At 38.1% G+C, this 139730-nt stretch overlaps 1 protein-coding gene and 1 pseudogene across 1 annotated transcript; one reads left to right on the top strand and one right to left on the bottom strand.

The window, feature by feature from the left end:
- Window positions 1-5198: 5198 nt before the first annotated feature.
- On the bottom strand, window positions 5199-82878 carry LOC117694412 (sex comb on midleg-like protein 2). Its single transcript, XM_076918583.1, has 23 exons — window positions 82837-82878; window positions 79072-79142; window positions 78104-78338; window positions 75649-75737; window positions 68779-69022; window positions 59603-59686; window positions 53835-53921; window positions 46213-46296; window positions 41609-41757; window positions 40087-40171; window positions 38640-38723; window positions 36157-36240; window positions 34973-35056; window positions 33823-33906; window positions 31992-32075; window positions 29537-29620; window positions 27997-28241; window positions 26592-26706; window positions 24425-24628; window positions 23066-23242; window positions 20899-21003; window positions 6731-6882; window positions 5199-5315 (listed from the first exon to the last, which is right to left on the bottom strand). Exons 3-23 carry the CDS (start codon window positions 78300-78302, stop codon window positions 5199-5201), a joined length of 2640 nt encoding a protein of 879 aa, XP_076774698.1. The 5' UTR covers window positions 78303-78338; window positions 79072-79142; window positions 82837-82878.
- A 31512-nt stretch (window positions 82879-114390) lies between these two features.
- LOC117694414 (non-POU domain-containing octamer-binding protein pseudogene) lies at window positions 114391-115816 on the top strand (annotated as a pseudogene).
- The last annotated feature ends 23914 nt before the right edge of the window (window positions 115817-139730 follow it).

Here is a 139730-nt window from a genome sequence, read left to right on the forward strand (position 1 = left end):
TGTTGTCTGTACCATTGTCATCAACATGGCCTCGAGTGGGAGCACAGGACCTCACATCAATATGAGACCACCAGCAGAATAGCCTAAAGCCATCCACATGGCTTCAGACTGCAGTGCAGACCAAGGACATCTGCATGGCCCTGGATGATAACATGTGCCACAGACATTGTCACAGCCCTCATCAGGGTGTAGCAAGGTGGAATGTAGGTGGTCACAGTCCTGGTTGCCTCACCCAGCTGCTGGCTCTTCCACTTTGGACACTTGCCCCAGTTTAGCTATTAATGTTAAATAATGTATGTATGATACCATGAGCATAAATAAGCTCCTGATTCATGAAACTTTTTTGTCAGCTATTTGCTCACAGCCATCACAATACCTAACACAAGTTAGCAAGTGTTTTTACTGCACATTACAGTATTATTCACTATGACTACTATGCTTTGCTGCAGGTCTCTAGGACTTTATGGTTCACAACCAAATCTATACCCTCAGCATAATGCACCCAATTTATCCTTCCTCTGGTCCCTGACAACCTCTCTACTTTTTGGTGAGTCAGATTACTTTAGATTGCATACATCTGAAGTCTCATATTTGATGACATATTTCTTTCCCTTAACATCATATCCTGAAAGTTTACTCAAATTTCCCAAATAGGAGGATTTGAGCTTTGGAGGGGAAGCACATTTAAATCTTTTATGGCTTCTAAACTGCAGGAATGGTTCTCACACTTGATGGTGCATGAGAATCCTTGAGGGCTTATCAAAGCAGATTCCTTGGCTCCACTCCACTTTCTTATTCTACAAGTAGATGGGGCCTGAGTAGAAACAAGTCCCTAGTTAAGGTAGGTGCCTCTGAAAAGTGAGACATTTTACCTCTTAGAGAAAAAATAATGTTCAATATCTTTAGCCAATGAAAATAAAAACAGTTGAGAGTCCATCTTTTTCCAGCCAGAATGGCCACCATGAAGAAAACAGTTCTCACAAAGATAGCTTGTGGGAAATAAATTAATAAACGTTTGCAAAATGATCCTTGAATGTATTTATGAGCACTTCAAAAGAAACCCACACACCTACTAGGGAAGGCAGAGGTACATACTGATAGAAATTCTCATGTTCCCTGGCCATTGCCTTCAATACACATCTCCTTTGCACTTGCACATTGTCTTGCAGTTCTTAGTGAAGTCAGTACTTACTCAGGCAAGCCCATTGTGCTCTACACCATGTGAAGGTCACCTTTACATGGCTATTCCAGTTTTTGCTACTTTTTACACATTTACAGATTACTTATATATTTTTATTTTTAGTGATTTCCCAGACCCACCACATGCGTCCTGGGGTCAGAGGGCCTATGTTTTACATCTACATGATAAATGCCAGACATTATTCAACACCTTCATGGGATCATTTTCTCCAATCTTAAAGGTGTGGTCTGAATGTAAATTCTCCCTTATAGGCTCACATGTGTGAACACTGTTTTGGACTGTGGCACCTGGGGAGGTGTGGCTTAGCTGGAAAAAGTGGGTCATTGCAAGGTAGGTTGTGAAGTTTATATCCTGACCCTGATAGCTGTTTCCCAATCTTCTCATACACGAGGAAGCTCTGTATCCCCACAGCTGTTCATGAACTATTGTCATTACACCATTCTCACCATAAGGAATGTGTTTTCTAGGTCCACACAAAATATAGTGGAAATAAACTTTCCTCTGCTGTTGCTTCTTGCCACAGCAAAACATTCACTAACCCATATCCTAGTTCCTTGACACTCTTGGTGTGGGAGGTATCTCGGAATTGATGGTTGCAGGTATCTTCTCAATCTGGCACCATGAACCTTTGAGCTAATGGGAGTATTTCCCAGGTTAGCAAAATCTTGCCTGCCAACCTTGGTTTTCATTTTCATTCAAGTATTTAGTGAGAATGCAAGAGTGCCTTAATAGCTGACAGCAAGACAGTCTGTTAAGCCAGTTGTCTGATTGGAATTTTTATTTACTCCTTCCTACTGTTTCAGGGCCTTAGAGTAGGTATGTAAATCACTAAGCAAAACCATTCATCTAAAGATGAAATTGCTTATGGCATTACTTATATGTGGAAACATTATATATTTATTTCTAAAACACCAACCTATATGAGTTTTAAGATTACTTATTTAATGTGTGATTGAGCTATGCGTGAGGTATCAATCAAACTAATGAAACTCACTGACTGCCCTTGAAGAGTGCATCCTAATGGAAAAAAGTAAATGTATGACTAATTATATGATGAAGTGTATAATTTACATATTAGCATATCTTTGAGCTATAGAACTCCTCAAATCCTAATGACATATAATTACTCACATTGTTCATGTAATATGAAAATGAAAGAATACTTTTGGCCTAGTTTCTTTGCTGTCAACACTACACTCCAGTCGTAAGGTAGCAACCACTTGGTGTAAACTGCTCTTGTAGCAGAAGAAAATACACCCAAGATTCATTCATTGCCTGATGTGGTCCAGTAGGCAAACAAGGGTTCCCAATGGGATGCAATATTGATTGGGATCTATAATATAAAACTTTTACAAGGTTAAATGAAGTCAAGAAGAGGCTGGGAGGAGCCAGGTTTACTGGTACACTGGAAGTGAAATGGGGATTGACACAGGTTTAAGGAGGCATTTGTGGTGTGTATTCCATTTTCATCGACCCCATGGTAACTTTTATTTTCTCCCTGATTTTCATGTAGGTAATACATATAATACCTGCCCTGGTAACTGGTTTAATGTAATTTCATGCGGCAATATTCATCATAATTCCATTCCCTTTAAAGACTAAATAATACACATGCATACATACAGTGCATCTCATACTTCATTCATCTGATAAGACATTAATTTTTACCAAAATTTTGCCTAATAGGAATGATATCCTAAGCACTAGTATACTCATACTGCTTTTCAAGCTTTGAGACTTGATATATAATATCGTAATTGTTTTACATAGTAGCTACACATTAAATTCCCCCTAGCAATATATATGGCTCCAATTTCTCTATATCCCCACTTTGCATTTTTCTTACAAATTGAACAATTATAATATTAATATAAAAATTATTTAAGTGTATAAGTGGAGAATAAGAACATCCATACAATTGTACCATCAGGAAAGCTAGAAGCATTGCTAGTTCAAGGTCAATTTAAGTTACACAACTGAAGGGAAACACAAATGACTGGAGATATACTTTAGTTATAGATCACTTTGGGTTTGACTCTGAGGACTCTTGATTAAGGTATCCTAAATGTTTACTGCTCATGTGAAATTCTGAAATTACAAAGGAATTACAGAAAAGAAGACTGTCTGGATATATTCTGACGATGGGCATTAGTGTGTGTGTGTGTGTGTGTGTGTGCGTGCATGTTCTATCCTACATCCTACATCGTCCCACATTAGGTCAGTCTCTCAGAACTTCATAAGATGTGACAACTTTAGACTACAGAATGAGTCCCAGACATTTCAATCTAATTCACATATACAGTAAACTGCAAGTAAAATCTCTTCTGTAGTATGAAAGACCATACTCTTAAGTACACTACTAAGAAGTCTCAAAGTCCTTCTTTGCAAGTCTATCAAGCCCACATTTTAGTACACTGTGGAGAAATAAGCAAAATAAATTCCAAGGCTTAGTTGTTAATTTCTGTACAACTTTAATTTCTAATACAACTTTATTATATTCTTAAATTCTTAAGTTTATAAAACAACATTATAAACACCTGAGGTCCATTCAACTGGAAATAGTATCTTTGTACAAACAATTTGCAAGAAGATCAAGTTTAAGTATTCTAGTTGTATCAAAAATGACATAGGTGAAATCATCTTTTAAACATTTGCATTGCTGTGTAAAGCACATTTGGAATTCTAAAGAGAAAGTTACATTCTTGTCTTATTGGACATTTTGTTGACATTTAGAACAGAAAATACATGTATAACTGGCCCTAATACATGTATAACTGATTCTCATAGCTTATATGCATTACACCATTATATAAAATAACAACATGCAGCACCATTTTACTCTGAAAGCTCTTATTTGGAAAAACAAAACCCTCAATGTCAGAATTAATGCATCTTTCAAATTGTAGCAGAAGTGATGGCTCAGAACTAAGAAAATTAATTAGAAATATTGCATAGGATAAAGGGCTTCCCTATGTGGGAGCCAGTTTATGGGCAGTTTCTTATCACCTGAATAATAAGTTGAGAGGTACTGGTGATAGAAAAATGATGTATATATTTTTCAGGGAATAAACATCTATATATATATATTTATTACCTCTGTGGCAGTGTAAAGTGCCATATTCAATTCAAAAAGTAACTCTGTATTCTCACATATATACAACAGTATATAAATATGCTAAAGTACCTGTATGAGTAATAAACACAAAATAAAACAAAAAATTAAAATCTGGACACAAATATCTTAGAAAATAACAATGTCAGAATTGGGTGCCAAATGTACAAGTTTAGCAAAATACAGAAAGTTGTAAAATAGGTATAAATTTTATCTATTTCTATCCAATTCACTCTGGTAAAATAAACATCTCCTGCACAAAATTATTTTACTCTATCCTACAGTTTAAAACATATCAAAGACTAGTAAGAACACTTTATGCAAGCTTATAAAATTGCTTTTCCCCCTGTAGTCTGAGCAAGAAAAGGGCAGTGACAGAAAGAAAAATAATTTATACGGCTCTTCCCTTTCTAGTAGTAGATCAGGAACAAAATACTGTAAAACCAGACTAAAATAACTGAGCAGAAGAGAGCTTACGTGCATCTTGAAATTCTCTTTTGAGAAAAAAGTTCTCGTGTTTTTAGAGGTCAAGTTGCTGGTATTTTCCCCCTTGGGGTTTAGTTGTTTGGTTCTACATATAAAGATTAATCCAAATAACAGGTTTTCTTCTCTTTGCCACATGAAGTACACTTGTAAACACAATAAATTAATTAAAGACATAAATAATGAACCGCCAGTCTTAAGTATGCTTATACAAACATATTAAATGGTATTTAAAGAATACGAGTATACTATTAATGTAATTGTACAACTTTTATAAAATATTTCTATAAAAACCTTCTATAAAATAAAAACTGGTGAGATGAAAACTACTTTTAAGGTGAAATGTTTTCAGTATACCTGAGAATTATCTCTAAAATAAATTTGCACATTTTCAAATATGTTTTACTTCTTTAAGTTTTCAATGTAGTAACATAGTTTTAATGCTGGTCCTAGTTTTAGCCCCATATACTTCATCAGCAGCTCACTCTTCAGTAGTAGCAAAGCTTTCCCATCAATTTCCTACAGAGAAAAGAAAAATACATAGTAAGAATCCTTCCATGGCTGATCAATCTATTTATATACAAGTGTATGAACTGTCAAATATATATATATATATACACATATATATGTATATATGTGTGTGTTTATTATAAAAAACTAACAATCTTATTTGCATAATGGAGCATTGTCTGATAAATTATAAATTTAAATTAAAGAACTTTAGTCAAGTAATTTCAACAAATGTCCAGAGTATCAAATTATCTGGCTTTACTGTGTACTGAAAAAAATACTACTACGTATCTATGACAAATGGTTAAATATTGAGAATAGTAGAAATGAATTTTACACATTAACTTTCTGAGAAGGGAAAGGAGTACGTCAGTATCCATGCAAACTGTAAACGTGCTGCACAGTTTCATCTTCATATCGAAAGGTATAAGCTGTCTGAAGCTACTTAACTGCTGAAACAAATATTCATTTACTTGAAATGTTGAAAAGAAGCAGGGGCTGGGGCTGGGAAGGATTGCTCAGTGAGTAAAGCACTTGTCTTGAAAACATGAAGCATGGAGTTAAGTTCCAGAATCCATGTAAAAATGCCAGACATGGTGGCATCTACTTTAATCCCAGCACTGAAGAGGTTGAGGCATGACAATCTCTGGGGTGTACTGGCCAGTCAGTATAACCTAATTGATGAGACTCCAGATCACAGTGAGAGACCTTGTCTTAAAGGAGGCTGTAGAGCCTTCCTGAAGATGACACTTGAGATTTTTGTCTTCTGGACCCCATAGACATATACACATGTGTATCTGCACCTGCACACACATTTATCCACACCTGCACACACATGTGCACACACGAACGCATAAAATAGTATACACGAGACATTAAAACAATAACTTTATGGCAGAAAATATTGTGAACACATTATTTAACAGTAACAAGAAATCCTTTTAAAATTCTTTATTAATGTATTATACAATTTATGTTATAGAAACCTATTATTTGGTATTCAAATCACAATGGAGTTGCTGGGTTCACTGGGTATCACAAGAAGGCCACCCTGGTAAATGCGGTAGGTCAACCCCTCCTACTCATGGTCCTAGAGTAGAACAGGTAGCAGGTAGGTCGGGGGAGGATTTCTGTATTTGTCATTACAAGAAGGGGTGGTCTGCATGAGAGTGGTAATCCTGTAATACCGACTCTTGAAGCTGTTTAGTGTACTAGATAATTGGATACCCATTTAAAGAATTAGGCAATTAATTTGCCATTTAAGGCCTGAATGTTGGGCAAAGTAATCGTTCTCACAAATTAAAAAGATCAGTTGATAGGGTTCCCCCACCATCGATACAACTCAGTGTCAAACTGAAAGGCCTGCACAGAGGTCATTTAGAGGCATTAGGGCAGCAGGAAAACCAGATCAAAAGAAACGTTACATGTTGCCTGAAGAGGTCGGCGAGGGGGCCTGATATGTGAGGATCTGTATGTTTCATAAACTGTATCACTTCATCCACAGACCAGGTTGAAGGGTCCTTACAGAAGCCTTGTTTCAGGACACTGGGGTCAGGTACAGCTATATAACTTGAAGCTTCAATGGGAGGGGAAAAAAACAAATCATACTTGACCTGATCATAATCCTGAAAGAAGAGATGTTAGGTAGAAAGTAATGGTCTCATTCCAGGAACCTTCTGTTAAGTACCTAAGTAAGAGCTCAAGATTGCAACTGTAAAATCTCATGCCTGCCTGAATGAAGATGATCTGATGCTGCCTACGTAACAGTGTGCCAATGAACCTCCCACAAAGACAATCAACAACTTTACTTCAGTAGGTACCTTAAAGCTTCAACAATCATAAGACATCTAACAATCCAAGGCCTCTTAGGTTCCAAGCAAGAACAGGAAACAGTGCTACTCAGATTAAATTGGGATAATCTGACTTATTGTCTTCTTTGAATAGATCCAAAAGATTTCTCACAAAATGCTCTTTTAATAGCTTTTCTTCTAAGTTGACATTATTTTGTTATATGATGAGACTCTCTCAAGTTTACAAGTCCATAATTCCCTAAATTTTTTCCAGTTTAATCAAATGTATTTCAGTAACCCCATTATGTTTGAGAGGAAACATTAGCAATTTGGACCATTTGACTACTCAATTATTCAGTATGGACATTTTTAGCATCTCTTTTATACTTTAGATTGCCATCTCACTGATGAAAGTTATCAAAATTATTTCCTGCTTTGTTAGGTCAGAAAGTAGTTTTAGGCTCTCCCCGGCTGGCCTGCTGGTGTGTGCACCCTGGATCCCACAGGAGACATTCTGGAGGCTCCACAGATCCCACAGCCAGCATTAGGTAGGAAAACCCACATACTGCCCTGAGCCCATAGCTGGGTGCTGTGAGTGCCCAGATTCCAGCAGATACCCCCCCACCCCTGCCAGCTAGCACCCCACTTCTGCCCATCTCCCGGATCTGAGGCCCGGACCAGACCTCTGCCAGGTCTGCTGTTGTGTGGACTCCGGATTCTGCCTGAGACATACTGGAAGGTGCACTCAACCCAGAGTCACAGGGGAACAACTGAACGCAGAGAGTCAGACAACATATCCTGAGATATCCAAGAGGAGACACTGCACACAAAACAGCAAACACCTAGGTGGACTGCCACCTTGGAGGCACCATATCCTGAGGCATCCTAGAGATACCACTGTAATCAGTGCAGCTGGAAAAAATCACAGAGAAATCTGGACCCCTAGAAGACCAGACACAAGTGAGATAACTGGAAAGGCAGGCTTCAATCAGAGATAGAAGTACAGGTAGCACTAGAATTAACCAGATGGCAAAAGGCAAGAGCAAGAACGTAAGCAAGAGAAAACCAAAGTTACATGGCATCATCAGAACCCAGTTACCCCATCATAGCAAGCCCTGAACACTCCATCACACCAGAAAAGCAGGATTCAGAATTAAAATCACTTCTCATGATGATGATAGAGGACTTTAGGAAAGACATAAATAACAATCTCAAAGAACAGATAGAAACCCCTTAAAGAGAAAACACAAAAATCCCTTAAGGAATTACAAGAAAATGCAACAAATGAGGAGAAGGAATTAAACAAAATCATGCAGGATCTAAAAATGGAAGTAGAAACAATAAAGAAATCACAAAGGGAGACTACCCTAGAGATAGAAAACTTAAAAAAACGATCAGGAGTCATAGACACAAGTATTACCAACAGAATACAAGAGATGGAAGAGAGAATCTCATGTGCAGAAGATACCATGGAAAACATTGACACAACTGTCAAAGAAAATGCAAAATACAAAAAGTTACTAACCCAAAATATACAAGAAATCCAAGACACAATGAGAAGGCCAAACCTAAGGATAATAGGTATAGATGAGGGTGAAGACTCCCAACTTAAAAGACCAGTAAATATCCTCAACAAAATTATAGAGGAAAACTTCCCTAACCTAAAGAAAGGAATGTCCATAAATATAAAGAAGCCTACAGAACTCCAAATAGTTTAGACCAGAAAAGAAATACTTCCTGCCACATAATAGTCAAAACAGCAAATGTACAAAACAAAGAAAAAATACTAAAAGCAGTAAGGGAAAAAGGCCAAGTAACATATAAAGGCAGACCTATAAGAATTACACCAGACTTCTCACCAGAGACCATAAAAGCCAGAAGATCCTGGACTGATATCATACAGACCCTCAGAGAACACAAATGAGAGCCCAGACTACTATACCCAGCAAAACTGTCAATCATTATGAATGGAGAAACCAAAATATTCCATGACAAATCCAAATTTACACAGTATCTCAACACAAATCCAGCACTTCAAAGGATAATTAGTGGAAAAACTCCATCACAAGGAGGGAAACTACAACCTAGAAAAAGCAAGAAAGTAATCTTCCAAAAACCGTAAAAGAAGGTAGCTACACAAACATATCTCCACTGCCAATAACAAAAATAACAGGAAACAACACTCATTTTTCCTTAATATCTCTTAATATCAATGGACTCAATTCTGCTCCTGACAGCTTCCTGTCGTGGATTCTAAGAAGAAATTGAGCATCCTTGGAGTTACTCCAGTTGTGTGGTAACAGCCACTAGGCAAGAATTGCCTCTCTCCATCTACAGAAAAATTACTGTCCAGAAAAGGACACACATACAGAATAGTCAACTGATTATATCTGCCTAGACAGAGTAATCAGTCCTTAATAATCCTGCATCACCAAGGTCTGTCAGATGATTCTGGGCCAGAAGGCTGAAGATTTGATGCTCCAACGTTCGGTAGTATAGGGGCTTTTCAGGTGTTCAGAGGTCTCTATAAATTGGCTAAGTTTTAGAAGCTATGCTTTGTGCTTCCCACAATTACAGTTAACTCAGTCATTCTGGATTTCTGACGGGGTTGAAAACTTATAGCTATTTACCGTAAGAGAAAAGATTTGAGTGGATGGTCATCAGCTGACATTCATCCTAAAGCCAGGTTCAGAACTAAATGTTTTAGTTAGGATAGATGACAGAGATGCTGGTAAGTCAACAAAAGGATGGACGGGGTATTGGGACTATCTTGTACCTCACTGGTACAAATTGGTATAATTATGCTCTAATTGTATTTTGAGAGAAAAGTTTCATTTTAACAGGAAGGGTGATGTGTAGGAGGAGCTAAGGGAGGAGGAGTACTGAGATGAAGAAAAGGAGTAAGAAGAGGAGAAGAAAGAAAGGAGAAGCTAGGTGATGAAAGAGAGAAAGAGGGGGGAGACAGGGAGGCAGATATTCATGTATCTCCACCAGTCAAAGATAGTTGTTATATCTAGGTTGGTCAGTGGGTTACACCTCTGATTGAACAATTCCAAACTTATAACGCTTATGATTAACATTATTTTAAAAAAATGTATAAATGCAAAAAGGAAAACGGGGCATGGGATAGGGGTTTCTAAGGGGGGGGAATGGGGAAAGGGGATGGCATCTGAAGTGTAAATAAAATATCTAATATAAAAAAAGAAAAAAAAAAGCAGGAAAGTAATCTTCCAAAAACCATAAAAGAAGGTAGCTAGGCAAACATATCTCCACTGCCAATAACAAAAATAACAGGAAACAACACTCATTTTTCCTTAATATCTCTTAATATCAATGGACTCAATTCAACAGTAAAAAGACATAGACTATCAGACTGGATACATAAGCAGGACCCAACATTTTGCTGAGTAAAAGGTTGGAAAACAATCTTCCAAGCAAATGGTTCCAAGAAACAAGCAGGAGTAGTGATTTTAATATCAAATAAAAATCATTTTTCAACCAGAAGTAATCAAAAAAGATAAAGAAGGACACTTCATATTCATCAAAGAAAAAAATGTACCAAGAGGAACTCGCAATTATCAACATCTACGCCCCAAATGCAAGGGCACCCACATACATAAAAGAAACTTTACTAAAGCTTAAAGCATACATTGCACCCTACACAATAATAGTGGAAGATTTCAACACCCCACTCTCAGCTATGGACAGATCATGGAAACAGAAACTAAACCTAGACAAAATGAAACTAACAGAAGTTATGAACCAATTGGACTTAACTGACATCTATAGAACATTTCATCCTAAAACAAAAGAATATACCTCCTTCTCAGCACCTCATGGTACCTTCTCCAAAATAGACCATATAATTGGTCACAAAACAGGCCTCCACAGATACAAAAAGATTGAAATAATCCTCAGCACCTTATCAGACCACCATGGACTAAGACTCGTCTTTGACATGGACAAAAACAACAGAAAGCCCACATACACTTGGAAACGGAACAAAGCTCTACTCAATGATAACTTGGTCAAGGAAGAAATAAAGAAAGAAATTAAAGACTTTTTAGATTTAAATGAAAATGAGGAAACATCATATCAAAACTTGTGGGACTCACTGGAAGCAGTACTAAGAGGAAATATCATAGCTCTAAGTGCTCACAAAAAGAAATTGGAAAGAGCATACATTAACATTTTGACAGCAAACCTGAAAGCATTAGAACAAAAAGAAGCTAGTATACCCAAGAGGAGTAGTCGGCAGGAAATAATCAAACTCAGGGCTGAAATCAACCAAGTTGAAACAAAAAGAACTATAGAAAATATGAACAAAACCAGGAGCTGGTTCTTTGAGAAAATCAACAAGATAGATAAACCCTTAGCCAGACTAACAAAAGGGCGCAGAGACAGCATTCAAATTAATAAAATCAGAAATGAAAAGGGAGACATAACAACAGAAACAGAGGAAATTAAAAAAAAAATCATCAGATCCTACTACAAAGGCCTATACGCAACAAAATTGGAAAATGTGGATGAAATGGACAATTTTCTAGACAGATACCAGGTACCAAAGTTAAAGGAGGAGCAGATAAACCATCTAAACAGTCGCATAATGCCTAAAGAAATAGACACAGTCATTAAAAATCTTCCCACCAAAAAAATGTCCGGGACCAGATGGTTTCAGTAAGAATTCTTTCAGACCTTCAAGGAAGACCTAATACCAATACTCTTCAAGCTTTTCCATCAAATAGAAACAGAAGGAACACTACCCAATTCATTCTATGAAGCTACCATTACGCTAATACCCAAACCACAGAAAGACCCAACAAAGAAAGAGAACTACAGACCAATCTCTCTTATGAATATTGATGCAAAAATACTCAATAAAATTCTCGCAAACCGAATCCAACAACACATCAAAACAATTATCCATCAAAATCAAGTAGGCTTTATCCCAGGAATGCAGGGATGGTTCAATATTCGGAAATCCATCAGTGTAATCCACTACATAAATAAACTCCAAGAAAAAAACCACATGGTCATCTCACTAGACACTGAGAAAGCATTTGACAAAATTCAACATCCCTTCATGTTAAAAGTCGTGGAAAGATCAGGAATTCAAGGCCCATACCTAAACATAGTAAAAGCAGCATACAGCAAGACAGTAGCCAACATCAAACTAAATGGAGAGAAACTTGAAGCAATCCCACTAAGATCAGGGACTAGACAAGGTTGCCCACTCTCACCTTACCTATTCAATATACTACTGGAAGTCCTAGCTAGACCAATTAGACAACAAAAGGAAGTCAAAGGGATACAGATAGGAAAAGAAGAAGTCAAAATTTCACTATTTGCAGATGATATGATAGTATACTTAAGTGACCCTAAAACATCCACCAGAGAAATCCTAAACCTTATAAACAAATTTAGCAATGTGGCTGGAAATAAAATCAACTCAAACAAATCAGTAGCCTTCCTCTATTCAAAGGATAAACAGGCTGAGAAAGAAATTAGGGAAATGACACCCTTCACAATAGCCACAAATAAAATAAAATATCTTGGAGTGAATCTAACCAAGCAAGTGAAAGAACTGTATGACAAGAACTTCAAGTCTCTGAAGAAAGAAATAGAAGAAGATCTCAGAAGATGGAAAGATCTCCCATGCTCCTGGATTGGCAGGGTTAACTTAGTAAAAATGGCCATCCGGCCAAAAGCAATCTACAGATTCAATGCAATCCCCATCAAAAATCCAAATCAATTCTTCATAGAGATAGAAAGAGCAATCTACAAATTCATTTGGAATAACAAAAAACCTAGGATAGGAAGAAGTATTCTCAACAATAAAAGAACTTCTGGGTGAATCACCATCCCTGACCTCAAACTGTACTACAGAGCAGTAGTGGTAAAAACTGCATGGTATTGGAACAGAGACAGACAGGATGATCAATGGAATAGAATTGAAGACCCAGAAATGAACCCACACACCTACGGCCACTTGATCTTTGACAAGGGAGCTAACACCATCCAGTGGAAAAAGGACAGCATTTTCAACAAGTGGTGCTGGCTCAACTGGAGGTCAACATGTAAAAGAATACAAATTAATCCATTCTTATCCCCTTGTACAAAGCTCAACTCCAAGTGGATAAAGGACCTTCACATAAAGCCAGATACACTGAAACTAAAGAAGAGAAGTTTGGGAAGACCCTCGAATACCTAGGCACAGGGGAAAAGTTCCTGAACAGAACACCAATGGCTTATGCTCTAAGATCAAGAATCGACAAATGGGACCTCATCAAATTGCAAAGCTTCTGTAAGGCAAAGGACACTGTCAACGAGACAAAATGGCAACCAACAGATTGGGAAAAGATCATTACCAATCCTACATCCGATAGAGGGCTAATATCAAATATATACAAAGAACTCAAGAAATTAGACGCCAAACAACAAAATAACCCCATTAAAATGGGGTACAGAGCTAAACAAAGAATTCTCAACTGAGGAAACACGAATGGCCGAGAAGCACCTTAAGAAATGCTCAACATCCTTAGTTATCAGGGAAATGCAAATCAAAACAACACTGAGATACCACCTGACACCAGTCAGAATGGCTAAGATCAAAAATTCAGGTGATAGTAGATGCTAGAGAGGATGTGAAGAAAGAGGAACACTCCTCCATTGTTGGTGGGGTTGCAAGCTGGTACAACCACTCTGGAAGTCAGTCTGGCGGTTCCTCAGAAAATTGGACATAGCACTACCTGAGGACCCAGCTATACCACTTCTGGGTATTGTTCATATATCTGGAAGTCAGATAACTATCATTAGGAATAATATTTCAAATTCTTTCACTAAGAAAATGTTTTGTACAAGTTGATATTTAGTAAACATACTTAGAAATAACATTTTGTATTAGTTCTTATGAAATAGATATCTATCTTTAGACCCTTGGTAAACAATATCACCTTTAAACAACAGAAACAGAAGGTGGGGAGAGTTAAAAAAATATGTTAAATGTGCTATAGATGAGTACAGTGAGGTTGGCTCCTAGATAACATCCATGATATATAAAACAAGTAGAATACCTGCTTTCTATATCCTTCATTTTCAACCTAGTATAGAGAAAATGGATAGAACACATATTTCTTTACTCTCCTGTACTTTACAACCCTTAAATGGCAAGTTGTAGCAAGAGGAAAAACTATGTCAACGTTTTACAGATATAAGATGCTACCTTTTCTTGGTAGATCTAAGAGAATGACAAAGGATTGGTAAATAGGGAAATGGTGTGGTTATAAAACAAGATGCCAGAGACCTGATCCAAGCACCATACACAGGCTGGTACCAGGAAAGGCCTCAACAGATATGACAGTGCATCATAAATGGGAAGTAATGTGTCCTTCTTGTTTTAGAGTCATGAGAGGTTTTAGAGTCCTCAAAGTACCTCAGGGAATGTTTAAAACTGTGTAAGAACTACTAAACTCTGAGAAGTCTCTATCAGATATGGTTGGTGATCCAGACAACCATAGTCATTTCTGTGATGCTACAAAGATAGGAACAGCCACATCAGGATTGTCCCTGCAATGATATGAAAGACAACCTGCCCTCTATAATTTAGATATTTTCAGAGATACCCAGGGGATACAGTTGGACATGGAATCTTTAAGGAAAAGGATAAACACATTGAGTGAGAAAGAATGTTCTTGAATATACATTCATTTTTCTTCTTCCATTGGAATTTAATGTGCTTGTAAGTCTTTGAGGTAAATAACTTTTTTATAACTATAGATGCATTTGAGATATTTGACACAATCTCAGAAACACCTGTGGAAACTCAAGTATGTGCAGGATACAAAGCATCTCCCACTGATGAATTCTCAGAAGTTTCAGGAAAACTTTCCATTTTAGACATGCCATGTCCCTTAGGAGACAATACTACAAGAAGGAAAAGAGACTATCTTCACCAGCTCAAGTACTATTAGAAAGCTGCCTTAGTTACCCTTCTATTGCCATGACAAAAATGCCATGAGTAAGGCAAAAGAAAGCATTTAATCTGGAAGTTTACAGTTCCAGAGGGCTAGAGTACTTGACCATCAAGGCAGGGAGCATGGCAATAGGCAGGTGGGCAGAGTGCTGAAGCAGTAGCTGAGAGGTTACATCTGATCCATGCACATGAGGCAGGCAGGGAGGGAGGCAGGTAGGCAGAGTAAAAGAGGGGGGCAAGAGAGCATGTACATGCTAACCAGGAATGGCATCGGCTTTTAAAACCCAAATGTCCACCCTCAGTGACACATCTTCCCCAACAAGGTCACACCTCCTAATCCTTCTCAAGCATTTCCAGCAACTGGGGATGAAATATTCAACTCTATGAGCCTATGGGTGACATTCTCATTCCACCACATTCCACTCCATGGTTCCCATAGGCTTGTACCCATATAATAGTGCAAAAATTTATTTAGTTCAACTTCAAAAGTCCCCATAGTCTTTCAATATCAAGACTGTTTAAAAGTCCAAAGTCTCTTCTGAAGTTAGAGGTGATTTCTTAACTGTGAGCCCCTGTAAAATTAAAAAGATATTACATACACCCAACATGCAATGACACAGAATACACATTACCATTCCAAAGGGAGAAATGGGGAATAGTGAAGAAATACTATCAGTAGAAAGGCAAACTCCAAATCTTGTAGTTCTGTTAGATGTCAAGAGGGTCAGATGGCTCTGCCCTTCCAGCTTTCTTGACTGCAACACATGTATCTCTTGAACTGGTTCCACTCCCTGTGTGCAGCTCTCCTTGGCAGTATCCTACAGCTCTGTCATCTCCAAACTCCTGAGGTCTCCAATACAGTTCAGGCTTCACTTTCACAGCTTCATGCAGTGGCCTCTCTTGGTCTCCATGCAGCGACTTCCCTGTCACATTCCTGTCCTCAGCAGCTTTCTTTAATGGTGTAAGAAGATCTCACAACCCCTTTATTCTTGTGTCTTTGAATCTAAAGCCAGATCATGTGGGTGAAGTCCCAAGTTCTGCTGCCTGCTTGGAAGGGAACCTGGCCTCATCCTTGGGTTTTATTTATAGAAGCTTTGATTTGCTGCTGCTCTTCAGGAACAGATAATGCATTAAACCTTTTCACAAGTTTCAGGATTAGTGTGGTAGGATCTTGCCCAGAGGTCACCACCCCCTTTATTCCATTTCTCCTTATCTCTTTCAGCACAAACCAAGGCTCCAACATAAAATTTCCTGGTGGTCATTTTCTCCTCAAACCACATGTGTATTTTTTATTTCTTGTAGCCCTCCTTGTTCTTTTTCATTGTACATCTGCATAAGAGTAATCACTACCAACCACATAACAGGGTCAATATTTGCCTGTCTTGAAATCTCCTCTGCAATGAAATTAATCCAAATTCTTCAATTTAACTTCACAGATACTTTTAGACAAGGCCAAAAGTCAGCCACAATGTTATCCAAAATATTACCAAAACAGCCTGTAGTCAACCTGCTAATATTGTTTCTATCTAAAATTTCTTGAGCTTACACAAAATATGACCAGACCAGCCTCTAGCGAAGTTGCTAATACTGTTTCTCTCTGAAATCTCATGAGTTGCTTCACATCGGCCTTGGTGCTACTATCTTCTAAGCTCCCACCAGGATGGCTTATTAAGCTCCATTTTAGGTTTCAACCTGTTCTTAGTCAACAGTCTCAAAGTCTTCCATATCCCTTCAAAAAGCAGCATGGCCAGGCTTATAGCAATAAACCACTCCCTGGTACCAACTTCTATCTTGGTTACTTTTCTATTGCCCTGAAAAAACAGCTATGATCAAGGCAATTTACCACAGAGAAAATTTAATTTGAGGCTCATAGTTATATCAAGTTGGGTTCACAATCATCATGGCAGGGAGCTTGGCAACAGGCAGGCATGGCATTTGAGCAGTAGCTGAGAAGATATCTTGAAACACAACCACAAGGCAGAGAGAGCCATAGTGCATGGATCTCTTTTATTTTATTTTTTTGAAATCTCAAAGTTGACACCCAGCCTTATCTCTTTTAACAATGCTACAACTCTTAATCTTTCCCAAATACTTCTGTCAACTAGGGGCCAAGCATTCAAATATCTGAGCCTATGGAGGTCAATCTCCATAATAATAAAAATCTTATTTTTCCTACTGTACATTTTATCCTAGTACTGAGGAGAGGTGGGCAAATTTTTGTGAGTTTGGAGGCAGAATATTCGAAACAGTGAGCTCCAAGCCAGCCAGAATTAAAAGTAAGATGTTTTCCAAAATAAGTAAGTAAGTAGGTAAGTAACTAAATAAATAAATAAATAATCTTGGAATAAATCCAAGAAAGAAAGTAAAACACTTGTTATATAATAAAAATTTTAAGACACTGGAGAAAGAAATTAAAGAAGATAGAAAGACTTAACATGCTTATGGATTGGTAGAAACACTATAGTGATAATGTCCATCCTACCAAAACTAATTTGCAGATTAAATGCAATATGTAATCCCCATCAAAATTCCCATAAAACTTCATAGGAATTTTAAAAAATCTTAAAACTTATATAAAAACATAGAAAGACCCAGGATAATGAAATCAAACCCGAAGAGTAAACAAGACTGCTGGAGGTACTACCATTTTTAATACTAAGTAATATTACAGAGGTATAGCAATAAAAATCAGCATGGTACTGTCTTCAAACACAACACATAAATTAATAGGATATAACCAAGGGCTTGAATACAATTCTACCTTCCTATAGCCACATCATTTTTAACAAAAGGGCCAAAATATATATTGGAAAAATGTAATATCTTGAATTAATGATGCTGGTTTAAGAGTGAAGAAATGTAAAATTTAGAATGAACAAAACTATACTCTAAATGGATCATGGGTCTCAACGTAAGATTCAATACCTTAAATCAGTTAGAGGAAAAGGTAGAGGATATAGTTCTACTATTAGATGCAACTATAGACTTTTTGAACAGAACTCTAGTAGTTGCCGGTATTAAGATTAACAATTAATAAATGAGACTACCTGAAATCAAAAGCTTCTGTATAACAAAGGATATCATCATTAGAGTAATGAGATAGTCTACAGAATGAGAAATATTCTTTACAACCTCACAGAGGGCTATTGTTAAGAATATAAAAAGAACTCAAACCTAAGCATCAACAAAATGAACTCAATTCAGAATTTTGGCATATAACTAAATAGAGTTCTCAATAATAAAATACAAATGGCTTAGAAACATTCAAAAACTTTTCAATATCTTTTGACACAAGTGAAATGCAAATTAAGTCTACATTAAGGTTTCATACCCAACTTTGAACTGCTAAATTTAAAAAAGATAAAAAAGTTGGACAGCAGATGTTGGTGTGGATATGGCACAAGGGGAACACTTATTCAATGTGGTAGGAGTGTAAACTGGTACAACCAGTATGGGAATCAGTGCACATGGTCCTCCAAAATAGACTGATCATATGACCCAGATAAGACACTCCTGGGTATATACTCAAATGACTCTATCCTATTGCAGGGATACTTGTTCATCCAAGTCCATTTCTGCTCTATTCACACGAGTCAGGAAATGGAAACAGTCTAGATATGCATCAACTGATGAGTGGTTAAAGATAATGAGGTACACTTGCACAGTGGAATATTATGCAGCGGTTATGAAAAATGAATTCATGAAATACACACACACACACACACACACACACACACACACACACACACACACACACACACAAATGAATGGAGCCAGAATTAACCGTAAATGAGGCAACCTGGACTTAGAAAGAAAACTATTGCACATTCTTGTTCATATGTGAACTCTAGCTTTGAAGTTTCACATATGTGTGTTTAACTTAGGATAATTATAGAAGTCAGAAAAACATTAAGGGGCCATGCAGGTGCTTTTAAAAGAAGAAACAAAGAATAGAGGTGGCATGAAGGTGGAAACAGAAAATAATGGAGCAAGAAGGGTTAAGTGGGTTACAGGTTGGGGGCAGGGTAGAGAAGAGAGTTTTCAGAGAGAAAACTAATACTAAGGACATTTGAAAAAGCCATATGGAAACCTACAACTGTACAAGCTTCCTGAAATATATACATATATAAAAAGTTCAAATAGGGCCTCTCATAGACATCATAGGATATTAAATAAAAACTCAGTGCCAGGGAAGACTTACTTCTTTTGAAATGGTTGTTCAGTGGAGCTTCACAGGCCATTAAATATTATAACTAAGGCTATTACTATCATTCTTGGTTATCACCCAGAATTGATAACAAGATCCTACTTGCTAAAGATAACATATTGAGCATAGAAATCTAGTGGTTCTGACCTGTAAGCTACTGGCTAGCTTTCAAAGTGCTAGATGGTGCTGGGTACACTATTAGGGAAGAAATGTAATCACTGGTCTTACCCAAATATGAACCCTGCAAGCTACTATAATTATGGTCTGTCAAGATACATCCACTGTTATAATAGTGGTATGAATGGTAGGGAGTAACCAATCACTTTCTGATTGTATTTAAGCCTTATTTCAGAAGATAGAATTCATGTTTGACACGTTAATGGGGCCAAGGACCTGAATCTAGGTAGGTCACAAGTCCTAGTTGAGAACCTAGTATTATAATTCTGCAAAGTGTACATAGTATTAAACTGACTCTTAAAAGATTTATGTACATATCCTTCAGCTCTCCCTAGATAAGCTTCTTTTTGCAGCAGATGGAGATTAGCAGAGGAACTAATCAAGATATAAAGAATGATAGATTACAGAGTGCTCAGCCTAATTGGAAATCTATACTATATTGCGCCGCAAAGGCTAGGGATCAACTCAAAAGAGCAGGCAGAGAGACTGTTATGATCTGGAAGCAGTGAGTAACTACAATAAAACAGTATTTTCTAGCTATAATTTGGCAATTATATATATATGAACTGACAACAACTGTGACTTTATATGTAAAAGAGCAAACCAGTCAAACTCTCAGCATGGATTATCAAAGAAATCTTACTCCTAGACAAGGAACTACTGACAACTGATATCTGTTTGGGGGAGAGTTTATTTTCTTCAGGGATGCAGCCCTTGAGAGCCTATGCTCCAGTAGCTAGTCCTACATGTTTGCACATGCTAGCAGAACTATATGGACTCTGGGTTTAAATAACAATAACAAAAATAATGGAGTGAACCCATGAAATTGGGAGGAAAAATATAAATGTATAAGGAGATGGAGTGAGGTGGGGCTTAATCAAGACACTAAAATTACACATGAAATTCTTAAGAAAAATACATTTCCAACAACAGTTCACTTAATTCATGCTATACTAAATGGCAAGTTTCTAACGCAAAGTATATGGCCAGCTCTTTTTCATCATACATAGTAATGAACAATATTCTAAAATACTTGATTACAGGCCATGTGTATGTTACTTATGATAATTTATCTTTCCATCCTTACGACCAAAGTTGTGAACTTCCTGAAAACATCTGTTCTTAGGAACATAATTCTTCAGAACTATTCCTCATGACCATATTGTTTTCTCACATTTGCTTACACGTTTATCTTAGTTTGTAACAATGCAGAGCAGAATGGATAGTCCCATTCTAGGTTGTTTTTTCCTTAATCCAAAGGAAAAAATGACAGTAGTACATTTCTGAAAGGAATGCAGTGCTCAAGTTACCAAAGTAATAAACTAATTGTCAGATCGGGGTGAATTTAACTTCCCACCCTCAACACCATCACAGCAAGAAGAGCATGTATCATAGGTGGTGAGTGGGTGTTCTTCTTCAATTCCAGTATGCATGAATGCTATTTACCTTTAGAGGCTCGCCCAGACTTTCTGGGAATCTTAGATGAGACAGAAGCAGAAGGTTGAGGTTCCAGAGACAATCGTTTGAAGGTTCCCCTTTGTTCCTCATTTCCTATTTTTTTAAAAAGGTACAAGTTACAATTACCATAGTCAATTGTTTTTATACTACATATTATCTGTATAGAGTATTTGATTTAAAGTAATTTGTATAATGTAACGTCACCCACCTGCCAATTATTTGACTATCCTAACGGGCTCACTGTATCCTATTAGGTAATTATACTGATATATAATATTAAAGACTTGGACCAGAGAGATGGCTCAGTGGAGAGAGCTGATGTCCCCCGTCTAGGCTCTATAGGCACTTACATGCAAATACACACATACATACATACATACATACATACATACATACAAACATACATACACACAATCTTGTGTTTCTGTGTGTGCATTTTCAATAATGTAGAAGAATTTAAAAAGTATATGTGTAAATTTTATTTAGCTTATGGATACACACACACACACACACACACACACACACACACACACCAGGCAAGCACTCTACCACTTAATTATATCCATGGATGACTTACTTTCTATTTTGATAGAGGATCTCATTCACTAACATGCCACACTTAAACTCAATCAATACTGAGTCGCATGCAGGTCTTGGACTACCTTAACCTCTTCCGTGTTTGAGATTACAGGTCTGTGTGAATAGATATGGCTCAACACTATTTCCTCACAACTCAGAACCTTACAAAGAGGCAAATTGAAAATCAGGGAGGATCAGTAATTTTGCCCATGAAGTATAATGCTAATTAACAGCATGCACTGGATTGACATTTAGGTTTTCTAGACTTTGTGTCCTTTTAGTATACAGGTTACAGAGCTAGCACTGGAACCCAGGTTTGATCACTTTCAATAGTTTATGACTACTGTACTTTCATGCAAGGACTTCCTGTATTGTAACTTTATCTCAAAAGAAAACTTGAAAGTTACTCTAGTAGGGAGAAACCAGAAAGAGGACTCCAAGTAGGAGACTAACCAGAGAATGGTCCAATATGGTTCTGCATGGAATGAGGGTAGTGGAAAAGAAATGGAAGAGGAAGGAATAGACAGGAAAGACTTGGGTAATGCAGAGGCAATAAAGTTTATGAGGAAAAAATGAAAATACTCAGGAGAACTAGAAAATGTGTAACTGGAGATAATGCCCAAATTTTCTACCCAACTGGAAGATAATTTGAATGACTGGACTTAGATTAAGTACCTGATGGTACTCTGTACTTCCAGAACTAACAGGATTTGGCCAGAAAACAATGAAGTTTTAATACCTGGAAATCTTAGCTACTCTAAAGACACAGATAAAGTTCTGCTATAACAAGAACATGGATGGTTATCTGCCATAGTCATATGAAAGAGCAACAAACTTTATTTCCAAAGTATTAGCCAGAAAACTCAGACAACTTTTTTTACTGTAGAGATTGGAAACAAGAATATCACCGTTGGTTCTATAGGACAACATACTCATCTTTTTATTCAGCCACCAGTTTGAGAGTCTTATGGAAGACAGGTAAGCAGAGCTAATCTTGAGAAAACCATTCTTTATCTTCTATGAGCCCAATAGTCTTTGCTTATTTTTTCAGATTAGTAATGTTAAAGGCATGCCCCAACCTAACAGAAAATATCTAACTATCAATTAGTCACAAAGAAGCAAAACATAATGCACTGGCTTTGATTTTCAAGTTCATTAGGAATACAGTAAGAAAAAGTTTCTCACTTTAAGTGAAGAAAGTATAATTATATACATTTTTTCATTAGTTCAATGTGGCTAAAAGCTTGAGAGGAAAGAAAAACTCTGAAAACCCACATTCTTTCCTAAGTATAAAATGTAAATTAAAAACATATTAGGGGGCAGCAGAGAAAGACACCTCCTATACAAGGCTGGTGATCTGAGTTCAATTCCTGGAACCTATGAAAATATGGAAGTTGAGAACTGACTCCAAAAACTTAATTTCTGACCTCCACCTGTGCTCTGCTTCCAACTGCCACACAGCATACACATGCATGCGCGCACGCATGTGTACACACACACACTCACAAACACAAACACTTTCTTAAATGTATAGTATGTATAGTATATATCTTTTTAAAAACTTCTATTTTCTTACCTGGTTTGCTTTGATCAATGCCTGTAGTTGAGGTATGAGCCTTACGTCTGAAAGGCTGGCTACTCAAAAAATTATCACACTGCATGCTGCGGCAGAAATTTTCAAGAAAGTGAAGTGCAAATGATGCACTGTTCACTGGAGGGAGATGAACAGTATGAGCTTTCCCATCGAAGAAGGCTATAAAATGGGAAAGCAATGTCAGTCATCAGTCATCTTGTAGACAGAAGCGAAATGCAATCAATAACAGAAGAATCAATACAGGAAATGTGCTTTAAGTTTACTTTTTGGGTTTTGAAATTTAAAAAGGAATTGACAGCAATTTCTATTTAACAGGTTTATAAACAAGATAACAAAAATGGCTTAGTTTACAGTAACCTTTCTACACTAAATATCCCATTGAGTGTAAAAGTTACAGTATAAAATCATGGTAGACACCAGCTACAACTTACCTCTCTACCACTCCATTTTTAAAAAATGTTTATGGCGCTTGAGATTAAACTCGGGACCTTATACATGCAAGGGAAGCATGCTACCTGAGTTACAATCTCTAGCCTTTTTATATTACCTTTACAAGGTTTCCTTTTGAGTCACACTGTTCTTTAAAGCTTCTTATAAGGTACCATGCCCAAATAGCTAGCTTAACAGAGACAACAATCTGTACCTTTTATTTACATTTATAGTATGATACTGACATAAATTGTCTATTTTTGTTTTTGTTTGTGTGACACAGGATTTGTCCTGTCTACAAGAACTGCAGGGACAAAGATGGGAGCACAGACTGAGGGAACAACCAACCAATAACTGGGCAAACTTGAGATCCATCCTATGGGCAAGAATCAATCCCTGACACTATTAATGGTACTTTGTTATGCTATAGCAGAAGCCTAGCACAACTGTCCTCTGAGAGAATGAGATACTCAGAGAACCCTGAGAGGATAAGGACTCCACAAGAAGACCAATAGAGTCAACTAATCTAGAGCCCGGCAGGGAGGGCTTCCATAGACTGAACCACCAACCAAAGAGCATACAAGGGCTAAACCTAGGACCCCTGCACATATTTAGCAGATGTGCAGCTTGGTCTTGATCAGGTTCTCCCAACAATTGGGGGCTTACCCTGACTGTTGTTTGCCTGTGGATCTTGTCCTCCTAACTGAACTTTCTTGGCTATCCTCAGTGAACAGGATAAACCTAGTCCTGCAGTGACTTGAGGTGGCATGGTGAGTTGGTACCAATGGGGATCTCACCCTTCTCAGAGGTGAAGACTGAGAAGGATGGGGATAGGAGCTCTGTGAGGGAGGGGCTGTGATCAGGATCCAGAGTGAATAAATAAATTAACGGTAAAGAATTAGATTAGCATACCAGTTATCATTTCTCCTCCCCTATTATCTGGCTTAAGAAGTAGAAAGACAGTCTTGGCCTGAAAGGCACTATCCACACAGGCCTGCACAGTCTGCCGGAGAATCACATTCACAGGGCCTGGGCCGAAGTGGTCAGGTAGCTGCTGAACCTTCTGTGGATCCAGGTAGGGGCCAGAATCTCCATGTTTATTTATATACACACAGACTTGAGGGAAAAGGTATATAAATAATTAGATGAATTAAAATAAATTTTGTGAAATTATTACATAACCATAGCCTACTTATGATTTCATTTAAAGGAAACTTAAATATAGGTCATATTAATGACCATGTCTGCTACTGAAAGTATGCAGATATATTAACATGTTTATGTAAAATACAGAACATGCAAATAGTAAAAAATATTTATCCAACATTTTAGAATAAAATTCAAACTGACTATATAAAATGTATGATTGGTAAGACTTTGGGGGCTATCATAAAATCATTTTAATGTATTATTACAAGAAATGTTCCAAAAATGAAAGTGTAGTTTCATGTCTTTCTTTAAATTTTGACTTTCCCCAACTCCTCCTAGAGTTCAACCCACCCAACTTCACTATGTAAAAACTTGCATTCCCTTTGAAAACTGGTCATCCTTACTCACTTATCACTGACTAGCTTGTAAATCACCAACAGTGTATGTCAGCTGCATTTTCTAAAATAATCAAGTCACTTAAGGTATATGTGATTGTAAATTTCAATGACTTGAATTTTAAATACAAAATAAAAATATTACACACACACAGAGACAGCTGTATGCATGCATGCATGCCTAGGCTCATTGAAGATATTTTCAACTTTTTCTTTGTACAAAATTTTCTCATTTATAATCATACTATTAGTGAAGATATTTTCATCACAAAAATCAATTGCAAATCAATGTGTACTAAAATGCAGATTTATCATTACTGAAACTATTATTTTCTTAAAACAAGAACATTTAACATATTAATTTGTACTGAAAAATTTCACTGTGTTGAAATATATGACAATTTGGCTTGCTCCAATAATTGGAGAAAGGATAGGCTCTGTAACAAAAATAAAATCATGATTAAACACTCAACCCAAGGTACTTATGTTACAGATATATGCAGGAAGTAAATCAAAGAAGGATTTCAATATTCTGCCATCTGTCTACTACACATGTCAAGCACCCCTAGAGGAAATCATTGGGATGAGAATATTAGTATAAACACACTGAGAAAACTTGTCGACAATAATTGGGGGGCACTTGTGTTCTGATTGCAACTTATCTGTGTACTCAGGTAGCTTTTACTTATGTCAGTACTCAAAAGGTTCAGACTTTAAATTCTTCATTTAGATAGAACACCTTGTATTCATTAAAAATCAGAAATAAGGTGTACAAATAAAGTCTTTGAAAAAAAATACTTCGAAAAATAATTTCCTTTAAGTGAGAAAGAAAAAGTGTAAGAAATATAAGAGTATGAGGGTGGTAACTAAAGATATAAAGAAGTAATAGGACAAACATCTTTTAAACAGTAAGGAGGGATAGAGAGATGGTTCAAATGGTGAAGCTCACTGGCTGCTATTTTCAGGGGTCCTGAGTTTGCTTCCTATCATCCACATGGTAACTTCAAACTGTCTATTATCTGTAGTCCCAGGGGATCGGACATCCCCTCCTGGGAACTAAACACATACACACGGTACAGAAATACATGTGTAGGCAAAAAGTTCATACTTACAAAATAAAACGAAAGCAAAATTGAAATAGAAAAAAAATTAAAACTATATAGGAGATGATAAAATGGATTGATTTGCTTTGGTCTGTGCTCTTTTCAAACCTGTAAGAAAGGAATTTAAAATCACCATGTCCTCTGACTGAAAAATTTATGTTCAAAAGGCATGAGTTACCTTGGAAAATACATAATACAAAATAAAAAATACTGTGAAAAGAAAGGAGAACTTGATAATGACACAAATTCAAAATGTGGGATACTGATTTTCAGGTGACATGAATTTAAATAGGTTTTACTAAACATTAAGCTGAACTATCAGTCTAGCAAACTACATTAATATTTTACATTATTTCCAGGACGTCAACCACACTTAATTGACTGCTTAATAAAATATGTAATTTTTCATTGTTTTAAAAAATATTAATTTACTTGTAGACATCACTATTTCAGAGGGCCCCACAGAAGTCCTATTAGATGAAGAACTTCTCCTTGGTGAACTTAAAGAAGCTGAAGATGTAGAAGAAACAACTGGAATACTTTTTTCCTGTTTAAAAAAATGGTATGAAGAATACAGTTATATACAGGTATATGCTTTCAAATGCATTAAAAAGTATTTCACATTAAATTTCAAAATCAATTTTTCTTACCATTAAAATATTAATATTACTGCTTTAGATTAACATGGTTTTATGTTTATCATAATATATTTACAAGTATTTCACACTCATTTTTATAAAATTTAGAAATTTTAAATAGAAATAACAGTATTTTTTAAAATAAGATAACACTATTTCCTTCCAGGCAGGAAGCATTCATTCAAACAAAAGTTATGCTGATATCCTAATGTGATACTATATGTGTAAGATGATAGTGCTGAGATTTTTGCCTTTATGTTTAAGTATGCACATTATACAGACATTATATATTTGAATTTTTTTAATTCCATTTTTAAAATCTCTGCATTTTAATTAAAAAAATTAACCTATTAATGTTCACTATAACTATTACTACAGTTGGGTCTGAGCAAACCATTTTATTATGTGCTTTCTGATTGTTTATTTTATTCTTTTTGTTTTGTTATTCTACTTATCCTATCTTTTGAGGGGTTATTTGACTAATTAAAATCCATTATATACACTTCGTAATTTTTACATTAGACTAAAGATTCATTCATAACTTTCCATTGTTTACACATAAAAAGTCATAATGTACCATTCTACATAATATGTTGAAACTTATATAGATCCTTATCCTTCACACTCAGGCTTAATGTAAATAGTTTATATATTTTTATCTACGATATAAACTTAACAATAAACACATGTATTGCCTTGCCCTAATTTATCCCTCACTCTTTTCTTCCCGAGCAATCATATATGTTAAAAAAATCTCAACTTAGTCTTTCTCAGTTTAAATTGTCTCAGTTTTTCACATTAGATTCTATTTCATTCTCCAAGACATTTATTCTTTATCCTTGCATCACTAGCCAATATTAGTTAAGTTTGATTAGTGAAAATTTTACTTTACATACTACTCCTGCTTGACCTCCCCCAACTCCAGCTCCCCTCTCTGCCATGTGTTAGTTCCTGCCTTGACTGGTTTTGATGATGCACAGTGGTACAAAAGTGTAAGTTATTCAAAAGTTGCATTTGTTTCATCAAAATAGAAAACCTAACTAAGACAAAAAGAACATTATACGTTTAATATCCTAAAAAAAACAACAACAGCAAAAAAAAAAAACACCTCAGCACAGTCTTAGTAAATTGCTAAACTGAATTTAAAAATACTCTGATATGGAGACTTACAATACAAATTAGCAAGAAATATGACTAACCTTTTTTCCAGACTTTCCACCTCTTTTCTTTGGTAGGACAATTTTAATAGTAATGCCCTTCTTAGTGGACGAAGTATCTCCAGTAGACTTAGTTTGTCCTGATTTCTTTCTGGTCTTTGGTACTGGTTGCACAACACTTGTTTTTCGTGGAGACTTCCTTGAAGATTGAGCCCCTTTGGAGGTAGAAGAATTTGGTTGTTCAGAGGAAGAAGGTAGTGTTGTCTCTGTACTACTCACACTAAGAGCTGAGAAAAGAGCTTAGCAATGAAAATTAAAGAAAATAATATAGTAAAAACATCATTTTATGACTGATTATCTTTAAAACTTCCCAAACCCATGAAAATTATTTTAAACAAGATCCAAACTAGCAAAATTAGAGTTAAAAAAAGAATCAAAAAGTTCTACTTTAAAAATCTGTATTTTCCTAAACTAAAATGTCTAAAGAACCCAAAATTAATATTGGTAATGAGGCAAAGTACCTGTGACAAGATAGGTCAAATGTCCTAGGTAAAATCCTACAAGCATCATTCTGGTAAGTAGATACAGTATATAAAATGATTTGTAATGAATGGCATACTTCTATTGATTACTAATGATCTATAATCATTGTTTGTGACTTACTTAGCCTTTCTCAGAGAATCTTCTTGCAGTGGTAATTAGCAAAGAGACCTACAACTTGATCACTTGCAGAAAGTGAGAGACTCTGGAGTGTTCAATCATAAATGAGATATCTGTATCATTCCCATGACCTCAAAATATACTTATCTAGGTCGAAAATCGGGTACAAAGAGTCTAACCAGAGGTAGAAAAGGAGTTTGATGAATGAGTATTTTTAAGAAACAACAGAGAAGTACACTTGCAAACTAACAAAGAAAATTACAGGATGCACAAGACCTACACAAGGTCAAGCCAGACAAAAATCCCAGCATAGATGAGGTAAAGTAGATACAAAGCCCAAGCCCTTAGCTAAGAATCTATATTCAAAATTGATAGCTGCTGTTAAAGAAAAAAAAAAAACAGTTTTCTTCAATAGACTGACATGGTGCATATCAATCACACTCTATGGCTGGGACAATGTTTAGTAGTATGTAAACATAAATTAGGCACCTTTAGAAAAATTTTCTTTTTGTTAAGAAAGAAAAGGAACATGATATCCTATGCACATAAAGATAAATAAAGACAATGAAAGAGTCGGAGGAGAAAACACAGTAAGATCAAAATATAAGTTATAAATTTTTAACAAAAAATAAAATCGTTAAAATAAAACATTAAACAAAAATGCCAGTCGAAATGAAATTTTAGGTACAGCAACTTTTCATAACCAGGAAACAATTTAATTCTCTAAAAGGACAAATTTATTAAAATAGCCAACAAATTTGATTTAGAACAGAGAAATTTTTATCAGTTTATCACTGTGCTACATTTTGTATTTGTTTTCTTAAAACAAAAAACCCTGTTATTTCTGAAAACCATATGCTATTATTCAATGGTGAGGAATCATCTTGAAAATCAATATAAGAAAACAAAGCAAAGCAATCACCTGGCATTGCTTCTTCATCTGCTAAAAACTGGGCTTGGTCTTTCCGATGTTTGGTGACTCTTTTGCCCTTGCGTTTTTTCTCAGCTTTGTTGAGTTATGAAATGAAAAAAATTATGTACATTTAAAGCTAGAATATATTATCTTCCATTATACATGCTAAATAATGATGGAATATACACTTGAAAGGGCTCATGTTATGCTTACGTGATGTGTAACAATGAGCAGGATGGTGTGATAGCTGTAAAAATGCAGTAGTAGCATGTTATATACCTCAGCAGTAACCAAAGATATCATTTCTTGGACATAGAATCCACTCAACATGAGTGAAACCATGTCTGGTATTGACAACCCAGTTTAAAATTTTGTGTTATGGAAGTGATAGTTTTTGGAGGACTATCTGCAACCACTAAATTAACTAAAGAAGGATAGGCCATAACAACAATCTATGAAAATTGTCTTTATACAGATAATTATAGTCTTTACTCCTTATCTAGAACACTTGGCACAGACAGGGACCATTAGGATAAACTACAACCAATCAAAACGGGGAGTGGTGGAAAAGAATCAGCATGGATATAACTAAAGAACACTCTTTCACATATGTTAAGGCTCAGAGAACACTCACCAGTAAGAGAGAGAAAGCCTGTAAAAAGCCAGAAGGTGAAGGAGTTTGCTCTAAAACTGTGTCTCCTAGTAATATCAGGAGAAACACATATAAAATCTCATCAACATCATTGCCCAAACATAAGCTAAACAAGAAGGATACTAATCCATATACAAACTGGACAAAGAAATGCTCATAAGGCCTCAACTCCACACAAAGGACTACACAAAACTGAAGAAAGTTGGGAAAGGAAGATGGGATACACAAGGAAGAGGACAACAATTCACTGGTGTAAAAAAACTACCCCATGTAAACATACATATGTACAGGTACATTTATACAGACTGAAATAGTTATATTTAGGACTTTATATGTCCATATATATTCTTGAATGCAAGCAGTGGCAATTAGTGACAAAAGAGCATACACTTTGGCAAAAAGATGGAGGGATATATACAAGGCTTGAGGGAGGAAAAGTAGGAAGAATGGTTTAAATTACATTATAATCTCAAAAAACACTTTTCTCTTTTAAAACATGAAATAAAAAGGATGAACTTATACTAAGAGTCAAATTTGATTTAGCATGGTGAAAAATTCCATTAATTTATCATTTTGCTACTTTCTGTATTTGTTTTCCTAGAAAAAAATGAGTATTTCCATCAGAAAACATTACACCATTTTTCAATCTACAAAAATCATTTCATAAAGTAATATGGAAAAACAAAGTGAGGCAATCACCTGGACCTGCTGCTCCAAAGTGAAATGGTATGGCTTGGTCTTTCCAAGGCTTGGTGACTCTTTTGCCCCCTTGGGTTTTTCCTCAGCTTTGTACAGGTATGAAATGGGAAAAAGTATGTACATTTAAAGCTAGAAATACTGTATTTTGATATGTATGATGAACAGTGAAGGATTCTAATACAGCATAGTCATAGGAAAGTTCCCAATTTGCTCTGGTGAGATGTACAAATGGTAACCAAGGCATGGTAAATCTTAGGACGAAGTAATGGCACACCTACCTTGACAGTAACCAACTGCTCTTTATTTCGATTTATGACCCACTCAACAAGAGGGACAGCATTCCTGGTACTGAAAACCCAGTTACAACTCTATATAGGGACGTTATAGGTTTGGAGGACAATCTGCAACCACTAATTTACTAAATCAGCATAATCCCTAACATACTTCTATAAACATTGTCTTTATACCCAAAGGTAACTGGGGTTTTTACTCTTCAGTGGAAAAACATCTGATTGCCAAAGACGTGGATGATTACTATAAAAGATAACCAAGAAAAACAATGATGGAGCACAACCAGAATGGATACATCAACAGAACACTCCTGTACATAATGCAAGACTACACTGCCTCAGGAAAATTGCCTAGGATCGTAAGAACCAGAGAGTCTGGAATGAACACGCGCGCACACACACATGCACATACACACAGACAGACATACACACAGAGACACACATGTATACTAATATAGACTGATCAGGTTACAGTTAAGAATATATTTGTACATAGATGTTCTTAAATACAAGTACTAAATGTGCCATAAATTTGGTGAAGAGGGGGAAAATGAGAAGGTTTGAAAAAAAGAAAAGATACTGTGAAAACCTATAATTAATTTATAGTCAGAAAACAATTGAATTCTCAAAGAATATTATAAACACTTAAATTTGACTAAGCAAAGCCAAAATTCAAAGAATTTATGATTCAGCTGCTTCTTGCTTTTGTTTTCCTAAAAAAAGAAAGAGATTTTCCACCAGAAAATATTACACTATTATTTAACATACAGTAAATAAATACTGAATAATATAAATTAATAAACAAAAAGAACAAAACAATCACCTGGGGTTGCTCCTGGATCTGCAAAATGTCTGGGTCGGTCAGTCCAAAGTGTGGTGACCGTTTTGCCCTTGCGTTTTTTCTCAGCTTTATTGAAGTATGAAATGAAAAACAAAAATTATTCACATGTAAAGCTAGAACACTTTGTGTAATCTACTATGCTTTCTCAACAATTATGCTTATATACTACTATGCAATTCTCTAATAAAGCCTCGTCATAACACGCTATCACCATGCTCACGTGACTTGTCACAATGCCCATCATTTACACCTTACTTGGAGGGAGAACATACCAGCTACTGGAAACACAACTAATAACACTGTATTTGTAATATCATGGTTACTGAAGAATCTACAACCCCTAATTTACTATATCAGCATAATCTCTAAAAACAATGTATAAACACTGTCCTTATACCCAAAGATAACTGTCATCTTCACTGTTCACCGAGAAAACTTTTCTTTGCTACAGACAGAGATGATTGCAGGAAACCACAACCAATCAAAGCAGAGAGTGGTGTATGTCAATCAGAATGCATATATCTACAAAACATTACTCCACCTAAACTAAGGCACAGAGACCAATGCTCATGAGGTGGAAGAGAGATTAGAAAGAATCAGAGTGTCAGGGAGTGTGTTTTAAGATTGAGTCTCCTAGTACTATCAAGAGCAACACATAAAATCTCACTAACACCACTACCCAAAAATGTGACCTGAACAAATGACAACAATATATATACACACTACACAGAGAAAAGCATATGAGGTCTCAACCCTACAAAAAGAACTGTATAAAACGGAGGAGATCCGGGAAAGGAAGAGGAGGAAATACCCAGGGAAAGATGCACTAACTCAGGGTAAGGTGCCATAAACCCTGGAAAAATAGCACACAAATACACGCACATGCACGTGCGTACACACAGACAAACACTCATACACCAATAAACAGACTTAAATATTTAAAGGTAAGAATATATATGCATATAGGTATTTTTAAATGCAAACACAAACTGTGAGGAGAGAGCATACCAATTTGGAGGAGAAAGGGAGGGGATCGACAGATGACATCAGAAGAAAGAAAGGATGAAATTAAATCATAATAAAAAATTTAATTCTTCAATAAAATGAATTTATTATAATAAGAAAAAATTGACTTAGCACAGTCAAATTTCTAACAATTTACCATTAAGTTGCTTTTTACAAAGGTTTTCTGAAAAATAAAATTTCTGGTGGAAAACACTGCACTATTATTCAACACACAGCAAATAAATTATGAATAATATAGACTGAGGAACACCTGGGGCTGTTCCTTGAACTGCAAAAAATCTTGGTTGGTCAGTCCAAGGTGTAGTAACTATTTTGCCCATGCATATTTCCATTGCATTTATTGGGTATAAAATGAAAAACAAAATTTTATTCACATACAAATCTAGAATAAATATATATGTATATGTGTAGGAATAAATGTTCTCATATAAAATGAACAAGTCATAGTTAAAATATATACATTAATCAAATGAAGCACAAATGACTTTAGGACACAGGAGGAGGAAGTCATAAATGAGAGGTATTATAAAAAGGAAATGATACAAAGGAAAATTAAAATTAAATCATAATGAAAATAGAATCAACTCTCCAAAAAAAATGAAATTAGAAGACACAATTTTGACCTAGCACAGTTAAGATTTCTACCAATTTATAATTATGCTGCTTCTAGCTTTTATTTCCTTTAAAAAAAGATATTTTCCTACTAAAAACATTACACTAGTATTATACTTACAACAAAAATATCATGAATAATATAGATTAAGAAACAAAAGAACAGAGTAATCACCTGGTGATGCTCCTGGATCTGCAAAGAGACTGGGTTGGCCAGTCCAAGGTGTGGTGACTGTTTTGCCCTTGCGTTTTTTCTCAGCTTTATTGAGGTATGAAATGAAAAAAATTATTTACATGTAAAGCTAGATCACATTGTTTAATCCACTAGGCTTCCCCAATAATAAAGCTTATATACTACTCTGCACATATTCTAATAAAGCCTTGGCATAACGTAGGCTATCACCATGCTCACGTGATGTCTCACGATATCCATAATTTACAGTTTACTTGGAAGTAGAGCATGCCTGTTACTGGAAACACAGCTAATAACTCTGTGCTTGTAATGTCATGGTTACTGAGGAAGATCTGCAAACTCTATATTGGCACAATCTCCAAAAACAATGTATAAACACCATCATTATACTGAAAGATAACCATAGTCTTTACTGTTCATCCAAAAAACTTAGGCTGCAGCACACAGAGAAGATTGCAGGAAAGCCCAACCAATCAAAGCTAAGGGTGGTGAGGACCAATCAAAATGGATATATCTACAGAACATTACTGCATCTAAGGTAAAACTCAGGGAACACTGCCCAAGAGGTGGAAAAGATTAAAAAAGAGTCAGAGTGTCAGAAAGTCTGGTCTAAGACTGAAACTCCTAGTAATATTCAGAGAAACACATAAAATACCACAAATACCACTACCAAAATGTGAGGTGAACAAAAATGACATATATACACACACACACACACACACACACACACATACACTAGACAGAGATAAATGCATGTGAGACCTCAACCCTACACAAAAGACTATAAAACTAAGGAAAGCCAGGAAAGGAACAGGTGGGAATACCCAGGGAAAGTGCAGTGACTCCTGACGGGATCAATGAGACATTTTGGAAGCAAGAAAGGATAGGAAGAACAGTTAAAATTATGTCATAATAAGTAAATAATCTAATTTCCCAATAGGATGTACTTATTGTAAAAGAAAAATCTGACTTAGCACAGTGAAAATTCCTAACAGTCTACCATAGTGCTTCTTCTTGGATTTGTTTTCTTAGAAAAAGTACTTTCCATCTGAAAATATTGTGGTCTTATTCAATCTACATAAAATATACTGTGAATAAAATAGATATATTAGAAACAGAACAAAGCAATTACCTGGGGCTGCTCCTTGATCTGCAAAGACACTGGGTTGGCCAGCCCAAGGAGTGGTGACTGTTTTGCCCTTGCGTTTTTTCTCAGCTTTATTGAGGGATAAAATGTAGAACAAAATTATTCATATTTAAAGATAGATCACATTGTTTAATCCACTATGATTTCCCAATAATTAAGCTTATATACTACTCTGCACATGTTCTAATAAACCCTTGTCATAATATGCTATCACCATTCTCACGTGATATATCACAGTGCCCATCATTTACACTTTTCTTGGAATTAAGTCTTGGCTCAACAAAAAGAATGCATGCCTGCCACAGGAAACACAGTAATGACTCTGTGCTTGTAATGTCTTGGTTTCTGAAGAAGAACCTGTAACCCCTCATTTACTGTATCAGCATAATCTCTAAAAAAAATTGTATAAACCGTGTCTTTATACTGAAAGATAACCATATATTCTTTACTGTTCATCCAGAAAACCTTAGCCTGCAACATACAGAGAAGCCTGCAAGAAATCCCAACCAATCAAAGCTGAGAGTGGTGTGGACCAATCAAAATGGATATATCTACAGAACATTACTGCATCTAAGGTAAAACTCAGAGAACACTGCCCAAGAGGTGACAAAGATTGAAAAAGTCAAGAGTGTCAGGGAGTTTGTTCTAATACTGTGTCTCTGAGTAATACCCAGAGCAACATAAAAATACCATAAACACCAGTCAAAAATATGAAGTGAAAAAATCACGGCAATATATATACAAACTATACAGACAAAAAAATCTTATGAGCCCTCCAATCCACTCAAAAACTCTATAAATGTAAGAAAATCTGGGAAAGGGAGAGGTGGGAATCCTCATGATAGGACACACCAATTCACTTTCAGGTACTGCAAATGCAGCTATAAAAACACACATATGTAGAGAGGAGTAGGGGACATATTAGATGTTTTTTAAGAATGAAAAGATAAGGAAAAATGTTGAAATTAAATCATATCCAGAACAGAATTTAATTCTTCAAAAGGATGAACTCATTATATTAAGAGACAATTTCTACCAGTTTATCACTGTGCTGTTTCTTGAATTTGTTTTCTTAGAAAATAGCCTTTCCACCCAAAAAATTACACTATTTTTCAATACACAGCAAATATATTGTATAATATAGACTAATTAATGTGTGAAGCAATCACCTGGGGCGGCTCCTTGATCTACAAAAAGTCTGGGTTGGTCAGTCCAAGGTGTGGTGACTGTTTTGACCTTGCGTTTTTTCTCAGCTTGATTGAGGTATGATATGAAAAACAAAAATTTTCCAGGTGTAAAGCTAGAACATTATACGTTTAATCCACTATGCTTTCCAAATAATAAAGCTTATAATAGTATACATATGTTCTAATAAAATAGGGTACCATCTTTCTCATATGTTTATAATAATGCCATTCATGGCATAGTAACTCTAATGATATAGTAGTGGCATGTACAAACTGGCGTTTCTCAACAACTCTTCACTTGGATTTGAGAATTGGCTCAATAAGATGGAGAGCATGCCTGATACTGGAACACAGCTAATAACTCTGTAACTGTAACATGATAGGTACTACAGAAGAATCTAGAACCCCTGATTCACTAAACCAGTATGATCCCTAAGTAAGAACAATCTATAAACAGTGTCTTTATATACAAAGATAACTGTAGTCTTTATTCTTCATCAATAAAATTTTTATTTGCAACAGAGACCACTGCAGGAAATCCTAACAAATCAAAGCTGAGTGCAGTATATCCCAATCAGAATGGATATGTACACACACACACAAACACAAACACACACACACACACACAAACACACACACACACACACACACACACACACACACACACACACACAAGAACATGCTTAAACCTAAGGTAAAGTCAGGGAACATTACTCAAGAGGTGGCAGAAATACTAGAAAGAGCCAGAGGGTCAGAGAGTTGGCTCTAAGAATGTGTCTCCTAGTAATATTAACACATAAAATCCCACCAGTATCACTGACCAAATGTGAGCTGAAAATATAATGAATCAATACATATACACACTGGACAGAGAAATGTATGTGAGGCCTCCATTCTACCCAAAGGACTATATAAACCTGAGGAGAACTGGAAAAACGAGAAGAGGAAATTCTCAAGGAAGAGCACACCAACTTGCTATGTGGATGACAAAGCTAGTGATGAAAATATACATACAGGTACTATTACAAATACTGAGCAAGTTGTACTTAGGAATATATATGTTATACATATACATATACATATACATATACATATATATATACACATACACACACACACAAACAATTTTGAGTGTTAGAAGTAATACTGAGAGAGATAAGAGGCTATTAATTTGATGTACCAAAGTAGGGACAAATGCAAGATTTGATAGAAAGAATGGGTAGGGGAAAATGTTGAAATTAAATTATAATCTCAACACAAAAGAAAATGTTCTCTTGTATTATATGAAAAAATATATAATCAAAAGACAGTCTAAATTTCTACCTGTTTCTTTTGATAAGGGGATTGAGAGGTCATTTATTCTGGAGCCAATTTGACTGACAGTGAAATGGGGGTGGGGCACGTCTCTATAGGTCAAAGATGCTATCTGGTGATATATTTAGCTTTGAGGTTGACAGGTCTGTTAAGTTTTCAGATTCTACAAGGTTTCTATCTATTAGTCACAAGATGTTAGTTCAGAAAGGAGTTAGCAAGGAATGACTAGCATCCTAGAATTAGCCCAAACAGGGTTATTATTCTTTGGATCATTAACATTCACATCTCTTCCCAGCACTAAAGTTCTAATCAAAAAGTCAGTATCTGTAGATAAAGTTTCTTTCCAGAAATTACCACTCATAGTACAGATCATAAAAATTATCAAACTAACAAAATTTAAATATAGATAATTTATAAATAAAAATTGAATTTTGAGGGGACATTATCACATATAACCGGAAACAAATGTCTAGCCATTCATAAAACATACCCCTGTAACATTCTAATACAGTTCCATCCCAGGGATGACCAAATAAAGCTATGCAAGCACACTATCTGCCTTTCAAAACAATCATTGTCAAGTAGAAATTCTTACTGCATGTGGTTTAATTTACCATGTCGGTTGTCACTCTTAGTTTTGACAATTTAACAAGTGTACCTTTTGCTCTTTGTGAAAAAATTATCATCACTTGGGTCCATATGTACCTTTCCTTATCTAGTCATTTCTCCATGATTTTGTTTATAATATTAGTTTCAACATTATTTATAAATAACCTTGATTTTTAGATAATTTATCTCTGTCTAAACTCACATCTTAGACTGGGCCCCTGTGTGATTATATAAAACATCATCCAAACATAAAATGGATTGTAATTTATATGAATGTTTTAAAATGGCCCCTTGGTATCAAAATGTACAGATTAAAATTAGTGATCCATATCCCCATTTTTTATTTAAAAGAGATTTTCAGCTTCTTTTGCCCAAATAACCCCTGATACATCTTTCTTTCTAGATTGTTTCTTTCTGTTTTTTTTTTGTGATTTATTATACTTTGTTCTTAAAGTGAAAACTGGTTTTGCCAAATACACCATTATTCAAAATACAGCAAACATATCTGGAACAACAATATATATATTAAAAAAAGCAATCACCTGGGGCTGCTCCTTGATATGCAAAATGTCTGGGTTGGTCAGTCCAAATTGTGGTAACTGTTTTGCCATTGTGTTTTTTCTCAGCTTGTTTGAGGCATGAAATAAAAAACAAAAATTATTCACATGTAAAGATTGAACACTGTAAGTTTAATCCACCATACTTTTCAAATGAGAAAGCTTATAATATTATACATATGCTCTAATAGAGCCCTGTCATAAAACAGGCTACCACCATGCTCACATGAGATATAATACTGTCATCATGGTATGGTTACTCTAAGGAAGCAACTGTGGCATGCACACCTTGATAGGGGGAATGTGATAGGGGGAACGTGATAGGGGGAATGTGAAGAAAAAAACAGAAAATGGAATAACATTTGAAATGTAAATAAATAAAATATCCAAGAAAGAAAGAAAAAAAGACTTGGCTCAACAGGAAAAAGAGCATGTATGGCACCAGGAACTAAGCTAATAACTCTGTACGTGTAAGGTGATGGTTACTGGAGAAGAATTTACAACTAATTCACTATACCCACATACCCTAAAAACAATCTACAAACACTGTCCTAATAACCAAAGACTACTATAGTCTTTATTCTTCATCCAGAAAAGTTTTGTTTGCAACAGATACGATTGCACAAAATCACAACTAATCAAAACAGAGAGTGGTGGAGCACAATCAGAATGGCTATATCTACAGAACACTCCTGTACCTAAGGTATAGCTTATTGAAAAGTACTCAAGAGGTGGCAGAAAGATTGGAAAAAGCCAGAGGGGAAGGGAATTTGCTCTCAGATGGTGTCTCCTAATAATATCAAGACAAAAACATATAATCCCACCAAAACACTGACCAAATGTGAGATGAACAGTGACACCAATATATACACTCTGTAGACAGAGTAAAGTCAGTGAGGCTTATACTCTACACAAAGAACTTTATAAAACTGAGGAAAGCTGAGACAGGGAGAGGTGGCAATAACCAGTGAAAAGCACACCATTTCATGGTCAGATGCCAAAAAATCCAACCATAATAACACACATGCATACATATACTCGTATAAAGACTGATCAGGTCATAGTTAATATATGTATAGATAGATATTCTTAAAAGCAAGCACAAACTGTGAGAAGAGAGCCATGAATCTGGCAAAGAGAGGGAGCAGAAATAAGGGAGATTTTAGAAGAAGAAAATGATACAAAAGAAGGTTGAAATTTAATCATAACAAGAATGCATTCTAATTCCCCAAAAGGATGAAATTAATATACCAAGAGAAAATTTTGACCTAGCCCAGTGAAAATTTCTACCAATTTAACTTTGTGCAGCTTCTAGCTTTTGCGTTCTTAGAAAAGAGATGTTCTCTTGTGAAAACATTACACTATTAGTTAACAAACAACAATTATATTGTGAATAATATAGATTAATGAACAAAAAGAACAAAGCAATTACCTGGGGCTGCTCCTTGATCTGCAACGAGACTGGGTTGGTCAGTCCAAGGAGTGGTGACTGTTTTGCCCTTGCGTTTTTTTCTCAGCTTTATTGAGGTAGAAAATGCAGAACAAAAATTATTTACATGTAAAGCTAGAACACATTGTTTAATCCACTATGCTTTCCAAATAATACTACTACTCTGCACATGCTCTAATAAAGCCTTGTCATAATGTAAGCTATCACCATGCTGACATGATATATCACAGTGGCGATCATTTACACTCTACTTGAAATTAAGACTCAGCTCAATAAGAGGTAGAGCATGCCTGCTACTGGAAACACAGCTAATGACCCTGTACTTGTAATGCCATGGTTTCTAAAGAAGAAAATGCAACCCCTAATTTACTGCATCAGCATAATCTCTAAAAACAATGCATAAAATGTGTCCATCTATTGATAACTTTAGTCTCTACTGTTCACCCAGAAGACTTTTCTTTGTAACAGATATGATTGGAGAAAACTGCAACCAATCATATCAGGGAGTGGTGAAGCCTAATTAGAACGCATATATCTACAGAACATTCCTGCCAAAAGGTAAGGCTCAAGGAACATTGCTCAAGTGGTGACAAAGATTGGAAAGAATCAGAGAGTCTGCTCTAAGACTGAGTCTCCTAGTAATATCAAGAGCAACACATAAAATCCCACCTACATTACGGTCCAAATGTGAGCTGAGCAAAAATAAACCAATATGTATACAAACTGGACAGAGAATAGCCCACAAAGCTTCAATACTACATAAAGAACTATATAAAACCGAGGAAAAGTGGAAAAGGGAGTGGTAGGAATAGTCAGCAAAAAACACACTGTACACTGTTGTCAAAAGAAGCGAGCCATAAAAACATGCATGCAGGTATTATTATACAGACAGAACATGTTATATTTGAAACTATGTATATACATAGATATTCTTGCACACAAGCACTGTTAGTGAGAAAAGAGGCCATATGATTTTCAGAGAAAAATGAGGGTTATATGGGAGTTTCAGGAGTAGGAAATTATAATCTCAAAATAAAAGGTAATTTTCTGTTTTAAAGCATGAAAAACAATCTATCATTAGCAAGCAATCTAATTCTCCAAAAGAATGAACTTGTTAGAATAGCCAGGTAATCTGAATTACTACAGTGAACATTTCTATTGATATATGACTGTGCTACTTCTTGTACTACTTTTTTATAAACTGAGAGCTAGTCTTGTCTTGTTCATCATTACAGCATTATTCAATATAAAGCAAACATTTGAATTTGCAGAAAAGAATAAGAGGGGGGAAGGTGGAGATTAACTTATCTCAGAAAAAGAACTTTTTTAAACTTATAAAAAGCTTATAATTAGGAAACCATCTAATTCTCAAAAAAGATGAACTTATTAGAATAACCAGCTAATTTGAATTAGCATGTGAAAATATCTATCAATTTATCACTGTGCTACTTTTTATATCTGTTTTCTTAAAATGAGAAGGTCTTTCCTTCTGAAAAAAAATCACACCATTATCCAATATACAGAAATCACCTTGTAAGTCAGTATAGACAAACAAAGCAACACAATCACCTGGGGCTGCTGCTTCATCTTCAAAAGATGTGGGCTGGTCTTTCCAAGGTTTGGTAACTCTTTTGCCCTTGGGTTTTTTCTCAACTTTGTTGTGTTATGAAATGAGAAACAAAATGATGTACATTTAAAGCTAGAAACATCATGTTGAGTATGTGTGCCAAATAATAAAGGCTCTCATCATAATGTATACACTCTAATATACTGTTGTCATAAGAAGGCTCAGGTGATATGCTGTTTCATAAAATGCTCAAGTGAAAGCTAAATTTTGACAATTTTACTATTTTGGATGAAGATTGATTGCCATGTTAATTTTAGCTATGTTCACAGCAACTAGAGAAACCAATGAGATATTTCAGTATCAACACCTTAGCATTCTTATGAGTAATGAACTTTACATAGTAAAATCTAGTAGTGGCTTTTGAGAGAGAGAGATGAAGGACATAAACATATTCAAAGCTCAACTACATTTACTTGGTGTTTTACTTTACAAATATAATAGTCAGTTTACTGCCTTGATTTTTCCATATTCAAACACATGCATTCATTTAACTCATGATAACAAATATCAAAAATGTTTGCAATTTCTTGACATCCAAGTTTTAATTTTTACCAAGGAAGCAGTCTATCCTGGGCTACCGGGACAAATGTAACATCATTTTAGTGCCACTATAACTTTCCCTCTCATTTATAACTAAGTCATCTATTTACAACCAGCTCATTTCATTTTTAACAACTACTTTATACTCCATGTTTAAGACTTCCCTTTAATTTAAAAACAATGTCACTAGTAATATCACTTGCATTAGTTTTTCTTATACAATCGCCCTGCCAGGATTTTCAGGATTTTGACCAGGACCAGACCATTGATGGCTAGTCACGTTGATACCAAAACTGAAGATTCCAGCTATGACCCTGAAATGGTTATTCTTGGCAATTTCTGGAACTCTTGTATCTCCAATTCAGTATTCCTTTATCCATCTTCCATTCCCTTTCTTGCTATCTTTAGTTTCTTGTTTTACAATCTCACTGCTAGGTTTACCCATAGTTCCCTCTATTTTCATCCAAATCATTAGGTTTCTTCTGGCTTTGCTCTGTTCCAAATGCAACTTGCCTTGCACTCAACTGTCCACCTCTACCAATGCAGTACATGAAGTATCACTTCCATCATTACACCTCAGAAAATTGGAAAAAGTTCTACCTTAAGATCCAGCAATACCACTCTTGGGAATATTCCCAGAAAATGCCCTCCAGGCCACAGGGGCACGTGTTCCAATATGTTCTTTGTGACCTTATTTGTGACATCCAGAAGCTGGAAACAACCCAGATGCCCCACAACAGAAGAATGGATATAGGAAATGTGGCTCATTTACATATTGGAATACTACTCAGCTACTAAGAATGAGGACATCATGAGTTTTGTAGCCAAAGGGATGGAACTAGAAAATGTCATCCTAAGTAAGGGAACTCAGACTCCAAAAACACATGCATGGTATGTACTCACTAGAAAGTAAATATTAGCCAAAAAAGGACAGAATACCCAAGATACAGTTCAGGGAACTCAAGTGAGGATACCTAAATGCCACTTGAGAGGGAGAAGAAAGCAATCACAGGGGTAGAGGGAGAGAGGGACCTGAGATGGAAAGGGGGTGGGGTAAAGGTAAGAAGGGATACCTGATCTGGTACTGGGTAAGGGAAAAGGACTGAAGTCCTGGGGGCCAGCAGAAAGAATGGAAACAGGCAACCTCAGGGGGTAGGAGGTTAGCGGGACCCTCCAAAAGGTACCATAGACCTGGGAGGTAAGAGACTCGCAGGACTCAAAGGGAGGGGACCTTAGATGAAATGCCTTACAGTGGGGAGACAGAACTTGTAGAGCCCACCTCCAGCAGAAAGACAGGGCATCAAGTAAGGGATGGGGTTGCCATCCCATAGTCAAAACACAATTGATCCTGTCTGAAAGAACTATAGAGATGGAAATGGAGAGGAAGGAGCCCTAGGAAAAGGAGGTCCAGTGACAGGCCCAAAGTGGGATTCAGCTCAAGGGGAGGTAACAAGGCCTGACACTATTACTAGAGCTATGGAGAGCTTACAAAAAGGGACCCATCATGACTCTCCTCCAAAAGGCCCAACAAGCAACTTAAAAGAGTCAGATGCAGATATTTGCAGCCAACAAATTGACAAAAGCTGCTGACCTCTGTGGCTGAATTAGGGAAAAGCTGGAAGAAGCTGAGGAAGGAGGGCGACCCTGTAGGAGAGGACCAGCAGTCTCAATTGACCTGGACCCCAATATCTCTCAGACACTGAGCCATCAATTAGGCAGCATACACCAGCTGATATGAAGCTCCCAACACATATACAGCACAGGAGTGCTGGTCTGGGTACTGTCAGTGAAGATGCAAACAAACCCTCAAGAGACTGGAGGCCCAAGGAAGTTTAGAGGTCTGGTAGGGTGAGAGGGGTGGAGGTGAGGAATGAGGATACCCTCCTGGAGACAGGGCAGGGGGCAGGGAAAAGGTATGGGATGGGGAACAGTCAGAGGGTGGACCGGGAGGGGAATATAATCTGGAGTGTAAAGAATACAAAAAGATTATAAATAATTTTTCTTTAAAAAGCAACAGAATAAATATTAGCAATCTAGATCTGTAAAGAGCTAGAGAGTAAACATTCTGAAGACAACATATAATCTCTATGTCACATATTTGTCTTTGCTTTAAAAAGCAAAACAATAGAAAAGCAGAGAACACATAGACCAATCTCATCACATAACTACATGTACTGGTTATGATTCTTTGTACTATCCACTCTGATCTCTATGGAGGAATCACTGCTGCATTTGATTTTTAAATATAATTCTTTGCTATAATGTTTTCTCTTGGTTAAGTTCCTACCTCTATCACTTTCTGCTCCATTCAGCAGAAGATCCAAAACTGTACTTTATTAGATTAAAGGCTTTCTCTGTAAAAGACCTTAACCATTATATTACATCATCTTCAAATATTCCTGGGTGCTGGTGAGTATAGTTCAGCATCACGAGTGCTTGTTCATTCCCAACACTTATCAAGTGGCTCACTTCAACTACAGCTCCTGAGGATCTAAGGTGCCATTCTGCCTTGAGGACACCTGTACGTTTAGTACAAAAACATACATGTAGAAACATGTATATAGATGTAGAGCTATAAAAAAATAAAACAATTTTATGGTCCTTACTCCTCCATATGCAAATCAAAATATCCAGGCAAAGAATTCAGAAGTCTAGTTGTGCTGGCTAGTTTAATGCCACTTGACATTTCTGAATTGAGAAAATAATTCCAAAGGTTATACTATAGGCAAGCCTTTAGGGCATTTTACTGATTGGTGATTGTCAGTGGGACCACTCCTGGGCTGGTGGTCTTGGTTCTATAAGAGGGCTCAGAAAACCATGCTAAGCAAGCCAGGAAGCAGTACTCCATCAATGTCCTCTGCATTGACTCTTGCCTTGTTTGAGTTCCTGTCCTGATTTCCTTCAAAGATCGACAGTAATGTGGAAGAGTAAGCCAAATAAACCCTTTCCTTTCCAAGATGCTTTGATGATGGTGTTTTATCACATCATTAGAAACCCTATGACACTAGTTTTAAAGATGATTAGTGACCTCAAAAGTGTTTTCAAATCAAATATCATCAGAGACGTTTCTTTAAGTAAATGGTAATTAGCAAAAAGGCCTGCAATTGGTCAACCTTCAGAAACTGACAAAAATTGGAGTACCGAACCTTAAATGGGATGTCAGTATCACACCCTTCCCTTCAAAGCTCAGGTAACTATGTGGAAAAGCAGGCAGAATGATGAAGGCCGGGCAGAAAAAGACTTTGCCCAGATAACTTTTCTCACAAACAGAGAAGATGAATGTAAGAACTCAGAAAGACCACAATGGACTACACATGTCTTGTATAAGCTCACGCCTCATAAAACCCCAGCATAGAGGAAGGGAAGGGGTCACAAATTCCAGCCCTAGCCAAGAATTTATAGTTGCTAGAAAAAGGAAAATCAGTTTCCTTCAATGGAGTAACATTGAGTATATAAACCACACACTAAGACAGGCCACATGATCAAAAGTAGGAGATTAATACAAACCAGACTCCTATTTTTATATTTTTCTCATCTTTAAGAGAAATAAAATACTGTGAGAGAGATAGTGATATACAACACAATTTGAAAGAAGTTGGGAGAAGAAAAAGAATGTGATCAAAATACATTGCCTGAAATTTTAAAAAAATAAAAGCATTAAACAAAGAAAAATAAAATAATTTTAAACAATGGTGCCACATAAGTGAGGTTTTACATACATTAGAATTTCATAAAGTCAGAAAATATTCTAATTCCACCGCTCCAAAATAATTTTATTAGAATGACCAGCAACTTTGAACTAGTACAGTGAAAAACTCATTCATCATTGGGCTACTTTCTGCATTTGCTTCCTTAAAACAGGAAAGTCTTTCCTTCTGAAACACTATACCATTATTCAAGGTACAAAAATCATCTTACAAATAAATATAAAAAACAATCACCTGGGGCTACTTGGACATCTCCCCCTGGTCTGGCTTCATCTTCCGAAGGTTTGGTGAATCCTCTGTCCCTGGGTATTTTCTCAGCTTTGTTGAGGTATGAAATGAAAAATAAAAATTATGTAGATTTACAGCTAGAACTCATCATGTTCCTGTATGTATGTCAAATACTAAAGCTTGTTATCATATAATATATACGCTCCTACAGTGGTGTCATGCAAAGGCTACCATCATGCTCACATTACACAGTTTCTAATTGCCTGTTACTTCAGTTTGGATAATTTTAATTATTTTATGTGAAGATAACCACCTAGTTATGTTTTAGGTGTTAAGAGTTAAAAAAGAAATATCAGTATCAATGGTTTCAAAATTAGGTTATTAGGAAAAATGAATTTTACTTAGTAAATACTAATTATAATTAAAATGATTTGCAGGTATTGATATCACTCACACAAATACACACTCCAAGCTCAAATATTAGCTTTTTGAAGGCTTTATATTTTTGAAGTTGAAACAGTCCACTGCTTTCTTTCTTCATTACCGAAAGACTAAAGACTCTGCATAAACAGGACTTTTGATAGCACAAATCCCATCTTTCCACAGCCTTTTAATTCCACTTATACTACTCACCAAAAGGTACATAGTCCATCCTCAGTTGCCAGGGCAAATGTAAGATCATTTAACTGGCACCAAAGCTTTATCCCTCATTTACAACTAATTTACCTTATATGAACCAGACTCTTACTTCATTTTTAGCAACTACCTTACACTTTAGGTTTAAAACTTCTAGTTAAAAAAACTATAGTAATATTAATTACTTTGCTTTTTCTTACATTATCTTCCTGCCATCAGTTTCAGGATGTTGATTTTTAAATCTATTTCCAAACTGCAAAGTTTTCCTGTGCTTAAGTTCACATCCTCCATCTTTATCTCTGTCCCATTCAGCAAAAGATCCAACACTCTACAAGAAGACTACAGTCTGTCTTTGTAAAGATAATAACTATTCTATTACACAATCTTAAAACATTCCTTGGAGCTGAAGAGGTGGTACAGCTGTTAAGAATGATTTTGACTACCCTTCCAGAGAATCACAATTCATTTCCAACATCTACATCAAGTGGCTCACAACTGCTTGTAGTTCTACTGCCAGAGAAAACAATGCTTTCAATCAAAAATAATTATGTTACTAAAATAGTAAAAATAGTTGGACAGTGAATTCAAAAGTACAGTTTTAAAGATGACTAATGACCTCAAGTTGTTCTCAATTGAATGGATAAATACAAAAAGGCTCAGGGCAAGGATGGGAAAGTTAACAATTTCCATACAAAATTCAGTTGAGAGAGAAAGATTATCTCAAAAAATCGAGGCAAAAAAATACTAATTTAAAATCCTATGAACTATAGGTCCAAGGAAAGGCAGGAGGAGGTACAGGTTTGAAGATCTGGAGTGTGAAGAGCCCAGCAGGAACTTTGACTTTCACACCTCACTTCCTTCAATGGCCATTACCAGTTGCAAAGCATACCTATGAATAATGAAGAAAACCAATGACAATAGGCATAAGCTTAATGCTATAGCCTGTAGACCAATCAATCAACCAACCAACCAAAGAAAATACGTGGATTAAAGGGAACAGGGGATGGAGGTAAGGGCAGAGGAAGAAATTTGGGGAGAGATGTACAATGCAAAAATCCTTATGGAAACCTTCTACAAATGAAAGGTCCTGAAGAGTAAACATACACACATATAAAAATATTTTTAATGGAGTGACTGGGTACTGGAAGGACACCATCAAAATCAGATACAGCACTTAAAAAAAACAAACAGTCCTTCCAGTCTGGGCCAGAGCACTGAGCAGATCTTGGGTGGCAGCTCTGCCCCCAATCTCTAAGAACCCAGAGGAAGCAGGGATCCCAGGTGCTCTAACTCAGGCAGTATCTTAGGTAAGCAGACAGCAGGGCCCGCCCTAAACAGGGAGTAACTGGGACCCACAAGGTCCCAGGAAGTCACTCCTGGCCCAGAACACTGGTCCCTTCCAGTCTGGGCCAGAGCACTGAGCAGATCTTGGGTGGCAGCTCTGTCCCCAACCTCCAAGAACCCAGAGGAAGCAGGGATCCCTGGCGCTCTACCTTGGACAGTGTCTTAGAAACTAGTTCTGGGATCTGAGACCTGGATCAGACCTCTGCCAGGTCTGCTGTTTTGTGGACCCCGGATTACACCTGAGACATACTGGAATGTCCACTCAACCCAGAGCCATAGAAGAACAACTAAACTCAGAGCTTCAGACAACATATCCTGAGATATTCTAGAGGAGACACTGCACCCAGAACAGCAGACACCTAGCTGGACTGCTACCTTGGAGGCACCATATCCTGAGGCATCCTAGAGGTACCACTGTAATCGGTGAAGCTGGAAAAGATCACAGAGACATCTGGACCCCAAGAAGATCAGACACAAGCTAGATAAATGGAAAGGCAGGCTTCAGTCAGAAACAGCAAGTACAGGCAGCACTAGAGTTAACCAGATGGCAAAAGGCAAGAGCAAGAATGTAAGCAACGGAAACCAAAGTTACATGGCATCATCAGAACCCAGCTCCCCCATCAGAGCAAGCCCTGAACACCCCATCACACCAGAAAAGCAGGATTCAGAATTAAAATCACTTCTCATGATGATGATAGAGGGCTTTAAGAAAGACATAAATAACACTCTCAAAGAACTTAAGGAGAGCACTGGTAGACAGATAGAAACCCTTAAAGAGGAAACACAAAAATCCCTTAAGGGATTGCAAGAAAACACAACCAAACCGGTGAAGGAATTAAACAAAACCATGCAGGATCTAAAAATGGAAGTAGAAACAATAAAGAAACCACAAAGGGACAATACCCTGGAGATAGAAAACCTAAAAATAAAAAAAAAAAAAAAAAAGATCAGGAGTCATAGACACAAGTATCACCAACAGAATACAAGAGATGGAAGAGAGAATCTCATGTGCAGAAGATACCATGGAAAACATTGACACAACTGTCAAAGAAAATGCAAAATACAAAAAGCTACTAACCCAAAATATACAAGAAATCCAAGACACAATGAGAAGGCCAAACCTAAGGATAATAGGTATAGATGAGGGGGAAGACTCCCAACTTAAAGGACCAGTAAATATCCTCAACAAAATTATAGAGGAAAACTTCCCTAACCTAAAGAAAGAGATGTCCATAAATATACAAGAAGCTTACAGAACTCCAAATAGTTTAGACCAGAAAAGAAATACTTCCCGCCATATGATAGTCAAAACATCAAATGTACAAAACAAAGAAAAAATACTAAAAGCAGTAAGGGAAAAAGGCAAAGTAACATATAAAGGCAGACCTATAAGAATTACACCAGACTTCTCACCAGAGACCATAAAAGCCAGAAGATCCTGGACCGATATCATACAGACCCTAAGAGAACACAAATGCCAGCCCAGACTACTATACCCAGCAAAACTCTCAATCATTATTGATGGAGAAACCAAAATATTCCATGACAAATCCAAATTTACACAGTATCTCAACACAAATCCAGCACTTCAAAGAATAATTGATGGAAAACTCCAACACAAAGAGGGAAACTACAACCTAGAAAAAGCAAGAAAGTAATCTTCCAAAAACCGTAAAAGAAGGTAGCTACACAAACATATCTCCACTGCCAATAACAAAAATAAACAGGAAACAGCATTTATTTCTCCTTAATATCTCTTAATATCAATGGACTCAATTCTCCAATAAAACAACATAGACTATCAGACTGGATAAGTAAGCAGGACCCAGTATTTTGCTGCATTCAGGAAACTTACCTTTGTGAAAAAGACAGGCACTACCTCAGAGTAAAAGGTTGGAAAACAATCTTCCAAGCAAATGGTCCCAAGAAACAAGCTGGAGTAGCAATTCTAATATCAAATAAAATCATTTTTCAACCAGAAGTAATCAAAAAAGATAAAGAAGGGCACTTCATATTCATCAAAGGAAAAATGTACCAAGAGGAACTCACAATTCTCCACATCTATGCCCCAAATGCAAGAGCACCCACATACATAAAAGAAACTTTACTAAAGCTTAAAGCATATATTGCACCCTACACAATAATAGTGGGAGATTTCAACACCCCACTCTCAGCTATGAACAGATCATGGAAAGAGAAACTAAACCGAGACACAATGAAACTAACAGAAGTTATGAACCAATTGGACTTAACTGACATCTATAGAACATTTCATCCTAAAACAAAAGAATATACCTTCTTCTCAGCACCTCATGGTACCTTCTTGAAAATAGACCATATAATTGGTCACAAAACAGGCTTCAACAAATACAAAAAGATTGAAATAATCCCTAGTACCATATCAGACCACCATGGACTAAGACTCGTCTTTGACATGGACAAAATCAACAGAAAGCTCACATACACTTGGAAACTGAACAATGCTCTACTCAATGATAACTTGGTCAAGAAAGAAATAAAGAAAGATATTAAAGACTTTTTCGAATTAAATGAAAATGAGGACACATCATATCAAAACTTGTGGGACTCACTGAAAGCAGTACTAAGAGGAAAAATCATAGCTCTAAGTAAGTGCTCACAAAAAGAAATTGGAAAGAGCATACATTAACAACTTGACAGCAAACCTGAAAGCGTTAGAACAAAAAGAATCTAATATACCCAAGAGGAGTAGACAGCAGGAAATAATCAAACTCAGGGCTGAAATCAACCAAGTTGAAACAAAAAGAACTATACAAAATATCAACAAAACCAGGAGCTGGTTCTTTGAGAAAATCAACAAGATAGACAAACCCTTAGCCAGACTAACCAAAGGGCGCAGAGACAGCATTCAAATTAATAAAATCAGAACTGAAAAGGGAGACATAACAACAGAAACAGAGGAAATTTAAAAAATCATCAGATCCTACTACAAAGGCCTATACTCAACAAAATTGGAAAATCTGGATGAAATGGACAATTTTCTAGATAGATACCAGGTACCAAAGTTAAAGGAGGAGCAGATAAACCATCTAAACAGCACCATAACCCCTAAAGAAATAGACACAGTCATTAAAAATCTTCCCACCAAAAAATGTCCGGGGCCAGATGGTTTCAGTGCAGAATTCTTTCAGACCTAACAAAAAAGGCCTCTTACAAAATCATAGTGAAAAAAATTTAAAAAGTCATACGGAAACTGACTACAGTAGAAAGCTCCTGAAGCATATATATTCATACTCATGTATGAAAATTATAAGTGAAGTGATTATGTAATGCAGGGGAAACGAGCTCAATTAAACAACACATATTACCAAAAATACCCTCTAATACAAGAAATCAGTTATCACTTTTTGAAGTGTTAACTTAGAGAACCATTCCTAACACCACAGGCCACAGTCAAAGCTATTAATTATCCTCATTAACGTAAAGGCAAGAATCTCAAGATAGTTACTTACTTTCCTTCCAGAAGACAAGAGTTCACTTCTAACACCCACACCAAATGAATCACAACTAACTGCCTGTAACTCCAGCTCCAGAAATATTCAATGCCCTTTTCTATCCTCTAGGGATACCTGCATCTACGTACAACATACACACACATACACACACAGCATACACACACACACACACACACACACACACACACACACACACACAGAGAGAGAGAGAGAGAGAGAGAGAGAGAGAAATAATTTAAAAAACTACGTTTGTACCTCAATAACCAAGTCTCCAAAGAGTTAAATGGTACAAGAATTCAAAAGTCCAGATAAATGATCTCCCATCTGATTCAATGAGCAGAAGAATAAATTCACACAGTCCACTCAGAGATAGGCTAAGAAACTAGGTAGCTTACATAGAAACTAAACCTAAGAGTGATTCTAAATAAAAAGAGCTAGGCAAAGAAAACCGAATAAATCAAAATTTAAAACCAAGCTGACCACTGGCCCCATGCTTAAATGAGGAGGAGATATAGATGTGAATGAAGACCATGAGTGCGGCAGGACAAACAAGCACTTTGAGTGTCATACATCATATCTTTTGGTGGTTTGGAGATTGAATTACGGGTTTCATAATTCATTTATAAATATGGAAAAGGACCTGCAACAAACTCAGTGGTCAAAGGAATACTTATAAAGCTGAATCATGCATACCAAAAAATAATAATACATGTAATGAATGGGGTGGGGAATTGCCTTTAAGAGCAGATGGAATTGTGGGGAGGGATATCTAACAAGGAAAGCCTTCAGAAATGTCATATGGAAATCTACTACAATAGAAATTCCCGGAAATAGGTATGCTTAAATAAAATAAAGTGACCGAGTCATAGAAGGACACCTGCCCCTTCCAAGACACCATGTTTTAAGAAAAAAAATCCAGATTTAGAAATGGGCTATCACTTTCTAAAGTGCTGGTCAATGGTGTTCCATAGACTCCACTAACACTACAGGCTACTGGTAAAGCTATTGGTTCCTTACTAAAATTTCACAGTAAAATCTCAAGGGAGTTTTAATTTGGGGAATGTACTACAAACTTAAGTCACAAAACATGCAAAAATGTAAAAGGTGCTGAACTAAGATTTACCTTTACTGTCTATGTTTCATAGTGTCAAAAGGTTCTACATACTATCAGAGGTGCTAAGGTCAATCTGACTCATACACTAACCTTGTGATGTACAAAATGGACCTTCCTGCAAAATACACTGGTGCAAAAATAGCAGAGATGTTATAAAATTAAAAAAGAAAACACTCTTTGACTGGATTTAAGCTCACTCCATTAGGTGGAGCCCATACTTGACACTGTTAAACTAGCAAGAATCTATGATTAGATAGGTCCAGAGCCTTAAGGGAAATCTTACCTGTATGATTCTACTGAATGAACATAAAAATAAAATGACTCCTATAACAGATTGCTATGCCTATTGATCAGTGTATCACTCAAGCATCATCAGAGAATCTCCTTACAGTGGCTGGTAGTTAAAACAGTGACCTACAAGTAGACACCATGCACTGAACAAGAGACTCTAGTGCTCAACCTTGAGTGAGATGTCTATTTCAAACCCCTCCCCTCCAGGCTCAGGAAGCTATATCAAAGAACAGGCAGAAAGAGTTAGTTGAACTAGAGCTGGAAAAAGACTTCCATCAGACAACATTTTTTAAAAAACAACAAAGCAGATGCACATGCCTTGTACAAACTCAAGCCTAACAAAATCTCAGGATGGAGCAGAGAAATGGGCACAGATCCCACCCCTATCTAAGAAGTGATAGCTATTGCGGAAGGGAAAGTCTATTTTCTTCAGTGTAGTAAAACTGATTATACAACCACTAATAAATAAAAGCATTAAACAAAAATAATTTAAATCAATGTTGCTACATAAACGATTTACACACAGAAATAATTCATATGATTAGAAAATAGTATTAATTCTCCAAAAGGATGCTTTAAAACAACCAGGAACATTGGACTAGAACACTAAAAACTTGTGCCAATTTATCCTTGGGCTACTTTCTATAGACTTTCATAAAACACAAGAGTTGTTCCTTCTGAAACACTGCACCATGATTCAGTGTGCAGGAATTATCTTGTAAATCAATATGGAAAATAAAAGCAATCACCTGGGGCTGCTTGGTCATCTTTCAAAGTTCTGTCTTCATCCCCCAAAGTGCTGGTGAATATACTGCACCCAGGTTTTTCTGCAGCTTCTTGGAAGTATGAAATTAAACAAAATGATGTACATTAAAAGCAAAAACACATTATGTTCTTTTATATATGCCAAATAATAAAGATTCTTATAATAAAACACAGAATCCCCTATAGTGTTGTCAACAAAAGGCTATCATCATGCTCAAGTGATATGCAGCATCCAGTTGCCTGCTAGCCCAATTCTGACAACTTTAGTATTATCTGCAAGGAATACCTGCCAGGTCAATTGTGTCTATTATCAATAGTTTAACAAGAGAAAAAATTGTGCAATCAATCCCTTCACAATTTCAATACTAGAAAAAAAATAATTTTACTTAGCAAACAACTACTTCTAAATAAATTTCTTTACAGAGTGAGATAAGAAATATACACATTCAAACCTAAGTTACTCATTTTTTAGAGTTTGTTTCACAATATAAAACAGTCTACAAAATTGCTTATTCTGGATGAAAATACCATACATATCATGCGAATAAACAGGACACATAAAAACAACTGTCCCATTTTTCTGGAACCTTTTTATGCCACTCCTTCTGTTCACAGAAAAAGATGTAGTCAATATTCAACTATAAAAGTTTTTTTAATTATTTAACAAAACTTAATTGCTACCGTAACTTTACCCTTCATTCAGCATTAATTCAACTTTACCCACCAGACTATTATTTCACTTTGAAAAACTGCCTTACACTCCAGGTTCAAAAAGAAAGTTCTTTCAAATATAAAATCAGTCAACTGTCAGTATAACTACACCCTTCCTTAACAACTAATTTACCCATATAAAAACCAGACTTTTATTTTTAACAACTACCTTACATTCCTGGTTCAATATGTCTCCATTTAGAACTCCAGTAATATTATTCACATTATTTTTTTTAACATTGTCTCCCTGCCATCATTTTCAGGACATGACCAGCGCCAAGAGCATAACATTGACATTATCACTAAAGATTCCAGCTAAGGTTCTGAAAATGGCTATTCCTGGAAATTTCAGGATTTCTTCTATCTCTAAGACAAGAGTGTCCCTTTATCCAGACTTCAACTCACTTACTTGTTACCTTTAGCTTCAGATGATCTGGTCATGTTTTATACACTCAACGAGAAGTTTATCAATAATTCCTTCTATTTCAAACCATTGGGTTTCTTCTGGCTTTGCTCTACACCTAATCCAACTTTTAAAAGTGTTTACCTCCACCAATACTTCAAAATGAAGTACTCCTTCCTACGTCACCCCTGAGCAGTGACTCAAGTTACTGCTGCTAAGTCACATTCTCATCTACTTCTCTACTCAGAAACAACAGAATCCAGCTTAGCAAGAAAAAAAAAATTTTGGAAAGGAGCTAGAGAGTAAACATTCTGAAGACTACATATGATCCTATGTCTGTACATTCTTTCTGTGTTTTAAAAATAAAGCAAACCAAAACTAACCAAAGAATATAAAAAACAATCTCATCAGACAGTAACAAGGGCTGGATATGGCCCTCTGTATTATCCTCTCTAACCTCTATGAAAGAATCCTAGTTTCAACTGATTTCTAAGTATAGTCACATGTGACAATGCTTTCTTCTGTTTAAGTTCCCACCTCTATGTCTCTCTGTTCCAGTCAGTGAATGTTCCAACCTCTACTTTATACTAAGCTTAAAGGCTGTCTTTGGAAGTGAGCTTACATGTTCCATTACACCATCTTAAATTTATCTTTGGGCCTGAAAAAATGGTTCAGCATTTCAAAGTACTTTCAGTAGCCCTCCCATTGAACTTGAGTTCAGTTTCTAACACCCATATCAAGTGACTCCCAACTGCTTGAAACTGCATTTGCTGATTGCCTTCTGTCTCTGTAAATGCAGGAATGTGCAAAAACACACATGCAGAAGCACATGTACAGATAAATTGTAAAAGATATTTTTTACACTCCTAATTCCTACATAACTATATCCAAGATGCTAGAATGGTAAAAATTTGACAAAGAATTCAAAAGATTACTTTTATGGATTATTAATAACCTCAAAGTGGATGTAAATAAGCAGGTAAGTAAATTAAGTCAGTTCAGTTCAAGGATAGAATGAGAGTCTCAGCAACTATAATACAAAATTTATCAGGCAGAAGTTCTGCAAAAAATATCCAGGCAAAGAAAAACTGAATAAATCAAAAACTGAAATCAGTGGAGCACTGTTCCAAGAAAGAGAGAAAAGGAGGGAATGGCTTAGAGATGAGAGTGGCCGGCAAGATGGGGGACAGTGAGAATTACAACTCATCTCCTTCAATGGGAATCAATCACCAGTTACAAAGCACGTATTTGTGTAATTATAAACTTATATAACAAACCAAACTTCCACAGGCACATTTTTAAGTGCTGTAGGAGTATGACTAATGGAGAGTATACACACAAACACACACACACACACACACACACAGAGAGAGAGAGAGAGAGAGAGAGAGAGAGACAGAGACAGAGACAGAGAGAGACAGAGACAGAGATACAGAGAGACAGAGAGAAAGAGGGAGACAGAGAAATTGAGATTTAAGGAGTTGGAGGAAGGGAGAGAAGTATAGGAAAGCAAATGACAAATCCAGGTAGAAAATTGTAATGCTTATTTTAAAAATCTCCTGTCTAAAGATTGTGTAAATATTGCTCACCATTTATTCCCTTATGTGTCAGTAAGAGCTGATCAGTCAATAACTGAGCAGGGGAAAGAATAAGGCTGGACTTCAGATTCCAGGGAGGGGCAGAGAGGGGGGTGAGAACAGAGGATTCACCACATGGAGAGGCTTCCAGAAATACCATGAAACAACACCTGGAGCACAGAGAGCCAGATGAATACTAAAATGCAAACATCTTGGGGATTTGGGCTGAGAGGTAGTCAGATTAGAGGATTAAAATAGATTAATAACTGCTCAGCTACTGTGTCACAAAAGCTTGATTAAATAAATCTTATAGTCTATATCTCATTCACTCGTGAGCTAGCCAGGATAAACAAGAAACTGCTACTGATAAAAGTGACTTAACAAAGTAGTTTTTATTTTCTGAAAGTATCACATACATATGTCATGCTACATGGAAAACCCAGCTGGTACTCAACTTGAAGCTTCACATCACACTTATTGGCTAAGGTTCACAGTATGAAAATGTACTACAGACACTACTAGAAGAAAAAAATCCTCAGTCTCAGACAACTATGAACCCTCTGAGCTATCATATACTTCCAAGGAATGCTAACTGGTACAATAGTGACAGGACTGTTATGGAATGAACCAGTTTTTTGTTGGATTTAAGACTTACCCATGAAATGGAATCTATAACTGACATTGTCAATGAGAACAATACCTATGACAAGATAGGAATTCCGCTCTGGAGAAAAATGTAGCATTGCTATACTGGTAAATACAATAAAATGACTCTGAATGACACATGCATTGATCTTTGCATCCCTCAAGCTTTATCAGAGAAACTTCATTCAGTGGATGGTAACGAACATAGAGACCTACAAGTGGACTGCATGAAGAAAGTGAGAGAACCTGGATTACTCAACAAAACATGGCATGCCTGTATCACACCCCTAATATCAAGGCTCAGGAATCTATGTGAAAGTGCATAAAAAGTTAGAAGGATTGGAGATGGTAGAATTATTCAAGGAGACAGGGTTTTCCAGACCTATCAGAAGAGATGCACAAATGAACTCACAGAGATTGTAACGAACTGTAAAATTGCAGGTCAAAACTGACAAAATCTTAGAATGAAATGGGAAATAGAAACAAATTCTCAGCCCTAGCTAAGTACAGCTTTATGAGAGACAAGATTTGTCCAGTGGAATAACACTGAGTATCACACCAAGACAGACCTGTTCAAGAGTAGTCTGAAAATACATATAAGACTCCTATTTGTATGTGCTTCTCTTTCTCTCCTTTTGTTTTAAGACATGGCTTCTTTGTATAACAGCACTGGCTGTCCTGCAATTTGTTTTGTAGATGAGGCTAGCTTCGAACTCACAGAGATTCACCTGCCTCTGCCTTCTGAGTGCTAGGATTAAGGGCATACACCACCAGGGAAGGCTTTTTCTCCTTGTTAATAGCAGGAAAAACAGGAATTCAGGTGAACAGTGAGCTATGGAAAGATCCTGGAGGAATTGGGAGCAGAGAATATATGATCAAAATAAAGTGTAACAAATTCTCAAAGAACCAGGACATCCTGAGTTTTGCAGGAAAATGAATGGAACTAGAAAATAGGATCCTGAGTGAGGTAACTCAGACCCAAAAGGACATGCATGGTATGTACACACTAATAAAGTGGATATTAGCCAAAAAAAAAAAATACAGAATACCCAAGATACAGTCCACAGAAATCAAAAGGTTAACAAGCTGAAGGGCCCACGTGAGAACATTTTAATCCCACCTGAAAGGGAGAAGAAAGCAATCACAGGAGAGGGAAGGAAACAAGGAACCTGAGTGGGAAAGTGGACAGGGCAGAGAAGAGGGGGAACATTATTAGGGATTGGGTGGGGAAAAGGCCTGAAGCCCTGGGAGCCAGCAGAAAGAATAGAAAAACGCAACCTTGAGAGGTAGGAGGTTAGGAGAACCCTCCAGAATGTACCAGAGACCTGGGAGGTGAGAGACTCTCAGGACTCAAAGGGAGAGACGTTAGATGAAATGCCCTACAGTGGGTAGAGGGAACATGTAGAGCCCACCTCCAGAAGAAAGACAGGGCATCAAGTGAGGGATGCGGTTGGTATCCCAGTCAAAAACTTGGACCCGGAATTGTTCCTGTCTGAAAGAACTGCAGGAACAAAAAAGAAGATCCTGAAGAAAACAAGGTCCCAGTGACAGGCCAAACGCAGAATCCAGCTCAAGGGGAGGCCCCAAGGCGTGACACTTTTACTGAGGCTAAGGAGTACACACAAAAAGGGACCTATCATGACTGTCCTCCAAAAAGCCCAACAAGCAGCTGAATATTTGCAGCAAAGCAGATATTTGTACCCAACCAATGGACAGAAGCTGCTGACACCTGTGGTTGAATGAGAGGAAATCTAGAAGAAACTGAGAAGGAGAGAGACCCTGTAAGGAGGACTAGCAGAATCTATCAACCTGGACCCCAAGATAGCGCATCCACTGAGCCACCAGCCAGTCAGCATACATCTGCTGATAGGAGGCCCCCAATACCTATACAGCAGAGGACTGTCGGGTCTGGGTTCAGTAAGAGAAGATGCACCTAACCCTCAAGGGACTGGAGGCCCCAGAGAGTGGAGAGGTCTGGTGGGGTGGGGGGTGAGGGATGGGAGAGTAAGGACATCCTTGTGGAGACAAGAGGGGAGGAGACATGGGATGTGGAAACCTCAGAGGGAGGACTGGGAGGAGGATAAAATCTGGAGTGTAAAAAAAATAAAGATTAAACAAAATTTTAAAAATCAAATAAAAAGGAAAAAGAAAGAAAGCATTCAAAAAGGAAAACAAATATTTTAAACAAAGGTGCTACTTAAATTTAAGTTTTAGGTATATCAAAACATATAATCAGGAAATAGTCTAATTCTCTCAAAAGTAGTAACAAGCATCATTTACTCATCACAGTGAAAATCTCTACCAATTTAACATTGGTCTACCTTTTGTATTTGATTTCTTAAAACAGAAAGGTCTTTCCTTTTGAAAGCACTACACTATTCTTCAATGGACAGAAATCATATTGAGAGAAAATCACCTGGGGCTGCTTCTGTATTTCCCAAAAGAGCGTTTCTTAATCTCCATTGTCTGGTCGTTGGTTTTTTCCTTGGTCTTTTTGGAACTTTTTGGAGAAACAAAATGGAAAATAAAAATTATGGGCACTTAAAAGTTAGAACAAATTACATTCCTATATTAATGCCTAATATTAAAGAATATTATGATAATTGATACTCTAATATAGTGCTGTCATAAATAGACTACAGTCATTCTCATGTGATACATGTTTCCAATTAATTTACACTACACTATTAATATTTTATGTGAAGATAACGTGCCAGATTAATTGTGTATCTATTAACAGTTTAAAAAGATATTCCAGTAAACATGCCTTAACAATTTCTTTAATAGAAAAATTTCATTTTACATAGTATACATTACCAATTCTTAATAAAATATTTTTATTGCTGAGATCATATACACTTTTGATATAAAGATAGAAATTTGTAGATAAGAGTGGCTATATTAAAAATTAGATATCAAATAATCTAATGATATTTCTGAAGGTCTTAGAAAAATAAAAACAAGCCAAACTAAAAATCTGCAGAAGGGAAAGTGATCAGCCCTAAAATTATTGAAGCAGAAAGCAAAAAACAATCAATATTTACTTCTTTGAAATAGAAAAACTGATAAACCTTTAGTTACACCAACCAAAACAAATAATAGACAAATCAGTAAAATTAGAGATGAATATGGTAATATTGCAATATAAAGCACCGAACTCTAAAGGATCTGAAAATACAGAATCAAATAATGAGGGTAAGTACTTTTTATATTCATGTAAGAAAGTTTACAAGTAAACCTCAAAGGACTACAATTTAATGTAGTGGTGAAAACAAGCATCAATTTGTTCTTAGTAAGCCAATGTTTAGTGATTTAATTTTCCTCCCTGGATTTTACTGATATAAAGATTTATCTTGTCTTCAAAGTAAATATTTTGGATAAAAATAACTGAGTTTTCAATATAAAGATTTACCTTGTCTTCAAAGTAAATATTTTAGATAAAAATAACTGAGTTTTCAATTTTATAGGCTTCAACCTTCAAGGAAAAAAATTTAACCTTTATAGACCTTCAAGGGAAAAAAATTGAACCAAATATTTGGAAAATTTTTTTCTGACAATTTTCTACTAAGTACAATAATAAAAAATAAGAATATCTAAGTAAATAAAAATCGATACAAGTCTATAAACATAAAAACAAAATGCAATACAAGTTCTGTTGTCTCCAGTTGGTCTCCATGAGCATAGGGAATTAATATTCCAAGTATCAATTAAAATATTCTAAAGTTTATATAATAAATTATCAACAAAGAAAATCTTGAATCTAAATAAACAGATATTCCTGATACAAAACATCCAGGAAATCTGGAACACACCGAAAATTCTTACCCTAAGAATTACTGGAATAGAAGAAGGTGAAGAGTCCCAGCACCAAGGACCAGACAATTGTCTGTACATTTTGGCCATCCATTTACACATATACACCCCAATTTCACAGATTCTTACATATAATTCTTTGACTAAGACTTCTGGGTACCAGCTTTCCACTCTGTCTTCTACTTTTCTACAGAGTCCTCAACAAAAAAAAGTTTCTCTCCTAACCTTTTCATTTTCAACTGTTTATTATTTATTTACAAACTATTACACAGAAAAAGAACTAAGCTATGATGGAAAATAGTTTCTAAAATTTAGTCACAATTGTCCAAGTTTTTATTTTAAAACTTGGTGGGCCTTGCATCAACTTCTGAATTCTAGAAGATTTATAATCACTTCTCACTTATCTATCACCTACACTTTACTACTATAATAATAGTAAGAAATCTGGACCTTAGCTCCTCTGTCATTCTTCCTGAATCTCTTTTGATGATCTAAGTAGATGTCCCTCTAAGAACTAACAACATATTTTCTAATACTAAAAATAACTTAAATGCCTAATAAAAGGTGACTTTTATCTAATAATTCATTCAGAAAACCAAAAATTCATCTAAAATACTTTGTTTTGGAGAGTGTCAAATATAGCACTAACATTTGGGAAGCAACAGAATGTTATTTCTAAGAACCTTAAAACATTATGCCTGAATAACTAGAGAAAACCATTTGGTAAGACAGGTATCTATAGATTTGATTTAATACTATTTTAAAGCTGGGCTTGTGGATCTAATGTTTTTAAAGGTTACAGAAGGGAAAAACACTTGAATGGTTCTTGAGGTCTATAATCCCAGAACTTTGGAGAGATGGTCAGAACTTCTATTAAGCTCAAGTTCAGCCCACACACAGTGAGATCTTGACTTTGAGAAACAAAAGAGAATGCCCTTTCCTCCTTGCCATACATTCTATATTACAATAAGATCTAACTTAAATTTTACATGCTTTTCCAATCCTACTATACAGTTATGTCTCATAAATATCAGCCTAGAAAAAAGCAAAATAAATTCAGTAAGTAAGGAATCACAATCATAATTAAAAGGGATTTAGAGTCATAATTTGTGTATGTGTTTTCTGTTTACAGACCACAGTGGCTTTATAAAATACTGCATCAGCTTATTGGAAAATACTTTCCTTGATGGTTATTTTATTTCAAAACTACTCCAACTAATATATGTTTGGCTGTATTTTTAAAAGTACAATCTCTAGACCTTTGATATTTTTAGAAGAATTTACAAACAAAAGAAGCCATTTTATGTCAATTTGAAATACACCTAACAATATAAGGTGTTAAAAATCACTTGAGTTTGAAATCATAGTATCTTTTATTCTATCTGAATAATTTCTAAAATTGACTTCTATCATGCTAATGAAACTAAAGCAAACACATATTTTGATGTAATAATCAGCAAAATGCTATTCTGATTTCCATAGTACAAAAATTTAGTAAGTCTCATTTAATGACAGTGAAAATTCATTTTAGTCATATACCTACAGCAGAAAATTCATAAAATTTTCAACTAAATGTTTTTAATGATCACATTGGTGCTTGCTTTTAAAAATAAAAGACTTTTATGGCTGAAATAACCAAAGACTGATTTTTTCCCTATATCTTTTAAAAACAACTTTTCAAAGTGACTATTCAAATAATAGTGATAAAAGTTCCAATAAGTAGTATTTAAGGCAGGACTGTCTGGGGTAACTGTAATATTTGGGTTATCTTGCATAAAAACTAACAAAGCAGACAATAGATTTATTTCAGCAGACATTAGTTATAATATAAACGTAATTCCTACCTTTAAGAATACTCCAGAAAAACAAGCTGTTGCTGTATTTACCATTAAGGTGACTTAGGTTCCACTTCATAGCCTTACTCCTTACCAGGACTGAAACTGAGTTTCTGGAGAAAAAGACTCAACAACAAAGCCCAAGTTGCCTGAGCAAGCCTGAATTTCTAGCAAATGGGGATGGAGCTATTTGCCTTGTTGATTTAAGGAAGGGGAGTGAAAGGAATGGAAAAGAGAGCTGGTAATATAATTTATATATTGTCTGTGAGCTGCTGAGAAAGGGATCATCAGTCACCTGCTCGAACTCCCTTCATTTTTGCATTCAGAGAAGGATCAAAGGTAACCCTGGGTCAGAGAATTTGGAAGGAAATGAAAAGATATACAAATATACTAATCCATTGTGTCTACACAATGAAAGAAAGTTATCCCTGCTTAACCACATGTTCCTTTAACCAAGACATTTTTAATAGCCTTTATGAGAACTCCAATATATCAGAACACAGAACAAAGTAAGATTTAAAAGTATAAGGCATGCATGTAATTACTTCAATATTTAGCTGGAATATTTAAATCAGAGAAGTCTTTTATTTATTGCAATCTATTTCTTTACATGATAGCTCTCTTCTTCACACAATCAGAATACTTGATCCATGTTATTCATATGAAACAAAAAATATCATGCTTCAAATTTCATACATTTTCAGTTAACCATTTAGATTGACAGTATCTCTAGCAAGATATACCTAACAAAAAGAATGTTTAATGTACTAAGTATATAAACCTATTCTGAATTACATCTCACATTAAGAGCAAAAAAACTAAATGATAATTTGGATGTTCAGAAGATGTCCAACAAGACTGACACTCTTTAAACTTTGTTTAAACATTATTCTTTGAGAATTTGAAACTTGCATAATCTATATTATGATCAAATCTGTCTTGAACTTTTTACTGCCTTCATTATATGCACATCAGCCATTCTCTGATCTGCCTAGAAAAAAAATCTACTTACTGCCAGTTTTAAACACATAGAGTCCTACAATAATGAAGTTGGTAAAGGCATGCTTTAAAAGGTATACAATCTTGAGCATGGTCTGGAATTAGACCACCAACACTTATATAGATGTGCAGCTCAGGATCCATGCAAGTCCCCAAACAACTGGGTCTGGGGCTGTCCCTGACTCTTGCTGCCTGTGAACCCTGTTCCCATAACTCAGCTGCCTTGTCTGGCCTCAGTGGGAGAGGATGTACCTAGTCCTGTAGTGACTTAAAGTGCTAGGGTGAGGTGATACCCAAGGGTGGTCTTGTCCTTCTCAGAGGAGAAGGGAAAGAGGGGATAGGAGAACAGCTTGGGGGGCATGCACTGGGACTGATACTGGGATGTAAAATGAATGAATGAATAAATGAAGTATACAAATCTTAATTTTGACATTTAAGGAGGTAAAGCATAAGTTGTAGAACATAGACACTCCTCTGAACAAAGAAAATAGCAGCCATAATTTCTAACTTTTTGCTGAGGGGGATAATGAAAAAGGAGCAGAGAATAAAGCTGTTTCTTATTTGGAAATTAAAAATGAGAAATACTTCCTGAGAGACAAACTTTGAACACTTAAGGAGAAAAATGCTAAATGCTACTTTTCCAAAATAAGAAAAGACTACATAGAAGAATGAGCTATACATTTTTAGAAGTTCAAATTTAGATATCAAAATCAATTCTCTTTGGTTTTTAATTAAGAAAAAACAGAATGTATGCATTCTTGCATCAAAGCACATAATAAGTTTTAATAAACATAATAAGTTTTCAATGAAATAGCAATTAATTGAAAGACAATTAGGTTTTTCATTTTCATTATTCTTTTACTTTACCCTGAGGAACAGTGCATATGAAAAAGCAATGCACAGCTCCACCCTGCTGAGTCTAGGTTTGCTCCATCCTCCACTTTATCTTTTGGGTAGAAGGAATTACTCCAAACCCTAGAGAGCCTGTAATCTTAGGCTCAAATCATGTGGAAGTTTGCTTCCTGCTCTCTGAGATGGTCTACAATGTTACAATTAATTAAAGAATCATATTGGAAGACAACAACTTCACACAACTGAAGGCTATTATTACAATCAATAATATATTAGTAAATAGTAAAATAAAGAAATTGTTGCTTTAGGAATTATTTAAGTTCAAATTTCATTTACATAGTTTATGTTTAAAGTACTTAAGGACTGTTAACGCAAAGTACAAAGGTTCACAATAGAACTATTTGCTAAAATATTCTCATAATTTTACGAAAAATACTGATGAAAAAAATCTTTACTTTTGTTATTTTGTGTGTAGATTTTGCCTGCATGTATGCATGTGTATAATGTGTATGCCATGCATAGTGCCCTCAGCAGACAGAAGAGGTTGTTAGATTCCTAGGAAAGGAGTTTCAGGTGGTTGTGAGCTGATATGTAGGTGCTGGGAAAAAAAATCCAGGTCCTCTGGAAGAGGAGCCTGTGCTTTGACCAGTGAGCCATTTCTCCAGCCCCTTGGACAATATTTTTTAGGAGAATCTAATTTCTCTTAATGTATCAAATGACAAATGCTATGTCATCATTTGAGAAAAATATGCATTCATTTTTAAAAAGTAAGGGTCATTTCAGTTTTGATCCTAAAACACTGGAATATTCTGTGTTTGTTCTTTCCTGTATTAAATATTTGTAATGACTGGTAATGAACTCATGTAACATTCTGGAGACGTGAGAAGGATAATATGTGAAAAGTAAACAGTACTTTATATGGAATTGCTAAAATTCTACCAATATGGAAATAATGTAAAGAATACTTTATGTAGAAGATATAGGAATGTGAGACACAAGCTGAAAAAGAAAACAGTGAGATCAAATAAACTGTTAAAAGATAATCTACAATAAGCCCTGTTTTCACTTGTGTGATTGTCACCTCCAATTTGTTAAGCACACTAACGTATGTGCAACTCTTCTCTTTATAAACAAGATACTCTACATTGGCTGTGTTGTAAAAAAAATTGATTATGACATCAAAGATGGCTTGGAAAGAACATAGTGTCATACAGGAGACAGGAAAAGAAAATGTGGATAAATAAGGAAAAGGAACAAAACTCTCTAACCTTGCTAAGTCAAATTAAAACTTCATTATTTCTGATCATAAAAGTGTTCAGTTTTACAAAAAGAGAATTATTGCTATTATACAAATCAAGTCCCATTCATATCTCACTGTACTTCTCTAAAAACAGCAGCTATATTGTTTATTATTTGCCAAAGCTTTAAATGCTTTGGAAAAGCAATTGTTGATAAAACTGAAAAACATTTCAATTATATTTAAGAAATACTCAAAAACAATATAAATTTTTAATTAATGAAATATTATTAGCTTAGTATCCTTTATGTCTTTTGAAATTAGTTAACAATAAGGTCCTTAAATTATGAAACATTTAAGTCAATAAAATTTCTGTTGAAAAAAAAGATTATAATAATAATAACGCAAGTGACTGGGGAAAATGTTTTTATTGGAGGACATGGGTTAGAGCTATGCAATAAATGAAACAAATAAATTAGTAAAACAGAAGGAATATCAATGCCCAAAACATATGGAAACAAAAAAGTTTTATTATACTCTAGCAAATTATGATCTGAAAATATAATAATAAAGAAATTAAAAACATCTTCCCAAAGATTGGACAGCAGAGAGAAAAATAACTTTACCTATTTCTGAGGGTAATAAAAGTAAGTATGACTTCCTGAAAAAACCATTTGCCAGCTTCAAAACCATTCTCAACTTCAAGAAAAATTACTGTGTCAAATATGAAAGTATGTAAATATATGTACATAAAAGTACTTATAACATCTAATCTAGTACCATGAATATAAAAATTACTTCAGTATCTAACAACTTAGAAATCTGGTTAAGTCAGTTATGTACATCCATGATTGAATGCATGTAGAAGTAAATTGCAATTTGTGGGAAAATATTTCACACAGGAATATGTACTGTCCAGGTCATGATGGGATTGCACTTTGATAAAATCAAAAATATATTTAATATACTTAGTCTTCTGAACTTAAATTTAAGGCTAGTTTAACTTAAAACATGCTGAGAACTTTTATATAAGCTTATACCTGAATAACACCATTTAACTTTAACCAAAATCCTAATTTTAAATTTTTAATACTCACTATCATCACAAACAAACAAAAACAAACACCACAAAAACCAGAATCAGAGCCACTACTACAGAGCTGGGGATGTAGCTCAATATAAAAGAAAAAATGGTACTGAAGGATAGTAGCATTCTCAATGACACATTCCAATCTCACCTGATATCTTAAGCAAAAAATATCAGTTTACAGAGTAAAGTCAACATTTGTATCTTGGGATATCTCTATTCTACCTATACCCGTTTTGTACAGCAAATTTCTTTTTCTCTTGCAATAATCATATATTTTCTCTAAGGCTTTTCTTTACTCGATCACTATTCTCTACAGAATTTAAGTTACTTTCATATTTGTCCTTCATTTCTATTTTTGTCATTTTTTACAGGACTATGCCCCAGCCTATTTCTCTTCCACTGGAAGATAAATTTCCTGAAGGCAGATAATATGCCTTGGCTACCTTATCATATATAGATCTATATAATATCATATATAGATCTTCATCACAAAAACATTTACCAAAATTACCCATTACTACCTACTTGACAGATGAAGCAGCAAGGAACTGGTATGTATTACTCTAATGTAATGGGATGTGCTAAATCACAAAAGCATTCAATTACAAGAATAACATAGCTAAAAGTACTTTTCTATTCCCAACTTCCTCTGTATACCTTACCTACTAATTTAATCCTTTTCTTCAATGATGGAAGTAACATGTAGTGGGGTAAAGTTTAATTATGTTTAAATTTGACTCCAGCAGTAAGCTTGTATTAAACTCAAGGCCAGTTAATCTTAGCAATGATTACTTAGAGACATTTCTCTGAAAGAATGTACCTACATAATCATAGTATTAAATTTAGAAAAACTATTATAAACGATGAACATTATAATAACTGAACAGAAATCTATGAAAGCCTTTATGGAGTCAATATTTTTATTTATTTCATAGATTTTACTTGAGAACATCAAAGTATCAGTTTGCCTTTAAAATGTAAACAGAACCATGTAAAATATATTTTAATCCTTATTATGTTCAACCTTGCATTCTAAGCACTTACTCTATACTGAGCTATATCCCCAGAACTTATGTATACATTTCAACTCAATAATAATTACAAAGGTAATTTTTAAAATAACTATCTCATATACCCACTCAATGTTTTTAATAACACAGCTCCAGCATTCGAAATATGACTTCTGGCTTTCCCCATATTCTTAGTGTGAACTGGGACATAATATTCATGGTAAACAGGAAGACCAATAGTCCCAACTAACCCGGACCCCCAAGATCTCTCAGACACTGAGCCACCAACCAGGCAGCATACACCAGCTGATACACAGCAGAGAAATGCCTGATCTGGCCTCAGTGAGAGAAGACACATCTGACCCTCAAGAGACTTGAGGACCCCAGGAACGGGGAAGCCTGGTGAGGCAGGGTGGGGTGGGGTGGGGTGGAGGGTGTGGGGACATCCTCTTGAATACTGGGGTGGGGATAAATGGGATGAGGAACTGTTGCATGGTAGACCAGGAGCAGGATAAAGACTAGACTGTAAAAAAAAGAAGATTAAAGGTAAGATTTTAAAAGAGATTCCTGGGGAACTCTCTAAAATTCTAATTATCCTAATTTGAATCTTCCTTTTTCTCTACTACCTACACTAAAGAATTGTATTACCAGTCTGTCATTCCAATTTGACATCAAGTTCTAATACCATCACTATTAAACACAATATCATTAAATCAGATCTAAAATAACAGAACATGTAATTGAGTATTAGCGTACCAATTTTTCCTGGTGGCTGCAATACATCTCCTGTGAGGCGACACCATCCAACTGGAAAGATATCTCGGGAGTCATAGCTGCACCAATAATCAAATTTTCCACTCCATCCATCAAAATTAATATGAATTTCATCTCCATAGACAGCTCCAATTGTGGCAGGACAGATCATAAATGGATTTTTTCTATCGACAGCTTCAATCTTCATCCCAACTACAAAATTATTTTGGGGTGGACGTGGTGGTTCCTAAAAATACATACAAGTGATCAACAAGACATTTGTTTTTCCACACAGGGCTTTTCTGTATAGCCCTGGCCATCGTGGAACTCACTCTGAACACACGACTGTTCTCAAAATCAGAGATCCACCTTCCTCTCCCTCTACAGTGCTCAGATTAATGGACTCGCAAAGAACTGTTTCTTTATTTATTCGGCCATTTTTAGGCCAGTCGTCATGGCACACACCTTTAATTCAATTTTAAATGAATGCCTTGAGTTTGAGGCTAGCCTGGTCTACAGAGTGAGTGCAAAGACTTATTTTTAAAACATAACCAAGATTGACAACTCTCAGCCAAGTTAACCAAAAGATAGAAGGTACAGAGGATTCATTAGGGAATATTTTGAAAACATATATCCCAATAAATTTGAAAACATGTATGAAAGAGTAAGTTTCTAGATGTTTATCAACCAAAATTGGACCAAAAAGACATCTTAAGACAGCAATGCACATATAATTTGCAATGAGACGAAAGTAGTAATGGCATCCCTAGCACTTTAAGAAAAGCAAAAGCCTAGATGAATTCATTGCTGAAATACACTGGTATTTGAAGACCTAATACTAATGCTTCTCATATTTCATAAAATAGAAAGGGATCAAGCACAGCCAAGCTCATTTTACAAAGCTAGTATTACCCTGATATAAAAGCGAGATAAAGGTGAACAAAAAGAAATTTCCTCAATTAACATAGATGCAGAAATTTTCAACAAAATACTTCAAACCCAGATTAAGAAATACAAGAAATACATAGCATGATTGAGTTGGATTTGTATCAGCATTATAAGAAAGGTCAACATGGAACACTTTATAAATGTAAGAGTAACAAATAAAATCATGGACAAAGTTCACATTATCAACTCAACAGAAACAGAAAGGGCCTTTAATAATGTTTAATATCTCTTCATAAATAAGGTTTTAAACAAACTACAAAGAGAAGAAGCACAAACATAATAAGCCATACTCAACACTACAGTTACTGTTTTGAGGAGAGCAATGAACACAGTCCTTCTAAAATCACGAATGAGATATACAAGTACTCTCTTTACTCTCTACTGCAGTGACTGATGCTTAGCCAGAGCAGTGAGAAAAAAAGAGAGAAATACAAATAGGAAGGGAAACAGTCAAATAATCCTTATTTCAAGTAAGATATTAGTAAAAGATCCTAAGCACTCCTCCATAAAACTCTTAGATCTGATACACACTACCAGAGAAATAGTAAAATTCACCATCAATATAGAAAAATAAGTACTTTTAAGGCAAAGCTACAATAATAAGCATGCTGAAAACAATCAGAAAAATACCCATTTAGGACAGCCTAAAACTGTCAGTCATAAACATAGTAAATGACTTAAAGACTAAACAAAACAAAACAAAAACACAAAACAAACACCAAACACACACTAAGGTAACTTGTCCTGACTAGTTTTATGTCAACTTGACACAAGCTAGAGTCCTCTGAGAGGAGAAAACTTCAGTTGAGAAAATGCCTCTATAAGATTGCCCTGGCCTTCCTTCCGGTCTGGGCCAGAGCACTGAGCAGACCTTGGGTGGCAGCTGTGCCTCCAACATCCAAGAACCCAGAGGAAGCAGGGATCCCAGGTGCTCGAACTCAGGCAGTATCTTAGGTAAGCAGACAGCAGGGCCCGCCCTAAACAGGGAGTAACTGGGAACCAAAAGGACCCAGGAAGTCACTCCCAGCCTGGAACACTGGTTCCTTCCGGTCTGGGCAAGAGCACTGAGCAGACCTTGGGTGGCAGCTCTGCCCCCAACATCCAAGAAACCAGAGGAAGCAGGGATCCCAAGTGCTCTAACTCAGACAGTATCTTAGGTAAGCAGACAGCAGGGCCTGCCCTAAACAGGGAGTAACTGGGAACCAAAAGGACCCAGGAAGTCACTCCCGGCCTGGAACACTGGTTCCTTCCAGTCTGGGAGAGAGCACTGAGCAGATCTTGGGTGGCAGCTCTGTCCCCTACCTCCAAGAACCCAGAGGAAGCAGGGATCCCAGGCGCTCTAATTTGGACAGTGTCTTAGAAACTAGTTCTCAGATCTGAGGCCTAGATCAGACCTCTGCCAGGTCTGCTGTTGTGTGGACCCCGGATTCCACCTGAGACATACTGGAAGTTCCACTCAATCCAGATCCACAGAGGAACAAATGAACTCAGAGTTTCAGACAACGTTTCCTGAGATATTCTAGAGGAGACACTGCACCCAGAACAGCAGACACCTAGCTGGACTACTACCTTGGAGGCACCATATCCTGAGGCATCCTAGAGGTACCACTATAATCAGTGCAGCTGGAAAAGATCACAGAGACATCTGGACCCCTAGGAGATCAGACACAAGCTAAATAACTAGAAAGACAGGCTTCAGTCAGAGATAGCAAGTACAGGCAGCACTAGAGTTAACCAGATGGCAAAAGGCAAGAGCAAGAATGTAAGCAACAGAAACCAAAGTTACATGGCATCATCAGAACCCAGCTCCCCCATCAGAGCAAGCCCTGAACACCCCATCACACCAGAAAAGCAGGAATCAGAATTAAAATCACTTCTCATGATGATGATAGAGGGCTTTAAAGAAGACATAAATAACACTCTCAAAGAACTTAAGGAGAGCACTGGTAGACAGATAGAAATCCTTAAAGAGGAAACACAAAAATCCCTTAAGGAATTTCAAGAAAATGCAACCAAACAGGAAAAGGAATTAAACAGAACCATGCAGGATCTAAAAATGGAAGTAGAAACAATAAAGAAATCACAAAGGGACAATACCCTGGAGATAGAAAACCTAAAAAAATGATCAGGAGTCATAGACACAAGTATCACCAACAGAATACAAGAGATGGAAGAGAGAATCTCATGTGCAGAAGATACCATGGAAAACATTGACACAACTGTCAAAGAAAATGCAAAATACAAAAAGCTACTAACCCAAAATATATAAGAAATCCAAGACACAATGAGAAGGCCAAACCTAAGGATAATAGGTATAGATGAGGGGGAAGACTCCCAACTTAAAGGACCAGAAAATATCCTCAACAAAATTATAGAGGAAAACTTCCCTAACCTAAAGAAAGAGGTGTCCATAAATATACAAGAAGCTTACAGAACTCCACATAGTTTAGACCAGAAAAGAAATACTTCCCGCCATATAATAGTCAAAACATCAAATGTACAAAACAAAGAAAAAATACTAAAAGCAGTAAGGGAAAAAGGCAAAGTAACATATAAAGGCAGACCTATAAGAATTACACCAGACTTCTCACCAGAGACCATAAAAGCCAGAAGATCCTGGACCGATATCATACAGACCCTAAGAGAACACAAATGCCAGCCCAGTCTACTATACCCAGCAAAACTGTCAATCATTATTGATGGAGAAACCAAAATATTCCATGACAAATCCAAATTTACACAGTATCTCAACACAAATCCAGCACTTCAAAGAATAATTGGTGGAAAACTCCAACACAAGGAGGGAAACTACAACCTAGAAAAAGCAAGAAAGTAATCTTCCAAAAACCCCAAAAGAAAAGAGTTACACAAACATATCTCCACGGATGTTAGCCCAGAAGCTTGGATTATCGAAGACTCAACCCACAGGCCACATGAAGCTCATGAAGAAGGAAGACCAAGAGGAGATGCCTCAGTTCTACTTAGAACGAGAAATAAAAATGCTCAAGGGAGCAAATAGGGAAACAAAACATGGAACAGAAACTGAAGGAGGGGCCATCAGGAGACCTTTCCACCTGGGTATTCACCCTATGTACAGCCACCTAATCTAAACACTATTGTGGATGGCTGGAAGTGCATAATGTGAGGAACATGATATAGCTGTCTCCTTAGAGGTCAGCCAAAGACTAAAACACTCAGAGGACAATGTTCACAATTAACCACTGATATGATCAGGGGTTTCCCAATGGAGAACTTAGTGAGAGGACTGAAGGAGCAGAAAGGGTTATTGACCCCAGGTGGAAAGCAACAATACCAAACAACCAGAGCCCCCCAGGGTCTAAACCACCAGCCTGGGAACACATAGGGAGGGACCCAAGACTCCAGAGGTATATGTAGAGGAGGATGGCCCTGTCAGACATAGGTGGGAGAGGAGTTTCTTGGTCCCATAAAAAAAATGAATGAAAAATGAATGAATGAACACACAGTGGGGGGGGGATGTGAGGGCGGGGAGGGGATAGTGAGGGGGTAGGTGTGGTCACTGCCTCATAGAAGCATAAGGAGGAGGATGGGATAGGTTTCTGGGTGGTGGGAGGAAGTAGGCTAAGGGGATAAAATCTGAAACGTAAATACTACAACCAATTTTAAGAAGCGGGGAAAAAAAAAAGTCTTCAGAACCAACATCTTTAAAAAAAAAATGTCAGCGCCCTAGGGGTGGAAATTTTTTTTTTCTTGATACTAAAACTTGTTCTGAGAATTGTATATTGCAGAATACACAGCCTTGGTGTATCTACTCATCAAGCATACTGAGCAGACCTGCCCAAACCTCTGATGTCCTGGAATTCCATCTGGATTCAGTGAAGACACAGCATCAGAGGATTATCAACTTACTCTCCCCCCAACCCCTCTTCTAAAATCTCAACGCCCTTAATCAGCTTGAAGAAGTTAAAGAAGAGTCAGCGCCCCTATTCCCTGAGCTTGGGGACTAATGTGGTTAATAATGGTCTGTCTTTCTAGGGACAAGTAGTGGTTTTGTTGGAACAGGGGGGATTAGCTAGGACTTACTGCATAGCCATAACCTACTGGTAGAAATCTGTATACTTATTATCAAGATGAATTTATAAATTCTTAAATGGAAAAAAAAATAAGATTGCCCTGACTTCTTAATTAGTGGCTGATATGGGGAATTCATTTTACTAAGGGATTGATGTGTGATGGCTCAGCTCATTGTGGGCTATGCTGTTCCTGAGGTGTAATGGGGTCTTAAATGGGTAACTAGTTAAAATGAGGACAGAGCATAATTCTAATATAACATTACTGTCCTTAAGCACAGGAAAGTAGGACAAGACACAAATAACACATATACAGGCTACATGAAAGCACAAGAACACAGTACCTACAGGCCAAAGAGAGTCATCAGAAGGAAGTCAAGACCACAACTTTATGTCAGACTATTAATCTCTAGAATTGATGGTTAAATAAACCTAGCCATCAACAGTGAAAATTTTAAAACACTGAAGAAAAAATCCGAGGATGATACGAGTAATGGACATGCATTCCTATGTGCACTCTTATGCACATGGAATGGTAGGACTGATATCACAAAAATGGTTATCCTACCAAAAACAATCTGCATATTCAATACAATATCTACCAATACTCTGACATGATTGTTTTTACAGAAACTGAAAAAACAATCCTAAAATCGGTATGAAAATCCAAAGACCCTGGAAGGCTAAAGAATCCTTAACAATTAAAGAACAACAAACCACTGCTGGATGTGTCTCTAGTCCTGATTTCAATTATACAATAGAGCCACAGCAGTAAAACCAGCATGGTACTGGGACAAAAACAGACACAGTGATCACTGAAAGAGCACTGAGGACCTAGGTTATAATTAAATGTACTTTCCGCTACATGATGTATTTCTGATGATGATGCCATACACTAGAGGTGTATGTATAGCTATTTAAACCAATTGTATTGAGAAATCTAGCTATCTACATGTAGAAGAATGAAATTTGATCATTCTCTTTCATCTTGCACACAAATCAATGCCAAATGAATAAAAAAAAACCTCAATGTTATAGCCAAAGCTCTGAAACTTCTAGAAGAGTGGAAATACATTTCAGTATATAGGCTGAGGAAAAAGAACTTTCTGAATAGGGCTCCAGTCATCCAGGAATAAAAACAACAATCAACAATTTTGACTTCATGAAATTAAAAGTCCTCTGTACTACAAAGGAAATTATCAATCAACTGCTCAATGTGTAGAGAATAAATGTTCTCAGAGAGCTCAGCCACAAATGTGATAACCATATCACATACCCCAACTACCACAAGGCTCAGAAACCATTTTAGAAGAAGGAGGTAGAGAAAGCTTCTAAGAGTCAAAGGTCAGAGAGAACCAGAACAAAACAGTATCTTTCTGGATGTGATGGGGCTGTTAAGACTAACAAACTCACATCAACTGTAGTTGGTATTCTGAAGCACATGGTGTCTCTTCGACCCTAAATTTCTGTTGAAATACAACCAACATGAATGCATTTGAAAACAAAGCTTTAATCTAGTTTGACTGGTGTGGTTTAATGAGTAAGATACCCATGTGCACACATATAGTGGAAGCCATGTAAGAGCACAAGAACCTGGTCAACTATAAACCAAGGTGAGCCTCAAAAGAGACCAGTCTTCAAGGCATCCTCATTCTTATTTTTCCAGTCTCCAAACTCCAAAGTGGAAAAGCTTTTTGATTATGGAAGACATTCCTCTTGGTTACAACAGCCCTAACAAACTCATTCAATAGTTGCCTGTAATTTTAAAAAGACTTATTCCTGTTTGAGAAAAGACAAAACTGGTTAAGCATTCCAACTTAAAACAATAAAATCATGTTTTCTAGAGGACAGAAATGTTTTGTAATGCTTTTCTTACCTTCTTAAAGAACACTGCAGGTGCCAGTTCAGATCCAGTTAGGACACGTAGTAAGAACATGGACCATGAAGAAGAACCCATTCTGCACCCTGTTTTATAAATCATATACCATTAAAAACCTGTGAAACTATGACAATGGAGAATAAATGGGTAACATGCACCAATCCTTTTCAGAGAATGACTTTCTAAGGACTTGAGTAAAAGAGGTAAATCTTCTTGTAGCTAGAGCCACCATTCTAATGTCTGGCACTAATATCAAAGTGGAACCAGAAACTTTCATTTTAGAGAAACCATTGGCAACAAGGGTTTGGCAACAAGCATTCTTATATTTGGGGCAGGCCATAATTATACAGGTAATGCACACTATAGCTCACGAGCCCTTTCATTCTATTTCTAACAACCATGCAAGCATGGACAAGGTTGCAAAAGGCTTCAAGCCCCCCTTTTCTCAGAGTCTCTCACTTCTGGCCTTCCAGAAAGACCATGTCTTTTGAGCTTTACAAATTTACATATATAAAATGCATCTTATTCTAAGTTTTAAAAGGAGAACAACTATGAACACATTCTAGTTAACACTATCCATGCTTAAGTATTTAAGGAAACTATATTAATATAAATGACTTCTCTGAGATACACAAGATCAGTGAACACATAAAAAACCAAGTATGGTAAAATGAGGTAGGGAGTTTATGGATACTCACTATAAAATTCTTTTACATTTGTGCATGTCTGAAACTTCTCATAAAATATTAGTAAAACAGACTTAGCTTCCTGTAACAACTTTTACATATACTAAACATAATCTTGAAATTTATAAGAGAATTTACCAAAAGAGGCTTGTTTAAAAATTTTACCAACTTATAACAGCATTAGGCATACTGTTTTCTGAAGCAATCATTTTCACTCAAAACCTGTCTGTCCCAAAGTCAGAACTGGAAAAGGGTTATATGCACTCTAAATGAATGCATTCACTAAAGTAGGGAAGCATGTGAGTCACTGTCAACAGAGCTATCAACAGGACAGCATATACAAAATGTTGAGAGAGACAAATCATCCTCAAATATTCTTTACAGAAACTCCCCCAAAATATAACTAGAAAACAAATGATAGTAGAAATGGATAGCATGTTTGTGACTCAATATTTATTGTCAAACCTGACCATCTGAGTTTATAGTTCTAGTTATGCTATCTAGAACCCACATGGTACAAGCAAAATGACCAATATGCCCATGTTGTACTCTGATCTTCACATGTTCTATGATATGTGGGCACACACACAATCAATAAATGTGAGAGAAATAAAAATGCAAAATATAAAAAATATGTAGTGGCATGTAACTATAATCTCAAAACTTGGGAAACTGAGGCAGGAGGATCAACAATTCAAGCCAACCTGAACTACAGCACTGAGATGCAAACAAAGAACAAGACAGGAAAAACAAACATACCACTGACCAATTTAAAACCAAGGATGTATGCGTCCATTAACCAATGAAGTGCTTTGCCACTAAGCTTCCCTGCATCTCCTTTAAAATTACTTTCAAAAAATTGTTTTTGGTAATAACAATTTAATATAGTACACTTTGTGAATGCTAAGTATGTGTTATTATCACGCTGCACCCTAGTGCTTAAACTACATCAGTTTTAATTAACAACATTTGAAAAGATATTAGAAAAGTACTTATTCACAGTAGTCTGTATTATTTGTTCTTGGGAAATATTTCACTAATAGGAAAAAATGTTCTGGGTTTTACATCAATTATTTCAGCATTGTAAAAAACATAAAAACCAGTATAAAAAATCCATTGAGAGTGCAAATTGACCAAATAAATGAATCACTTACTTTCTGCAAATCATTGAAATACTCCTCAATCATAAAATTTTTCCCAAAATATGTTATAACTGGTTTACTTTTAAAAACATAGCCCAAACTGAGCACTACATGTGCTTAAATTTAACCCTTACTAAAATGTCCCTTTTCTCATCCTTTTCAAAGCCTAACTGGTGTCTAATGGTTAGGACTCTCAATGAGTGAAAAATACTGGTTCTTGTACTCCTCTCATAACGTAGAATCTCACATTCTTCCTACCCTCCTCCTCTACCCAAAAGTGTTGAATGCCTCAATGGACAGTACCAGGCATACAACTCATAAAAATACAGGCTTCTTCTCTAGAAGAGTCTCTGAATTTACATGCATAAGAAAGCTTCTTTTGGTATTTTAAAATTGAAGATTAATATAACATCTGTTAAAAATGAGACCTTTCAGCATACTTGTGCAGTATGTATAAAAGTGAGATGGTGCTGAGTTCCTCTCCAATCATGTATCTTCTACAGGACCTCCCTGACCATCTACTTACAAGAAGGCCTGAGGGATTTTTTAAAGGACACTTAAAACCACCTCTAATAAATAGCTTACTAGTAAGACTATGTTATTTTAAGAACTGTTTATCCTTACCCAGTGGAGGCTGAAGCAAATCTCCTCCTTGTTCACATGTCCCAACAGGCTGTATGTCTGATGAATCCACAAGTCTCCAAAAATCATTCTTATTGTCACAACCATCCAGCCGTAGACGCAATCTGGCTCCAGTAATGCCAATGACCGAAGCAACACACACTGAATCAATATTGCGAGGGTCACGGGCTTCCAACTTCATACCAATTTGGAATTCATTAGTTGGTGGTATCTTAGACTATAAATAAATAACATAGTGTTAAATGCATAAAGTATAAGAAAAATATATGGTAAACTGTGATACCAGAATAGCTAGGTGACATTTTTAGGTACAGTCATAGTACAAGTTGAATGAGGTCAGGTTTTCAAGGCTCAAGGCCAAATCTCCCTTTTGACTGAAATGCAGCATAAAAACATTGGACATCACTACCCTCACTTACAGGCACATCCACAAAACCCAGTTATTGCTTATAAGATGCATCCTGAAAGATTTTTTTAAATAAGAACCTCATGAGGCAATTCCTCTTGAAAGGAGCAAACTAGAAGTCCTATCAAAGCCTATGATAATGTTAAACTCCTCTGCACATTGCAAACATCCCTACATACTTTTGACCATGATCCCACAGGTGCCTCCATCTACCTTGCACTCTAGATATTCTGTGCCATCTCTTGATGCTCATCTTATTTTGGCTGTTTTCTTTCTTCACATCCTAACAATCTTAAATAGCATCTGTTCCATGAGCCTTGTCAGTACAGGGTTATACTTCTTATAATTACTCGCCATTTCTGTCTTTCCCTCTACATGGGCAATTTAAAAATTACTGCAAAGAGATCATCTGGTAATCAGTGGCACAAACATAATCCCAATTTCCCTTCATACTATCAGAGCCGTATACCCACACAGACAGACACCCTTCTACAAGATAATCATGTATGTTACTGTATAAATTATCAAAAGAATTTTGGCATACCTGTCTGAAACATTCTGAAGGAGCACTTACAGACCCAGTCTCTTTCAAATACTTGTCCCAGTCAAAATGGTCTGGAAAAAAAACATACAAAATGGGGTAAGTTTGAAGTATGTAGTTTTTATCCTGAATAAAGTAAGATTTAGTCCACACCTAGACAAGTAGGGGTATGAGAGGCTTTGAAGGAAGTAAAGGGAATGAAAAAGTGATGCAATTACATTATAATCTTCAAAAATAAAAAAGGAAAAATATGTCCTATGAACCAGGTTTTAACTCCTCAATTTACATTCAATCATACTTTGAAATAAAAGCAACATCCTGATAATAATGGTCCTGAAAGAAATTATAACTCATATCCTCTGGATGAATTGTGGAGTAAAGCAGAATGAATTTGAAGGAAGGTGCCTGGGATGTGCAGCAGTAGTAGAGGCCCAGTGTTCAATACTCTACACTGCAAGAAAAAAATGGGGACACTAGAAACCTGGGACATTTTTCATAGACTAGAATATCTGTGCGTATGTGTTAAATATAAATTTGCTCAACAATTTTGTTTACATTGTCCACTCCCATAAACGTAAAGGTGCTTTGTTTTTTTATGGAGATGTAAAGGTGTTTTTAAAAACTTCTTAGAACCAGGGTAGTTCTTAATGCACTCTTAAATCTCCATCCATAGTGTGAAGAACACAGTGTTAAGACACAGCAGTATGCAACTGAACAGTGCAGTTACTGAAATAGAGTACTGTAGTGCTGTTACATCGTCTATATATTTTTGCTGTGCTCTTCCATGTAGTCTTCATGGAATACTACAATGCTATCAAAAAACAGTGCATTCTGCCTGGTATGAACACATTTGCTCAATTCACTGTCCTAGCGAGATTGTCAAGACACTAACAAACTGACTAGAAATGCTAAAAATATATATTTATATATGGTTTAATTTTCAGATAACAAAGTTTTTCTATATTTTTGTTAACGAGTATAAAATACGATTTACTCCTTCCTCATCCATAGGTGAATCTGGATTACTAGTTCTGATATGCAGTAGTACTTTCTTTATTCTCAGGCTCCAATATGTATGACTTCAATTATTTGCATTCAATTGCAGTCCAAAATATTACAAAGAAAACTTCAGAGATAATTTATAAGTTTTAAAGTGTACAGTTGTTCTAATTGGTAAGATGAAATCTCACACTCACATTCCATCCCACTCAAGAGACATACGCCATGAATGCAACCAGTCTGTTAATCACTTAGTCACAACTTTGTCATCAGACTGCCTGCTAAGTAAGTTATCAACCAGCCAGTGTTCAGATATTTTATCTTCCAACTTAACAATAGCCACAAAGTGCAAGTATAGTGGTGCAGGTAATTCAGATACAGGAGAGAGAAACCATAAATTGCTATTCTTTCTTTAAGTGGAAGGGTAACAACTCTCAACAATGAATGAAACACAGTAAGTTGAAGTTCCTGATATGTATGCTAACAGCTGCCAATCTTGTGCTGTGCCTTATTCACAAATCAAACACCACCACACATGTATATGTAATACACACATTAATATCCAGTTCCAAGCATCTACTGGGACAGAATCTTAGAATATAGCCAATATACCCCCAAAGGAAGGATTACCACATCCTTCAAAGGATAGCACAGATATGTGTGTGTGTGTACACATATACATATATATACGTATATATGTATATATACATATATATATACGTGTATATATATGCACAAAAATTGTTTGCCAATCAACTTTCTAGAAAATACAAATAAAAATTACTGTCAGTATCAGTAGATTTCTGTAATATAAATAATGATACCATGGCTGACTATAGGATACCAAACCTACATGCTTCCATGAAGCATGAAGTAAGGGGAAGATGTGAACAACTAGCTTCTCAACATCACTATTAGCCACACCTGTATGCAATAAAATAATATATTTTTGCTATGTGTACCTATGCAGTTGCACTACACATGCCAGGCATAAGACTATAAAATCTTTTAAATAAAAAACTTAGCCAATGATCTAAAATTCCAGTTTGATTCTGTTTCCACATGATGTGGAATACTACCACAGAGTTGAAAACATGTTGCTTCAGCAGCTGATATTGAATGGTCTCAAGAATTTGTTAAATAAGTGTGCAAATACATCTAAATGAACTACTGGTAGATCTTTAAATTGCTTAAAATAATTTCCTAAAATTAAAATGATGTTTTCAAGTATTTAAAATACTCTGTGCAATCTAGAATACAACATAATTCAACAAACTACTCAGGTTTTCCTCTATGCTAAACTAAACAATTCAAGTACTCAAAATCCTTTAGCTCTCACAAATCTAAAATATATGCCACTCAAATTATTGTATATATAAGAAAACTGCATGTAGAACTTAAGCATAATGCTAAAATTAACCTAAATCCTTAATATCATCAAATAATCAACAGTATCAATGCTTTTGAAGCTGAGTTCATTTTCTTAAGTGTGAATACTTAAATCTCAGGACTCAAAGTTCTCATATAGGAATGACTGATAAGTCTTTCAGGTTTTCATTAAGAAATTCTTCATGAAATATAAAAATTTTAGAGGAATATATACACTTATTTCTGTTTAAATTTTCTGCAGAAAACACAAACTTACATTAATGAAATAGTCCTATATTAAGAATTTGTAAGACAAAAAAATTGAAATGGCATGGGTCTTATTCTAGGGAAACCAAAATCTATTTATAAATACTATACCAAAGTAATACAGTCAATAAATTAAGCAAAATTAAAAGGCAATATTCAGAATCCAACATGTAATCAGAAGAAAAGTAGTAAGATATATAAAACTTGAACAAAGAATAAGGAAGCAAATGTGTGAAGAGTGAATTATGGGAAATGAAGCACGACAAAGTGTAAACCAGTATGACCTATTAATGAGTCAATAAGAAGCACACTTCTACCTACAGAAATACCAGATGAAACAATTATTCATTTATTCATATTATAGTTAAGAAAGGGGAGGGGGAGAGGGTAGATGTGGGATGGGGAGTTTGTGGAGGGGTAACTAGGAAGGAGGACATCATTTGAGGTGTAAAAGAATGGAGTGATTAATTAAAAAGAAAGAAAAAGAATTGTATTTATTCCATTTGTATTTCTAATTTTCAATAGTTTTAATTTTATTTTTTATTGGGGTGACCTGAAAATATGCTTTTCACATGCTAGTCAAGTTACGGTTAATGCTGAACTTACATCCCTGGTGCAGCAGATAATGATTCTTACCTTGGCTTTGTTAAAGACTACTGTATGACCTATTCAGTTACCTCCATGACTTTACAGTCTCCTTATTTATAAAATTAAGGTTGAAAATTCTAAACACATATCTCTAGTATAAATTTTTAAAAAATTTTGTATTTAGAGGTGAGAGAGAAGGCTCATCTGGTAAGAACTCTTACTGCTCTTGTAGATAACCTAAGTTTAGTTCCTGGTATCCAGGTTAGGCCTGAAACAACTCTAGGAGACCTGATGCCTTCTTTTGAGTTGCTGATAGAATATGTCTAAAGAGAACCCTTAGAAAGAATTTCTTCTTTCCAATATTTAATAAGAAATCATCTAGGAGGAAAACACTAGAAACAAAGGGTGACACTATTCAATAGGGAAAAGTATACAATTAAGCAAGTAGTTGCTTAATATTATTTTCTTTAAACATTTTTGAAACTTTGTTTCAAAAGTTCAATATATGGCAACACACTAGCTACAAATACCTAAAAAAAACCTTACCTTCATTTGCTGTTTGCCCCGTGGTATTTGCTTCTGCTATGTCTTCCTACAAAGAAAAACACATAAGTCCTTAGTTTAAGTACTATACATTTCTAAGAGGTTATAATAATAAAAATGATTTTCAGAGTCAGATGACTTTAATAGCTTCCCCCCCTGAATAAAAACAAGGGAGCTGTGAACTAGAAAAAGAGTTAAGAGTAGTAATTGGTAATGGAACTTGGGTAAGTATAGGGTTTCCTTTTAGGGGAAAATCAAAACTGAAAGACTAAATCAGAGTAGATGGTAGGTAGGCAGTCACTAATACTCAAATTGAGGCCTATATAAGAGCCCTAAGTAGAAAAATCATGAATGCAGTGAAAAATTCCATGAATCAAGTTTTCTAACGAAAATTGCTTGTTAGAAGCCAAGTAATTACTGTAGTCTAGACCTATAATCCCAATACTAGGAAGCTGTAGCAGGAGGATCTTGAAGTTTAAGTGATCATGGATAGTGGCTTGGTAACAAATAATTCCAATCCTAGTAACAACAGTGTGGATTGGAATAACCAACTCCAGAAACCACTCACTGGAAATCTCTATGCCTGTCTAAAGCACAAAGGCTTGTAACACGAGGGCCACACCTATATAGAGGAGTCATGAAACAAACTCTTTGTATCTCTTTCTATCTACTTATCCCTGTCTCACTGGATCTGTGTCTTTCTCCCTGTCTCTTTCTTTCCCCCTCTCCACCCTCCCCTCTTTCACACACATGCAAAGTGTAAATCTCTGTGTATTTCTCTTACACACACAAACAAAACCAGGCAAGCATGCAGTAAAATATGCAGGCACACTGGCCAAGAACAGACACACACACCCACAAATCCTCTATCCAAATGTAAAGAATACATTGCAAATTATTGAAGATGTGCCCTAATAACATACTGAAATGCTATGTGACATCTACAATTCAAACATTAAAAAAAACTATGACAATTATGTGCTGAACATGAGAACATAAATACAAAGAACCCTTTACAAATAACTGTCATTGGAAACTAACAGACTGGAAGCTGATCCAGCCAGGCCATCAATTACAACCTAAATATACTCCCCACTATAAAACTGATAATACGAAAATGAACCCTTAAAAACATGGAAATTTAAGAATAGGGACAAATATACAGAAATGCGTTGGTTAGAAGAGGAAAAATAGGAAGGAATAAGGATAAAAAAGAAGTATTAGAAAGCCTAGAAAAAACACAGGAGAACCCCTAAAGTTGCAGGAAAGGAAGAAGGGAGATTAGAAAGGCAAAAGCACATAAGGGTAGCAAGGGAGGAGCAGGAGAAAGTGAGTGGGGGAGGGGGACAAAAGGAGAGTGAGTGGTAAGAGATAAACAATGGGCACAGAAAAAGGAAATAAACATTACCAGGAGCCTCAGGGAAAAGGACAGAAGGGGAGAGAGAGAGAGAAAGACCTGGGCGGGAGGGGCAGAGCTCTGAAGGAGGCAGAGTGGAGGGAAGAGCTAAAAGGTGTGAAGACGCTGTAGGAGAGAGAGGAAGCAGGAAAGGACCATGGAGAGAGAGAAACCTGGGAAGGAAACCGCTCCCCACACTCCCAACAAGCAGCAACAACACTGAAAACGTACTCCGACTGGGAAGGACGGTCATAAACATCTCAAATACATGACAAACCTGACTTAGGAAAGCGCCCCACCACCACATCCCCTGGGTTGAGGGAGAAGTCAAGGAACTAGAAAGTTCCAGGGGCCCTCAAAGGGCAACACTGAAGTGAGAGGACGAAACGCCTGAGGAGACACGGAGGTGCGGGGCCGAATCCCTAGAAACATTCTACTCACTGCCATGGTGAGCAGAGGGATCCACTGGGCCGAACCCCACACTTGGAATCGAAGGAGGAGACCCTCAACTCGGAGAATGTCCACAAGCCAGGCGCGAAAGCCCTGTTAAGGCCTCAGCACCTCGGCGCCACAGCCTCTGGCCCAACGGCCCAAGCTGCCAATCACACAACAGGGATTTCTGGGAACCGGAAGTGAGCTACCTCCTCTACCGCCCCCTATAGGCGGGTCTTAAAAGGAGCCTGCTGCCCAAGGAAAGGAAACCAGATGTAGGATTTGCAGGAAGTCAGCTCCAGCTTGCCAAGTACATAGACAACCAGTGATGTTGGACTCCTAAAAGGCCAACACAGACTAAACTTTCAGGTCACAGAGTTACTAGAGAAACTTACACACAATTGATAACTAAGGGTTAGTTGAAATGCACAGAACTCCCTTTTAACATAGAGTGAACAGAAAAATATTTCCTTATTGCTTCTCTCGTGACTGTTCGATTGCAAACACTCGACTTGCAAAATGGACAAGAGGAAAATATTTAACAAGGTCAAAGACCTGGGAAGGGAAGATGCTAAAACAGAAAAACTGAGAATTGGGGAGAGGAAGGGAAAAAACTGGTCCTTTAGTTACAAATGTGTCATGGTGAAGTGGGTGAGAACTTGATAAGAGTTATGGAAAGACATGAGATCAGTCTAGATCAGGCCTATTGGCCTGGAGCAATGGGGGAAAGAGTGTGGGAATGTGGAAATGTCTGGGGAAGGGTTGAGAATGGGTAAAAAGTAAAGTTAAAAGAGTCTGGTAGAAAATACACACAAAAGGAAGAAAAAGGTTTGGAAGGGGAATGAGTTCCAGAAGACCAGAAAAGGGTGGACAACAGGGAAAGGGATGTCAATGGGAGAAATAGAAATGGTTTGAAATTGCACATCTGGCCCTGATGACTGAGCAAGATTCAATCCCAGTAAGTCTGAAGCAAAAATAGGACCCTCTGTGAGTTCTAGACAACTCTGGTTAGATACAGTCCTTTTCTCAAGATAAACAATTATCAATGATCAGGATGATAGCTATGACAAAATCTACCACCACCACAAAAACAACGAATAAAAAACAATACTGGGAAACTAATCTAGTCTGGAAAAAGAAATGGGTTTAGAAATAAGGACCATACTCTTGTAATTGAGAAAATGGTTTAGAATGTTTTAAATGGGAAGATAAAATTACAGTAATAATTGTGGGGAAAGGATATAGTCAGAAAAGACAAAGGGCAAGCACTTGAAATGGGGACAAAGACATAACCCTTACAGGGGAAAGGAGGAATAGGCAGAGGATATGGAAAAAGAGACAGAAAGAAGGACTAAACAGAAGAAACAGAAGAGGCAGCTGCACAGGCCCAAATCACAGGTGTGGGACAAGGCAAATTTCAAAATAAATAGGAGGGGAACAAAGAATAGGAATGGAAGGAAAGATATTGTGGAGGAGAATAGGGCAAAGGAGAAAATCAGAAAGACATTGAAAGTACAAAATCAGGAGAAAATTTAGTCACTGTTGCCTGATGGCACCCAGCTCTTGGAAGGCAGCAGCCAGCCAGCAAGGAAAAGAGGAAATCAATGAGGTCTAGCCACACAGAACAAAGTATCTAATTAAGCATTGAACAAATAAATGAAGTAACTAACAATAGAAACATCCATCCATCCTTATATCCATCCATCCATCTATCCATCCATCCTTATATCCATCTATCTATCCATCCATGTATCCATCCATGTATCCATCCATCCTTATATCCATCCATCCATCCATCCATCCATCCATCCATCCATCCATCCATCCATTATATCCAACCATAAAGTGAAAGATCTGTATGACAAGAACTTCAAGTCACTGAAGAAAGAAATTGAACAAGATCTCAGAAGATGGAAAGATCTCCCATGCTCCTGGATTGACAGGATTAACTTAGTAAAAATGGTTATCCTGCCAAAAAGCAATCTACAGATTCAATGCAATAACCATCAAAATTCCAAATCAATTCTTCATAGAGATAGAAAGAGCAATTTACAAATTCAATTTACAAATTAGGCTGAGTTCAAACCCTAAACTCACATGGTGGAAGAAAATAGCCTACCATCCTGCAAATTCTTATGTAAACCTTGGAGACACAAAAAGTTGTGCATGCCTGAGTACAGAGTATGTAGTAGTCAAATATACAAGAACATAGAAAGAACAAAACAGAAAGATCTACTAAAGCACACTCACATGAAACCCACAGCCACATACCTCCCCATACACATATGAAATGCTAAAGAAAATCACTAAAACAGTATAAGAAGTTGGATGAGATTGGTCACCAGAGGATCAAAATTTTTAATAATTAATTACAGGAGAGCAGAATGATTTAAAAGGAATAGAAGGTCTGGACTGGTTGGAAGAAGTGTGTCAGCATGAATAGGGTGGATTTTGAAGATTCAAATAGCCCATTCCAAGTTCAGAGTGTAGACCTTATTACAGAAGCCTCTGAAAATTCCAAACATCCTACCTGTATCTGCCACCCTGCTGGATACCTGTAATTTCTCATGCATAATGGCAAAACTTGAGACTTTGTTTGAGAAACAACATTTGGAAATGAGAATAAATTACAGGTTCCAAAAAGGTCAATAATCAGTAAAGGAGTTAAGAAAGGATCCCTCCACCCTCTCTGGATCCCAGTAGCAGGAACAGACACCCAGTGGGTCTACATCATTGTATAAACTGTATCCTGAGACATCCCAGAGAGGCCACTGACCTCAGAGCAGGGGACACCATCCACTTTCATCCTAGACCATACTCTAGTCATCCTAGAGGAGCCACGGAACCCAGAGCAGCAGACACCTTATCCTGAGACATTCTAGAGGAACCACTGCACTCAGAGCAGTGAACACCGAATTGGTCTGCTCTCAAGAAGACACCTTACCCTGAGACATCCTAGAGGAGACATTGCACTCAGAGCAGGTGGACCTCAGGATCACAGGATCACAGAGACATCTGGAACCTGAGGAGTTCTGACACAAGCAAGATACCTGAAAAGACAGTCCCCAGTCAGAACCAGTGAGAGAGGGTATCACTAGAGTTAACCAAATGTCGACAGGCAAGCACAGGAAGGTAAACAACAGAAACCAAAGTTACTTGGCATCACCAGAACCCAGTTCTCCAAACATAGCAAGCCCTGAACACCACATCACATCAGAAAAGCAGAATACAGAATTAAAATCACTTCTCATGATGATGTTAGAGGACTTTAAGAAGGTCATAAATAACACTCTCAAAGAATTTGAGTATGACACAGGTAAACCCTTAAAGAGGAAACACAAAAATCCTTTAAAGAATTGCAAGAAAACACAACCAAACCGGTGAAGGAATTAAACAAACAAACAAACCAGTGAAGAAATTAAACAAAACTGTCCAGGATCTAAAAATGGAAGTAGAAACAATAAAGAAATCACAAAGGGAGACTACCCTGGAGATAGAAAACCTAAAAAAAAAAAAAAAAGATCAGCCGTCATAGACACAAGTATCACCAACAGAATACAAGAGAGGGAAGAGAGAATCTCATGTGCAGAAGATACCATGGAAAACATTGACACAACTGTCAAAGAAAATGCAAAATGCAAAAAGCTCCTAACCCAAAACACCCAGGAAATCCAGGACACAATGAGAAGGCCAAACCTAAGGATAATAGGTATAGATGAGGGTGAAGACTCCCAACTTAAAGGACCAGTAAATATCCTCAACAAAATTATAGAGGAAAACTTCCCTAACCTAAAGAAAGAGATGTCCTTAAATATACAAGAAGCCTACAGAACTCCAAATAGTTTAGACCAGAAAAGAAATACTTCCCGCCACATAATAGTCAAAACAGCAAATGTACAAAACAAAGAAAAAATACTAAAAGCAGTAAGGGAAAAAGGCAAAGTAACATATAAAGGCAGATCCATAAGAATTACACCAGACTTCTCACCAGAGACCATAAAAGACAGAAGATCCTGGACCGATATCATACAGACCCTAAGAGAAAACAAATGCCAGTCCAGACTTCGTATTCCCAGCAAAACTCTCAATCACTATTGACGGAGAAACTAAGATATTCCATGACAAAAGCAAATTTACAAAATAACTTCCCACAAATCCAGCACTTCAAAGGATAATGGATGGAAAATTCCAACACAAGGAGGGAAATTACAACACAGAAAAGACAAGAAAGAAATCTCCCAACAACCCCAAAAGAAGAAACTTACACAAACATAATTCTACATCCTACAACAAAAGTGACAGGAATAAGAATCATTTTTCCTTTAATATCTCTTAATAATCATCAAAGGAAAACATGTACCAAGATGAACTCTCAATTCTTAATATCTATGCCCCAAATGTAAGGGCACCCACGTAACATAAAAGAAACTTTGCTAAAACTCAAAGCATACATCACACCTCACACAATAATAATAGTGGAGGACTTCAACACCCCACTCTCAGGTATGGACAGACCATGGAAACAGAAACTAAAGGGAGATACAATGAAACTAACAGAAGTTATGAACCAAATGGATTTAACTGATATATATATATATATATATATATATATATATATATATATATACACACATATACATATATATGTATATATATACATATATGTACACACATATATATGTATATATATACAAATATATATACACACACATATATACATATATGTATATACATATATATGTATATATATATATATATATATAACATTTTACCCTAAAACAAAAGAATATACCTTTTTCTTAGAACCTCATGGTACCTTCTCCAAAATAGACCATATAATTGGTCACAAAACAGGCCTCAACAGATACAAAAAGATTGAAATAATTCCTTGCACCCTATCAGACCACCATGGACTAAGGCTGGTTTTTAACAATGACAAAAACAATGGAAAGCCCACATACACATGGAAACTAAACAACGTTCTACTCAAGGATGGCTTGATCAAGGAAGAAATAAAGAAAGAAATTAAAGACTTTTTAGAATTTAATGAAAATGAGGACACATCATACTAAAACTTGTGGGACTCACGTGAAATCAGTACTAAGAGGAAAAATCATAGCTCTAAGTGCCTTCAAAAAGAAACTGGAGAGAGCATACACTTAACAACTTGACAGCAAACCTGAAAGATCTTAGAATGAAAAAGAAGCTAGTATACCCAAGAGGAGTAGACAGCAGGAAATAATCAAACTCAGGGCTGAAATCAACCAAGCTGAAACAAAAAGAACTATACAAAATATCAACAAAACCAGGAGCTGGTTCTCTGAGAAAATCAACAAGATGGACAAACCCTTAGCCAGACTAACCAAAGGGCCCAGAGACAGTATTCAAATTAATAAAATCAGGACTGAAAAGGGCAGACATAACAACAGAAACAGAGGAAATTAAAAAAATCATCAGATCCTACTACAAAGGCCTATACTTCAACAAAATTGGAAATCTGGATGAAATGGACAAATTTCTAGACAGGTACCAGATACCAAAATTAAATCAGGAGCAGATAAACCATTTAAGCAGGCCTATAAACCCTAAAGAAATAGAAGATGTCCTTTAAAGTCTCCCCACCAAAAAAAAGTCCAGGGTCAGATTGTTTTAGTGCAGAATTCTATCAGGACTTCAAGGAAGACTAATACCAATTGTCTTCAAGCTATTCCATCAAATAGAAACAGAAGGAACACTACCCAATTCATTCTATGAAGCTACCATTACACTCATACCCAAACCAGAGAAAGACCCAACAAAGAAAGAGAACTACAGACCAACCTCTCTTATGAATATTGATGCAAAAATACTCAATAAAATTCTCAGCAAACCGAATCCAACAACACATCAAAACAATTATCCAACATAATCAAGTAGGATTTATCCCAGGAATGCAGGGATGGTTTAATATTCAGAAATCCATCAATGTAATCCACTACATAAATAAATTCAAGGAAAAAAACCACATGGTCATCGCACTAGACACTGAGAAATCATTTGACAAAATTCAACATCCCTTCATGTTAAAAGTCTTGGAAAGATCAGGAATTCAAGGCCCATACCTAAACATAGTAAAAGGAATATACAGCAAGCCAGTAGCCAACATCAAACTAAATGGTGAGAAACTTGAAGCATTCCCACTAAGATCAGGGACTAGACAAGGCTGCCCACTCTCACCTTACCTATTCAATATAGTACTGGAAGTCCTAGCTAGAGCAATTAGACAACAAAAGGAAGTCAAAGGGATACAGATAGGAAAGGAAGAAGCCAAAATTTCACTATTTGCAGATGATATGATAGTATACTTAAGTGACCCTAAAACTTCCACCAGAGAACTCCTAACCTGATAAATTTAGCAATGTGGCTAGAAATAAAATCAATTCAAACAAATCAGTAGCCTTCCTCTATTCAAAGGATAAACAGGCTGAGAAAGAAATTAGAAAAATGACACCCTTCACAATAGCCACAAATAAAATAAAATATCTTGGAATGAATCTAACCAAACAAGTGAAAGATCTGTATGACAAGAACTTCAAGTCTCTGAAGAAAGAAATAGAAAAAGATCTCAGAAGATGGAAAGATCTCCCATGCTTCTGGATTGGCAGGATTAACTTAGTAAAAATGGCCATCTGGCCAAAAGCAATCTACAGATTCAATGCAATCCCCATCAAAATTCCAAATCAATTCTTCATAGAGATAGAAAGAGCAACTTACAAATTCATTTGGAATAACAAAAAACCTAGGATAGCAAGAACTATTCTCAGCAATAAAAGAACTTCTGGGGGCATCACAATCCGTGACCTGAAACTGTACTTACAGAGCAGTAGTGACTTAAAAACTGCATGGTATTGGTACAGAGACAGACAGGAAGATCAATGGAATAGAATTGAAGACCCAGAAATGAACCCACACACCTATGGTCACTTGATCTTGGACAAGGGAGCTAAAACCATCCAGTGGCAAAAGGACAGCATTTTCAACAAGTGGTGCTGGCTCAACTGGAGGTCAACATGTAGAAGAATGCAAATTAATCCATTCTTATCCCCTTGTACAAAGCTCAACTCCAAGTGGATAAAGGACCTTCACATAAATCCAGATACACTGAAACTAACAGAAGAGAAGTTTGGGAAAACCCTCGAATACCTAGGCACAGGGGAAAAATTTCCTGAACAGAACACCAATGGCTTATGCTCTAAGGTCAAGAATTGACAAATGGGACCTCATCAAATTGCAAAGCTTCTGTAAGGCAAAGGACACTGTCAACAAGATAAAAAGGCAACCAACAGATTGGGAAAAGATCATTACCAATCCTACATCTGATAGAGGGCTAATATCGAATATATAGAAAGAACTTAAAAAATTAGACCCCAAACAACAAAATAACCCCATTAAAAATGGGGTACAGAGCTAAACAAAGAATTCTCAACTGAGGAAACTGGAATGGCCGAGAAGCACCTTAAGAAATGCTCAACATCCTTAGTCATCAGGGAAATGCAAATCAAAACAACACTGAGATACCACCTCACACCAGTCAGAATGGCTAAGATCAAAAATTCAGGTGATAGTAGATGCTGGCGAGGATGTGAAGAAAGAGGAACACTCCTTCATTGTTGGTGGGGTTGCAAGCTGGTACAACCACTCTGGAAGTCAGTCTGGCGGGTCCTCAGAAAATTGGACATAGCACTACCTGAGGACCCAGCTATACCACTCCTGGGCATATACCCAGAAAATGCCCCAACATATAACAAAGACATATGCTCCACTATGTTCATAGCAGCCTTATTTATAATAGCCGAGAGCTGGAAAGAACCCAGATGCCCTTCAACAGAGGAATGGATACAAAAAGTGTGGTACATTTACACAATGGAATATTACTCAGCTATTAAAAAGAATGAATTCGAGAAATTCTTAGGTAAATGGATGGAACTAAAAAATATCATCCTGAGTGAGGTAACCCAATCACAAAAGAACACACATGGTATTTACTCACTGATAAGCGGAGATTAGTCCAAAAGTTTGAAACAACAAAGATTCAACTACCAAACCACATGAAGCTCATGAAGAAGGAAGAACAACTGTGGATTCCTAGGTCTTTCTTAGAAGGAGTAACTAAACACCCAAGGGAGCAAATATGGAGACAAAGTGTGGGACAGAAACTGAAGGACAGGTTGTATGGAAACCATTCCACCTGGGTATTAATCCCATGTGCAGTCACCAAAAATAGATGCTGATATGGATGACAGAAAGTGCATGCTGACAGCAGCCTGATAAAGCTTTCTCCTTAGATGTCCCCCAGAATCTGATATACCCAGAGGCAGATACTCATAGCTAACCATTAATCTGATCAAGGGTTCCTAATGGAGAAGTTGTAGAAAAGACTGAAGAAGCCAAAAGTGTTGGTGGCCCCATGAGGAGAGCAACAATACCAACCAACCAGAGCTCCCCAGGGGCTAAACCACCAGCCTAGAAGCACATAGGGAGGGACCAATGACTCCATCTGTATATGTAGGCTAGGATGACCTTGTTGGGCATTGGTGGGATATGAGATCTTTGGTCCCATTAAGGCTCAACACTGAGTTGGGGGTAATCTGAGGGTGGGGAGGTGGAAGTGGGGAGTATGTGGGGGCACACCCTCATAGAAGCAGGAGAAGGGTGGATGGGATAAGGGGTTCCTGGGTGGTGGGGGTAATGGGGTAAGGGGATAAAATTTTAAATGTAAATATTATATCGAAAAAAGGGGGGACAAGAGAAAAGCTGTTAGAACCAAGATCTTTAATAAAATGTCAGCCCTCTACAAAAGTTATCTTGATACTAAAATTTGTTTTGAGAATTGTATATTGCAGAATACACGGCCTTGGTGTATCTACTCATCAAGCAAGCTGAACAGACCTGCTCTAACCTCAGAGGTCCGGGAATTCCAACTAAATGCAGTCAAGACACAGTGTCAGAGGCTTATCAATTTACTCTTGCCCCAACCCCTCTTCTAATATCTCAACGCCCATAATCAGCTTGAAAAAGATAATGAAGAGTCAGCACCCCTATTCCCTGGGCTTGGGGATTAAGGTGGTTAATATTGGGCTGTCTTTCTAGGAAAAAGTAGTGGTTTTGTGGGAATAGGGAGGATTAGCTAGGATTTATTGCATAGCCATGACCTATTGGTAGAAATCTGTATAATTATTATCAAGATGAAGTTATAATTTCTTAAGTGGTACAAAATTTACTTTGATTTCAAATTTAAGATTTTCTATGGTACGAGCTTCTTATTCACATAAAATTCAGATGAGTATTGATACTCTCATAGGCACTGTGCCTGTATAACACATTTAGGAATACAAGGCCTAGGACCCAGTCCTTCTTTAACTTTTTCAACTAATTTGAGATGGTTAGCCTGTAAGCTATGGTACTATAGCAAATTCATGGCTTGGAGTTTATTGTTAGGGTGTTTTCTATATTTTATTTAGAAATAGCTGAGAGGAGTTAACAGACAAGAGTCCAGATCACCTTACATGGATAGATGTTTTTCAAAACATCAGAAGTCCCCAGAATTGACGTGACAAACATTTCTGTATTAATGTTCATTTTGATTAGAGACCTGTTTGCTCCTGATAGCTTCCTGTATTGGATTCTAAGAAGAAATTGAGCATCTTTGGAGTTACTCCAGTTGTGGTGAGACAGCCACTAGGCAAGAATTGCCTCTAGTCATCTAGAGACAAATTACTGTCCAGAAAAGGACACACTTGCAGAATACTCAACTGCTTATATCTGCCTAGACAGAGTAATCCACCCTTAATAATTCTGTAGCACTAAGGTCTGTCAGATGATCCTGAGCCAGAAGGCTGAAGATCAGATGCTCCAAGAGTTTGTAGTATAGGGACTGTCCAGGTGTTCAGCAGTCTCTATAAATTGGCTAAATTTTAGAAGCTATGCTTTGTGCTTCCCATAATTTCAGTTAACTCAGTCATTCTGGATTTCTGATGGGGATGAAAACTTATAACCTCATGGCCAGTCCTGGCTATTTACCTTGAGAGAAAAGATATGAGTGGATAGTTTTCAGCTGATATTCATTCTACAGCTAAGGAAAAAAGCCAGGTTCAGAACTAAGTGTTTTAGTTAGGAGAGATGACAGAGGTTCTTGTTAGTAAACAAAATGGTGGACTGGGTATTAGGACTATCTTGTACCTCACTGGTACAAATTGGCATAATTATGCTCTAACTGTATTTTGAGAGAAAAGTTTTATTTTAATAGGAAGGGTGATATATAGGAGGAGCTAAGGTGGGAGGGGTACTGATAGGAAGAGAAGGAGCAAGGAGAGGAGGGGAAGAAGGAGAGGAGAAGCTAGGTGATGAGAGAGAAAGAGAGAGAGGGATATGGAGGTAGTTTTTCACGTGTCTCCACCAATCAAAGACAGTTGATATATCTAGGCTGGATATGTGGTTACACTTCTGATCGAGCATTACCAAACTTATAAAGCCTTTGATTAACATTTTTAAAAAGTGTATAAATGCAAAAAAAAAATGGGGCATGTGTTAGGGGTTTTCTGCTGTGGGTGGGGAAAAGGGATGGCATCTGAAATGTAAATAAAATATCCCATAAAAAAATTAAAAAGAATTTACAGAAAGAAAGGATGCCTCCAGGCTGCATGACACATCCATGTCAACCCTTATTCACCACAGAAAGACCAGAACACACCTTGAATCTAGGAGTGAGGTAAAAAGTAGGCTCCAGATAGGTACATGGAGAGAAATATAGAGAAAAGGTGTTTTAAGAATATAGCATGGCAATGACATTATCGACTCACAGCAGCTGGGTGACTTAAACAAGTACCCCAAACTGGACTGTACCCCTGACTATACCAGCAAGGACTGGGCAGTTTCTTCAGGAGGCACTACCATTCCCTAAAAGCTGTAGCAATTTGGTGGCTCCTTGGGAGGTTTTTCTCTTCTTATGTGGTGTGGTTACTGAGAAGCTGTGCATGGGCCAGCAGATAATCCCTTACCAGTACACATGCAGTCAACCACAAATAAGCTCAGTGGGACACTTAGAAAAGAAGAAAAGATGCATTACTGCCTAAGGGTAACTTTATAGGAAGAGTTTCATTGGAAGGATGGGAACAAGAAAGTCGGTGATGTTGTGAAGATGGTGAAAACTAGGCTGAAATTGTATGCAATTGTCATGGAATCAGAGAATAATGCTACTAACACCTACTTGCAAAGTGCTCAGAGCTCAGCAAAACCAAATAGAGATGACAAAACTACTCTTCAACAATAACTTTCACACGTTCCTCTTTAGAAAAATCAGTACTGGCTTTACAAGGCATTTTCAGCATGTGCTATACAGAAGGGAGGGCAGCAGTCACTCCTGAATGCTGCTCTGAGGAATGGTTACCTGTGCCTTTTACCCTACAAAGCCTATACCCAGAAAGCAGGTAAGAGTCAAAATAACAAACCTGTGCAATCATCAAAAGCCTCACACAAGGAATTTTATAATCCAAGAAGACATGCATTCTATGGATGGTATGATTCAAATACTGTCATTGTAAACAAATTACAGACAGGAGACCAAATAGGGACAATTCTATACAGGATAACACTCCCTAAATGTGAATGCATGCAATTATCTGAAAGAACAATCTCTCTTCCCTTAAAAGACACCACAACCAAAAGGATAAAAGGGCATGATCTGGGGTTGCTGACACTGGAATGGACTCCAGGTTCTTCCGAGTTTCAGGAGAGCACATCACATCTTCCAAAACCATCTAGGGATAGAACAATTATACAGCCTGCCTAGAAGACTGACAAGGAGCTCCAAAGTTAAAAATGAGAACATGGAGAAGAATCATGATTTTGCTGAGGTAAAGTCCTGGGAATATCCTGGATTAACAAACAAGGTGTTAAGGGATAGCTAGGCCTGTCTGGAGCATTCCCCGAATCCCCAATCTATGGAGAAATATTTCCTTTGCTAAAACAAGGTCCATGCTACCAAAGTAAGACACATTTTAAGTGACTTAAGGACCATACCATTAAAAATAAAACTAAAATGATAAACAGAAACAGATCATTTTTCTTGTCCTCTGACTCATCAGCAAAGTAACCCAAGAACTGTCCTTGTCCTCAGTCCCTTTTTTTCCCTTTTTTTTTTTTATTTATTTGCTCTTGCTTGATTGTTTGGTTGGGGTATCTTCCTGGAACAAAAATAAATCATAGTCATACTTTGGGTCTGAACAAGTGTGTATCTAATTCTCAGGACACAGACTCATCAATATGAAACCCAGTTGTCTCTATTAAGCAACACTGTGTCTGTCTGGCAAGGCTTCTTTTATGATCCAACATATTAGGGCCATAATTACCATTCTTCCTGTACTCAGAGGACTCTGTTCAGGAATGAGTTGTCCAAGACCACCATGTCCTTCACTACTGGCAGGTTCCTGAGAGAGATGACAAGGGGAAAAGAAGTTAGAGAAGACAGGAATGTATGGGATCACAGTTGCTTACACAAGCTCACAGCTGATGCCACAAAAATTTATTATGAAATTCAGCATCCTATATGCATTTTTCTTGAAAGGAAAAATGGGACAGTTTCAGGCAAAGCTGTCACACAAAGAAATGAAGTCACATGGAAGTCTACTCAGCAAGGATCCATAATGATACCTGGTTTTAGGCTAGCAACTAAGCTTGTTTCCATATATCTGTGCCTCAAAGAACACCCATACAGATCAAGCCCAAATATAGGCTATAAGGACAGGAAAATAAAACAGAAATGTTCATCAAGGCATGTTGGCCCTGTAATGCCCCCACTCATGAGCCAAGCAAGAAGACCCTAGGGAGAAAACTGAAAGAGAAAAAGGCCGGGGGGTGTCTATCTCTCCAGTACTATGAAAACAGAACATGCATCAATAGATATAACTATGTATGCATCTACAAATGTAGATATATACATCTATATGGATGGATGGATGGATGCAGTGAATGCAACTTGAGGCATGGAGAAACAACTGAAGCTCTCTTTCCTCCATTCAGTATAAATTGAGAGGAAACTTTAAAACTGGGGTTTTCAAAAAACCAAGTATTCCATTATAGTGCCAGAAATGTAGATGGCTGATGAAGAAGAACTGCTAGGCCCAAGAATTTAAGTCCTACCTAAAAAATCTACTGAGACCTGCCATCACGGACAAATGAAGGGATCTGTTTGTAAGGACCATGAATAGCTATGAAGGCCCCCACCCTCTAGATGCACTTCTAAATTCAGCTAGCTAAAATATTCCCTTCATCTATTAGCAAATTTTCCACAATTACCCTAAACATATGAGTATGCATGGTCTTCCCGATATCTTACCAGGCCACAATTTTTTCTAGGAGCTATGATAGGAACTTTCAGTATAATAAAAAGGATCTCCACTTTTATTGACATGAGTAACTTTCCAATTAAAACTTACACAGCTAACTGATCATAAGGTGTGGATCCTGTGGTTGCCAAGTACAGAGACATCCATGACATTGTATACTTAAAAACACCAACACAGACCAGACTTTTGGTTCACAGAGGTACCAGAGGAACTTACTTATGATTGATAACCAATGGTTAGCTGAAAAGCACACAACTAACTACCTTTTAACATAGACTAAACAGGAGGACATTTCCTTATCACTTCTCCGGTGAGTGTTCTATTACAAACACTCTACTTGCAAAGTGGGCACCAGAGAAAGATTTAACAGGGGCAAAGAGCTGGGAAGGGGAAGATGCTGCAAAAGAAAAACAGATAATTGTGGAGAAGAAGAGTAAAAGAAAGGTCCTGTATTTGCAAATGGGTCATAGAGAGGAAGTGGGTGGGAACTTGATAAAACTATGGTAAGGCATGAGATCAGCCTAGTACAAGAAGGGGGAATAGGCCGGGCAGTGGTGCTGCAGGAATGCCTTTAATCCCAGCACTTGAGAGGCAGAGGCAGGTGGGCAGGTGGATTTCTGAGTTCAAGTCGAGCCCTGTCTACAAAGTGAGGTCCAGGACAGCCAGGGCTACACAGAGAAACCCTGTGTTGAAAAAAACAAAACAAACAAAAACAAAAACCAAAAAAAGGAGAAGGGTGGATAGGCCTGGAGCATTGTGGGAATGTGGAAACGTGTGGGGAAAGGTTGAGAAAGGGTAAAACGTGAAGGTAAAAGGGTCCAGTGGAAGAGACACACAAAAGAAGGAAAAGTGTTTGAAAGAGGAATAAGTTCCAGAAGAAAGGAAAAGGGTGCACAACAGGAAACGGGGAAAAGATAGTCAATGGAAGATATGGAAAAGCTTTGAATTTGCACATCTGGCCCTGATGACTGAGCTAGATTCAGTCCCAATATTCCTGAAGCAGAAATAGGGCCATCTCTGAGTTCCAGGCAACCCTGGTAATAAACAGACCCTTTCTCAAGAAACAAGTAACTTTGATGTGAATGGTGGCAATGTCAACATCTACCATCACATTTGCAACCTCCAACACCACCACAACCACCAGTACCAACAACACCAGCACTACCATTAACATCACCGCCAGAAACACCAAAACAACAACAAGAAATGAGATAATAGGAGAAAACTAATTGAGGTTGGAAGGACAAAGTGGGTTAGGAAGCTGGAAAGTGGAGATAAAGGAAAACTGTCTTGTACATGGGACAGTGATTTAGAGTGTTTTAAATGGGAAAATAAAAATACAACAATGGGAGGAAAGCATAAAGGCAGAAGGGACAAAGGACAGGCACTCAAAGTAGGGAAGAGAGAAAGGAAATGGGGACAAAGACATAGCCATTAAGTAGAGAAATAGGCTGAGAATGTGGAGAAAGAGGGAGAAAGATGGAGTTAGGAATGGAGCAGAAGAGGAGACAGCACAGGTCAAAAAACACAGGTATGGAACAAGACAATGGTCAAAAAAGGACAGGATGGGGACAAAGAATAGGAAGGCAGGAAAGATATTGGGAAAGAAAAAAAAACAGAAAGACATGGACTGTACAAAATCAGAAGAAAATATAACCACTGTTCCCCAATACCAACCAGCTCTTGGGAGGTAGCAGCCAGTGAAAAGAAAGTGGACATCCATGACTTCTGGCCACACAGAACAAAGGATCTAACTAAGGAATGAACAGAGGAACAAAGAAACTAACATGATTAATATCAATGCATCAAACCAACCATCCATCCACCCATCCATCCATCCATCTATCCATCCATACCTGTACAAGCAAATACAGGCTGGGTACTCCATATCTGAAAAGCATAAATACAGTACAAGGCTTACAATGTTGTGGCAGACTTATACCACCTGGACTGAGGAACTGGATGCAAGAAGATAGATAATTGTAGGCCACTCTAAGAAAAATAACAAAAAGCTAGCTTAAGCAAGAGCAAGTTGCTGCAGAAGATAGTAAGCTTGGGCAAAAAGACTAAGTTCAAATCCCAAACTCACAAGGTGGAAGGAAATAGTCTACTCTCCTGTAAATTCTCATATAAAGATAGCAGGTTTGAAGAGTTCTGCATGCATGTGTATGTTGTATTTACAATACCACACACAATTACATAGAGAAGATAACTCATGCACCAGCCAAAGCACACTCTCACCTACACCCACAAAACGCTGGACACACAAAATGTTACTCTAAAAAAGTTTTGAAAGAATATGGGGTTTGAATGATAATGGTCCCCAAACCCTCATATATTTCAATATTTTTTCACCACTGAGTGGCACCTTTTGAAACTAATAAGAGGTCTGGCCTGGTGGGAAGAAGTGTGTCTGCAGGGGTGAGGTAGGCTTTGAAATTGCAAAAAAAAAGCACATTTTATGTCTATAGTCAGGACCTTACATTACAGAAACTTCCAGGAACTCAAATCAGCATCCTACCTATATCTCCAACCCTGCTGAATACTCCATGCTTATTGACACTACTTGAGCCTCTGTCAAGAATAGCAACTGTTGCAGCAGGTGACATTAAATGCACGTAATCCTAAGAGGTCAATAGCATGATTAGGAGTTTGGGTGGCACTATACTACATGATACATCCATGTCACCCCTTATTCACCACAGAAAGACCAGATTACATCTTGAATGTGGGAGTGAGCTGGAGTGTACACACAGGACAGGTACAAGGAGAGAAATACAGGGAAACAGTGTTTTAAAAACACAGCATGACAATAACATCTATCAACTCAGTAGCTCAGTGACTTAAGCAAGAACCTCAAATTAGACTGCACCCCTGAATATACAATCAAGGACTGGGAAGGTGTTCTTCAGGAGGCACTACCCCGTTCCTAACATCTGTGGCAATTTTGTGGCTCCCCAGGAAGGCTGTCCTCTTCTCCCCTGGTGTGGTTACTGAGAAGATGCCCATGGGGCAGCAAGAAACCGCCCCCCTCCCCACAGCACTCATGCAAGGAACCTTAAATAAACTTGGTGGGACACTTAGAAATCAATGAAAAATGAATCACTGCCTAAGGGTAAACTCATATGAAGGGTTTCAGTGGTAAGAGGAGAAGGAGAAAGTGTGTGTAACTGTGAGAAGAACCAAAACCTAGGCTATACATATGTGGAACTGTCACAGAACTATAGAATAACACCACCAACACTTACATACAAACAGTTAATACCTTAGCAAATCTGAATGATATGACACTGCTACGAGATTAAAAAGACTACAGTTCAACAATAACTTTTACATGTTCCTTGGTGGGAAAATCAGTACTGGCTTTAGAAGGAATTTTCAGTCTGTGCTGTAATGGAGGGGGCAGCAGTCATTCCTGAATGCTGCTCTGAGGAATGGTTACCTGAGCTTTTCATGCTCAGAGGTCTATACTTGGACAGCAGAGCAGGTACGTGTCAAAATAAGAGACCCATAAAACTATCAAAATCCTCACAACAGGAATTTTCTAATTCAAAAACACATGCATTCTTAAGGGTTCAAATGCTGTCAATATGAACAAATTACAGGCACGAGAACAAGTAAGGATAATTCTGTACAGGCTAACACTCCCTGTATATGAATGAATGGAACTGTCTGAAACAGACAGCACTCTACCTTTCCTTAAAAGACACCACAAAGAAAACAGAAGAAAGGCATGAACTGAAGCTGGTGTCACTGGAATGGACTCCAGCCTCTTCAGAGATTGAGGAGAGCACATCACATCTTCTGAAACCTTCTAGGGACAGAACAATTATATTGTCTGCCTAGAAGACTGGCGAGTGGGACATCCAATGTTAAAAAGGGAAAAGGATGGAGAAGAATCAAACTTTCACTCAGGTACAGTCCTGGTGTACCCTGGATTATAGACAAGTTGTTAAGGGGTAGCTAGACCTATCTGGAATATTTCCTGATACCCTGATGTATGAAGAAATACCTCAGTTCCTTTTCTAAAACCAGGATTATGCTAAGTAGGTAAGAGAAATTTTCAGTGATCTGAGGACCAAACCATCAAAAATAAAACTAAAAAGGTAAACTATGAAAAAACTGTTTTCCTTGTCCTCTGATTCATGAGCAAAGTAATTGAAGAACTGAAGCCCCTTGTCATCATCCTCAGTCCCTTTTGGCCCATTTTTTGATTGTTGGTTTTAAGGGACATCCTAGAGCACAACTTAAACATAAGTCATATATTGGGTCTAAGCAATCATGTATTTAACTCTCACAACACAGACCCATCAAGATGAAACCCAGTTGATCCTATTAGGCAACACTGTGTTTGTCTGGCATAATTTCTCTTAGGCTCCAGTGTATAATTACCCTTCCTTCTGTACTGGGAGGTCCCTGTCCAGCAACCAGTAGTCCAAAACCAGGAGGTTGTACTCCAGTGGCAGGTTCCTGAGAGACAGATGACAAAGGGAGAAGTAGTTAGAGAAGACAGGAAAGTTTGGGGTCTGGGGTGCTTACTGTTCATGTACAACATTTATTAGGAAGTTCAGCATCCTATATACAGTTTTCTTGAAAGGTAAAACGGGACAGTTTCAGCCAAAGCTATCACATAAAGATTGAAGTCAGGCAGAAGTCTACCAAGCAAGAATTCATAACTGTACCTGGTTTTAGACTAGCAACTAAGCTTACTCTCCATGTATCTGTGCCATAAAGAGAGTCCAAGACAGCTCAAGCCCAATAACAGGCTGAAAAGACAGGGAAATAAAACAGGAATATTCACCAAGGTGTGTTAACCCTGTAATATATAGAATTCATGAGCTCAGCAAGAAGAGCCTAAGGACAAAAGTGAGAGAGGAAAAAATGCACGGCACTGTGGAGATACACAGTACCATGAAAACAGTACATGCATCTGTGGATGTATCTATGTATGTAAGCATGTGTGTAAGTGTATACAACTATATGGATGAAAATAAGGATGGATGTAATTATGGATGGATGTGTGGGTGAGTCAATTTGTGTGTATGTGTGTGGGTGTGTATATGATGTGTAGTTATGTAGAGACACAGATACATACATAGAAAAATTGATAGAATTATAGATAGATGACAGGTAGATGAAGAAACAGAGAGAGTTACACAAACATATAAACAAATATATCCGTTTGTACATATATGGTCACACAGACAGACAGACAGACAGACAGACAAGAGAAAGAGGCAATTTCAATTTCCCAGGATGGTGATGGGATGCAACTGTATAAAATGGATGCACTAACTGACACTACCTCAAAAACATCTTTGTAGTAGAATTTTCCACAGGACTAAAAAGAAATGGCTCTGAATATAACCTGGGGCTTAGAAAACCAACTAAAGCTCTCTTTAATCCATTTCATATAAATTAGGAAGACACTTTAAAACAAGGGCTTTCAAAGTCACCAGTATTCCCTTGTAGTCCCAGAAATGTGGAAGGCTGATGAAGGAGACTGCTTAAGCCCAGGAATTAAACACCTACCTAGGAAACCTACTGAGACCTGCTATCACAGACCCATGAAGAAATCTATTCTTTAAAGCCCATGACGACTATGAATGATCCCACATTCTGCAGCCACTCCTCATCTTAAATTCAGCTAGCATCAATATTCCGTTGATCTCCTAACAGGTTTTCCAGAGTTACCCAAAAACATATGAGTATGCATGGTCCTCCCTATTTAATATAAATCCCTAGATTTTCATGGAAATGTGATGAAATCTTTGAGTATAATAAGAAGGATCACTGCAACATACCGTGCATGGGAACAGATGCTGAGGAAGAAAGACCTGCAGGAAACTAATGAGCCAACTCTCTGTCAAATTCAGAACATCCAGACAGTACAAATAAATGAAGAGTAGAAAAAGCACTCAAAAGTGGTGTGACTGTCAGAGACATGAAAAACAAGGAGGAGACACAGGCCAGGTAAACAAATGGTTGCTCCAAAATAAGCACAGATGAGCCTCATCTGAGGAGCTCTCCACACACAGGATGTGCATGGACCACATGATGAAGCCACTAAGCTGTACAATTCCTATCTTCTGGTAACTAGCACAACTGATTCACACATCCATCCAGTTTATCAGACAGAAACTGGAAAAGCCACTAAATTCCTAAGACACTTACAAGTTTACAGATTGTCTAGAAACCAGGATACCCTGACTAATATACCTTCTACTGGAGGTTTCCACAGGCAGGAGGTCTTTTGGTTGGAATAATATTGTTTCCATGGACTCTCTTCCTTAGTCTCATTAACTTGAAGCATCCCAAACCAGTCTTACTATGCATCAGTGGGGACCATAACTCCATCATCCATAGACAATCAAAATTCACATACACTGACAAATGCCACCAAGATATTGAAGACTAATAAGAGTAATTTTTTGAATCCCAAAAGGCAAGTGCACTCAAGGTTCCTACAGGAAAGAGACCAAAACAGGATACTACTGAGTTGTCAAAGAGTCCTTGGAGGCTCAGTAACTATATACACACATATACCCAATACCATTTTGGTGAAAGTGCATTTAAGGCTATTATAACTATAACACTATGGAACGCCAAAATATAAATGAGGAATGTCTAAAAAAACTGAATAAAACATAATGAGTGATACTTCTCACAGGATTTACAGAAAGAGGGTGGATAACAGCAAGGAACACACTTGTAAGGAGAATATGTATATTTCAGGGCCATGATGCACACCTCTGCAATTCTAACACTACAAAGGAAGGCACACACCTGTAATCCATGCACTACAAAAGAGGCAGCAGTTTGATCAGGAGCTCAGGACAGCTCATCACAGATGCTAATCTCAAAGTTTTATTTCCTGAGATGAGAGTAAACGCGTCCAGAGTGGGCACTGTCACATATTCTGAAATCACAGCATTCTAGAGGCTGTGGGGAGAACATAGAGATGATCACTCCAGCCAAGTAAACAATTAAGACAATGTGACAACCTGTTTTAGCTTCAGAAGAATTTGAAGAATGGACACAGACATTTACAAAGACTTGATTCAAAACAACAATATAAAAGCAGGATACCTACTCTGAAAAAAAAATGCAGGTATATCTATGTGCTCAAAAGAAAACTACAAATACACAGAAAAATCAAGGGGACAACACCAAAACGGGCTTGGTGCCAAACACAGCAAACATGTACTATCCTAAAATGTACAGGGTAGATTGAAAGAACCAACTTCAGAGAGCTCTGTTTTGAAATCTCTATGCCTGTCTAAAGCACAAGGGCTTGCAGCCCCAGAGACACCCATAAATAGAGGAAATATGAAAAAAAATCTCTACACATATCTTTCTGTCTAATTATTCCTGTTTCTATTTCTCTGGCACTCACTCTTTGTGACACTTTTTTGCTGGTCTCTCTGCCTCTCTCCAACTCACTCCATAAACCTCTATGTATGTCTCCTACATACAAAACAGACAGACATGCAAGCACTCAAAAACTTAGGCACTCAGGCCAAATAAGATGCAGAGAGACAAAAACAGAAGGACAGACACACACAAAGAGAGAGAGAGAGAAACAGAAAGAGAGACAGAGAGAGAGAGAGAGATTGGATATCTAAAACTGAAATAGCACATTGGACATTATTAAAGGCGGACACTAATACCACAAACAATTGCTAAAAAATATAGTTAATTATAAATTCATAAAATATAGCATAATCAAGAGCTGGACTTAAGTACATAGATCAAGAGAAGCATTTACATATAAATGTTAGTGGAAACTGAGAACTATAAACACAAAAGATCATCAATTACAATTGGGATACACTCCCTAATATACCTCTTTTACTTAAAAAGAATAAACCCTTAAAAACGTGGTGGCCTTAAGAATAGGGACAAATGTGGAAAAATGGAGAAGTTAGAAAGGAAATAAGTTAGGAAATTGAGAAAGAGAAGTGGAGGAGCACTGGAAAACACACAGGGGAAAACCTAAAGGATTGAGGAAATGAGGTTGAAAAGACAGAAGAAAATAGAGAGACTGAGGATGGATCAGAGGCAAGAGAGTGGGGGGACAAGGGGATGGTAGGAGAGCAAGGATGGGGCAGGGAGGAAGCAGATAAGCTTCACCTTCCACCAGGAGCCTCAGGGAAAAGGACAGAAGGGGAGAGAGAGAGAGAAAGACCTGGGCGGGAGGGGCAGAGCTCTGAAGGAGGCAGAGTGGAGGGAAGAGCTAAAAGGTGTGAAGACGCTGTAGGAGAGAGAGGAAGCAGGAAAGGACCATGGAGAGAGAGAAACCTGGGAAGGAAACCGCTCCCCACACTCCCAACAAGCAGCAACAACACTGAAAACGTACTCCGACTGGGAAGGCCGGTCATAAACATCTCAAATACATGACAAACCTGACTTAGGAAAGCGCCCCACCACCACATCCCCTGGGTTGAGGGAGAAGTCAAGGAACTAGAAAGTTCCAGGGGCCCTCAAAGGGCAACACTGAAGTGAGAGGACGAAACGCCTGAGGAGACACGGAGGTGCGGGGCCGAATCCCTAGAAACATTCTACTCACTGCCATGGTGAGCAGAGGGATCCACTGGGCCGAACCCCACACTTGGAATCGAAGGAGGAGGCCCTCAACTCGGAGAATGTCCACAAGCCAGGCGCGAAAGCCCTGTTAAGGCCTCAGCACCTCGGCGCCACAGCCTCTGGCCCAACGGCCCAAGCTGCCAATCACACAACAGGGATTTCTGGGAACCGGAAGTGAGCTACCTCCTCTACTGCCCCCTATAGGCGGGTCTTAAAAGGAGCCTGCCGCCCAAGGAAAGGAACCCAGATGCAGATTTGCAGGAAGTCAGCTCCACGTTGCCAAGTACAGAGACACCCGTGATGGGGGACTCTTAAAATAGCAAGACAAACCCTTTCAGCTCCTTCAGTCTTCTCTCTAACTCCTCCATTAGGAACCCCATGGTCAGGAAGGAGCTGAAAAGGTTTGTGGCCGCATGAGGAGAGCAACAATACCAACCAACCAGAGCTCCCCAGGGTGTAAACCACCAGCCTGGTAGCACATAGGGAGGGACCCATGACTCCAGCTGTATATGTAGGGGAGGATGGCCGTTCCAGCATAGGTGGGAGAGGAAATCCTTGGTCCCATGAAGGCTGGACACCGAGTGGGGCTTAGGTCGGGACACATCCTCATAGAAGCAGGAGGAGGGGGGATGGCATAGGGGGTTGCTGGGTGGGGGGGAATGGGGTAAGGGAATAAAATCTGAAATGTAAATATAATATCCAATAAAAAAAGAAAGAAGAAAAAACACCAAGACAGACTGGACTTAGGTCACAGAGTTATTAGAAGAACTTACATGTGATTGATAACCAAAAGTTAGTTGAAAAGCACAGAGCTACCTTTTAACATGGACTAAACAGGAAGAATTTTCCTTATTGCTTCTCCGCTGAGAGTTCTATTACAAACACTCTACTTGCAAAGTAGGCACCATAGAAAGATTTTAAAAGCCATGAAATTCCTATGACACTTCCAAAGCTACAATTTGTCCATAAATCACAATATCCTAATTAATAAAACTTCTACTGCAAGTTTCTACCTACAAGAAGTCTAGTACCTAGGGCAGAATAACAATCTGTTTCAATGAACTATATTCCTTAGTCTAATTTCTTGCCATATCCCAAAGCATTTTTACTTTGCATCAGTGGAGACAATTCCATTATCTGCAGATAACCAAAATATATACACAGTGGCAAACACCACCATTATATACAGGTTCTAATATAGGTATTTTGTTGTTGTTGTTGTTGTTTCCTAAAAGGCAAACACAGATGAGGTTCCTATAGGAAAGGGTCCAAAACAGAATACAGCTGTGGAGTCAGGGAGTCCTTGATGGCTATGCTCAGAAAATATTTACACACATATAGCAAATGTCATATTTGTGATAATTAACCAAATACTCATAAACAATGCATTTGGAACATAAAAAGATAAATAAAAATTCCAAATGACTGAATAAAACATAAGTAAGTGATAATCCTCACAGGTTTTCCACATAAGAGGGTGGATAACAACATGAGAAACAAACATGTAAGGAGAATATGTATATTTCAGGGTGATAAAAAGCCAACCCCTGCAATTCTAGCACTATGAAGGAAGGCATACCCCTGTAATCCCTGCACTACAAAGGGGGCAGCATTTGGATCAGGAGCTCAGGACAGATACTAATCTCAAAGTTGTGCTTCCTGAGAAAAATAAAATCTGACCAGATTGGGCATGTTGGTGCACTAGGAAATTGCAGCATTACAGAAGCTGTGGGGAGGGTATATAGGCTTTCAGTCCAGCCAAGGACACAGTAAGACAATGTCACACAACCTGTTTTAGATGCAGGGCAATTTGAAGCATGGCATCAAAAATTAACAAAGACCTGATTCAAAATAACAATGTAAAAACAGGACATTTTCTACTCTGAAAATTTGCAGGTTTATCTTTGCCCTCAGAAAAAAAATCTACAAACTCCTAGAAAAATCAAGGGGACAACACTGTAAGAGGCTTGGTAGCAAACATGACAAACATTTTCAATCCAAAACCCAATAGGGTGTATCGAAAGAATCAACTCCAGAAAGGTCAGAAAGATCTCATTGGAAATCTTTATGCCTGCCTGAAGCATAGGGTTCTGTATCCCCAAGGACACACATAAAAAGAAGAAATATGAAATAAACTCTATACTTATCTTTATGTATACCTATCTCCATCCCTCCCCTCCCTGCCTGCCACCCTGTGTCTTTTTATCTCTGCTCTGTTGCTCTGTCTCTCTGTCTCTGTGTGGTATGTGTGAGACTCTTTTTATCTCTGTGTCTCTCCCTTTTGTGTCTCTGTGTGTCTGTCTCTCTTGCTCTCTCACTGTGTGTGTGTGCTTTTTATCTCTGTGTCTCTCCCTTTTGTGTCTCTGTGTGTCTGTCTCTCTTGCTCTCTCACTGTGTATGTGTGTGTGTGTGTGTGTGTGTGTGTGTGTGTGTGTGTGTGTTATATGCTAACTTGGGTATCTCTTAAACACACAACACAAAAAGATATACAGGCTGACAATCATGGAGACATACAAGACAAAGGACATACGTACACCATAGAGAGAGACAAACACACTCACACAAACACACTCTATTCAAAACTCAAACAAGACATGGGTTGTTATTGAATACAGGCTCTAAATACCATACTCAAATGATATGGGACATCTATACTTCAAAAGTCATAAAATATAGGAAAAACGCCTGCTGAAGCTAAGAACATAGATTCAAAGAAACATTTAATAATGTTTTCACTGGAAACTGACTATCAACACCTGATCCATCCCTGATCATAAACAGCAAACAGGATATACACATAGCTATACTACTTGTACTCCAAAAATGTACCCATACAGAAAAACTGGAGACCTAAGTATGGGAACAAATGTGGAGAAGTGCAGAGGTTAAAAAGCAGACAAGTTAGGAAAGGGAGAGAGATGGCAAAGAGTGTTCAAAACCTGGAAAAGACACTGGGAAAAACTAAAGGTAGAGGAAAGGAGAAATTGAGGTTGGAAAGACAGAAGGCAATAGGGGGAATGAGGAGGAGCAGGGGCAAGAGAGTGGGGGGACAAGGGGATGGTAGGAGAGCAAGGATGGGGCAGGGAGGAAGCAGATAAGCTTCACCTTCCACCAGGAGCCTCAGGGAAAAGGACACAAGGGGAGAGAGAGAGAGAGAGAAAGACCTGGGCAGGAGGGGCAGAGCTCTGAAGGAGGCAGAGTGGAGGGAAGAACAAATAGGTGTGAAAACGCTGTAGGAGTGAGAGGAAGCAGAACATATATATTTTTATATGTAAGTGTGTCACAGAGAGAAATCGGGTGGGAGCTTGATAAAGGCTAGAGATCAGCCCAAAGCAAGAAGAGGGAATAGGCTTGGAGTAATGGTTGCATGTGGGAATGTGGAAGTGTGTGGGGAAGGTTTGAGAAAGGGTAAACTTGAAAGAAACAGAGTCTGGTTGTGATGACATACAAAAGGAAGAAGAGGGTTTGGAAGAGCAGCAAATTCCAGAAGACAGGAAAAGGGTGGACAACAGGGATAGGACTGTCAAAGGGAGAAATGGAAATGCTTTGAAATTACACATCTGGCCTTGATGACTGACCAAGATTCCCTCCTAATAATTGTGAAGCAAAAATAGGGCCATCTCTGAGTTCCAGACAACCCTGGTAACATACAGACCCTATCTCAAAAAACAGCTAACTGTCATGTGTATGGTTGAACAGCCCACAACAGCAGCAGCAGCAGCAGCAGCAGCAGCAGCAGCAGCAGCAGCAGCAGCAGCACCACCACCACCACCACCACCACCACCACCACCACCACCACCAAAAAACAAAACAAATAAAGAAACAAAAAAAACACAAAAAATCAAAAAAAGACAATAGTAGAAAAATAATGGAGGCTGGAATGGTAAAAATGGAAGCTGGAAAGTGGGGATAAAGGAAAACTGTCTTGCACATGGAACAATTGTTTAGAGTTTTTTAAATGGGAACATAAACTTTCAGTAACAATGTTGGGGAGGATAAAGGCAGAAGGGATGAAAGGCAGGCACTCAAAGTGGGGAAGTGTGACAAAAAATGGGGACAAAAAAATAGCCATTAAAGGAGGTATAGGCTGAGGATATGGGGAAAGAGGGAGAAAGAAAAATGTAACAACTGGGCAGAAAAGGAGAAGGCACAGGTCAAAAGTCACAGGTGTGAGTCAAAAGAATGGACAGGAGGGGGATAAAAATTGGATAGGAAGAAAAGCCATTGTGGAGGAGAATAGGGGGATAAAAATTGGATAGGAAGAAAAGCCATTGTGGAGGAGAATAGGGCAAGGGATAAAAAAGAGACCTTGAATGTACAAAATCAGGAGAAAAATTTAATCACTGTTGCCTGATAGCATCCAGCTCTTGGGAGGTAGCAGCCAGCAGAGCAAAGTCAGAAATCCATGAGTTCTGGCCACACAGAACAAAGGATCTAATTCAGCAATGAAAAGAGAAATGAAATAACTAACAAGATGAACATCAATCCTTCCATCCATCTATCCACCCACCAACTCATCTGTCCATCCAGCCAACCATGCATACATCCATCTACCCAATACTGTCCAGGCTGATACAGCAGGGTTCTTCATATCTGAAAAACATAAATACAGTTAGAGCCTTATAATGATGTGGCAAAGAACAACTGGATGCAAGAAGAGAGATAATTGTAGACCACTCTAAGAAGAATATCTAAACGATGGCTCAGGCAAGAGCATGTTGCTGCAGCAGACATAAATCCTGGGCAACAAGGCTAAAGTTCAAACCCCAAACTCACATGGTGGAAGGAAATAGTCTACTCGCCTCTAAATTCTCATATAAAGATGACAAGTTTAAAGGGTTCTGCATGCATGTGTATGTTATATTTACAATACCACACACAAGCACATAGAGAAGACCTCATGCACCTGCCAAAGCACACTCTCATCTACACCCACAGATACCTACCTCCCTAGGACTCATGAAATGTTAGATTTTTTTTAAACTTAGAAAAGAGGTAGGGATTTGAATAATAATGGACCCCAAAGGCTGAAAGATTTCAATAGGGAGTGGCACTTTTTGAAATGATTAATAGGTCTGGTCTGGTTGGAGGAAGTGTGTCTGTGGAGGTCTGATGAGCTTTGAGGTTTCAGAAGCCCATTCAGAGTCCAGAGTCTGGGCCTTATATATTACAGAAGCTTCTGGGAACTCAAAACAACATCCTATCTATATCTGCAACCCTGCAGAGTATCTAGGATTCCTCCTGCTTATTGGCACTTCTTGAGCCTCTGTGAGAGAAGCAGCTTTCAACAGTGGGCAGCAATAATGCACAGGCCCCTAACAGGTCAACAGGCTGAAAAGGAGTTAAGTTTGGATGAGCTCTACACGGCATGACACATCCATGTCACCTCTTATTTGTCATAGAAAGACTAGAACATGTCTTTAGTCTGGGAGTGAACTGGAATGTACACATAGAACAGGCACATCGAGAGAAATATGGGAAACAGTGTTTTAAGAACACAGCATGGCAAAGATATCTGTCAACTCACAGCAGCTCAGTGACCTAAGCAAGAACCCCAAACTAGTCTACACCCTTCGATATACAAGGACTGTGCAGGTGTTCTTCAGGAGGTACTACTCCTTCCCCAAGGTCTGTGGCAAGTTGGTATCTCCTCCAGGAGGCTTTCCTCTTCTTCCCTGGTGTGGTTACTCAGAAGCTGCCCATGGGACAGCAGGTAATCCTCCACCAGCACTTATGTAAGGAACTTTAAATAAGCTCGGTAGGACACATAGAAATCAGAGAAAATTGTATTACTCACTTTGAGTAATTTTATGCAATGTTATAGTGGTAGGAGGGGAACTAGAAAGTGTATGAAGCTTTTAAAATGATAAAAAAAAAAACCTAAGCTATACATGTATGGAATCTTCAAGGAATAAGAGGATAATATCACCAACACCTACTTTCAAAAAGCTCACAGCTTAGCAAAACTGAATAGTCTACTACCACTGAGAGAGGAGAAGACTTATGGCAATCAGGAATATCCATGGTCACCTAGATGTGACTTCATGACAATCAGACACCTTACAGCCAGCTATCCAGGGAACCAGTGAGGATACATGTCATCTCTAGTGGCCCAAGTGGGGCCAGCATCACTCTGTGTCTATCCCTTTGCACATGCACCATGGACTCTGTCACATGTCTCTTTGTATATGCAACATGGTCTCATTAAAAGCCTCCGTCTCCCTGCCCCCTCTCTTCTTTTTTCCCCTTTCCCAGAGCCTCCCTCCATTTCCTCTCCCAATAAACCTTCCAAGACCTGCGGTGTGGTATGATTTTGTTCGGACATGCTGCACAGTTCTATCTGTGGATCTGAGCCTCTGATCGTGGACTCCTGTGTTCTAGGTCCTGTTGCCACAGGGGAGCACAGTTTCATAGTTCTGTTTCCACATGGGGTGGCCATTGCTGTGTGGGACAAGCCCACAGGCCAGGACTCCCATCCCTACAAGACCACTTACTATCCAGGCTCACCTTCTGGCCATCAGATTTCTAGACATCTCTATCCAAACACCAGCACACTGGTAAGCTTCTCACCATGATCAGCATCAACTATTTCAGGTGCCAAGAGAGGGCTGGCCACTGTCTAGTGTCCCTGAAGATGAATGTATCCACAGTCTGCACGAATGACCCTTCTCACAGACTCTGTCTTAGGACCTCTTCCCTTGGGCAAGATATCTCTCTCCTTCAGATAGTTTCTCTCCCACACTGCTTGAAAATCCTAGGCTTAGGTGAACCATTCTTCCTTGGGCACTGGCCTTCAGCTCAGTCCCTAGTTGCCACATGACAACCTGGTAATCTAGCCTGGCTGCTTGTTCTCAGTTATTAAATTTATCCTCAGAATGCTACAAGTGGTAAAAGGAATAACTCCTACTCTCACTCAATAGGTATCTCATCTTTATCTGTACCTCCAGGCTCCCCACCAGGATGCCTCATGGAAAACCTCTAAAACTAGAGCCTGATTCAAATTCTTCCAGATTTATCCACTTTTGCAATCAGGTTTGGCCCCAATACACACTAGATAATGTCTCTAAATGGTCATTTAATGACACTTTTGATCCTACTATTTTTTGAAAAGGCTTCAAATTATTTTAATAAGGTGATGCTGCATTACTCAGAAAAATTTTCAAACTGAAGGTATCAGGAATAAATCATCGTACACCAATAAAAAATGCACAGCGTAACTACCCAAGATAGGCAAGACTAAGAGCTATGGTCAGACTTTCAACACAAAGCAACCCTGTTACCAAGATTGTACTAGGCCTATCAAGAAAAGCTGTGAACAGCAACATCAGTGACACAGAAGTGTAGTCCTTACCCAAGGAAAAGATGGAGGCAAATTAACACAAGAGATTTTTAAGATATATTAAAATGAAAATCTCTAAGAGAAAATGTCTTCCTTAGGACATGAAGGGGTCATATATGAGATATAACAGAACCATATGTAAGCTGTAACCTCTGTGGACATTTGTCTGAATTCTCACCTGGGAGTGAACGCAGGAATGGGACTAGGTTATTGGAGGATGTTTAGGTTTTGTGGTATATGTGGCAGTGTCTCTGGGGTTGAGGGAAATAAAGATGAGAAAGTAATTAAAACACGGTGTGGGGGGGGATTGTCAAGATTAATAAAGCTCTGAGTCCAAAGAACTGTGGGCAGAGGCATCAGGGTTATTGAGGACTGGGAGGCAGACACTTTGCTGTGTTCAAATCTAAGTCAAGGGTGCAAAAATGCAGAGCAATAAAACCTTTAACCTGGAGAAGCAGAATCATACTCCAAGGAAGCATCATCAACATCAACAGCAGCAGCAGCAGCAGCAGCAGCAGCAGCAGCAGCAGCAGCAGCGGCAGCAGCAGCAGCCACCACCCCTACCAAAACCTGCAAATGGACAGCAGGCTAGCAGCCAGAATGAAGGCTTGACTACTGACCTGAAGAATTTTAGGAAACCAGGAGAGAAGACCTTTACCCAGTGTAGCTGTCTCTTTGTGGGCAGTCTTCCCCCTGGCATCACTGAGGAGGAAATGGGGAAACTTTTTGAGAAATATGGAAAAGCAGGGGAAGATTTCATTCCTAAAGATAAAGGCCTTGGCTTTATTTGCTTGGAAACACGCACCCTAGTGGAAATTGCCAAAGTGGAGCTGGACAATGTGCCACTCTGTGGAAAGCAGCTGTGAGTGCACGTTGCCTGTCACAGTGCATCCCTTACAGTCTGCAACCTTCCTCAGTACGTGTCTAACAAACTGTTGGAAGAAGTCTTTTCTGTGTTTGGCCAGGTACAGAGGGCTGTAGTCATTGTGAATGACTGAGGAAGGCATTGTTGAGTTCTCAGGGAAAACAGCTGCTCAGAAAGATCTGGACAGATGCAGTGAAGGCTCCTTCTTGCTAACCACATTTCCTCAGGCTGTGACTATGGAGCCTATGAACCAGTTAAATGATGAAGAGGGACTTCCAGAGAAGCTGGTTATAAAGAACCAACAATTTCACAAGGAGAGAGAAGAGCCACCCAGATTTGCACAACCTGTGTCCTTTGAGTATGAGTATGCCATGTGCTGGAAGGCACTCATTGGGATGAAGAAGCAACAGCAGGATCAAGTGGACTGGAACATCAAGGAGGCTCATGAGAAGCTGAAGATGGAGATAAAGGCAGTGCCCCATGAGCACCATGTTATGCTAATGAGGCAGGATTTAATGAGATGTCAAGAAGAGCTTCAGAGGATGGAGGAGCTGCATAACCAAGAGGTTCAGAAATGAAAGCAGTTACAACTCAGGCAGGAAGAGGAACACAGGCACCATGAGGAAGAGATGCGGCAACAAGAAGAAATAATGCAACTACAATAGGAAGGATTCAAGGGAACTTTCCCTGATGTGGTACATCGCCCATGTGCCTATGATGTGAGAGAACAAGAAATATGGATGGGCCAAATGGCTATGGGAGGTGCTACAGGCATAAACAATAGAGGTGCCATATCCCCTACTCCTGTGCCACCTGGTACTCCAGCTCCTCCAGGACCTGCCACTATGATGCCAGATGGAACCTTTGGATTGACCCCAAGCCAAGCTGCTACAATGGAAGGAGTTGGAGCAATTGGTTGAACTGCATTCAACCATCCAGTTCCTGGAGCTTAATTTGCTCCAAATAAATGCTGCAAATATTAGATAAAATTGCATTGTCTAGTTTCCTGCAGCCCTTAAAAGAAGGGCCCTTTTTGGACTAACCAGAATTCTACCCTGGAAAAGTGTTAGGGGTTCTTCCCAATAGATAGGTCTTCCCTGCTTGTACTACTCTAGAGAGTATGCTTGAAGGCAGAGGGCAAGGGGGGGTGGTATTTAAGAAGTCAAATCTGTAGTATAGTGCATTATCAAGTCTGCCTTGTGTGTTCCTGAAAATATATTGATCTTTGAGGGCCTAGAGAACCATAGGAAAATGATCCTACTATTTTAAAGGATCTTTATAATTTTTGCCAGCAATCCTGAAAATGGAAAGAGGTTCTCAATGCCCATGTTTTTACTCATCTTTGCTGCAAACCTTCCCTTTGCTTCTCCTGTTACAAATCACTCCTTCTAGCTATGAAATCTCATCCAGACAAAACTTCTACTTTCATTGATGCAGCTAACAAACCTCCTCCTTACCATCCCTAAACTGCCTCTACAACCTCTCATGCTTTCCTGACCTCCCCAGCTTCCTCATTTTACCAGACTTCTCCAGAGCCTCCTCAACCCTGCTTCTCCAGACTCTTCCCTTCCCTTCCCAACTATAGGGCACTTTAGAAGTCCTACACTAGCAACCTCCTTTCAGCCCTCTAACCATTCACTATCTACACTCAACCCCCACAACTTCTTCCTCCACTCACCCTAACCCAGTTTTGCTTCTTCCTTTGAGGGAAGTCACTGGGATAGATGGTCTAATTAGTGTACATGTTCCCTTACTTGATTCTTTGAAGTTTTGCTGACCTACCTCTCCTTCTCATTTCCCTACTGTTGGGGTAGGAGAACAGCCTTACCAACCTCATCAGATACCCTCACTTAGACTTTAGGGGTGTTCCTCTCACCCATTCCTTTTAGGTAGTGCCAATGTATCCTGTACCATTATTGGGAAGGGATCTTCTAGCTAAAGCTGGAACTTCTGTTTCTTTTGCTCTCCCCATTTGCCTAAACCCAAACTCTTCCTTCTTCTAACCACCCAAACCTGCTAACTCTAACATGTCATTTCCCTAAGTCTGGGAGGTCCAGAACCTTACTGTTGCTAAATACCATTCTCCTGTTGTCATCCAATTACAAGACCCTACCAAGTACATCACCCAAGCTGAATACCTCTCTCTCTCTCTCTCTCTCTCTCTCTCTCTCTCTCTCTCTCTCTCTCTCTCTCTCTCTCTCTCCTTCTCTCCAGACCCTCAGGGGACTTAAACCTATTATCTCTAACCTCCTAAGAAAAAGCTGCTCAGTCCTGTCTTCCCCTTTCAACACTCCTATATTAGCAGTTGAAAAAACACAAAACACAATGGTACCTATCACCTGGTTCAAAATCTCAGGCTCCTTAATTCTGCAGTGGTTCCTCTCCACCCTGTTGTGGCTAACCCTTACATACTTCTTTCCACTATCCCCTTGGGAACATCTCATTTTTTCAATCCTAGATCTCAAGGATGTATTCTTTTTTATCCCCTTAGATGTGCAGTCACAAAACATCTTTGCCATTACCTGGACTGATCCTGATACCCACTTTTCTACCCAACTCACCTGGACTGTTCTACCTCAGAGATTCAGAGACAGCCCACATCTGCTTGGCCAGGCTCTGACTTCTGACCTATTCTCTCTGTCTCTCCCTAAATCTAAGATTATTCATTATCTTGATGATATTCTCTTCTGTCTCTCTCTAGAAATCAGCCAAATTAACACCCATGGCCTTCTAGTTTCCTGCCCAGTCAATGCTACAGAATCTCACCTTCTAAAGTCTACTTGTCCACTCCTCAGGTCACCTATTTGGGACTAACAATTACCCCAACCCACAACGCCATTACTTAGAAAAAAATCTAACTCAGTCTCTAACAGTCCCCTCTACAAAGGAAGAGATTTGATCATTCCCAGGAATAACTAATTTTTTAATATTCCTGAGTTCCTTCCTTTAACCTCCTTTCCTAGCCCTTGTATGAAGCAGCATTAGGTCCCACCCATGAACCTCTTCTGAAACCTGTTACCAAGCATTTTCAAAGTCCCAACAGGCCCTCTGAAGACCTCAGTCTTATACCTCCTTGACCTAACCTGACCCTTCTCCCTTTATGTAACAGAAAAGGAGGGATATACCCTTGGAGTCCTAGGCCACCAACTTGGACCCTCTTTTGCACCAGTAGCATACTTATAAAAAAACTAGGCCTAACCATCCAGGGATGGGCATCTGGTATACATATTTTAGTAGCCACTGAACTACTTATTTGAGAGTCCAAAAACTAGCCTTTGGGTCACCTATCACTGTCTTTTCTTCTCATAACCTGCCCCAATTCCTAACTTAAAAAGGCTTATAAACACTACCTCACTCCAGGGTTCTTTCCCTTCAGGTAGCACTAATAAAAGACTCTATACTTACTTTCCAATCATGCCCACCTTGTAATATTTCCATCTTCCTTAACCAAATACTGACTTCCCCTTATCCCACTCCTGCACTCAAACCTTAGAAAAACTATTACTCCATCTTTGACACACACAGGAGGGCACACTGCCTCAGGCCATATATGCCCAGTATACACATGGCAGCTCCTTTTTACATGAAGGAGCCAAAAGTGCAGACTATGCTATAATGTCAGACACAGAGGTGGTTGAGGCAAAGGTCCTCTATACTTACACCACTAATCAATAAGCTGAACTAATACCTCTTATTCAAGCCAATAAACTGCTAAAGGACAATCCCTAAACATCTATACAGACTCCAAATATGATATGCTTTCCATATCCTCCTGACCCATGCTACTATCTGGAGGGAGCTCGGGTTACTTAGGACAAAAGAAGGATCAGTAAATAATGCCAACCATATTATGGCCATGCTAAAAAGCCTCCCTGGCATCTTCCCATAGCTATTGTAATTGTCCATTGCAGGTCCCATCAGACAAATGACTCTATTATCTCCAAAGCAAACCACCAAGGCAGCTAGCGTTGTGGCCCTTAGGGGCCCAGACTGTTTCATCCACCACAGGACATTCTCATTCCACAACCCACTTCTCTTCACTAACCCAGACACTCATCAAACTCTGTCCTATCTCCACCAGCTTTTCCATCCTAACAGCCAAGCATTATCTTATTTTGTTAAGACCCACCTACAGACTACCCTTGAGGACTTATGTTTCTTAATATCTACCACTGACTCTTGCAAAATCTGTCAGATGTCAGACCCCAATTCCAGGTACCATAGCACCCCCTTTCCCACCCACCAAGCTAAGGGTTCCCTCCCTGGAACTGACTGGCAACTTTACTTTACCCACATGCCCACTGTCAAACATTCCAAGTACCTCCTGGCCTTGGTAGACACCTTCTCAGTATGGATGGAGGCATTCCCTACCACCAACAAAAAGGCTCAGAGCATCTCTGATCTTATCCTTCGAGAGATCATTCCTTGATTTAGAATCCCAGCCTCTCTCTAATCAGACAATGGTCCCAAATTCACCTGCCAAGTTTCTCAAACTATATCTAAAGCCCTCAACATCCCTTAGTATTTTCATATTCCCTATCACCCCCAGTCTTCAGGAAAGATAGAATGGACTAACCACTCCCTAAAAGCCATTCTTGCCAAACTGTCACAGAAACTTCACCTTGATTGGGTAAACTCAATTTGGATAAAAATACCCAAAATATGCTCCATCATATAACAAGGACATATGTTCCACTATGTTTGTAATAGCCTTATTTATAAAAGCCAAAAGCTGGAAAAAAACAGGTATCCCTCAACAGACATATGGATACAGAAGATGCGGTATATATATAAAATAGAGTACTATGTAGTGATTATAAACAATGATTTCAGGAAATTTGTAGGCAAATAGATGGAACTAGAAAATATCCTGAGTGAGGTAACCCAGACACAAAAGAACACACATGGTATGTACTCACTAATAAGTACATATTAGCCCAAAAGTTGACAGTACCCAAGATACAACACACAGACCATATAGAATGTAGAAGGAAGACTAGGGTGTGGATGCTTCAGTCCTGCATTAGGGTGCGGGGGGCAGACAGGATGATTGTTAGAGGTGAAAGGGGAGGGGAAGCAGGGAGGGAGAAAGGAGGTGGAGGAAATAAGGGTGGCACTATCAAGTACTAGAGGAGCTGTGAGAAAGGTACAGAGGGACAGGAAATCAAACAAAATAGGTTGCAGGGGTTATGAGGAACTGAGGATAGCCACTGGAAAGTCCCAGACACAAGAGAACATGAGGCTCCCAGGACCCTATGGGAATGGCTTTAGCTGAAATGCACAGAGAAGGGGGATACAGAACCTGTGAAGACCACCTCCAGTATATAGGCACAGCCCCTTGTCAAGGGATGGGGGCCACCCACCCATCTCAAATGTTTTTTAACCTAAAAATGTTCCTGTCCAAAGGAAGAACAGGAACAAAAAAATGGAACAGAGACTGAAGAAAGGGCCAACTGGGGACAGCCCCACCTGGGAATCCATTATATCTGCAGACACCAAACCCAGCACTGTTGCCATGGTCAAGAGTCACTTGCTCACGGGAACCTGATGTGGTGGTTCCTTGGGAAGTCTGGCCAGCAACTGACCAATGCAGAGGTGGATGCTTGCAGCCAACAATCAGACTGAGCTCAGGGAACCTGGTGTTGGAGCTGGCTGGTGGAAGGACTGGAGCAGAGGGGGATTGCAACCCCATAGGACGAACAACAGGCTGGCCTGACCACCCAGTTCCCCCAGAGTCTAGATCACCAACCAAGAAGTACATGGAGGGATCCATGGCTCCAGATACATATGTAGCAGAGGATGGCCTTGCTTGACAGCAATGGGAGGGGAGACCCTGTGTCCCAGGGAGGTTTGATGCCCAAATATAGGGGTATTCTGGAGCAGTGAGGCAGGAGAGTATGGGTGAGGGAGCACCCTTATAAAGGAAAAGGAAATAGGAGAAGGCAGATGTGGGATGGGTGATTGGTGGAGGAGTAACTGGGAAGTGGAATATCATGGGATGCACGGTTAGTAGAGGGGGCAACCAGGAAGTGGGATATAATTTGAGATGTAGACAAATAGAATGATTAATATTAATATAAGAAATGGCCAGATGAATATGGGATGCATTGGTCTTGTCAGACACATATTTTAGGATCATAGACCAATCACCTCTTCTATCAATGATGCAAGACCCTCTTCTTCTATATTCAGGACCCATAGAATCCCAGGTGAAAAACAGGTGTTGTTGGTAATCTCTAACGTGAAAACAAATTTGGGTCCCCCAAAAGTACTATTCACATCCAGAGAAAATATGTCTCAATTTTCCAACCTCTGGAAACTGGAGAAATAGGGGAAATAATTAAATACTCCTCCAAGGTCATTTCTTCCTTGACATCTCCTCTCATAAATAACACTAGCCTGTCATTTTGTCTTCTGCTTCAGACACTGACCTCAGCCTATCAACACCTTTAATGTCATTCAACCTGGCTGCTTTAAAGATTTCTGGCTATGTGTACACCCTGGAACTAGCTCACAACTGCCACTTACAGTATCTCCAGTGACCCTGTCAAGTAACCTTATTTCACCTTTCACCAGCTGCCCTGAGTCTGGTGTTGCCAGGACACCACACCTTTTCGATAGCACTCTCTTGGGAATGGAAGACTGTTTTAAGGCGTCTGGGACAAGTTCCATAGGAACGCTAGTTCCCTGGACTGCAACAAAACCATCAGGTATTCAGGTATATAGTCATCTACCTGCCAACTGGTCAGAAGTTTGCACATTGGTGTTTCTTTTCCATAAATTAGGGGTAACTCACAGAGAACCCTACCAATTCTGGTTGTGGACTCAATAGCTGAACAACACAACAAAGGGGCAGTTCAAATACTGCCACTCCTGGCCACTACAGGATTAATGCAGGAGTTGCTACCAGAAGAGTAGGACAGACTACATCTCTAATCTTGCACAATCAGTTTTCTTCCTAGGTTATCCCCAATCTTCAACAGGTGGCTTAAACCATACTCAGACTTGTATTGCTAGACCCTCAACCAGAACTGACCTTATCACATGCATGTAATAAAAATTATATAAAAGCATAAAAAAAGAGAAGGTATAGGATAGGGGGTTCTAGGGAGGCCAAATGGAAAAAGAGGATGACACTTGTACTATAAATAAATAAAATATCCAATAAATAAGAAAAGAAATAATTCTGTACAGGATAATACTCCCTGAATGAGAATGAATGCAAAAACCAAAAGGAACAATCTACCTTTCCTTAAAAGACACCATCGTTAAGAAGAAACTTGGACATGATTTGGGGTTGGTGACAGTGGCCTAGACTCCAGCTCCTTCAGAGATTCAGGAGAACACATTACAACTTAAAAATCTATCTAGGAATAGAACATTTATACAGCTGCCTAGAAGACTGATAAGAAGGAGGTCCAAAATTAAAAAGGGAAGCAATGGACAAGAATCACAATTTTGCACAGGTAAAATCCTGGGTGTGTCCTGGCCTAGTAACAAGATGTTAAGGGACAGCTAGGCCTGTCTGGACTATTCCCTGAGCTCTGTATATATGGAGAAATACCTCACAGTTCCTTTTTAAAAATCAGGCCCATGCTAAATAGGCAGGAGACATTTTAAGTATGAGGACCACACCATCAAACATAAAATAAAAAACTTAAAATAGGGAAAGAATAATTTTTCTTGTCCTCTAACTCATCAAGAAATAAAAGTAATTTAAGAACTGAAGGCTGTTCCATATCGTCAATCCCTTTTCGCCACATTTTTTGTTTGTTTGTGTGTTGGTTTGGTTTAAGTTTAGTTGTACTGGAACACAACTTAAACATAAGTCATGCGTTGGGTCTAAGCAATCATGTATCTAACTCTCACAACACAGACCCATCAAGATGAAACCCAGTTGATCCTATTAGGCAACACTGTGTTTGTCTGGCATAATTTCTCTTAGGCTCCAGTGTATGAGGTCCATAATTACCCTTCCTCCTGTACTGGGAGGTCCCTGTCCAGCAACCAGTAGTCCAAAACCAGGAGGTTGTACTCCAGTGGCAGGCTCCTGAGAGACAGATGACAAAGGGAGAAGTAGTTAGAGAAGACAGGCTAGTTTGGGGTCTGGGGTGCTTATATAAAGTTACTGTTGATGTACAACATTTATTAGGAAATTTAACATCCTATATACAGTTTTCTTGAAAGGTAAAACAGGACAGTTTCAGCCAAAGCTATCACATAAAGATTGAAGTCAGATGGAAGTGTACTGAACAAGGATGCATAAGTGTACCTGGTTTTAATCCCTCTCCACATACATCTATACCTCAAAAACAGCCCAAGAGAGGTGAAGCCCAAAAACAGCTTGCAAAGACAGGGAGATAGAATAGAAATATTCATCAAGGCACGTTGGGCCTATAATCCCTAAATTCATAAGCACAACAAGAAGAGTGTCAAATATGAGAAAGAAAATAACCAGGGAGTTGTCTATCAACCTAGCACCATGAAAACATTCTAAGAATCTCTGGATGTGTCTATGTATGTATGCAACCATGTAGGTGTATGGTTGGACCACCATCCTGGATGGATGGATGGATGGATGGATGGATGGATGGATGGATGGATGGGTGGGTGGATGGATGGATGGATGGGTAAGTGGATGGGTGGGTGGGAGAATGAATTTGTATGTGTGTGTGTATGTGAGAGAGAAAGAGAGAGAGAGAGAAGGAGAGAGAGAGAAGGAGAGAGAGAAATGGATGTGTAGATGTGTGCCTGGGGATGGAGGTGTAGATAAAGAAATGATAGATACATAAAGATTGATAGAAAGATTATATGAGTGGTTTATGTATCAATAGATAGATATACAAATAAACAGACATAGATAGACAAATACATGCATTCCTCTGGTCACAGAGACACACAGACAGACAGACAATTTTAATTTCCCAGGATGCTAATGGGAGGGAAGAGTATGAAATGGTTCCTGTAACTGGACGGTACTCTCCAAAAAGTCTACATTGTAATAGAATTTTCCACAAAGCTAAAAGAAAATGGCTCTGAACACAACCTGTGGCTTAGACAAACAATTAAAGCTTTCTTTATCCCCTAAAGTGGAGAGGATACTTTAAAACTGGAGCTTTAAAAGGACTCAGTATTCCCTTGTAGTCCCAGAAAAGTAGAAGGCTTGTGAAGGACTGCTTAACACCAAGAATTTAAGGCCTACCTGGAAAAACTACTAAGGCATGATCTAATATACATGTGAACTAATCTATTTTTTAAGGCCCACAGGTATCGAAGAAGGCTCCCACAAGGGAGAGGCACTCCACAACCTGACATCAGCTAGCTCAACTATTTCCTTGATCTTCTCATAGGTTTTCCAGAGTTACTCCCAAACATAGGAGTACCCATGATTTCATTATTTCTTATGAATCAGTAAATTTTCTTGTAAAAATGATGAAATCCTTCAGTATAATAAGGATCACTACTTTTATGGTGAAGAGTAACACTAACATTACAACTGTGCAATCATATGCAAAACTAATTGGACAAGAGTAACAGAGAGTCACAAGCTTTGAGAACAGGAAATGTGAAAAGCCTAACACCAACCTCCTATCAGTAACTGACAGACTGGTGCACAAAGGACAGTGTCAGCATAGCAACTGGGGTTCTGAATGAGAAAGAGTAAGATGTGTCAGAATAAGAAGCCACAATATAAGTAGGTGGCAGGCACTACTTGCATAATTCTTCACAACATAACTTGCATGGGAATAGATTCAGAGGGAGGAAGAAATGCAGAAAACTAATGAGCCAACTCTCTGTCAAATTCAGAACATCCAGACAGTATGAATGAAGAGTTGAGAGAAGCACTCAAAGTATGGTGATAGTGAGAGACATTAAAAACAAGGAAAAGACACAGGCCTGTAAACAACTGGTTGCTACAAAATAAGCACAAATGAGCCTCGTCTGAGGAGCTCTCCACACACAGGATGTGCATGGACCACATGAGGAATCCTCTGAGCTGTACAATTCCTATGGTCTAATAACTGTCACAATTGATTCCAACATCCATCCAACTTATCACAGAGAAACTGGAAAAGTGACAAAATTCTTATGACACATGCAAGGCTACAGTCTGTCCACAAACCAGGATACCCTGACTAATACAACTTCTACTGGAAGTATCTACCTGCAGCAAGTCTGGTACTTTGGGTGGAATAATTCTCAGTTTCAATGGACTATACTCCTTAGTCTCATTTATCTTGCAGCATCCCAAAGCATTCTTACTATGCACCAGTGGGGACCATTCCTCCATCATCTGCAAACAATCAAACCTCATATACACTGGCAAATGCCACCATGATGTAGAACACTAACGAAAGTAACTTTTTGTTTCTCTTCCCAAAAGGTAAGCACACACCAGGTTCCTATAGGAAAGGGACTCAAACAGAACACTGCTGGGCAGTCAGGGAGTCCTTGGCACCCACGCTCAGGAACTATCTCCACAAAAATAGCCAGTACCATTTTGGTGAAAGTGCATCTAAGACCCATAAAACTATAACACATATGGAACTCCAAAACATATATAAAAAATCTAAACAACTGGACAAAACATGATGGTTAGTAGACCTCTTAGGCTTTCCAGACAAGAGGGTGGATAACAGCATGAGAAAAACACTTGTAAGATGAAAAAATATATATATCTAAATAAAATTTCAGGGTGATGAGGCCAACCCCTGCAATTTTAGTACTACAAAAAAAGGCACACCTGTGCAATCCCTCCATTAGGAAACAGGCAGCAGGAGATCAGGACAGCTCGGCACATATGCTCATCTCAAAATTATACTTCCTGAGAACAACAAAATGTGTCCACAGTGGGCATGGTGGTACACTCTGAAATCATAGCATTCCAGAGGCTGTGGTGAGGGTATATAGGCTTTCACTCCAGCCAAGGACACAATAAAACAATGTCATGACCTGTTTTGCCTACAGAGCAATTTGAATCCTGGCCCTGGAAATACAAAGACCTGATTCAAAATAACAAGGTAAAAACAGGACTTCTACTCTGACAGGCATGAAGGGGTATCTATGCTCCTGAGAAGAAACTAAAAACACATAGAAAAATCCAGGGGACAACACCATAAAATTTCATGGCACCGAATATGGCAAACATTTTCAATCCTGAAACCTACAGGGTAGATTGAAAGAACCAACTCCAGAAAGCTCTCTTTGGAAATCTATGCCTGTCTGAAGCACAAGGAATCTCATCCCCAGGGACACACATATTTGGAGAAACATAAAATAAAATCTCTACCTCTCTGCCTACTGATCTATGTCTCTTGGGCCCTCCTTCTCCCTCCCTCCCCCCCTCTCTCATATCTCTCATATCTCTCCCTCCCTCCCCCCTCTCTCATATCTCTCATATCTCTCCCTCCCTCTAAATCCCCTCCCTCTCTTCCTCACTCTGTGAGTATGTGTGCTCATGCCAAGCACAAAACTGTGAAATCTCTAATACTTAACACAAAGGGGCATGCAGGAACTCAAACATGCAGGCACCCACGCCAAGGAAAACACACACACACACACACACACACACACACACACACACACACACTCAATCCAAAACTGAAACAAGACATTGGTTACTATTGAAGAAAGGCTTTAAATACCACACTCAAATGCTATGAGATAGCTATATTCAAAAGTCATAAAATCTAGCACAAAGCAGTGATGAACACAGAAACATAGTTCCAAAGAACCTTTAAATAGTATTGTCACTGGAAACATTCATGATCATAAAGAGCAATAGGGATATACCCCAGTGAACATTACTTATATTCCAAAATATACCCGTACATAAAACATTGGAGGCCTAAGGTTGGGAACAAATGTCTCTGTCTGTCTGTCTGTCTGCCTGGTTTTCTGTGACTGTGGGTATGCATGCGCCAGCTGGAAGAAAGCTGTGTCTCTCATTTACACGTAGCAAAAATAGGAAAGCAGTAAGTGAAACATGCAGGTACCTTTGAAAAAGGGCACAATCACACACAAAAACAGTCCCCCCTCTCTTTAAAACGAAAAAAAGAAATTGATTGTTATTTAACATAGGCTATAAATACTACACTCAATGCTATGAGATACCTATATTCAAAAGACATAAAATCTAGAACAAGTGATGAACATAAAAACATAGATCCAAAGAAACCTTTAAATAATGAAGTCACTTTAAATTGACTGTCAACACCTGATCCATCCACGATCATGAAGAGCAATAGGGATATATACCTATGTACACTACTTTTACAACAAAACCGTACCCATGCATTAAACATTGGAGACCTAAGCATGTAAAAAAATGCAGAGAAATGGAGAGGTTAGAAAGGAAACAGGCTAGGAAAGGGAGGGAGTTGGGGAAGTGTGTTAAAAAGCCTGGAAAAGTCACAGGGAAAACCTAAAGGTGCAGAAAAGAAGGAAAGGAGGTTGGAAAGACAGAGGAGAATAGGGGAGTGTGGGGAAGGCAAGGGAGAGAGAATGGGGGGGGGGCAAGGGGATGGTAGGAGAGCAAGGATGGGGCAGGGAGGAAGCAGACAAGCTTCACCTTCCACCAGGAGCCTCAGGGAAAAGGACAGAAGGGGAGAGAGAGAGAGAAAGACCTGGGCGGGAGGGGCAGAGCTCTGAAGGAGGCAGAGTGGAGGGAAGAGCTAAAAGGTGTGAAGACGCTGTAGGAGAGAGAGGAAGCAGGAAAGGACCATGGAGAGAGAGAAACCTGGGAAGGAAACCGCTCCCCACACTCCCAACAAGCAGCAACAACACTGAAAACGTACTCCGACTGGGAAGGACGGTCATAAACATCTCAAATACATGACAAACCTGACTTAGGAAAGCGCCCCACCACCACATCCCCTGGGTTGAGGGAGAAGTCAAGGAACTAGAAAGTTCCAGGGGCCCTCAAAGGGCAACACTGAAGTGAGAGGACGAAACGCCTGAGGAGACACGGAGGTGCGGGGCCGAATCCCTAGAAACATTCTACTCACTGCCATGGTGAGCAGAGGGATCCACTGGGCCGAACCCCACACTTGGAATCGAAGGAGGAGGCCCTCAACTCGGAGAATGTCCACAAGCCAGGCGCGAAAGCCCTGTTAAGGCCTCAGCACCTCGGCGACACAGCCTCTGGCCCAACGGCCCAAGCTGCCAATCACACAACAGGGATTTCTGGGAACCGGAAGTGAGCTACCTCCTCTACCGCCCCCTATAGGCGGGTCTTAAAAGGAGCCTGCCGCCCAAGGAAAGGAACCCAGATGCAGATTTGCTGCAAGCTGGCTCCAGGTTGCCAAGTACAGAGACACCCGTGATGGTGGACTCTTAAAAGGGAAGATAAAATTATAGTAATAATTGTGGGGAAAGGATAAAGGCAGAAAAGACAAAGGGCAGGCACTTGAAATGGGGACAAAGACATAACCGTTAAAGGGAAAAGGAGGAATAGGCAGAGGATATGGAAAAAGAGACAGAAAGAAAGACTAAACAGAAGAAACAGAAGAGGCAGCTCCATAAACAGAAGAAACAGAAGAGGCAGCTGCACAAGCCCAAATCACAGCTCTGGGATAAGGCAATTTTCAAAAAAAATAGGAGGGGAACAAATAATAGGAATGCAAGGAAAGATATTGTGGAGGAGAATAGGGCAAAGGAGAAAATCAGAAAGACATTGAAAGTACAAAATCAGGAGGAAAATTTAGTCACTGTTGCCTGATGGCACCCAGCTCTTGGAAGGCAGCAGCCAGCCAGCAAGGAAAAGAAGAAATCAATGAGTTCTAGCCACATAGAACAAAGTATCTAATTAAACATTGAACAAATAAATGAAGTAATTAACAAGATGACCATCCATCCATCCTCTTGACTTTTATGAAAAAGAAATAAAAATTACATTTTCACAAAAGCCAGTAGACAAATATTCATAATGCTTTACTCCTAACTAAAAACTGGATAAAAAACATTTCTTCCAAGGGGTAAATGATTAAAAACAACAGAGGTTGGGAGGCTAGGAAAGAACATGAGCTATGCACAGATAGCCACAAGTAGTTAAGTCTACAGAAAACTATGTTGATGGGAACACAATCTACATACTATAAGATTTTCTTCATATACTACTATTGAAGTAGCAACATTATAGAAACCACTATTAGCCAGATGGTAGGGACAGGCATTTTGGCAAAAGCATGACTTGGGCAAGGTGGATTGGATGACAAAAACATATGAGGCACCCAGGGGTGATGTAGTTGTAGTTATCCTGTACTTCGACTATATTAGTAACAAGTAAACCTCCTCATGTTATAAATCTGTACAGAAATCAATGTAAAAGCATAAAGAACTATAAAAAACTTGGGACTTCTCAAAAATATCTGGGTATCAGATCAATGTGAGTATCCTGGTTGTATTATTTAATCTTAGTTTTGTTGAATATTATTGTTGGATAGAATGCTAAAATATAAAGGATTATGTTACATTAGTTCTTACAAATAATATGAATCTAAAATTATTTCAAAATAAAAAGTTTAATTAAAAAAGGAACTACAAGCAGTTCACATTTAAAATGTTGAGGTGTTATGGATTGGATTGAAAAACATTTTTTTAATGTATCATCTGCATCTTACCAGAATCAGTAGCATGCCCAGTGGATGAAATTAAATTTTGGTGGCCACTGCTATTTCCAATTGCATGTGGGTGATTAATTGTCTCAGGATTGTTTACCAAGACAGCTTCTGGTATAACTGGAATATCTACAAAGAAAACATTTTCAATTCTTCCAATTATGAATTCATACACAAGAAAATTATTAAATAATGTACATGAAATAAACATATTCTCACATTGACTAAGACTAAAAGTGCATATCCTAAAAGAACCTATCCTTTAAAAATGGCTAAAGGATAATTATCTAGAAAGTACATGATAAAAGTATAAAACTTTGAGAATCAGAAAATAGGGAACAATAAAAAGCAAAAATGCATGTAGAAGAATTGTGTCACTCACCACTACTAGTGAGAAGAAAAACGGCTATACATTCTTGCAGGAAAAGCTGGTGATTCCTTATAAAATTAAGCATGTGTCATCATGTGACTTAGAATTGCATGTACACTCATAGTATTTACTTCTAACAGTAAAGACTGGAAACAGCTTCAATATTATTCAATGGATGAAGAGACAAAGAATGTTTTACATCCATGCCTTGGAAGAGTTTGCACCTCTAATAGAAATACTAAAATATATGTAAAAGTTGATATTAATTGCAAGCAAATCATATTTCATGAAAATCTATACCCAGAAAGTTATATAGCATTGGAATAAATTTCAGTAAAATGCAAATGAGAAAATATAGAAAGAAATTAAGGTCTCGGGTAGCCAGCTGGTGCTTAGGGTAGAGCAGGGTGGGAGATGAGAGAGAGAGATAGATGGTTGTGGTTTATAGATGGACAACAGGAAATTTTTCTTATAATGATGCTAGAAATCTTCTATATCAAAACTCTAGAAGTAAACAGATGAGCAGCGCACAAGATAAAACTTTATGAAACTAAATATGAACACTCATGCATACAAATGTGGATTTAATGAATGTCACTTTCATAGTCATAGAAATTAAATGGGTTTTTCTATAATTCCTTCCCACTAACTTAAAGATTTTAAATTGTCTCTAAATACAAAGCTATAAGGGTACTGATGAAAAATAAACTGTAAACTGAAAATTCTATCAAGAGTACTCTTAAGTAATATGAGGGAAATACAATTTCCAATGAAGAACACTTTTAAAAGCCTTAAATAAAGGCAAAAGGAAATTACTCTAACAGACAGAAGCAACTGTGGATCTTTGGAAAAGATAAAACAACATAAAGATCAGATATGCAAGATTGGAGAAAATGGATAATTTGTAAAAGTGTGAGGAATGAAAAATATCGAGAGCAAAAGAAATGGAAGAGTGGCAGTTCCTTATAAAACTGGACATGAAGAGGATTACTATCTATACTATATAAAGAACTAAAAATAGCAAAGAACTTGAATATCAAGAAAATAAATAATCCAACTTTAAAAGAACTAAGCACAATGTTCTCAAAAGACAACATACATACAGCTGAAAAAACACATTAAAATGTGTTCAACATCATTATCCATCAGGGAAATGCAAATTAAAACTACTTTGAGATTCACCTCACTTGTATTTGAATGGCCAAGATTAATAAAACAAATGACAGTACATACTAGTGAAGATGTGATAAAGGGGGACACATATACATTGATGAACTTGAAACTTCTGGGTTTATTTGGACAGTCAGTTATGTCAAGTGATGATTTGCTGGGATATTACAGGTGAATGGATATCTTGCTAAAGAAGACACGTGAAGGAATCTCTCACAGGCACAGGTGAAAGGATGTTTTGCTAAAGGAGATAGGTTGAAAGTACTATTGGAAGCTACACTCAGAAATTCTCACCAACATAACTGCCGAAGCATAAGCTGAACAAGTTGGCAGCAATGAACATGCCAAAGTGGACAGAGAAAAGTGCATGAGACCTCAATCGTACACAAAGAACTATAGGCAACTGAGAAAAGCTGGGAATGGGAGAGGCTGCCTTCCCCAGGGACAAGCACACCAATTGGTTGTTCAATGCCAAACGATTAGCCATGAAAACACATATAAAGGTAACATAATACAAACTGAAAAGGTTATATTTTAAAATATATATGTTTATATATATGCCTGCAATAATAGTTTCTAAAGGACATGAATTTAAAACAAACTGGGAAGTGGTGGGTGGTAGGTTTTTTAGGAAGGTAAAGGGAGGAAAATTTTATAAATTATAATCTCAAAAATAAAATAATGAATAAGTCCCACCCCTAGGTGGAAAGCCATTGACTATTGAGAAATGGAGAGTCAATTTTCTATAAGAATAAGATCCCTGGAAGGCTGCCTAGGGTCCTATAGATGGCCTGATATCCATGCACATATTGGCAACACAAAGTGGACTCAATGTTTTCTAAAAAGGAGTACCTGAAGCTGGAAATGAAGAAAGGGCTGTAGGGGAAGAGGTGGAGAGGAGAGGATGGGGGCATGTATTTATTCACAACATTATATGCACATACAAGATCCTCAAACAATAAAAAATATTGACACTAACTTACACTGGATTGAGTTTGTATTCTAGAGTGCTATCTGTAATGGATATCATTTCAAACTCACCAAAGTTGTGATAGACAGGTGGATTGAAACTGTCTTGTTGATTTTCCTCAAAAGTTGGGTTGATCACTGTCACATTGTTGTTTCTAACAATGACTTCTACGAATTCTGGTATTTCTGTAAATAAAAAATTAACTGTTAGATCTTTCTTTTTATTTTCTTTCTCTGTACTTCCACCTCACAGGATCGGACATGCCCTTCTTGCCTCTGTAGCAACTGCCCATACACATAAACACATACACATAAATCATTTTTAAATATTTTAAAAACTGGTCAAACATGTACATCTATTTCCCCACTACACCATTCTCTGATGTTAAAAGTAAAGGCAGCCCTTTCCCTGTGCCCCCAATACAGTTTAGTTGAATTTTATACATGGACGGTTAGTAACATAAAAGTACTTGTGGTAATTTAGCAAGGTTGAATTTAAGCATTTTTTTTTCCAATAGAATCTTAGTCACCTAGCTGCTGCTGAACAAAGTGTAGATGAACCCTGTTAATTTCATGGTTCCATATCTTTAGGTTCTAGAAGTTTAGCAAGATTGTAAGAATGCTTTTATAATACTTACACATCTCTCCATCTGTGACACCCCACTGGACTCGTGCATTCTTGAAAACTGCTTCACAAATATTGGTAATCTGCCTGTTTGTCCTCTCAAGAAGTTCTTCTAATTGCTATTATAAATAAGAAAATTGTTAAGTTCTCATTTTGAAAAAAAGAAGTAACACATGTGAAAATGTAGGCCCAGAGAAGTGGCTCAGCAGTTAAGACCACTTGCTGCTGATTTTGCTGAGGACTGGAGTTCAGGTTCCCAGCACCCCACATGGTGGTGCACAACCAGTTCCTGGAGAGATATTCCCCCTTCTGACCTATGCAGGCAGCATCTATGCATGCTATGCACATACTTACAAGTAGCTAAAGCACTCACATAAACACAATGAATACATCGAATACAAATTAAAACCAAGTAATTAATTTTCAAAAGAAAATATTTGAAGCTGACTTTGAGTTCTTGACACACTGAAAGTTCTGCAGCAGTCATAAATGTACCATTTCCTTGGGATGAAAATATTTGAAGCTGACTTTGAGTTCTTGACACACTGAAAGTTCTGCAGGCAGTCATAAAATGCACCATTTCATTGGGGTGAAGCCTGGTTTGTTACCAACCACCTGACTGAGACAATAGACTCTCAACCTGCCCCTAAACAATCTGACTTATACACACTTGGAAGAAATGTCAGTGATGAAAGGTGAGAACTTCACAGCCACTGACAGCCTCCCATGCAAACACCAAATATGCCAGAGACATTTCTCATCACAGGGGAAAAGTTCCTGAACAGAACACCAATGGCTTATGCTCTAAGATCAGGAATCGACAAATGGGACCTAATCAAATTGCAAAGCTTCTGTAAGGCAAAGGGACACTGTCAACAAGACAAAATGGCAACCAACAGATTGGGAAAAGATCATTACCAATCCTATATCTGATAGAGGGCTAATATCGAATATATACAAAGAAACTCAAGAAATTACACGCCAAACAACAAAATAACCCCATTAAAAATGGAGTACAGAGCTAAACAAAGAATTCTCAACTGAGGAAACACGAATGGGCAAGAAGCACCTTAAGAAATGCTCAACATCCTTAGTCATCAGGGAAATGCAAATCAAAACAACACTGAGATACCACCTGACACCAGTCAGAATGGCTAAGATCAAAAATTCAGGTGATAGTAGATGCTGGCGAGGATGTGAAGAAAGAGGAACACTCCTTCATTGTTGGTAGGGTTGCAAGCTGGTACAACCACTCTGGAAGTCAGTCTGGCAAGTTCCTTAGAAAATTGGACATAGCACTACCTGAGGACCCAGCTATACCACTCCTGGGCATATACCCAGAAAATGCCCCAACATATAACAAAGACATATGCTCCACTATGTTCATAGCAGCCTTATTTATAATAGCCGAGAGCTGGAAAGAACCCAGATGCCCTTCAACAGAGGAATGGATACAAAAAATGTGGTACATTTACACAATGGAATATTACTCAGCTATTAAAAAAATGAATTCGAGAAATTCTTAGGTAAATGGATGGAACTAGAAAATATCATCCTGAGTGAGGTAACCCAATCACAAAAGAACACACATGGTCTTTACCTCACTGATAAGCGGAGATTAGCCCAAAACTTTGAAACGACAAAGATTCAACTACCAGACCACATGAAGCTCATGAAGAAGGAAGAACAACTGTGGATTCCTAGGTCTTTCTTAGAAGGAGTAACTAAATACCCAAGGGAGCAAATATGGAGACAAAGTGTGGGACAGAATCTGAAGGAGAGGTTGTATGGAGACCATTCCACCTGGTATTCATTCCATGTGCAGTCACCAAAAATAGATGCTGATATGGATGACAGAAAGTGCATGCTGACAGCAGCCTGATAAGGCTGTCTCCTTAGAGGTCCCCCAGAATCTGATATACCCAGAAGCAGATACTCACAGCTAACCAATAATCTGATCAAAAGTTCCCAATGGAGAAGGTAGAGAGTATCTGAAGGAGAGGTTGTATGGAGACCATTCCACCTGGTATTCATTCCATGTGCAGTCACCAAAAATAGATGCTGATATGGATGACAGAAAGTGCATGCTGACAGCAGCCTGATAAGGCTGTCTCCTTAGAGGTCCCCCAGAATCTGATATACCCAGAAGCAGATACTCACAGCTAACCAATAATCTGATCAAAAGTTCCCAATGGAGAAGGTAGAGAGTAAACTGAAGGAGCCTAAAGGGTTGGTGGCCCCATGAGGAGAGCAGCAATACCAACCAGCCAGAGCTCCCCAGGGTCTAAACCACCAGCCTAGGAGCACATATGGAGAGACACATGTCTCCAGCTGTATATGTAGGGGAGGATGGCCTTGTTGGGCATAGGTGGGAGACAAGGTCATTGGGACCTTGAAGGCTGAGCACTGAGTGGGGGGGATCTGAGGGTGGGGAGGAGGATTGAGGGGTAGGTTGGTAAACACCCTCATAGAAGCAGGAGGAGGGGGGATGGGATAAGGGGTTCCTGGGTGGTGGTGGGAATTCGGTAAGGGGATAAAATTTGAAATGTAAATATTATATCCAATAAAAGAGGGGAAAAAAGAAAAGGTGTTAGAACCAACATCCTTAATAAAATGTCAGCCCTCTTTAAAAAAACTATCTTGATACTAAAATTTGTTTTGAGAATTGTATATTGCAGAATGATCAGCCTTGGTGTATCTACTCAACAAGCAAGCTGGGCAGACCTGCTCAAACCTCTGAGGTCCGGGGAATTCCATCTGGAGGCAGTGAAGACATAGCATCAGAAGCTTGTCAATTTGCTCTTCCCCCCACTCCTCTTCTAATATCTCAACGCCCATAATCAGCTTGAAGAAGCTAATGAAGAGTCAGCGCACCTATTCCCTGGGCTTGGGGACTAAGGTGGTAAATGTTGGGCTGTCTTTCTAGGGAAAAAGTAGTGGTTTTGTGGGAACAGAGAGGATAGCTAGGGTTTATTGCATAGCCATAACCTATTAGTAGAAATCTGTATAATTATTATCAAGATGAAGATATAAATTCTTAAACGGCACCAATTTACTTTGATTACAAATTTTAAGGTTTTCATTGGTACAAGCTTCTTATTGATATAAGAGTGAGATGAATATTGTAACTCTCATAGGCATTGTACCAGTATAACACATTTAGGAATACAAGGCTTAGACCCAGTCCTTCTTTAACTTTTTAAACTGCTTTGAGATGGTCAGCCTGTGAGTTAAGGGACTATAGCAAATTCATGGCCTGAAGTTTATTGTTAGGGTGTTTTCTATGTTTTATTTAGAAATAGCTGAGTGGAGTTAACAGGCAACAGTCCAGATTACCTTACATGGATAGTTGGTTTTCAAAACATCAGAACTCCGCAGAATTGACAAGAGAAACATTTATGTATTAATGTTCATTATGATTAGAGTCCTGTCTGCTCCTGACAGCTTCCTATATTGAATTCTAAGAAGAAATTGAGCATCTTTGGTGTTTACTCCAGCTGTGGTGAGATAGCCACTAGACAAGAATTGCCTCTTTCCATCTACAGACAAATTACTGTCCAGAAAAGGACACACTTGCAGAATAGTCGACTGATTATATCTGCCTAGACAGAGTAATCAGCCCTTAATAATTCTGCAGCACTAAGTTCCTGTCAGATGATCCTGGGCCAGAAGGCAGAAGAACAGATGCTCCAACGTTTTGTAGTAGAGGGAGTGTCCAGGTGTTCAGAGGTCTCTATAAATTGGCTAAGTTTTAGAAGCTATGCTTTGTGCTTCCCACAATTATAGTTAACTCAGTCATTCTGGATTTCTGACGGGGATGAAATCTGATAGCCTCATAGCCAATCCTGGCTATTTACCTTGAGAGAAAAGATTTGAGTGGATGGTCGTCAGCTGACATTCATGCTAAAGCCAGGTTCAGAACTAAATGTTTTAGTTAGGATAGATGACAGAGGTTCTGTTAGTCAACAGAATGATGGACTGGGTATTAGGACTATCTTGTACCTCACTGGTACAAATCGGCATAATTATGCTCTAATTGTATTTTGAGAGAAAAGTTTCATTTTAACAGGAAGGGTTGATATGTAGGAGGAGCTAAGGTGGGAGAAGTACTGAGAGGAATAGAAGGAGTAAGAAGAGGAAGAGAAGAAGGAGAGGAGAAGCTAGGTGATGAAAGAGAGAAAGAGGGGGGAGGCAGGGAGGCAGATGTTCATGTATCTCCCCCAGTCAAAGATAGTTGATATATCTAGGTTGGGTAGTGGGTTACACCTCTGATGAGCAATACCAAACTTATAAAGCCTATGATTAACATTTTTTTAAAAATGTATAAATGCAAAAAGGAAAAGGGGGCATGGGATAGGGGTTTTCTAAAGGGGGAAATGGGGAAGAAGGATGGAATCTGAAGTGTAAATAAAATATCTAATAAAATGGAAAAAAAATTTAAAAAAATAAAAAAATAATAAAGGTAAGGTAAAAGGCCGAACAATCAGCATGTGAAAATACTCAGGGAGAAAAAGAAGCTTGTTATTTCAACAGGCAGTATCAATGCTTTCCTAAGGAACTTCATTTTGAAGAGAGTACAAAGAGTGAGAGACACTAAGAGGGGAAAGGCGGTCAAGAAAAGTGAGGTTTTGAAGCTGTACAGGAGAAAGAACAAAAGGGAACTGCATACGTGATTGAGAGAGGGAGAGCTGTGACCGATGCACATAAGTCTGTGAAGACAGAAAAGATGGAAGATGCAGAAACTAGCAAAGGCATCAGCCCCCCTGAGCAACAGAAGACTTAACTCTGAATGAACAAAATGGCCCAACAGAAGGCTAGGCTCTGGCAGGTTTGCTAGCTGTAGAACCGGACTGCTGCTGCTTGTGAAATACTCACCAGGCAAAATATAGCCCTGCCAAAATGGGCCACACCCTCTGTATTCTGCCTCCAGCCTCTATCAGTCTCAGAGACAGACACAAGATGCAAAGCAAGAAAAAGTTGCTAGATGGAACGAAAGAAAAGAGAGAGGAGAACCAAGGGTTGCAAGCAGCACAGCCAGGTTTCTGGAGCATCAGTAGAACAAGATGAAAGCCAGGAGCCAGCAATATCAAAAAGGGAAGTACCTCAAGGGCTATTTCTTCAGAGCGAGACTGTTGCTGTTACTCCTCTCTGACCAGCAGAAAGTAAAAGCAACTCCTGAGTTCTTCCTCAAGTAGTTTAATCAGGTTTTTGATACAAAAAATAAGGGCTCCCTTCCTCTTCCGCCTCCGGCTTATATCCCCTAAAGGCCAGCCAACAATTCTCAGCCACGTGGCATAATACTATGGGCACTCTACTAGAGAAAGCTGCAATGTTGTTTATATATTCCATATAAGGCTTGTTTATAGATACAAGCATTTTTGCCTGGCTGCCTGCCAGGTGCCATCTTCTGGGAGCAGCTCTCCACAGTTCCCCCTTTGTATTAAGAGTTTGCAGGGAAAGGTAGAGGTCTGATCTTGCTAAGCAAACAGGAAGTTTGTACTGCTTCATCTGCCTGGCTCATCACCAGGGGATCAGCAGACCCATCCTGAGTTCTTTTCGCAGAGGTAGGAATTTAGAACGCAACCTATATGTAATCAAACATGTCTTCTCAGTCTCCTAATGGGAGGAGACTTCAAGTGCAGCTTGCTCACCTCGCACCCTGCTACTGTTTAATAATTCCAAGCAAGCTTGCCTTCCTCGACAGCTGTAAAAGCTTGAATAATCATAGCTAGCTCTCTTTTTCGAGCAACCCGAATTCTACAAATACACAACAGGCAAAAATGCTGGTGTCCACAAATATTAAAGCAAGGACGCCAATCCCGCCACTCTTAGGATTGAAACACAGCTCCAGCGATCTACACAGCAAGTCCATGGTGAGACTAGAGTCTAAGCAAGTGGAGGTTCATGTCACAACGGCTATTAACAACTGCCTCATCAAACTTTCAAAAGTCACAAAAACCTATCAAAAAACTAGAGAGCTGACAAGACAGATTAGCAGCTTGAGTATAGTTTTGATATTGAACAGCAGTAACACACAGCCCAGAATATTTCCATTCACATCCAATTTGGCCCAACTGTCACAGTGCAGCCACCTGCTCTTGGACAAGGTCAATTCTTTGATTGACCAGCATGAGTCCTCCTTTTAGTTGGACATTTAAGGATGCTTGTAACTCAAGGTCAGAAGCTGGTATTGGTGGACAGGTTATTAAGGACTGTGGCAGTTTGTACTGTGTGACTCATTGCCACAGTAGCAGTGGCAGCTCCAGCCGCCTGCAACAGAAATAGCAGTAACATGGCAGCTGTTATACCAAAAATCTCTCTTGGCTCGAACTTTACCAAAGTATAAGGGCATCCACCGAAATGGGAAACTTATCACTCTCCCAGCACATGCTATAAAAAGCAATCAAGATTACTACAACTAGTTGGCTCTATAAGGCTGAGTAGAATTACTAACAATAAACACAAAAGGGTGCCAAAACATAAAACAGGAGTAGGAGTAAAGGTAATAGTTTTTACAAACCCCTCTCCTACAACTGTCTCATAAAAGGATAGTCTATAATCAATGTCTTCATTGGTCACCTGCCACACCCAAGGAGGTGGAATAAGAAAATCTTTGTACTCCATGAGATCTTCCCCAAATCATAACAAAGGGTGACAGATCTGTGTAACTACCATTCACTACACAAAGTAGCCACACATCAAAAAGACTAGCAGGATAGCTATCCTGCCAAAGTAAAAATTAGGGCCAGCATAAGTGGCATTTAAAACTAGTATCAATATCTGGTGAAAAAGTGAAAAAAAATCTCTTTTTGTTTTATGCCAATAAGTATGACGCTCTGCAGCAGAGTGACCAGTTACATCAAGTTGTAAAAAATTAAAGTAAAAAGAGCAAGAGAAATATGTTCTCTCAGGGTGTGGCTAGAGCCAAATCCCCTTTTTGTTTAATAAGCATTCTTTAAGAGTATGATGGGCTCTTTCCACCATATCTTGACCTTGTGAATAGATGTTAATCCATGTTTATGGACACTTGCATTTTGTTGACAAAAGGATTTAAAGGAGGCAGTCTGTTGACTCTAGGGCCATTATCAGTTTTGTATTGTTTGGGGTTTCCCCACACAGCATGTTTTTAAGCAATGAAGAATGAC

This window comes from Arvicanthis niloticus, chromosome X, assembly GCF_011762505.2.
Source record: "Arvicanthis niloticus isolate mArvNil1 chromosome X, mArvNil1.pat.X, whole genome shotgun sequence".
NCBI lineage: Eukaryota > Metazoa > Chordata > Mammalia > Rodentia > Muridae > Arvicanthis > Arvicanthis niloticus.

Excerpts from the sequence above, each read along its gene's own strand:
- LOC117694412 (XM_076918583.1), bottom strand. The coding sequence starts at position 78,302 with ATGAAGTTGGAAGCCCGTGACCCTCGCAATATTGATTCAGTGTGTGTT. Across the intron at positions 32,076-33,822 it reads AGATCCAGGAGCATCACCAG|CTGAGAAAAAACGCAAGGGC; the intron begins GTGATTACTCTG and ends ACTTCAATAAAG. Across the intron at positions 29,621-31,991 it reads AGATCCAGGAGCAACCCCAG|CTGAGAAAAAACGCAAGGGC; the intron begins GTGATTGTTTTG and ends AACTCAACAAAG.